At 51.6% G+C, this 140,870-nt stretch overlaps 5 protein-coding genes across 5 annotated transcripts; 1 reads left to right on the top strand and 4 right to left on the bottom strand.

The window, feature by feature from the left end:
• Positions 1-18,827: 18,827 nt before the first annotated feature.
• Positions 18,828-22,523, bottom strand: ADRA2B (adrenoceptor alpha 2B). Its single transcript, XM_031655486.1, has 2 exons — positions 20,741-22,523; positions 18,828-20,314 (listed from the first exon to the last, which is right to left on the bottom strand). Coding segments are annotated over exons 1-2 (1,344 nt in total). The 5' UTR covers positions 22,084-22,523; the 3' UTR covers positions 18,828-20,313.
• A 5,210-nt stretch (positions 22,524-27,733) lies between these two features.
• Positions 27,734-44,631, bottom strand: ASTL (astacin like metalloendopeptidase). Its single transcript, XM_003908971.5, has 9 exons — positions 44,466-44,631; positions 43,697-43,822; positions 41,543-41,604; positions 40,178-40,271; positions 39,544-39,661; positions 38,687-38,868; positions 36,038-36,119; positions 35,593-35,747; positions 27,734-30,063 (listed from the first exon to the last, which is right to left on the bottom strand). The coding sequence occupies exons 1-9, from the start codon at positions 44,518-44,520 to the stop codon at positions 29,642-29,644; spliced, it is 1,296 nt and encodes a 431-aa protein (XP_003909020.1). The 5' UTR covers positions 44,521-44,631; the 3' UTR covers positions 27,734-29,641.
• A 4,692-nt stretch (positions 44,632-49,323) lies between these two features.
• DUSP2 (dual specificity phosphatase 2) lies at positions 49,324-51,618 on the bottom strand. The gene is made up of 4 exons (XM_003908972.4): positions 51,118-51,618; positions 50,910-51,034; positions 50,310-50,529; positions 49,324-50,193 (listed from the first exon to the last, which is right to left on the bottom strand). The coding sequence occupies exons 1-4, from the start codon at positions 51,503-51,505 to the stop codon at positions 49,979-49,981; spliced, it is 948 nt and encodes a 315-aa protein (XP_003909021.2). The 5' UTR covers positions 51,506-51,618; the 3' UTR covers positions 49,324-49,978.
• Positions 51,504-134,489, top strand: LOC103877138 (translation initiation factor IF-2-like). The gene is made up of 7 exons (XM_021925052.2): positions 51,504-51,692; positions 52,018-52,059; positions 52,898-52,989; positions 54,541-54,694; positions 54,811-54,937; positions 109,111-109,802; positions 133,150-134,489. Exons 1-7 carry the CDS (start codon positions 51,504-51,506, stop codon positions 133,396-133,398), a joined length of 1,545 nt encoding a protein of 514 aa, XP_021780744.2. The 3' UTR covers positions 133,399-134,489.
• On the bottom strand, positions 87,123-109,655 carry STARD7 (StAR related lipid transfer domain containing 7). Its single transcript, XM_003908973.5, has 8 exons — positions 108,976-109,655; positions 95,836-96,044; positions 95,453-95,502; positions 93,716-93,826; positions 93,552-93,634; positions 92,843-92,942; positions 90,270-90,354; positions 87,123-89,171 (listed from the first exon to the last, which is right to left on the bottom strand). The coding sequence occupies exons 1-8, from the start codon at positions 109,263-109,265 to the stop codon at positions 88,987-88,989; spliced, it is 1,113 nt and encodes a 370-aa protein (XP_003909022.1). The 5' UTR covers positions 109,266-109,655; the 3' UTR covers positions 87,123-88,986.
• Positions 134,490-140,870: the final 6,381 nt, after the last annotated feature.

Raw genomic sequence — 140,870 nt, 5'->3', positions numbered from 1 at the left:
TCACACCATCTACAAGAATTAACTCAAAATGGATCCAATATCTTACATTTAGTAAGTGCTTAAACTGTAAAACCCTTGGAAGAAAATATAGGGGTAAATATTCATGACCTTGGATTTGGTGATGAATTCTCAGCTATGACACCAAAAGTATAAACAACAAAAGAAAAAAATAGGTAATTAGAATTCATCAAAACTAAAAACTTGTTCCTCAAAGAATACCATCAAGAAAGTCAAAAGACAACCTACAGAATGGGAGAAAGTATTTGAAAATCAAATACTTACATACCTGATAAGGATCTAGTATCCAGAATATGTAAAGAATTCTTTCAACTCAATAACAAAAAGACAAAGAACCCAGCTGAAAAACTGGGCAAAGGATCTGAATAGGCATTTCTCCAAAGACAACATACGAATGGCCAAACAGCACAGGAAAGATGCTGAACAGCATTGTTTGCTAGGGAAATGCAAATGAGAATCACAATGAGATACGACTTCACACTCACTAGACGATCAGAATTTTTAAAAGCAAACAGGCCGGGCGCGGTGGCTCAAGCCTGTAATCCCAGCACTTTGGGAGGCCGAGGCGGGTGGATCACGAGGTCAGGAGATCGAGACCATCCTGGCTAACATGGTGAAACCCCGTCTCTACTAAAAATACAAAAAACTAGCCGGGCGTGGTGGTGGGCGCCTGTAGTCCCAGCTACTCGGAGGCTGAGGCAGGAGAATGGCGTGAACCTGGGAGGCGGAGCTTGCAGTGAGCCGAGATCGCGCCACTGCACTCCAGCCTGGGTGACACAGCGCGAGACTCCGTCTCAAAAAAAAAAAAAAAAAAGCAAACAATAAAAAGTGATACTACAGAGGTGGAGGAATTGGAACCCTCACACATTGTTGTTGGGAACGGAGACTGGTGCAGCTGCTTTGGAAAACACTGGTGGTTCCTCAAAAAGTTCAACATAGAATTAAAAGTTCAACACAGAATTATTGTAGGGGGCCAGGCGCGGTGGCTCATGCCTGTAATCCCAACACTTCGGGAGGTCAAGGCAGGTGGATCACCTGAGGTCAGGAGTTCGAGACCAGCCTGGCCAACATGGTGAAACCCTGTCTCCATTAAAAATATAAACATCAGCTGGGTGTGGTGGCGGGTGCCTGTAACCCCAGCACTTTGGGAGGCTGAGGCGGGTGGATCACCTGAGGTCAGGAGTTCAAGACCAACCTGGCCAACATGGTGAAACCCCATCTCCATTAAAAATATAAAAATTAGCCGGGTGGGCCGGGCGCGGTGGCTCAAGCCTGTAATCCCAGCACTTTGGGAGGCCGAGACGGGCGGATCACAAGGTCAGGAGATCGAGACCATCCTGGCTAACACGGTGAAACCCCGTCTCTACTAAAAATACAAAAAAACTAGCCGGGTGAGGTGGCGGGCGCCTGTAGTCCCAGCTACTCGGGAGGCTGAGGCAGGAGAATGGCATAAACCTGGGAGACAGAGCTTGCAGTGAGCTGAGATCCGGCCACTGTACTCCAGCCTGGGTGACAGAGCGAGACTCCGTCTCAAAAAAAAAAAAAAAAAATTAGCCGGGTGTAGTGGTGGGTGCCTGCAATCCCAGCCACTCAGGAGGCTGAGACAGGAGAGTCACTTGAATCCTGGGGGCAGAGGTTGCAGTGATCTGAGATTGCACCACTGCACTCCAGCCTGGCCAACAGAGCAAAACTCTGTCTCAAAAAGAAAAAAAAAAAAAATTATCGTAGGACCCAGCATTTCCACTCCTAGGTACACACCCAAGAGAATTGAAAACAAGGACACTAATGTTCATAACAGTCCTAGTCACCACAGTTGGATGCAAGCCAAATGTCCCTCATGTGCTGAACAGATAAACAAAATGTGCTCTGTCCACATTTCGTTGCAAAAAGGAATGAAGTACTGATACCTGCTGCAACGTGGATGAACCTGGAGAAAATATGCTAAGTGAAAAAAGCCAGACACAAAAGGCCACAAATCATGCCATTTCATACATATGAAATATGCAGACTAGGCAAATCCATAGAGACAGAAAATAGATTAATGGTTGCCAGGAGCTGTTGCAAGGCAGAAATGAGAAGTAATGCTTAATGGGAATGAGGTTTTCTTTTACGGTGATGAAAATATTCTGGACTGAGATACGGGTGATGGTTGTACAACATTGTGGATGTACTAAATGCCATTGAATTGTACATTTTTAATGGTTAATTTCATGCATTGGTAATTTTACCTCAACTTAAAAATACATTTTCTACTTCAGGAGGCCAAGGGGGGGACAGATTGCTTGAGCCCAGAGTTCAAGACCAGCCTGGGAGACATGGTGAAACCCCATCTGTACAAAAGATACAAAAATTAGCCAGGCGTTGTGCTGCACACCCTTAGTTCCAGCTACTTGGGAGGCTGAGGTGGGAGGATCCCTTGAACTTGGGAGGCAGAGGCTGCAGTGAGCCATGATCGCACCACTTATTCCAGCCTGGGCAAGAGAGTGAGACCCTGTCTCAAAAAAAAAAAAAAAAAAAGAAAGGAATTCTGACAAAGTACTAATTTTCAGAACACATAAAGAATTTCTATAAGCCAGTAAGAAAAAGACCAAATAAAACAATTTTTAATGGGTTAAAGGGTTGAACAGGCACTTCATCAAAGAGGATATCCAAATAGCCAATAAGCAGATGAAAATATGCTCAACATAACTAGCCACCAGGAAAATGCAAATTAAAACCCATTAGGATAGGACGGCAATTATTTAAAAAGAAAGAAAATAAAATAACAAGTATTGGTGAGGAGGTGGAGAAATTGAAACCCTTTTGTTCTGTTGGTGGAAATGTGAAATGGTGCAGCCACTGGGAAAAACAGTATTGCAGTTCCTTTTTTTTTTTTTAAGACAGCATCTCATTCTGTTGCCCAGGCTGGAGTGCAGTGGTGTGATCTCAGCTCACTGCAACCTCTGCCTCCTGGGTTCAAGCGATTCTCCTGCCTCAGCCCCCCGAGTAGCTGGGATTACAGGCACCCGCCACTATACCTGGCTAATTTTTGTATTTTTAGTAGAGACGGGGTTTAGCCGTGTTGGCCAGGCTGTTCTCAAACTCCTGACCTCAGGTGATCCACCTGCCTCAGCCTCCCAAAGTGCTGGGATTACAGGCGTGAGCCACCGCACCCAGCTGAAAGCAAGATCTTGAAGAGATATTTGTACACCCATGTTCACAGAAGCAGGATTCACAACAGCCAAAAGGTAGAAGCGACTCGAGTGTCCATGTACAGACAAACAGAAGCACCAAATGTGGTTTGTACATACAATGGAAGATGATTCGGCCTTAAAAAGGAAGAAAATTCTGACATAGGCTAGAACACAGATGAAACCCGAAGGCATTAGGCTAAGTGAAAGAAGTCAGTCATCAAAAGACAAACACTGCACGATTCCACTTATATAAGGTAGCTGCAGCACAATCATAGAGACGGGAGTAGAACGGTGGGTGCCGGGGGCTTGCGGGAGGGGAAGTGGGGAGCCGCAGTTTTACATGATGAAAAGATTTCTAGGGATGGATGGGGGTGATGACTGCCCAAATTGTGAGTGCGTTTAATACCACTGAACTGCGCACTTAAAGATGGTTAAGATGGTACATTTTGTTATGTGTATCTGACCACAACTAAGAAAACTGGGGAAGAAAACACTCCCTTCTTTTCCAAAGAAAGTACCACAAGGAGATACTACACACTCTCCAGAATGACCAAAAGCAAGAAGACCAATAACACCAAATGCTGGCGAGGAGGTGGAGCAACCGGAACTCTCCAACACTGGAGGTGGACATGTTCATTGTCAGGTTCACTTTGGAAGATTGTTTGAATACCCACGAAAGCGAAATACTTGCTTATCATATGACCTGGTAACTCCACTTCTAGATATTTACCCAAAAGAAAGGAATGCTTCTGTGCACCAAAAGACCCATGTATGAATATTCCTATTGGCTTTACTTATAGTTGCCCCAAACTGGAAACAATCCGATGTTCAGTAAAAGGGAATGGATCGACAGTGACACATCCATACACTGGCATACTACTCAGCAGCGAACAGGAAGGAACGCACGCTGAAACAACCCAGATGACTTTCCTAGACATTATATTAAGCAAAGGGAGCCAGACACAAGAGACTGTTTTGATTACATTTATATGAAAGTTCTAGAACAGGCAAAATTAATCCATGCGGTGGAAATCAGGATGGTGCTCCTTCTGGGTGGTGTCGACGGAGAAGGGGCACGGGGGACCTGCTGGGGTGAAGAAAGCACCCTGCCACTTGTTCGGGGTGCCGCATGCGTCTGTAAACTGTCTCTGAGCTGTACCGGGAAGGCTGTGCCCTTCGCTGTCTACTCTGGGTAATCACTTGTAAAGGTCTCCCGGAGTGCAGGGTAAAGAGGGGTTTGTACAGGTCTCAGTCAGAAATGGGGGCCCTGAAAAATTGGCACATTCATCAGCAAGCATCCCCTCGCCCCTAAACCTGGCTGGTCAGGCCTGAACCCCAGGAGCAGACCCAGTGTGGACCCCAAGCAAGAAGAGGTCTTTGGGAGTGTTTTTTGTCCCACCACCGTGGCCTAGATGGCAAGGCCCAGGCCCAGAGAGGAGGAGGGACTCGCCCCACAGTGCAGGATGGCAAGGCCCAGGCCCACAGAGGAGGAGGGACTCGCCCCACAGGGCAGGGCAGCAGAGCGGGGCAGAAGCCAGGTCCCCTGCCTCCCAGCCCAGGGCTCACTCCCAGCAACAGGCTGTTCTCACAAAGATGCTCTGATGAAGGTGACAGTCTATCTTTTGAAAGTCCTAAAAGCTTCTTTCCCGGTAGGGCAGAGGAGGGCAGGAGAGGGTCACTCTGAGACCAGATGGGGTGGACAAGGCATTTCCACCCCTCCTTGGCAGAGCGAGGAAGGAACAGGGTGGTAAGACCAGCAGTAGCAAGCTCTGAGGTGTCCAAAGAAATTAGGGCCCTGATGGGGCCACCCTCTACCCAGGATCCAATGGGTTCCGGCTCAAATTGAGACGAGTCTGGGAAACTTGGAGAATAAGCTACTTCCCTCAGAGAAAGCTGAAAGGCCTGCAGGAGGATGGTCCAGAACTGGCGGATGCTGGGCAGAGCAGGCCAGGCCTGGGCCTGGGCTCCCTGTAATCCCAGTGTGGCAGTGAGCCCGATTAGCCCCAAGACCTGCAGCTTCTAGGTGAGGGACAGGGCTCACTTCTGAGGCCCCCACCATTGCCAGGCCCTCCCTCTGGGTTGAGAGCGAGGTGGCAGCCACCCTCCGCCTAAAGATCCCATCAGCCTCAGGGACTGTCACCAAGCCTTCAGGGCTCTCCGGAGCAAGGGGGATGGAGAAGGGAGGGTGGGGAGAGGGTGAGAGGACCTGGAGTTTGTGGTCCCCAGCTCCCTGATATCCTTTACCCTGGTCTGGAAGAGGCTCTGTCGATGAATCCTGGCTGTTAAAAATAACCCACCTCTCCATCATCCCGACAGCCGCGCTCCGGGACAGTGTGTTCCAAGGCCAGGCTGCTCTCCAGGGACAGGAGCTGTGGGGCAGGAAGGGCTGTGGATTCTCCAGGCCAGCCCAGGCTGGGAGAGAGGCCCACAGCCCTGCGTCTCAGTCCAGGCATCCCAGTCACATGTGAGTCCACCTGCCTCCCAAGACCCTGGGGTCAGGTCCAGTGACAAGGGACTCTGGGTTCCAGGGGTGCTGCAGTGACCCCAGAGGCTCATGTTGCTATAGGATCTGTGGGCCTCTCCCGGTGACCTGGAACTCGCTTCCCCCTTACACAGAATTCGTCAAAGAGGACACTGCCACGTGGCTTCCTCCTCTGATTCTCAAAAATGCCTCTGGCTGGGACCACAGGGGGCTTGACAGGAATCAAGGAGACAGAGGGACTCGGGTGTGTGTGAAACCCATGTCCTTGTCCCGCAGATGCAGTCCCCTCTCTGCTGCCATCCTCTCTACATAGCACTCAGGGCTGAGAGCCCAGGCTCTGGAGGCAGAAAGACCTGGGTTCAAATCCTGACACAGCCCTAACTACAGTGAGACTCGAGAAAGTTACTTAACCTCTCTGTGCCCTGAGTCCCTCACTGATGAAACAGATAACTGTGGCTCTAACCTTGTAGGGTTGCTGTGAAGCCAGATGAGTTTCCAGTGTTCCTAAATGCAGTGCCTGACACACAGTAAGAAAGACTGAGGAGGAGGAGAAACAGGAGGATGAAGGGGAGGGGGACTGGGAGGGGGACGGGGAGTGGGGGGGGGGGGTAAAGGGGGAGGGAAGGAAAATGGAAAGGGGGAGAGGCAAGAGGAAGAAAACGGGGAGGAGGAGGGGGAGGAGGAGAAATGGGAGGAGGGAGGAGGAGTAGGAGGAAGGGGAAGAGGAGAGGGAGGATGAGGGGGAGGGGGGAGGAAGAGAAAAGGGAGGGGGAGGGGGAGAAGGAGAAAGGGGAAGGGGAGGGGGAGGAAGAAGTCGTCCATCCAGCATCCTGGTTAAGAGCATTGACTATGGAGTGGAATTTCACATCCCACTTCCTCTACTGACCAGCTGTGTGGCCTTGAGCCAGTTCCTTGACCCTTCTGGTCTCTAATTTCCTGGGCTCTAAAATGGAATGATGACTCCTCCTGGAGCCATTGCACGGCCGCTGTGTGGGTGCCCTTAGGTTGGGGCTAAGCAGAAGTCGGCTCTGGACAAGTGTGTGAGGCCCCAGTCAGGACACAGGAGAGCTGGAGCCCCAGAGACTGTTGAGCTGAAGGCCGGGCGGGGTGGGGGTGAGGGCAGCTCCCTCGGCCGTGCTTCTGCAGAAGCAGTTAGGCCTTCCTGGCCACACACACCACAGAGGCTGGAAGCTCTTGGGCGTGGGCTCACCTCTCCCCAGGCTGAGGAGCCCGAGGGGCTCCCTGAGGCTCCTGCGGAGCAGACCCACCCAAGGCAGCAGGCCCCGCCTGTCCCCACCAGCCACCTTCCCGCAACCCCACTGCACGCAGGGGTGCGGGCAGAAGGAGCGGGGGAGAGCGAGAAGGGACCGAGGGAAACCCAGAGGAGGCTCAGGGTCCAGGAAGAAGGAAGGAGAGAGGAGAGAGTGCGGGAAAGGGAGCGGAGAGAGACCCAGGAAGACAAAGGGAGACAGAGAAGACCATTTGGAAACGCTGGAGTGACCTCTCTAGAAGACCCAAATGGGAGGGAGAAGGACCCGCTGGGGAACCCCAAGGAGGGCTGTGAGGGACAGTGATGGAGCTTGGGGAGCTGGAGACAGCCTGACTCCCCTGCAAACAGGGCTTTTATCTAAGGATGGGTAAGATGTTGTTATGACAACAGATGTAGCATTTAGGGTAATTACTGGTGAATAACCAAGAGAAGAGGTGACAGCTCTGGTGGGTGCTACAGCCCAAAAACGGGGTCTCAGAGGCAGCCCGAGCCCCCATTCACCCCTGCTTCATCCCAGACCCTTCCCTCCACCTGCGCCTAGCCAGGACCTTCCTAATCCCTGAGGCCAGGCCACCCCAGGGCAGACCTTCTGAGCCATAGCCAAGGGCCCAGGTCCCGCCTCCCCACCCATCCTGCCTAGGGCTGACAGCAAACCCAGGCCGTGTGCACGGACACTGCCTCTGTGACAAGCATCTCAACCTAACTCTCCTCAGGACCCTGAGAGTGAGGTGCAGCAGGAACCTCATTTTACAGATGATAATATAAGAGTCAGAGAAGTTGAGTAACTTCTCTGAGGTCACACAGCAACTAAACTGCTCTACACGGTCCCACCCCAGATGATTTCCAGGGCCAAGAACTGCTCCTGGGCAGATCTAGAGACAGGCTGTTCTTACAAACCTCATCCCCTGACACCTCCTGGAAAACGCTGGAGACAGCATTTGTGGATGAGAAGAAAAGGAGAAAGTGTTCTCTGCGCCTGGCTCTCTACAGACTCTACACTACTGTGGCCCTTGAGATGATTATTTCTATTGCAACCCACTGGACACTCCAGTATTTGGGAAACACTGCAGAGTTACTGTGGGACCTGGGCTCTATTTGGTGGAATCTCTCAAGTCTGGGGGACCCTGAAGGCCAAGGCTCGCATCCAGCCCCTCCAGCCTAGGGGAGCTCCAGCCACTAAGCCTGCGGCATCCACAGCTGCCCTTTCTCCTCTGTCCTCTGGGCCACAGGCCTCACACCCACAGAACCTCCTGGACATCCACCCCAGGACTGCCAGGTCCACGGGACAGGGGCACATCCCAGCCCTGGGGAGCTCGGAGGGCAGGGAGAGAGAGTGGCCTGGCCTGGGCAGCCAAGAGCTCAGACGCAGCCTCTGCAGGGGGCCTGCTTGTCCGGATCCCAGGCTCTGGGAGGATGAAGCCCTGGCCTTTCACATGCCTCGGGTCTCCTGCCCCAAGCCCAGGTCTCTGCCTGGCTGGCATCACTGGGATGAGAGAGGGCTTTCTTCACAGCCTCCAGGGTCATCGCGAGGGAGCTTCCTCAAGGACGGGACCCAGACCCCAGCACCTCCCTGAAATAGCACCCTGGACCTGGAAAGGCAGGCCAGGGGTGAGGGGTGACCCAGCTGGGAGAGAAGAGAGCCCAGAGGCTGGGGCTTCCAGGGGCTCCAAGCTGACTGCCCCTGAGGAGTGGGGCTGTTGAGTGGGAAGGGATGTGTGTGTGTGTGTGTGTGTGTGTGTGTGTGTGTGTGTGTGTGAGAGAGAGAGAGAGAGAGAACTAATGTGATGGAACTGCAGTCGGTGAGGCCATTTTTTTTTTTTTGAGACTGAGTCTTGCTCTGTCCCCCAGGCTGGAGTGCACTGGCGTGATCTTGGCTCACTGCAACCTCTGCCTCCCAGGTTCAAGCGATTCTCCTGGCTCAGCCTCCTGAGTACCTGGGACTACAGGCTCATGCCACCACACCCAGCTAATTTTTGTGGGGTTTTTTGTTTTTTGAGATGGGGTTTCACTCTTGTTGCCCAGGCTGGAGTGCAATGGCGTGATCTCGGCTCACTGCAACCTCCGCCTCCTGGGTTCAAGCAATTCTCCTGCCTCAGCCTCCCTAGTAGCTGGGATTATAGGTGCCCACCACCATGTCCAGCTAATTTTTTGTATTTTTAGTAGAGATGGGGTCTCACTGTATTGGCCAGGCTGGTCTTGAACTCCTGACCTCAGGTGATCTCCCTGCCTCCACCTCCCAAAGTGCTGGGATTACAGGTGTGAGCCATCACACCCAGCCAAGCTGAGGATTTGGAGCCCTTCTAGAGAATTCTTTGACAGAAGATTTGATTTAAACAAAGACAAGGGGAAGAATTGAGAAGAGAGAGTGCAGGGGGCCAAGGCCCTGCAGGACAGCCCTTCGTGCAAGCTGCCCCCCTGTGTTGGACTCCCTTGCATGCCCCCGGATGCAGGTCTGTCCCTGCAGCTGTGGATGGCCCTAGATTGACAGAGGCTAAACATCCCCAAAGAGCTCGCAGTCAGCTGTGATCAGAGGGGCACAGGTAAACCCAACAGGCACTCAGTGGAGTGAGCAGCCTCTCGGCCCTGCACTGAGGCTCCAGGGCAGCGGGTGAACCGTGACCTCGGGCAGTCAGGGTTCACCCCAATGGAGGGAGGGGCAGGGAAAGGGGGTGCACTGGCCACAGGTGGCCCCAGCCCAGGCCTGGGGAGCTGGTGTGTCCAGGGGAGGCGAGGGGCCTGGGCAGAGTGAGAGCAGCCTGCATCTTCTGCGGCTCCACCTAGGCCAGAGTGTGGACACGAGGGGCTGTGTCCGAGCCACCCCGATGAGGTCTGCAGCCAGGACGGGAAAGGGGCTCCCCACTGGCCATGAAAGGCAGAGGACTTGGGGCACCCACACGTTTACCCTTCAGTGGTATCGGGAAGCCTGGCAGGTGGGCCGAGATGGGTGTCATGTGAACCTGATGGCTGCGGGACAGCTAGGGCCCGCCTGCCCCCGGCCCTTCCATCCACACCCCGAGGCCTGTTCTCACCACCGCAGGCCGCCCCTTCCCTCCTGCCCCTGCTCCTCACAGGAGTGTGGGCTGAGGCCCCACGCAGACGGCTGTGCCCTGGGTGTGTGGAGAGCTGGGCTCCAGAGTGGTTCCACGCATTATCAGACACAGGAGCTGGGATACATCCCTCAACCGCCTGGGCCAGGTTTCTTCGTTTGCAGAATGGAAGGGCTAAAAATCAAATTCAAAGCACCAGGTTGTTCTCTTCCTCCAAACAGGCTCCTGGAAACCTGGTTCCTTTTGCCTGCACTCACGGGGTCCTCTCTCCCACCCTCCACTGCCTGGGATTCTAAGACATCCTCAGGACACAGGGGTGCCAGGTGTGCAGCAGGGCTCCGGAAGACCAGTGCCCTTCCTGGACCCAGGGGGCAACAGCCTGAGACTTCAGGCCAGAGAGAAGAAAACAAGTTTGTTGGACACCTTCAACTGTGACTGCTGTCTCCTCCCCTTTTCCTCCTCCCTGTCTTGTCCCCCTCCTCCTCTTCCCCCTCCATCTCTGGCTCCCCTTCTTCCTCCTCTCCCCCTTCCTCCTCCTCCTCCTCCTTTTCCTTCCCTTCCTCCTCTCCCCCTCCTCCCCCCTTCTCCTCTCCCCCTCTTTCCCCCTCCTCCCCTCCTCCTTACCCCTCCTCCCCTCCCTCTTCCCCCTCCTCCTCCTTCCTCCCCCTCCTCTCCCCAACTTCCCCGGCTCCTCTGCACTCGAGGCCAGCTCCTGACACTCATCACTCTTCTCCACTTCCTGGAGACAGGAGCCTCTGACATCCCAGCTTATGTTAGTCAGCTGCCTCCTGGAGCCTGGCTGCTGGCCTGGGGCCTCACTGCCCTGTCCCTTGCCCCTGAGGGGGCAGCCTGGGGCCAGAAGTCACCTCAGAACATGCGTGAGCCCACACCCAAGCCACAATCTGGATGGCATGCCCCCCACTCCCCTTCTCCTGCCTGTGACGCTGGCCTCCAGCCCTCTAGCCCTCTGCAGGGCGCCACCCTCCCACAGACCCTCCTCCCTACTCTCCACCAAGGCCCACCCACTCGGGTGCCCGCTGATCCTTGCCTTCCCCAAGGGTCACTCACACCATCCCTCAGTGCTCTGTGCCCTTGGCACTGGTGGCTTGACCCCATCTCACAGCGAGGGTGCAAGGCGGTGTTGGCTCTCTGTGGCCTTTGAGCCTGGCACAGAGCTTAGCACACTGGAGACTAGTGTCAAGGTAGATTTGACACAGGGCGCTGTAAATTGTGTATCCTGGACCAGCGGTCCATCCTGTGACTGCAGCTGAGGTGGGTGCAGTGGCAAAGGGCACGTGCCCACCTCCAAGGTCTCCAGCAATTCCCTTCCAGCCCCAAACTTGCCTACCCCACTCAGCAACACCAACCCTGTGCTGTAAGGGCACTCAGCCCAGCCGCCCTCCGCAAGGGCCACTTAACAAACAACCAGCATCTGTTGTTGTTCAAGCCTGTCTCTAGAGGCTTCAACTATTCCTCCCTCTCTGGGAGGAGATCTCATAAATATAGTTTTCTCCATCTCACCCCTTTTCCAGGGATATTTTAGCACCCCTGAGAGACTGGTGTCCGGGGCCACTGACAAGCCAGGCCAGCCCTTCTGTTTTCACTGTTTGCTGGGCATTGTCACACATGGTTCTGGGATACACAGGGAATGAGACACAAATATCTTGACACACATGGATGGGGGCTCCCTGTGTTGTCAGGATGGAAACTGCAGGGTTGGCCCCTTTGCTGTGGAGCACTGTGCTGGTACAGGGAATTCAACTGCGTGGGCTCAGGTGGTACTTGAACCATCCTTGCCTTGCTTTCCACACTCCTGAGAGAATAGGACCTCCAAGTGCCCCTGCATCCCTTCATCGCCCTTCCCGCCCATCTCCAGCCTAAGTCAAGGTGTGCTGGCTCAAGAAGCTCCCATCCTCGCCAACACCTACCCTTCTCTCTGCTCACTGGCTGTGTTTCTGATGCAGGCTTTCTCCGAATACTGGGGTCCTCCTGGGTGCTGACATTTGACCCCTGGATGCCCCTACTGCAGCAGCAGCACGGGAATCCTAGAGGTCTCTGGGGATGGCCCTCTTTATTGCCCTGGATAATACCCCTCACACCGGGGTGGGCAGCCCTTTCCCCTACACCCACCAAGGACAAGGCTGGGGTTCTCCACAGATCCCAGGGACAAACGGTTTCATCTTTCACACCAGCGATTGTTTGCTGCCTGAGACTCCCTGCAACTTTGTCTTAGTCATGGAGAGAGCTCTGGGGCCCATTACTGATGTCTGGAATGGGCACAGCAAGAAGGGCATAAACACTCACATGTGGCACATTTGACACAGCTGCCTAAGAACCTTCCCCTACTAGCTCCACACTGGAGAGGGCCTGCCGAAGCCCTCCATGGGAGAGTCCTGGAGCCCACAGACGCGTGGGGTGAGAGCAGGAAGGACACGGGGCAGAGACCACCCTCCTTCCATCAGGCCTCTCAGCAGGAGTCAGAGGACAACTGGGGCAGGGAGCTCTGCCCGTGCACTTTGAAGAGAACCTGAGGGTCCAGAGGATTAAATGTAATGGGTCTGCCATTTGTAGGTGCCTGTCTGTACCCTCGCACTCTATAGGAACACCTTACATGTCATCTCTACCTCTCAACACGCTCCCCAATCTTAAAATAGTTGATTTATCCCATTTTATTTATTTATTTTAATTATTTTCTCCCCCTTTTTTTTTTATTTTTGATACAGGGTCTTGCTCCATTGCCAGGCTGGAGTGCAGTGGTGCAAGCACAGCTCATTATGGCCTCAAACACCTGGGCTCAAGCGATCCTCCCACCTCAGCCTCCCAATGGCTGGGACCCCAGGTGCACGGCACCACACCTGGCTAATTTTAAAAAATTTTTGTAAAGATGGGATTTCACTATGTTGCCCAGGCTGGTTTCCAACTCCTGGGTTCAAGAGATCCTCCTGCCTCAGCCTCCCAAAGTGCTGAGGTTTCAGGCACAAGCCACCACACCTGGCCCATTTTAAATGTGAGCAAGTCAAGGCTCAGAGAGGTTTAGCGGTCTGTCTGAGACCATATATCTGGTAAGGAGTACAGCCAGCTGTGACTCCAAAGCCAGTGCTCTTTCCATGCTGCTCCAGGAATGGCCCCACCCATGCCCTCTCTCTGCCCATCCCCTCTCTGTTGGGCCCTGTCTGAGCCTCTGTTCTCTGGGTCTGTTCCCTGCCACCACCTCTCCAGATGCCCTGGTGCATCCCGGGTGCTGTGGGGACAGTTCTCCTGCCTCTAGCTCAGCCAGGACCAGGATGGAGTTTTCTGACAGAATTTCTCTCGGAAACTATGGAGAAAACAAAACAAAACGGAAAACGAAAACCCCAAATCAGAGACACTCCCAGAGCCCAGGGTCCCCAGCCTTAGATAGCCAAGGCTGCCCCAGTTTGCTGGGAAAACTCACTTCCCCAACAAATATTTCCTGGGCACCTGCTGCAGGCCAGGTTCTGCCGGAAGGTGAGGAGCACAGGTACAGACGAGGCAGCCAAGTCCCTGCCCTCTCGGGCTGTCCTCTCAGAGGAAGCCCCTGGGCACAGACCCAGCCCTGCTGGGGTGAAAGCAGGTCTCTGGTTAGGAGCCGCATCTTCTCGTGCACCATCCTGAACCGTGGCCCCGTGGAAGCCTGATTTCCCAGAGCCCACCTCCCCACTTGCCCCTCCCAGAGGACCTCACCTACGGCCTCCTCTGTTGCCCCCCAACTCCAGCGCCCCTCCCAGCCTTACTGTAGACACCATGTCCAGCCCAGGCAGATGGCCACTCCCCTCTCCCACCCGCTTCCACCTGCCCTGGGGAATGTCTTTCAAGATGACCCTTCTGGGGCTCAGCCACCTAGATTTCCCTGGGACACAGGTGAGGGGTGTGACTTGAGCCCGGATGGGGTTGGGGGATGGAGGCTCCATGGGTGCAGGCAGGAGGGCAGAGGAGGAAACCTGGTGAGCAGTGAGGGGAACCGCTTCCTGAACAATCAACAAGTAGAAAGGTTGGCAGCGGGGGGCGGGGGGCGGGGGGCAGGAGGCCTCGGTTTCCCCTCATCTCTCCAGGGGAAGCGCCCAGGACATCATTAGAACCATGCTCCTCTCTGACCCCCTCACTTGACAAGGAGGCATCTGAAACCCAGAGAGGTGAGCAGACTTGCCCGGGGCCACCCAGGAATTTGGTGGTCCTCCTAGGATCATGCCCTGAGCCTCTGGACCCTGAAACAGCTGAGGAATCCCTCAAAGAGCTGCCAGCCAGGTGCCCACCCAAATCCAGCTGCCAGGCTGGCGGGGGTAGAGGGGCTGCAGGCTGAGGGGATTTGCAGCTGGAACAGCTGCATCAAAGCTGAACCTGACGAACAGGGACCTGCTGCTGTGGCTGCTCCACCGGTCCTTCCCACACCGGGAGGAGGAAGGCTGCGTTTAACCCTCGGCTCCCCGACTGGGGAATCCAAGTGGCGGGCCCAGGTAGCCTCTCACCCTCCCTTTGTGGCTGTGACTGGGCTGGGCTGAGCTGTGACACCAAGACACTTGGGTCCCCCACACCACAGCCCAGCCCTCTTCCCTCTTGAAGCAGCTCCAGTCCCCACGGGTGGGGAGTAAATTCCATCTGAGTCCCAGCTGCTCTGAGATTGGTGGGGTCCACCCTGCAGCTCCAGAAGGGGCCTGCCCTCTCCCCGGGGAAATCAAAGGTCAAGATCCTCGGCAACTCCCCCGCCTGCCCTGCGGGAGAGCGGGGGCCCCATGGGCTGCCGCAAGGACAGAAATAGCCCTGACTTTCCAGGGAGGGAGGCTCTTTTCTGGTCTCCAGTCTGTTCCGGTCCCCTCGCAGGCACCAGTGCTCCGTGGAGCCCGTAAGCTCAGGAAGAGTCAGGACCAACCCCCTGGGCAAGGCAGGGGTCAGGTGATTAGCAGGAGGCAACAGGAGGTTCAGAGGAGGGGGAGGTGCTGAGGACCCGGAAGTGGGAAGGGCCAGGATAGGGTAAGGGAAGAAGGGAGGAGAAGGGAGAGTGGAGGAAGGTGGGAACGTAGAATCCCAGGGGGTAGCGGGCGGGCGGTAAAGGGGCACCTCGTCTCTGAAACCACTGCGGATCAATCGTTGGCCTCAAGGCCACGCCAAGGGCAGGAGCCTTTGGCCAGGGTCAGTCCAGGGTGTGAGAAGATCAGAGCAGACAAGCCCGGGGGAGGGTGCGAGCTGACATCCAGGCCCTTCCAGCACTGGCCTTCTGACAACAGCCTTCCCCAAGCCCAGATGGAAAAGCGGACGGATGCAGGAGCACGAAGAATCCCAGAATCTAAAATTAGCCCAGAGCTCCCCGCCTCCCCTGCTGACAGTGAGCAGAGCCTGGGAGGGTGGTAGTCTTGTACCCCCTGCCAGGGCTCCTGCTCTCGTGGAAGGGCCAGCCAACAGGGAGAGCTGCCGAGAGTGGCTGGGGTCAGCAGGAGAGGCTCCCAAGCTCACACAGGGCAGGGGCTCTGCTGGACTGGGAAAGACCCAGAGCTTGAGCTCTGGTGCAGGAGGCAGGGCTGGGAAGAGGCAGAGGTTGGTGCTGGAGGCAGGGCTGTTGAGGAGGCAGAGTGAGGCCAGTGGGTGACACCACTGAAATGAGATTGGGTACGTTTATGTCCTGGTTCTGGATGACCTCAGCCGATTGCCTCTGCCTCAATTTCCTTGCCTGTGAAACAGGCATAGTAATCACATCAATTTCAGATGATGGGTGTCCGGCCCTGGACCCTAATATCTCAGGACTGTCATGATTCCTTTCACCACGGCACATCTCAGAGGGCCCCAAACCAATCCGTTACTCCAGAACCATTTAACTTTATGCTGAGGTACAAAGGTGAGGAAAACACCACCGCCATCCTGCCGGCCATCCTGCCCACGAGCCTGACACTAAGAACAACTGATTAACTCCCAGAACCTTCATGTCTGGACCTCCCAGGGAGCTGGGCAGGGAGTGGCAGTGGGGGGAAGGCAGAGATGGAGCCCCAAGCTGGGGAACCCGGGGGACCACAGGGGCAATCCTGCCTGGGCAGACGAGGACACTAAGGCCCAGAGGGGGACCGAGTCCTGCCTAAGGACAGCCCAACAGGTGGTGGCAGGGACAGGACATGAATCCTGCGTTCCCCACCTCCCCCTGCCCTGCCACCCACAGCAACCAGGATCTGGGAGCAGAAAGCCCTGCCAGTGCCAGGGAAGCCAAATGCTGCCCAGGTCTGACTGCAGACAGGCCGATGCCTCCTCCCCAGCCAGCGGCAAACCCATTTGCAGGTGGGAGCTGGGCAAGGTCTCACACCCCTTGCCAGTGGCCCCCCACACACAGGGTGACCATGCAGAGGATGGGGAGAGGGTCCAGGACCTGATGAACCCACAAGCCTCCTCCACCTTGAGTACTGGTGACAGATCAACCGGGCTCTCCTGCCACAGGTCCCTTCTTTAACAAGGGTCAGGAGTCCCTTCAGCCACAGTGCTCCAAAGAGGAGCTCTCAGCAGCCCCAAAGTTCTCAGCAGCCATCCCAAGGTAGAGCTGCCTCTTAAGGCCCTCTCAAGGGTATCCTTGCCATGTAAGGACCCAGGTTCTCAGAGAGGAAGTGCGGCTGTGGAATATTCCTCATCCTGCTCTGCCCAGCTCCTCTTACACTGCGTTCTGCAGCAGCAACGTCTTAAGAAAGGGGTGTCTGGAAGGATGATGTGACCAGCTGAGACAGCTCCCATCCACCTGGTGAACTGCCAGGCCTAAGCGCCCCTGCGGGCCTCGCACCCGTCCCCCACGCCTGCCACCCTCACCGCCAGGTGACTTGCCAGGATTATTCCTGGAGGCAGAGGGCTGCACCTACCTCACTCCCACCTCTGCTGCTCTCAGCCAGTCTCTTCAACCTGTAGCCCTCAGATGGACTCAGGGCGAAATCAAAAGCAGGTCCTGCTCACAGAGAGCTGCAGGAATGGAGCGTGAGAGAGAAGGCCTGATAGGAAGCCAGGTCCTGGGCCCAGTTGCACCCCATTAGCTGAGGGGCCTGGGCAGGTGCCTGAGACTCCGCCCCCCAGTTCCTCATCTGAGAACTGAAAGAGATAGCAAAATGGGGACGAGCCAAGCACAGGTCCTGCCACACAGCTGACTGTCAGCAGATGTTTCCTGAATGTGGGCCTGCTATTCCTTGAGTTCGGATGCAATCCCTTCAGTGTGAAAGTGTGGCATGATGGGCAACCTGGGTCTAGATCTAGATCCAGCTCAGCCAGCTGTGTCTGTGCGACGCCCCCTGAGGTAAGTCGTCTCCTCTCTCTGGGCCCCAGTCTCTTCCTTCATACAGTTCAGGGGTTGGACTGAGCTGTCAGGAATGGAAAATCTAGGACACACCTGCCATCAATTACATAGTCTGTGGCAGTGGCAGACATGAACAATCAATCACAGCATAGTCACCTGCTGAATCCACCACGTGCAGTTTCAGGATCTTCAGATACCCAGCACTACCGAATGAGAGCCGGCCGAAGAGATGGAATCACGATTCTTCATCACCTGAATTTCACAGTTTTGTGATTTCAGGACCTAGAGAGGTCTCTTTAAGTCTCAATTTCGTTTTTTGTAAAATGATCACTCTCAGCAGGGTTGTGAGGATTAACGAGATAATGTATTCAAAATGGGCTTGCAAACAGTCCTGTTCCAGGAGGGTATAGCTTTCTACCACCACTTCCAAAGTCTGGGCGGGGTTCTCTACTCCCAGGCTCAAGGGCCTGCCCCTTGCAGACGCTTAAGCACTGGGGGACAATGTGGTCCAACAGAAAGAGGCTGGGCCTGGATGACCTCGAGCAGGTCACTACAGCTTTCTCGGCCTGTATTTTGCTAGTATAAAATGGGCTGATACTTACCTTATAGTCAGGCATAAGGATTAAATGAGGTCATCAGACAAACAAGAGCCCGGATCAGTAAAAGGGAGTCAATGAACCATCCTTATCTACGCATATCAGGCCTCTGGGCATCAGCAGTGGGTACTTCGGCAGGTGTGGGGAGCTGAGAGCAGGGCAGGGCATGTCTTTCTCGTTAAGTCCTCAGTGAAGCCCATGTCCCCATGTCCGTCAGTGATGGTGGGTACACTGGAGGTCTCGCTGGTTGTCCCTAGCGGAAGCATGGCCCATGCCAGTACGGAGGTGGTGAGAGTGAAGATTCTGGGCCAGTGTGGAAGTAAAGGGATGGCCTCACACTGAGGACCCTGGGGCTTCACGTCTCCTCCTTCCTCCCTCCCCTCCCTGGGCTGGCCACTGGTGCTGGCCCTGCCCACGGCCTCCTGCTGCCAGCCTGCCCTCTGCCCCCCTGCCCGTGGGACCAGGCCCACCTGGTTCAGCCCTGGGACTGCCCACTCTATGGCGACTAAGTAGGGCAGGAAGGCAGTGGCACCAGACCACCTGGGGCTAGCTTGGGGCCGTTTTCAAACTCAGTCACAATTCCACCAGTCACATCCTTTACACATGCTCTTCCCCCACCAAAACACCCTCCCGTCTCGCCTCTTGGTGTACTCCTGCTCTTCCTCCAAGACCCAACCCAAAGGCCACCTCCTCCAGGAAGCCCTCCCTTCTCCTCCCTCCAGGGAGTCAGTCTCAGGCTCCTCCAGCCACCTTCACCCATTGGCTTGTGATGATGAGTAAGGATGCTTCGTGGACAAAGGCGGGTAGGAAGGGCAGGGGCTTGGGGGGACCAGCCAGCCACATCTCAGGGAGGAGAGGACTACTGGTCCTGGGAGGGAGCCCCAGCTCATTGGGCCAACACCCAGAGTCTGCTGTGCCAGCCGCTGAGGAATAACTGCTCCAGACAGCCCTTGGGCAATAAGGACACCACTTACTTATTACAAAATATCCTTTATTGATAAAATAGCTCAGAGTTTTTTTTTTAAAAAAAAAAAGCAAAACAAAAAAACACCTGCATGTCGCAATAAGAGGTCACGGGGGTCCCATGGGGGCGCACACAAGTCTGGCCAGCAGAGGGTCACAGTCCATCCCTCCCCTGGCCCAGCTCCCCACCACATCCCGGGGCGATGCTCTGGCCTCATAACAACCCACCGAGGACCGAGCTGGGCGGCCTCCCGCACCCCAGGAAGGACTCTTTTTGGTCCCCTCTATTCTCTCTACACTCAGAAAACTCCCTCGGTGCCCTTCCAAATCCGGCAGGTCCATCTGGCCCGTTGCCCCCACATCTGCCAAGCTAAGATGCCTGCTGGCCCAGCGCTGAAGCCAGGCCCTCCCCAAGGGAAGGCTGGGAAACCTCCTTTCCACACTTCCAACTGTCCTGGGTGCCGGGTTTGGGGTGGGACTGAGAACCAGGAAGCGGGGGTCCTCAGTGCACAGCCCCATCAGAGTGGGGGGAGCAGCGTGGCTGTGTCTGAGGCCGTCCACAAACACCCCCCGGCGGAATCAGTTGTGGTTCATAAGGACTCATTTGGGGCTTGGAGACCTGGCTGGTCACTCCAGTGGGAGACTCCCCTAGGGGCCCACCAGGCTCTCATGCCAGCACCCCACCTGGGGGCTCTGCCACCTGTCACAGGCTCTCATCTTAGACTGTTCCCAAGGCATGGATATTGTGGGCTGTCCTGAGGAAATTGCCTCCTTGCTGACAAAGGACTTATCCCCACTGGGGAGGCCCAAGCTGCTAAAAACCCTCTTGGTGCTGCAGGTGAAATGTCGAAACGCTGTCATGTAGCATAATAACTCAGACCTTTGCAGCCACAAGAACACATTCTCAAAGAGATCTTTAACTTGAAATAGTGATTCTGTCTACCACTCCCTGCTTCCAGTTTGGGGTAGGAACTCACACACCCCAGGGACAGAACAAAAGTCTACAGGAAGACAGGTGGCGGTAAACACAGAGGAAAGGGATTTTTATATCACCGGATAATCACATTTTTGGTTCTCTAGTGCGCTCCCCCACGGAGCTCAAAGCTTTCTGCAAAGCCTTTCATCTCCCTGCAGCAAGTAGGCGGCGAGCTATTGTCGCCCCGATTTTTGCAGGGGGTGAATGCCAGTGATCGGGGATCTCCCGTCGAGGCAGAGACCAGGCCTCCAAGACCGCCCCAGCGAGGCATCCACGTGGCCACCCACCTGCCGGAGGGGTGCTGGGTAAGGAAGCCGATCCATGGTTCTGGCCTTTAAAGGAACCACAGATCCAAAAACGGGTGAAGGGGGAAAGGAGGGCCCGGAGACGGTGCCACCCCATAAGCCCCCATCCCAGCGCCTGCCAGGGACCGCGAGTGCCTAGTGTGGGCGATCAGTCTTCGTTTCTTCCTCCTCCTCAGTAGCAAGCCCCCCTGGGAAAGTGGAAGGCTGGCTGCGTGCTCTTTGTGGGTGGGGGGAGATGAAAAAGAAACAAAAACACAAGCAAGTGACCTGCCAGGAACACAGGGTCCTCAAGAAAGGGAAGGCCAGACAGTGGCCTGGAGAGCAAGGGGCTCTGAGAAAGAAGTGCTCTCTCTTCTCCTGTCTGGCTATGTTCTGGAGAATTTGAACCACCTCCATCAGCCTGTGCTCAGGGAGAGGGTGGAGAAGGGGTCCCCCACAGCTAAGATGGCAAGGGGAGGCTTCACTGGGACCCTTGCTAACACCCCCCCGCCCATCCCTCCCAAGGGGTTCCTAAGACAAGGCCTGCAGGATCTGGGCAGGGAGCAGAAAGCCCAGGGGAGGCAGCCACACACAGCAGGGCAAGAAGCAGGGTGGCCCCGGCACCACCGCACCAACCCCACAGGGGCAGCGCAGGCGGGCTCACCAGGCCGTCTGGGTCCATGGGCGGCACAGGATCCTCCGGAAGGCACGGCGGAAGTCCTGGTTGAAGATGGTGTAGATGACAGGGTTCAGCGAACTGTTGCAGTAGCCGATCCAGAAGAAGAACTGGAAGAGGCCATGGGGCACCTTGCAGTGCTTCGGGCAGATGGCGCCCAGGCTGTAGCTGAAGAAGAAGGGGAACCAGCAGAGCACAAAAACGCCAATGACCACGGCCAGCACGAAGGTGAAGCGCTTCTCCCGGGTCAGCTGCGCCCGTCGACGCCACCACTGCCCACCTATAGCACCCACGCCCCTGCCCAGGAGCACCTGGCCACGTAGGGTGGCCAGCACCCGGGAGCCCTGTGGCTGCTGCAGCGGGGGGCTGCAAGCTGAGGCCGGAGACACTGGCCCTGCCTGGGGTTCACACTCTTCCTCCTCCTCCTCCTTCTCCTCTTCAGCTTCATCCTCTGGAGATGCCCCACAAACACCTTCCTTCTGGCCCTGGCCTGAGTCGGGAAGGGCAGCCCAACTGGGTGGCAAGGCCCGGGTCACAGTATCTTCAGAGGTCTCCCCCTCCTCCTTCTCCCCAGTGGACTTCGAGTGTCCATTGACCTCTCTGGCAGAAGCCAGAGAAGCCAGGGCTGGCAGCTTGGCTGAGGCCAAAGCCCCACCACGGTTGGGTCGGGGCTGCTTGGACTCACCCTGCCCAGGCCCCCCCTTGGCCCTGGGACCTCTGCGGTTGCTGCGTTTGGCGATCAGGTAGATGCGCAGGTAGACAAGGATCATGATGAGGCAAGGAGCAAAGAACGATCCGATGCTGGAGGCCAGGATGTACCAGGCCTCCTGGTTGAGCTTGCACTGGGGGCGCCCGCGCGGCTGGGGGCCCTGGTCGCCCTTGTAGATGAGGGGCGGCAGCGAGATGACGGCGGCGATGAGCCACACGGTGAGGATGATGCACTTGATGCGGCGCGGGGTGCGCTTGGAGTTGTACTCCAGCGCGCGGCTCACGGCCCAGTAGCGGTCCAGGCTGATGGCGCACAGGTGCACGATGGACGAGGTGCAGAAGAGCACGTCCAGCGCCAGGTACACCTCGCACCACGTGCGCCAGAAGTACCAGTAGCCGAGGAGCTCGTTAGCCAGCGAGAAAGGGATGATGAGCGTGGCCACCAGGATGTCGGCGGCGGCCAGCGACACCAGGAACAGGTTCTGAGGGGCGCGCAGCGAGCGGCTGGTCAACACAGCCAGGATGACCAGCGCGTTGCCGAAGATGGTGAAGAGGATGAGGAAGGTGATGACCGCCGCGATGGCCGCCGTGGCCTGCACGGAGTAGGGGTCCTGGTGGTCCATGGCTGGGCGGGACGTGGGCAGAGGGAGCGCTGCCCGCCCGGTGCACCCCGTGGACGACAGCGCTGCCCGGTTCGGCTAGACGAGAGCGGCGCCCCTCCAGAGGCGCCGAGGGCGCTGGAGCCCCATGGCCTGGACGAGCGGGGCCTAGGAGGTCTGGAACACCCGGGACCGGCCGCCGCCCTCCTACATCCTCCTCCACCGGCGCCCGGGGTCCCTGCCGTCTGCCCCCGAGAAGTTTTCCAAGTTGTCCCGCCGCCGTCCCCGTCCCACGCGGGACCGGAGAAAGTCGCGCCCTCCCGCCACGCGGATGCCGGACGCGCTGGACCTGGGGGCGCGGGCCAGGCTGGGCCGGTTCTCCGAGGAGGCGCGGAGGAGGCGCGGAGGACCCTGCGCCCGCTCAGCTCGCGGGCTCTCGCCCCAGCGGCGCCTGCAGGGGAGCGGAGAGCGGGGCGCGCGGCTGGGAGGGCGGAGACTGGAGGCGGGCGCGGGCGCGGGAGGGAGGCGGGGCTGCGGGCGGACCGAGGTGGGCAGAAGGTGCGCTTCGCGGGAGGCGTCAGCCCCGGACCCCCGGACCCCCCGCGCCCGGACCCCGCCCCGCGCCTCTGCCTCCCTCCCTGCCTCCCGGCGGCCGCACCTCGGGAGAGCGGAGGGGCCGGGCGGCGGGGGTCTCCGGCCCCCGGGCAGGACGCGTGCAGCTCTGGAGGGGTCGGTGGGAGCCGGGAGCCGGGACGCGGAGCTGGCGCGCGGGCGGGTACCGGGACGGGACCCTCCTCCGGGGGAGTCGGGCTGGGCCGGGCGCCGGTGCGCGCTGCTCTCCCTTCCGCCGCCCGGGAGCCAGCAGGGAGGGCGGGGCGGGCGTGGGGCTGGGGGCCGGGTCGTAACACACCGCAGCCCCGCCCGGCCCGGCCGCGGAGACACCCCGCGGAGAGGTGGGGGAGCGGGGAGCCGACCCGACCCTTCCCGGGCGCTTCCCCTCGCGGACCGGCTCCGTCGGACCAGCGAGCGCCCCCTGCTGCCGCCCGCGAGCCCAGCCCGGGTCCCGGAGCCACCGCTCGCAGCCTGGGACTTAGGACTTCGGCGTCTTGTGTCTGTGCAGCTGCCTCAGTTTCCTCCATTAAGGGCAAAGGAGGTAAGAGGGAAACTGGCTTGGATTCGAATCACAGCATTAACTGCGACTCAGCCAAGGGTTTGTACGGGGCACGGGGCGAGCTGCCGCCCCTTGACTGATGCGAAGGGGAGGTCCCTTCCTGGGAATAAAGCAAGGAGACCCTGCGGTGGCGGAGCAAAGGGTGGGGCCTTTGTCACACAACTCCAAGAAAAAGCAGGTCTCAGGGGCAGCTGTGAAGGGAGGAGTGAAGGGAGGAGTGTCCCTCCGCTTCTGTAGTGACCCCGGAGGAAGGGGTTGACCCTCCCTCCCTGCTGCGGTCCTGCCTGGCTCCCCCCCATATACACTGAAGCTCTTCTGGGGGTGACAGTGGAAAGAGGGTTGGGGTAAAAAAACTTCAGACTAAGGCCCCCCACTTGCCTTCAAAGAGCTATGAGCAACTGCTCTCCCTCAGGGCCCCCCCTCACTCTCCCTGCCACCCGCCAACAGCACCAGCCTGGGCAGCCCTGAGGGCATTTCCCCCCCCCCCCCCCCCCCCGTTCTGGAGCCCCTAATGTCATAAGCCCCGCCTTGAGCGAGGCCTCTTATTCACAGCCCAACTCTGCAAGGCATCCTCTGTGTAAATAAGCGCCAATCCACCTCTGACAGTGGGGCTCCCCGCAGGCCCCATCCAACCTGCTGGACCTCCTCTCCTCCCTGTCCCCTCCATGGGAGCAGAGCACGGGGCCTCTCAGTGCCCATGGACAATGTCTAGCGCCTCCCCAGGCTCAGGTGGGAGGTGCCCATCTCAGGTACCCAGACCAGCACCCCAGCCACAGCGGGGTGCTGGGAGTAGGTGCCTCCTTGATCCCCCCATCCCTGTCATTCTGCCAGACTCCCCAGCTCCGGTGAGGTGCAAGTGCCCACAGCCCCTGGTGTGGATGCTGCCAGGGCTGGGTTCGGACAGGGCAGTCAGCCTCCTCCCCACCCCCAACCCCAGGCTTCAGCTGCAAACCGACCACTCTGCTAGACAGTTTCCTGGATGTGTCTTTCCCACCCTCTGGGTTGGGCAGGACCTGGGCGCCGCCTGGGCATACATCACCAGTGATGGAGAGATGCCAGTAGCCCCTTCCCTGAGGAAGGACAGAGGGTGGCCATGAGAGCCTGGGAGCAGCTACTTAGGCAAGTGCCTGCCCGTCCCGGGGTTCCCAAGGCCTGCACAGTCCGGGCCTGCCAGAGGCCCACGTGGGCATTGGGAGGAACGGCCTTTCTACCATCTCCAACCACACGTGGGTTGGGGGCCAGTGAGCATCTCCCCAGACTCTGCAGCCAGCGTCAGCCTTTGTCTTCTGACCCATCTTCCTTCAAGGGGTGCTGCAGGAGCTGAGACTGGGTTGCCCGTGTGCCCTCCCCACCCTGCAAGTCCCCACAGAGGACGCTCACCTGGGCCTTCCTAGAAGTGACAACTTTGGGTCTACTGAGTGTCAAGCCTTGCTAGGCATCTTTCGTTGGGCCAGCTGGGCACGAGGCCAGGTGGGGACAGCCAGGGACAGAGTCTACAGCTGGCAGACCTGGGAGATATGTGCCCTCTGGGCAGCAGGAGCTGCTTTGGCATCCATACCGCTGCCCCAGGCTGTCGCTTTCTACTGCAGCCGTCTCCTCCCAGCTGCATCCCAGTACGGACAAGGGCAGTGTGGGTGCGCTGGCTCTCCAGGGCCGTGCGGCCATGACATAACACAGCTCCTGCTCCTCTCTGAGGCTCACCGTCTTCCCACACACACACATACCCCTTCAGGTCTTGCCTGCTCCAACCAGCCCCATGAGGCTGCCAGGTGCAGGAATTGGAGCCTACTAGCCATAGCAAGGCTTCCTTCAGCTCTTCCCAAACTAGACCTGACCTTGCGCCAACATCCTGTGCCACAGGGATAGGCATAGTTCAGTCCCGGACCAGCAACAGCCAGCAGCAGGAGCAGCTGGAGCGTTCCCCGATGCATAGCAGGGGAGTGGGCAGGCAGGGCACAACGTGGATCCCAGCCCTCCATCCATGCCCTGCCAGGCCAGTGTTGGACTCTGGAAGTGCCCTGGGTCTCCACTCTCCAGACCTTCCCTGAGGCTGTTTGCTATGATGGAGATACCCTGTCACCCTTCCTTCTGTGCTTGGTGGGCTCCTACTCACATTTCAAGGCCCACTCACCAGTCACCACGCTCTCAGGCAGAGGAGGACCTCCATTTTCCAGGTTCCTTGATCCCAGGCGTCACCACTTCCACACTCAGCACACTGTACCCAGATGGTGTCTGATGGGTTTGTTACATCGCCCCTGCCCAGCACAGTGGACATCCCTTCTCTGTCCCCGGTACCTGGCACAAGGTCATTGGCCGTGAGGGACAGTGGCAGCAGGCAACAGTGCACACGTAACATGAGCATTCTAAGACAGCCCAAATGAGGGTGCCCTGGAGGGATGTCCTTGGGAAGAGGGGCCATGGGGAAAGGACCTAGCCGTGGAAGCGATCCACCTTTTCCAAAGAAGGGCAAGACGGTTGTCCCATCGCTGGCTGTGAGACCTTAGTTGGAAGCCATGGAGCCACTTCTCCAGGCCTGAGAGGTGAGATAGTGCCACTAGATCTCCTGGGCTGGGGCTCCAGCAGCTCACAACGGTGCCTTCCCTCCCCTAAGGGCCCAGTGGGACAGACCCCCATTGGGCCACACACCTCACCTTTCTCCAGACGCCCCCCCCCCCCCCCCCCGCCAACCAGCCTTTCAGTCCGTGGGACTCTTATCACCAGACCATCCTGTATGCCCCAACCTCCCCACTTCCCAGATCCTTGGGTCACGTCCTCTATGATAGAAGTCAGTCGTCCTCTCTGCATAAAGATCTTGACAAAACCCCAGCTCTGGTCAAACCTAAATCATCTACCCACTGCCTGCCTTTGACCAAGCAGCTGCTCTTTCCGGAGCAAAACACTCTCTGCATCGACTGGCCTTGCTCTAAATTCGTGACCACAAATCTCCAAACTTCCCTAGTTCGTTCACTTTCCCACTTGTTAAAATTGGCATCCCTCCCTCCCTCCCTCTCCAACCTCCCAGCCGCTCCTCCGCCCCCCAGGCTGTGACTCCACCTGGTACTTAGGGGGAAACGGAAGTCCAGGCAGGAACTCACCCCCTCTCCCGACACCCGCCTGCATCTGACCTCAAACTCTCTTTGCTGATTGACGGGCAAGTCCTCAGCCTGTGCCCTGGAGCCCAACCCCTCTCATCTCACCCCAGGGTTCCCCTGCTTCAGTTATCCCCCCTTATGGTCACTGCCTCTATTCTACAAAGCCAGCCCCACCCCTTAGAAGCCCCCCGCCCAGCCCTGTCCCCTTTCTGCTGCCTCCCATAGCCTCCTCACGTTCTCCTTAACCCCCGCAGGGCATCTGCAGACCCTCCACCAGGGTCTTCTGTGGGTGCCCTACTGCACATCACCAAGCACCAGGCTTGTTCTGCCCTCTTTCTCGGCAGCACTTGGCATAGCAGCCCTTACCCCGGAACACTCACAGTGATCGCCTTGAAAACCACTCTGCAGCCTTTTCTTCTCCCAAACTCTGAAATCAGAGGTTCTTGCTAAGAGTGATTCTCTCTCCCCCTCTAAAGGACGTTCGGCAATGTCTGGAATACAGGGAGGGGGGCCGCTACTGGCATCTGTAAGTAGGAGCCAAAGATGCTGTCAAACGTCCTGCAAGGTTCAGGACCGCCCCCACCACAAAGAATTACCAGGTACAAAATGCTGAAACACTAAAATTAAGAAATGCTGCTCTAAATGCAGCACCCTAGCTCGGTCTGGGGATCCTTCCTCTTCTACACCCATGACTCCCCTCCAGATGCGACAGCACTTCCCCAGGCACCTCCTGACCTGCTCTCCCTGCTGAACTCCAGGTTCCTTCAGCTCACCTACTTGCTGACCCCTTTGGACACCTCAGACCTGACATACCCATTTGCCCCAGCCCTGCCTTGCTTGCCCCAAGGTCCTCAGTGCTGGATTCTCAGTGAACGGTGCAGCTCCGCACCCAGAGCCTGTGCCCTCACCCCACACATGCAATCACAAGTGGGGCCACTGTGACCCCTAAACACTCCAAAAGGACCTGCTCCTGTCCATCGCTGTAGCCCCTCTCCCTTACACAACCGCAGTGGCTTCCCAGCTGTTCTGCTTCCAGCCCATTCTCCAGAATGCATCAAGGACTTTTAAAACCTGAAGTCAGATGTGGCACCATCTTCCTTCAAACCTTCCAGGGGCTGCCGCCTGTTGCTTGTGGACTTGGCTGTGGCCCCCTCCCTGTGTCAGTTACACAGACCCGACACACCTTGCTTTTCCCTGCCTCAGGGCCTTTGCACTGGCTACTCAGTTCCTGAATTTTCACAGGCAGCCTCCTGCCATTTAGGGCTAGGCTGAAATGTCACATCCTCAGAGGGGCCCTTCCTAACCAGCAGCCTAATGGGGTGCTCCCCTCTGCCATCATTTGCCAATGCCAGATGTTTTCTGGTTTGCTGACTTATTCTCCAACCCTCCCCACCCTGAATAAGCTCCATGAGAAGAGGAACCCACCTTGCTCACTGCTATTCCCAGCAGAACAGAGACTGCCTAGTATGTTGGATGAGTGAACAAATTGAGCCTATACAGCTACATGGTCGGTGACTGAGGAGGTGAACAGGTCACAGACCCCTGGGAGGGGATGGCTAGCCGCCTGGGCTTGGTTAACACCCTGGGGCCCTGTACCCTTCCCACCACTCAGGCTGGGGCTCAAAGGACAACTTTGTCCCTGCCCTCCCCTTAAGCCACCAGGCTCAGACAAGTGGCATCTTTAAGAGAACCCAGGATCAGAGACCAAGAGCCAGATCCTAATGGAGGCTGGTGATGGGTGACCCGAGAGCCAGGGGCCTCCCCGGGCATGAAGCACAGCACCTCCTTCCACCCAGCGGCAGAGGCCGAGGGAGTGCCAGCCTCTGTCCCTGATAAATGGGGCACTGCATGTACTGCCTCTGTCCTAGGGCTGCCTCAAGGTCTCTGCCTGGGAGCCTCCCAGCAGGGCTGTCCCCTACTCCTAGGGGCATGGCCAGAGTCCCTATCCACTCTACACTCACGCAGACCCCACTCCCCCAGCCAGGAGCAAGAGGAGGAACAGCACCTCCCTGCAGTCCTTCCCTTGTGCTAATGCCCAGGACTGGGCCGCTGTTCAGTCTCAGGATTCGTGACTCACGACTGAAACCCAAGGCCGACTGAAGGTAGAGGCCACAGTGTCCCCAGTGCAGCCCCAGCATTGACCCTCCAGAAGGCTGGCAAACAGCAACCTCTCCCCAGAGCTTGGGAACTCCAAGCTTCAGCCCTGCACTGCTGCTTCTTGGCCAGGACCCCTGGAGCACTCACTGAAGTCTTTGTCTTCCCTGGAAGGTGGGAGAGCCACCTGGGGCCCCAGAGGGCAAGGGGCGTTAAAGGCACACAAGAGGCAGGAAGGTCAGCACAGCACACTCCACTTTATTATCTCCCCGAACATGTGGGCCTCCTACCCGCTTCCACCCCAAGCAGGCCTTCCTTGACCCTCTGAAAGGCCACCAAAACAGTACCCTTGGGGACTGAGGGGCCTCTGGCCCAGGCCCACTCACTGGCACCCTGGATGCTTTACTTCATGCCTGGGACAAACCTCACGGGGAAAGCCAGGAGCTGGGGCAGAGGAGAAGTGGGGCCTGCCTGGAGGAGGCCAGGCCAGATAACCCCAGCCCTTTCTCCTTCCTAGGCTGCGCCCGGCTGAGCTCCAGGGAATAGCGGTCTGGGGTAGAGACAACCGAGTCCTCTGTTCAGAGGCCAGCTGGGGTTCCCATTGTGCAATCTGGGAGGGGGGGCCCACGTCTTTCTCTTCTCCCCGATGGTGGCAGCCCTTGGCCCAGTACCTTCCTGCTCTGCAGGGCATTGGGTTGGGCTCTCAAAGCCTCCTGGAGAGAAGGGCTGGAGGCCACACCACCGCAGAACGTCCCCCATACTTGGGCATGTTGGGTGGGATGGGAGGCTGTTCCCAGGGTCCCAGCCACAGGGTTACCCCGAGGGAGAGGTAGGGACACCATTAGTCTATGCTGGGGGGCAGGGCCTCAGGCACAGGAGGGATTCCAGGGTTCTGCATGACTGGAACCTACTTCTTCCCCACCCCTTCCAGGACCCGTCCCTGGAGAATGTCACCTCCCATTCCCAGCATCTTCCAGGGCTGGGGCAAAAGTCAAGAGCAGGCAGAGCCAGACCTGCCTTCCCCTATGGCAGAGCTAGAAGAACCCCTGGCCCTAGGAGCCCTTAGGGGAACACGGTGAAGAGAGACGGGAAGAGGCCCGGCCCTCTGAGATGGGGTGGTAGGTTGGGGCTGGAAGACTGTGTGGCCCAGGGGAGCCAAGAGGTAGACGACTCAGCTCCACTGGGCAGAGGACGCCCTCCCTACCTGGGGAAAGAAGCCACAGGCTTAATCTTTGGACCTCCCCTTGAAATGATTTCCAGGTACACAGCCCCCTGGCAGAGCTGGGCTTCCCTGGACAGAGACTGGCTGGATTCCCGCTTCTGAAGATGGGGCTGTGGGCTCAGTGGATGCTCCAGCCAGCCAGGACTGCTCCTGAGCAATACCGGGGGCACCTGCTCCAGGCCTTGACCTCGGGGAGGAAGCCAGGGTCTGAGGCTGCCTTGCCGAGGCCTCCGCACTGAGCTTTTTCAGGACAGGGGACTCCCACCCACGTGGGCTCTCCCCAGGCCCCACGGGAACGGGCTGGCCTCCCGCACTGGAACCACTGGGGTCGGGGCTCCTGGATTCCGCTGACAGTGCCTCCAGAAGCTGCTGCAGGGATGGGGAGGCCAGAGCGGGGCTCCTGCCAGTGCTGTGGGCTTGAGACCCTGCAACAGGACAGACAGGAGGTACAGCCTCAGAACTGGAGGATGACATGTGGCCCGGCTGGGCAGAGCCAGAGCTGGCTTTAGCGTTACTCACAGGGACGAGGAGCCTGGCTCGCTGGAGTGGTGCCCACCCATGCCACCGCCTAATGCCTCCAATACTGGATCCCACACTACCAGAGACCAGGACAATGAAGCCATCCCATCTCTTCCCTGCCTAGCCCCCGAAGTCACCATCAGAACATCAGGCCACTCAGGCTTCTACCACTGCCTCATTCACACCTGAGACTGCCGGGACAGTTAAGTCGCCTGACCCAGCACCAAAGCACCCACCTTCCGGACCCTTCACCCAGGCTGCTCTGCCCGCGGCCATACCCCACCACTTGCCCCGAAACCAAGACCTGCCCTAGAACCGTTCCTGCACGTAACGGCCACATCCAAACCCTGCACTGTGCCAGGAGGTAGGCTGGGGCTTCCTTCACTGTCATGCCAGACTACGACTGTACCCCACCTCTTTGTGGGCACTCTTCCTCATTTAAGCCCATGCTCCCTGGCTGACCCCAGCCCCTCAGCACTGCCTCCCATCCCAGTTCCTCCTGCACACGCAGCAAGGGCTTCACCAGGAGCCTCTTCCCTCAGCTGGCCCTGACCAAATCCTCATTGTCACGCTTCAGCTGGCGACTCTTCTACCAGGTCCTGTCAGCCGCACAGCCCACACCTCCCTCTGGATCCGGTCAACACCAGGAGCTCCCACCGCTGCAGCCCGTTCCTGGGGGCCACCTTCCACAGTGCCCCCTCCACCTGTGCACACTGAGGGAGCACGGCTCTGCGGACACTCCGCAGGCCCAGCATCTTCCTACAGCAGCCCTCCGCACTTCAGATCACTCCCACCTACACAGGCTCCACAGCCTCCATGGCCATCAGCCCCTCAGAGGCAGCCTCAACCCCCTTTCCCTGCCGTCACACCTGTCACCACACCCAGTCCTAGAGCGCTGGCATCCCCCACGTCTACCAGGCATCTCCCACTCTTCAGTCAGCAGAGGCACATCTTCTCCTTTATTTCCATCCCCCTCTCCCTACCTCTGGTGGCCTCACCTCTGTGTAACAGAGGCCCCCGCATCCGTACGTCAAGATCCTCCTGCAGACTTGGGTCTATTCCTGTCTTCTTCCTTCCCACTAGATCCAAGGAAGTGCCTCAGCTCCCACCACAGGCAGACTTTTTCCAAACATTCTGGGTGTCCTTTCTCCCCGCCGTATCCACCCCTCTCTTCTGGCAGGTCATGGTTCCAGCATCCGAATGCGCCTCATGCTCACCATCCTGATAGACCCATCCCTTGACCACAGGCCTTTCCACCACCTCCCAATTCCCTAGTCATGGTAGTCAAACCTCTAGAAAAATTACATACAAGGCTAGGCACGGTGGCTCACATCTAATCCCAGTACTTTGGGAGGCTGAGGGAGGCGGATCACTAGAGGTCGGGAGTTCAAGACCAGCCTGGCCAACATGGTAAAACCCTGTCTCTACTAAAAATATAAAACGTAGCCAGCATGGTGGTGCTCACCTGTAATCCTAGCTACTTGGGAGGCTGAGGCACACAAGACTCCATCTCAACAAAAATTACACACATTTCTTATTACATCTATTTTTTAGGGGTTTTTTTTAAGAAGATACTTAGTGCAGTAAAAAAAGTATAGGGGAGGCTGGGCGCAGTGGCTCAAGCCTGTAATCCCAGCACTTTGAGAGGCTGAGACGGGTGGATCACGAGGTCAGGAGATCGAGACCAGGCTGGCCAACACTGTGAAACCCCATCTCTACTAAAAAATACAAAAAACTAGCCGGACGAGGTGGCGCGCGCCTGTAGTCCCAGCTACTGGGGAGGCTGAGGCAGGAGGATGGCGTGAACCTGGGAGGCGGAGCTTGCAGTGAGCTGAGATCCGGCCACTGCACTCCAGCCTGGGCGAGAGAGCGAGACTCTGTCTTGAAAAAAAAAAAAAAAAAAGTATAGGGGAAAGAATGGTGCTGAGCAACTGACTAGTTACATGAAGAATGAAGTCGGACCCCTTCCTTACACCCTGTTCAAGGGTTCACTCCAAATGGGTCATATACCTAAATGTAAAACCTGAAACTAAGACTTACATGAAAACAGGAGCAAATCTCCATGACCTTGGGTTAGGCAAAGGCATCATAGACACCAAAAAGGAGTGACAAAATGGGTCAGTTGAACTTTCCACATTTCAGATGTTGGTGTTCAAAGGACATCATCGAAAAGTGGGGAAAACAAGAAACATAGGATGTGATAAAATAAGGGCAACATCTGATGAGAGACCTGTGTCTAGATATATAAAGAACTCTTACAACTTAGAAGAGACAACCCAACTGAAGAAAAACAGAGGATATGAACATTCTCCCAAGATACAGATGACCAAAATGCACATTAAAAGATGTTCAACATTAGTCGCTAGGGAAATCCAACTCAAAACTACAATGAGATACTACTTCATACTCAGTAGGATGGTTCTAATCAGAATGATAGATAACAAATGTCAGCAAGGATGGGAGAAATCGGAACCCTTGTATACCGCTGGTGGGAATAAAAATGGTGCATCCAATTGAGAATATCTTAGCAGTTAAACATGGAGTTATCACAGGACCTAGCAATTCTATTTCTAGCTGTATACTCAAAAGAAATGACATGTTGACACAAAATCTTGTGCATAAATGTCCATAGTAGCTCTATTCATAATGGCCGCAAAGTAAAAACGCGAGTGTCCCTCAACTGGTGAATATGGCATATCTATCCAACGGAATGTTATTCAGCGATGTTATTGATACATACGACAACAGGGATGAACCTTGAAACATTAAGAAGCCAGACACAAGAGAATGTGCTATGGTTCCACTTATGCAAAATGTCTAAGATCAGCAAATCCAGAGAGGCAAAGTAGGTTAGCGCTTACCTGGGGCTGGGGGCAGAAGCAGGTAGTGAGGGGAGGGAAAGGGCATTTGCGTGCAAGATGACCTAGGAGTAGAATCTGGGTCCGGGGTTATGTACACTTCAGTCTTCCTGGATGTCAAGTTGTTTTCCAAAGTGGTTACAGCCACTCATATTCCTGTCAATAGGGTCTAGCATTTTCATTCCTCACTCTGTATCCTTACCAGTATTTGGTATCATTGGCCTTTAAAGTGTCCAGTTTAGTGGCTATAGAATGGTATGGTAGTCTTCATTCACATTTCCTCAATTACTGAGGTTGAGTATCTTTAGTGTGTTTCCCATTTGGTCTCAGATGTCTGCTAAGTCTCTTCCTGTTTTTCTGTTTGATGGGTTTTTTTTGGAGACAGTCTGGCTCTGTTACCCAGACTGGAGTGCAATGGCACAATCTTGGCTGGCTGCCACCTCTGCCTCCCGGTTCAAGTAGTTATTCTGCCTCAGCTTCCCTGAGTAGGTGGGACCACAGGTGCATACCACTATCCCCCACTAGTTTTTTCCAGAGATGGTGTCTTACTATGTTGTCCAGGCTGGTCTTGAACTCCTAAGCTCAAGCGATCCACCCACCTCAGCCTCCCAAAGTGTTGAGATTACAGGCATGAGCCATCATGCTCAGCTGGTTTGTTCTTGTATACACACACACACACACACACACACACACACACACACACACACACACACCAGGCACAGTGGCTTACACCTGTAATCCCAGCACTTTGAGAGGCTGAGGCAGGGGGATCACCTGAGGTCAGGAGCTCAAGACCAGCCTAGCAAACATGGTGAAACCCCGTCTCTACTAAAAATACAAAATCAGCCAATCATGGTGGCACCTGCCTGTAATCCCAGCTACAAGGGAGGCTGAGGCAGGAGAATCACTTGAACCCAGGAGGCAGAGGTTGCAGTGAGCCAAGATGGCGCCATTGCACTCCAGCCTGGGCAAAAAGATTGAAACTGTCTCAAAAAAATAAAAATAAAAATAAAAATTTCACTTGTAACCTGTATTTTCACTTTCTTTTTGGTGCCTTTGGACAAAGTTATAATTAATGTAGTTGAATTTATGAATCTTTCTAGTTTTACAGTTAGTGCTGTATCTCATTTAAGCAATCCTTCCCTATCCCAAGGTCATGAAGAGATCTTACTATATATTTTCCTAGACGTGTTAAAGTTTATTACATGTGTCTTTCATGCATCCAGAGTTATTTGTGCATGAGTTAGGAATTTTTAAATAGATGTTAAATGGCTCTAAGACAAGTAATTTAACTGTCCTTTGCTAGTGACCATCAGTGGCCCTTTACCAAAGCTCTGCTTCTGAATGGGATCCGTTTCTGAATTTGGTTCCAGTGGGCAATTGTCTAGCCTTGCCCCAGTGCTGTGCCTTTACATAAAGACGTTTCATGAACTACATGACTAATATCTGCTAGGGAAAGTTTTCTAGTTTTTCCTTCAGGGATGTCTCGGCTATTACTGACCTTCCGTATTTTCATATAAAAACTTTATAATCACCCCGTCAATTGGGAGGCCAAGGCAGGCAGATCACTTGCGGTCAGGAGTTCGAGACCAGCCTGGCCAACATGGTGAAACCCTGTCTCTACTAAAAGTACAAAAACTAGCTGGGTGTGATAGCACGCACCTGTAAGCCCAGCTACTCAGGAGACTGAGGCACAAGAATCACTTAAACCTCGGAGGCAGAGGCTGCAGTGAGCCGAGATTGTGCTACTGCACTCCAGCCTGGGTGACAGTGAGACTCCAACTTTTTAAAAAAAAGAAAAGAAAAAACTATGTATCACTCTCTCAAGATCAACACTGATATTTTGAGTGGGAATTTATAGATTTGGGAAGACTGAATTTTTATAACTTTGCCTTCCTTTCAATAACAGGTATATTTCTCTGTATTTAAGTATTATTTAATGATTTTAATAAAGGTTCATTTTTCCTCAAATGTTTGATATAACTGTCAGACTTATTCCTTGGGACCTTTATGATTGCTATTATAATGGTATGTTTACTAACAATTGTGTTTTCTGACTGGGTGTACAGAAATACGATTTTTGTATTAACTGTATTTACCTTTTCTAATTCTTATTCGTTCTAATAAATTGTTTATAGATTGTTGCTTTCAATACAGGTAATCATCTATTATAAGCGATTTTTTTGCTTCCTTTCCAATCCCCGGACCTTTAGTTTCATTGGGTCTCCCTCAGTGCCCAGGCCCTCCACTGCCACACAATGTGGGGGAGATGGGACAATAGTGGGAAAAGTTGTCTTGGTCCCTGTTTTAATGTTTTACCCTGAACTTTTGCTCTAGGTTTTTGGTAGATGTTTATTATCTAGGCTAAGGGAGTGAGCCCTGTTCCTCTTCGGTCAGAGCTGAGTCATAGTGAGTGTTAACTTTCCTCAAGCGCTGGTTCTGCGTCCTGTGGTAATCCCCCGTGCTCTCACCCTGCTGTCCCTGCGACCTCATCTCCCTCCGTGTCACCCTCCCTGACACCATTAGAGCACAGGTGCCTTCTCCAGGCTCCAGTCACCTTCCTGCCACGCCACTCACCTCTCCCACGGGGCCTGGGGCCACTTGGGCTGCAGCCGTAGAGTTTGAGGACCCGGGTGATGTCCGAGGCACTCAGGTTCCATCGCTGGCCGATGTGGACGCTGGGAGCCCAAAGCGGTGTGATGGTGGGCAGCCCGCGCCGGCTGAAGGCGAGCCTGGAACCCAGTGGGAGACCCCTGAGTCCGGATCAGGGAGAAGCTGGGGCAGCAGAGGGAGAAGGGGGCAGGGTCCTCACCTCCCATAGTGCATCACAGAGGGAGACCTGAGTCCAGACTAGGGAGAGGCTGGGGCAGCAGAGGGAGAAGGGGGCAGGGTCCTCACCTCCCATAGTGCATCACAGAGGGAGACCTGAGTCCAGACTAGGGAGAGGCTGGGGCAGCAGAGGGAGAAGGGGGCAGCAGAGGGAGAAGGGGGCAGCAGAGGGAGAAGGGGGCAGGGTCCTCACCTCCCATAGTGCATCACAGAGGAGTAGTCATAGGGCGTCAGCATGTTGCTGCTCCGAGACTTGATGAAGTTGATTTCAAAGCCTAAAAATACAAAAACAATACAACTTACTGACATATAAAGAGGGAGGGCAAGAAAGGGCGGAGGGCGGGCAATGGCTGGGAGGGTCTTCTAGGAGCTCATAACTTACCCAAGCTGAGGGACTGAGCCCACAGCCACCATTCTCCCCAGCCCCAGGAGGAACCGCAACCTGTACTAGTTGAGTTGGAGGCACAGGGACCCCATGGCTAGCCAATCATCACCTCGTAGCAGTTCTCTCCACCCATCCTTCCTCCTTGCATATTCGCCCTGCATGGGGCTGGTCTCTGCATAACCCACAGCTGCCACGGGTCACACACTGCTCAGGGTCTAGATGCCCCTCCCACCCCAGATGCAATGTCTATTCCTTGACCCAGCTTTGAAAAACTGCCACGCTGACATCGGCAAGTGGTGACCCCCAGTCCCCAGACACAGGCCCACACCTTCTTCCTGCGTCAGGCCACAACACTTCCCCAGACTTGCAGCCCCTCTCCCCCTCGCTCAGGTCCCCCAGGCCTGGGAGGGGCAAGGTTCCCTCCTGCCTTCAGAGGCAGCCCCTCTATCTTTGCCCCCCCAGTTCCCTCAAACCCAGCCAGCCGCCCATACACCCCACCTCGGTACAGCAGCTTCCTCTCCACGAAGCAGACCAGTACCTTCATACCCCAGCACCTGCCTAACAGCTGCCCCTCGAGCTCTTATTTCTTCCTTTTAAAAACTCATTAAGGCCGGGTGCGGTGGCTCAAGCCTGTAATCCCAGCACTTTGGGAGGCCGAGACGGGCGGATCACGAGGTCAGGAGATCGAGACCATCCTGGCTAACCTGGTGAAACCCCGTCTCTACTAAAAAATACAAAAAACTAGCCGGGCGAGGTGGCGGGCGCCTGTAGTCCCAGCTACTCGGGAGGCTGAGGCAGGAGAATGGCATAAACCCGGGAGGCGGAGCTTGCAGTGAGCTGAGATCCGGCCACTGTACTCCAGCCTGGGCGACAGAGCGAGACTCCGTCTCAAAAAAAAACAAACAAACAAACAAACAAAAAAAACTCATTAAACATTTTAAATAAGTGATATATTCATTTAGTTCAAAAGTCAACTATTGAGATGTAGTAAAAGTCTCCAATTCCATCCCCTGCTTCCCGTGTTCCCACTCCCCACCCCACAACAGTTAATTACTGCTATTAATGTGTCTGCCCTAGCAGAGTTTCTGTACGTATTAACCTAATGAGAACATATTAACCTAAATGAAAACAAACAAGTTCTCATTTTTTCCACTGGGGAAGCGCTGTTTTAACCTGTTTTATCATTAGGAATAATTAGTGCTGTTTTCCAACTCAGTTTCTGCTTTTACTCTTTTTTTAATTTCCTCCTGCTTTCATTTAATTTGAGTTGACATGCTCAATTTGTTCTGTTTACTGATATGTAAGTCTACACATTTTCTCTGAGCATTGCATTAGCTGTGAACCACTGGGTTTTGTATAGTCTTTCATGATTTTTGTTTTAGAATTGTTTCAGAGTTGCAGGTTGTCATGGCATTTCATGGTTTATCATGAAATTATCAGGGTAAACTTTCACAACTGTTCCACGAGCATCGGGAAGGATCAGTCTGTTTTCAGAATACAGAGTCACTTGTCACCCCTCCTCACTACCTCCTCAGCCTGGTCTGATTCAATGTCCATCCTCTCCCTTTGTGAGGTGCTACCCACGTGCCCCAGACACCCCTTTCTCTGTGACTCGTGTTTGCTGGGAGCCACTGAGAAAGCGGTGTTTGGGGCTGGGGAAGGTCCCTGGGCCCAGGCAGCTTCCCTGGCTGCCTCACCTGGCTAACATGACAGCAGTGAAAGGTCTTGTGCTGGACGCCCTCCACCTGCGGGAGGCCTTCTTCCCACTCCACCCTCTAAGCCAGATTCCCACCCACACCTCCTCTGCCCCTCCCTCGGTGGGGTCTTCCTGCCTCCTCAACGGAGAAACCCCACCATCACCAGGATCTGATCCCTGGCACCACACAGCTGCTGCTGCCAGCACAGGAACCACAGCCCACCTGCCTCCTGCCTCCACTCTCCCACGGCCACAGTCTGCGTTTCTTCTACCTGCTCACTGGCACATGTCCCAGTCCCACAGCGCTGCCCTCAGCCTGTGACCCAGCACTTGGCTTGTACAGCCTGCTACCTTGGGGTTCCACTTTGGCTCAGCTCCCCAAGCTGGCACACAGCCCCAGCCCACGCTGGTGGTGCCTGGTACATAAGACCACTGCTAGAGTACTCAACAAGCAGGCATCATGGGTACTGCCTACCCCATCCCCAGGGAGAGGACAGTGTCAGCGATGAAAAGCGAGACAGAGCAGGTGGTGGCACCCTAACTCAGGCACAACTACAGGAGGGCGCAGGAAGGCCTGGGGCCCAGAGCAGCGGCTGGACCACCTCCAGGTCCCAGAGAAGCGAGACCCCCACCTTCCCCACAGGAAGCAGGCAGGTGGTGGGGAGGATGGACAGCCTCATCCATGGGAACCAGGCAACTTGGGCCCAAGCCCTGCTGTCCCCTCCCCAGCACCAGCCCGACCTGCGTGTGGCCTGGCTTACCTGGGAGGATCTCGTTCCAGTTGACACGGATATAGCGGTCCCGGTCGGCCCGCGCGTGCTCGTGCCAGAAGCCCAGAACGTGCATGAGCTCGTGCAGGACGATGCCGCGGCCCTTCTGGAGACAGGTGGGTGCCAGGGAGACCACCTGCATGCCTCCACTGCGCCCCACACTCGAGAAGCACCTGCAGGGCGATGAGAGCAAGCAGGGTGAGCGCCAGCCCAGATCCCCCCCAGACACACAGACCTGGGCTCTCCCTCCCCACACACCACAAGACAGACAAACAGCTAACAACAGCTAACAGGCAGGCCCCACTCTGGGCGCTAGTCTCAGGTTCGCCGTTCTCCAAGCCCCTTTACTGCCTGGACTTCTGTGAAATGGGCATACCGGACCCCCATCACCAGCCTGGGCCACAGGGAGGCAGCAGGAACTGATATGAACGCAGAGGACAGAAGCAGCTAAGTGAACACACCCTCCCGGTCAGCCCTGGGCCGAGGCTTTCACACACATTGCCTCAGGCCCCTGACAAGCTAGGAAGCAGGTGTCGCCACCACTCCCGCCCCAGAGGGTGCAGAAGAGGCTCAGAAGTCAGGGAACTTGCCAGGACTCAATGACTCATGCACTGTCTGCCCCACAAAACCCCCCCTCAGCACCCCGGGGAGTCCCCCGGGAGAGGAGGGCTTTGTAAATGAGGGTCTAGCACCGTTCCCATCCCTTTTCCACCTTCCGCCCTGGAGGTCCAGCTCGCATTGGGCAGACCCCTCAGGGTGGGCAGGGGGACTGAGCCCTGGCGGATGGGCCCAGAAATAAATGTTAGACAACAGACAGGTTGACTCCGGGCTGAACGCCCAGCACTTACCCATACATGGGGATGATGGAAATAAAGTCTCTCTGGCCCTGGTAGGTGACAAACCTGACGCACGTGGAACGTTCAAACTCCGCGAGAGCCTCCAGGATGACCTGGCGGCTGAGCTCGTCTGAAAGACACCACCCGGCTGAGCCCCCCAAGCCCTGGTGCTCTTTGAGCTCTGCATGGGGGTCTGGGAGCAGGGCTCTGAACTCTCTCCCAAAATAGCATCAAGAAAGGGCAGCCTAGTGGTGCGTCTCTAATGGTCCCCCATTCCCATGCACACAGGTCCTGACTCCCACATCTTTGCGGTTCTGGTGCCCCGGGGTGTGGCACCCTTAGGGCACAAAGCTGCCCCAAGACAGACCCTGGCTGTGTGGCCTTGGATAGGTCACTGTCCTCCACACCGCATGGTCTCAAGGGGAGCCAGATCCCACTAGACACACCTTCCCATCAGCTCTCCCAGGATTTTAACCCTCCTGACTCGGGAGACCTTCAGGAACAGAAGGGCTTCTGTGGACGGGTTCTTGGGGTGGGGAGGTGGAGGGGAGGTGGTGGTGTAAGAGGAGAAAGGAAGAGAGGAGCACCTCTGCCGCATTTGGAAGAAGGGTCTGAGGAAGGGAGGGAGCCTGCCGCGCTCACTCACCATACTTGCTGGAGAGCAGGAAGGGGACCTCCACGACACCGCCACCACCCGTGGGCCACTTGCTGCTGGTTGCTGACAGCAGTCGGAAGGGACTCTGAGGAGAGAGCAGCAGTTCAACCGCTGGGGACAGAGGCCACCCAAGCTTTGTGCCCCAAGAGTACCACACCCCAGGGCACCAGAAGCCCAAAGATGTGGGAGTCAGGACCTGCGTGCATGGGAATGGGGGACCATTAGGGACGGGACAGAGGCGTGGAAGGCAAGGGGCCAGCTACATGAACCTTGATGCACAAGACCGTCCTTTGGCCTGTGACGAAAGAATTTCAGTCTCAAGCAAACAAGAGGTTAGTCCCTGAGGATGTTGGCTAGGAGGCCCAGCACCCCAGGGTGCCCTGGATCAGAAGGGCTTGGGCCGGCAGCCCCACCCCAGCATGTGGGCAGTGCCCCTTCCAGAGGGGAACAGCCACCAGGCTTCCCTGAACATGGGATGGTCATGGGGACACAACCTATTTGGAGTGAAAGCGAGGCAGCACCCTGGCCTCGGCCGCTCTTCCGCTCTCCAGCAACCAGAGCCCTTCAGAGCCCAGGCCCCACCGCACCCCGTGTGCTTGCGCCATCAGCTGGAGGCATTTGATTCTGCTCCTGGTGGTCACATGCCACCTCCCTGAGCACTCACTGGATAACCCAGAGGGGTCTGCCCTGCCCCCGGGGTCCCCTGGGAGCCTTGGGCCAGCCTCTGGCTCTCCTGCCCAGAGGCTGTGCCATCCGTGGGGGCCTCCAACGAGACAGTCTTGCCTTCCCCTGGGTCACTGTCCTATTCAGGAGCCTTCTGCCATTCCCAGTCGCCTAAAACACAGCGCTGCTGTCCTGGGCACAGTGTTCCCTTTTCTGCTAGCAGGGCACCCCCAATCCCCAGCAGCCTCCTCCCTTCAGATGCAGCCGCTCGACCACAGCCAAGATGGTCAGGCTCCACATCACTCCTTGTTCCACCATCCCCAGGTCGCCACTGCCACCAGGCCCTTTATCCCCCACAGGCCACTCTGCCAACCCCTGCTCATCTATTCTTTTATCTGAGTACCTCCCCTGGGCAGGATACCAAGCTGCGTCAAGTGTTCAAAACCTTCTCCTTCAGGAAGCCCTCTCAGGCCGACTGTGCCAGCACTTCAGACACCAGCCTCCCTTAGCATTCAGGCTGGCTTATTCGTACTTCCTAACGAAAGAGTCGCTCTGACCTTGACAAACAGAGGCAGCTACCACTCTGTGTATGTCCCTCCCACATCAGGCCCCACGTCACCCAGGGTGGGCTCCGAGGGCCTGTCACCAGCTGTGGGCTGATCCACACCCACACACGTCAGAGTGTGCACTCACCGGCCGGACGATGTCCCCCTCGATGAGGAAGCTGCTTTCTGGGGTTTCTTCCGGGATGAGCCCTGGGAAGGGAGGGAAGGACGTGTTGGCCCATGTCCCCCAGCACACCGACTCGAGGGACAGGCCAAGCAAGTCCCTCAAGTCTATTCTTGTGTCTTTCCTAGTGGATTGTTACTATTATAACTTCTTAAATGGCCTGATAAAAGTATAGGTCACTGGCTCTCCGAGCCTGGGTGTTTAGCTAAGTCATTAGTCGATGTTTGAGAATGTCAGCCACCCTGGCAGGACTGTCTGCAGGCGTGAGGAGCTGGGGGGCAAAGACGAAGGAGTCTGAGGTTCAGGGTCTGTCCCTCCCCTGACTGTGGAGTTAGAGGTTCCCTGAGCACTGAGGGAAAGTCGCACAGTCCCTTAGTGTGCAAGGCTTCTCGGCTGGACCGCATCCTTCCCCTGCTCAAACACAGCCCACGACCTATCCGGTCCCAAGCCCGGGTCCCTGTGGTCAGGAAGCAGCGGCGTCTTCCAGCCTGAGCCGTACTCCTCAGAACAGGCCCTGGGCTCTCCCGCCCACCTCATCCCCCATCTATTCCTCACCCATCTGTTATACTCAGGCCCCTTGAGGTGGCAAATTCAAATTTGTTCCACCGTCAAAGGTAGGCAAGCACCAGCTCTCGCAAACCCCTCACCCCTCTTAGCCCCTCTGCTTCGCGTCTCTCCCACAAGTGACTCATGGAGGGAGTGAGGAAAGCAGGAGAGAAGGCAGGGAAGAATCCAGGCGCAGCCTCAGCTGGATTCCATGGGCGCTCCGGACCACAAATGGCACCTCTGACTTGCACAGCCTTGAGGCAGGGGCCAGACTCCTGGCCCTTAGGAGTCACGGTGGGCCACCTCGGGCAGGCGAGGGAGTAGCCCCCCGGCACCTCTGGCTGAGGCAACTCCTTTTGGCTGGGGGCCAGTCTTGGGAGGCAGATACAGCTGTATGGCATTAGCCATATTCACAGCGGCAGGTGCTTCTCAGGAAAGCATCAGGTGAGGCACGGACAGCCGTTCTGAGATAGCCTCACTGTAGGTGATAGGATAATTGGGGTCACCGGCATTTGGGAGTTTTCTCCATTGGTTCTGGTTACCTCCAGACCACTCACGGTGACCCAGGTGCGGGGCGGTGCCTGGGGCTCAAGGCTCAGTTGGTGCTGGGCCCCTAAGTCAGCTCTCGGAGGAAGAAGGGGGCAGATCACACAGTGGCTACCACATCTAGTAGGATCTCACCCACCCTTAGGGCAACACTGGCCCCTGCTCCCTGGTGCTTCAGCCCTCATTGCTCCAACATCTGAACTCCAATCTCCATCTCGACTGGCTTTGTTCAGGCTATTTATACACCCGCATTCCTCAGGTGACATCCCCAGATAGCAAGACCCTGAGCCTCAGACTTCCTAATCACACCTGCAGACAGTCCTGCACAGGGTGGCTGACGTTCTCAAACATCAACTCATCGCTTAGCTCCACACCCAGGCTCACAACGATCTATACTTTTATCAGGCCATTTAAGAACTTAGTGTTTCTTATAAAAGTAGCAATCCACTAGGAAAGATACAAAAAGAAAAAGTAGACTTAAGCAATTGCCCATAGAATTTCCACCCGTTCACACCTGTAGTCCCAGCTGCTCGGGAGGCAGAGGCAGGAGGATCACTTAAGACCAGGAGTTCAAGACCAGCCTGTGCAACACAGCAATACTACTCCATCTCTTAAAAACCACAGCCGGGTGTGGTGGCTCACGCCTATAATTCCAGCACTTTGGGAGGCTGAGGTGGGCAGATCACGAGGTCAGGAGATCGAGACTATCCTGGCTAACACGGTGAAACCCCATCTCCACTTAAAAAAAATAAAAATACAAAAATTTAGCCAGGCATGGTGGTGGGTGCCTGTAGTCCCAGCTACTCGGGAGGCTGAGGCAGGAGAATGGCGTGAAACGAGATTGTACCACTGTACTCCAGCTTGGGCAACAGAGTGAGACTGTCCAAAAAACAACAACAACAACAAAAAACACAGCCTAGAGTAAGCTGGTCCATTTCCTCCCAGGCTCTGCATTTCTGAGCGTTCAGTGTGGTTTTCCCACTACATAATGTCATGCGCCTCCAGGCCCTGGGAAGATGCCCTCACCTTGGTTAATTGCAGGAATGTCCTTGTCCCAGGAGGCCTGGGTTCCCTCAGGGGTGAGGCCATCTGGGAAGCTGGTACCACAGGCTCCTGGGCAGCTGGAGGCCAGGGGCGCTCCTAGGATCATACCTGGTCCAGACAGACAGGGGCATACACAAATGCTTGGAGCATCCACCAGTGAGACCGGACAGCAGGACATGGGGTGAGTGCGGGGGATCAGGCTGTAAGACTCAGTCCCTAGGAAGAGTAGGCTCCAGCACAAAGCCAAAGAGCCTTTCCAGCCTCCCTGCTCAACCCCAACTAGCGCCAAGGTCTAGATGACCTCGGGAAGGAGCTCCCCTAAGGGGACCAAAAGGGCACGTGCCCCACCTATGAGGTAGAGGAGGAACAGGAAGGAAGGAGGCAGGACAGACCTCAGGTTCTGACGCCCGTGGCAAGGGCAGGGCCAGCCTCAGACCTTTCTCAGCCCAGGCTCTTGGACAATGGGCTCAGCCTGGAGTGGGGACTTACAGCCTACCCCCACCCCAAGATAAGTACGCCTGGGGCACAACACCTGCCATCTTCTGCCAGGCAGGCCCTCTGCTTCCAGGGCCTTCAGGAGGCCTCCCCTTGGCCCCCAAGAGCTGACTTCTAGAACAACCCTGGAAAGCTCTGTGCTCTGAGCCACTGAGCTCAGCTACAATCCCTGCAGGTTCCAGCCACAACCTTCTGGCCTCTCCCCAGCTTTCTCCAGGCTGGCGCCAGCAGCAGGAGGGACAGGCAGCCAGCTTACCTGGCAAGGAGAGCAGACCCAGCACCCAAGGCCAGAGTCCCCCTACACCCTCCATGGTAGAGTCCTGCTGCCCCTTCAGCAAACAAGACTAAGCCCCAGCAGGACGGAGTAGCCTAACTACAGAACCAGCACTACCACCACCACCTCTTAAATAGCAGCTGCTCCAGCTCCCACCTTACTCCCACCAACCACCTCCGCCTACAGCCCCGCCCCAACCACCTCCACCTGCAGCCCCGCCCCAACCAGCTCCACCTACAGCCCCGCCCCAACCACCTCCACCTACAGCCCCGCCCCAACCAGCTATACCTGCAGCCCCGCCCCAACCACCTCCACCTGCAGCCCCGCCCCAACCACCTCCACCTACAGCCCCGCCCCAACCAGCTCCACCTACAGCCCCGCCCCAACCAGCTCCACCCAAAGCCCCGCCCCAACCAGGTCTGCTGGCAGCCCCTCCCGAGCCTACCTGTGGCTCCCACCCCAGCCCAGTCCCCTTCCGGGCTGCAGTGTGTGAAAGACAGGCGGGACCCGCTTGGAGTGTGGCTCTGCTGAGGTGCCTTCCCGCCACCAGGGGGCAGAGAGACATCGCAGAAAACTGCTCCAGGCCCAGCGGAGGCCCCAGCCCCGGTGTAGACCTATCCTCCAGCGAGGGAGACCCCCTTTTCCTGCCCCGGCCTGTGCTGAGACGCGAGGAAAGCTGCCTGAGAACCTGGGGGCACCCCCTGTGTATCTCTGGAAGGAGGTAAAGGTCACTACACTTTCACAAGCTTTTATTTTAGTACATATGGGAAAGTTCACTATCACAAGCACAGGGCTCCAGGAAATCTCACAAACTGAACGGTGTGCAACCAGCACCCCAGAAAGCCTGCCATGTGGGAAAGGTGAAACCCCCAGATGCCCAGAGCCTCGCAGGGAGTCCACCCCCCTAATCCCACAGCCGCTGGCATGATCAGTCAGTGTCTATTCCCATTTCACAAATTTGGAAATTTAAACTCCTTACCTATATCCCCCCTCCTCCATACACCTGAGCCCCAGAGCCAGGTCACTCAGGGCCCCACCTGGACTGAAATTCCGGAGGCGGGGCTTGTCAGCACTGGGCAGCATTTGGGGACACGCCCACAGTCACCTGCGGCCAGCGAAGGGAAGCGACAGAGCCAAGAAGACGAGCTATTGTCCACAAGCACCTTTCAGCATTCCTGCTCTGCCTGGAATCCAGAGCTTCTCCAAAGTCAGGAATCAGAATCCCAGGGAGACCGTGATGGAAGCAGATGCCCTGCTGCCAGGGCAAGGTATTGACAGATGTCAGGATACACACCATGGATATGCTACTTAGCTTGTTGTGGTCATCATTTCACAAGGTATGCGTATGTCAAAATATCACGTTGTACACTTAAACATTTACTACTTTTATTTGCCAATTATGCCTCAGTAAAGCTAGAAAAAATAAGTAAAATAAAGAATAGGACTATCAAAAAACAAATGCATGAGGCTGACCACTTAAGTTGAGTGTTCAGGCAGGCGCAGTGGCTCATGCCTATAATCCCAGCACTTTGGGAGGCCAAGGCAGGTATCACGAGGTCAGGAATTCAAGACCAGTCTGGTCAACATGGTGAAACCCCATTTCTGCTAAAAAAAAAAATACAAAAATTAGCTGGGCACGGTGGTGGGCGCCTGTAATCCCAGCTACTCCGGAAGCTGAGGCAGGTGAATCGCTTGAACCCAGAGGCGGAGTTTGTAGTGAGCCGAAATCGCACCACTGCACTCTAGCCCGGGGGACAGAGTGAGACTCCATCTCAAATAAAAAGATGAGTGTTCAGTAAAAAAAATTAAAGTAGGCCAGGCGCAGTGGCTCATGCCTGTAATCCCAGCATTTTGAGAGGCCGAGGCGGGCGGATGACTTGAGGTCAGGAGTCTGAGACCAGCCTGGCCAACACGGTGAAACCCCATCTCTACTAAAAATACAAAAATTAGTCGGAAATCCCTTGAACCCGGGAGGCGGAGGTTGTAGTGAGCCGAGATTGTGCCACTTCACTCCAGCCTGGGCAACAGAGTGAGACTCCGTCCCCAAAAAAAAAAAAAAAAAATTAAAATAATGACAAGAAATAATCACCCTGCTTGGGGAGAGAAACAGTCTTTATGAGGACATGCAGTTGATCTGAGGGTATTTTGCTGAGTGAAACAAGCCAGTCACAAAAAGACAAATCTTGCATGATTCTACCTTCAAGAGGTATCTAGAGTAGCCCAATGCACAGAGACAGAAAGTGGAACAGAGCTCACCAGGGGCTGGCGACTGGGGAGGGGGGTTATCATTTAATAGGTATAGCATTTCAGGTTCGGAAGATGAAAAAGCTCTGGATATCTGTTGCACAACGATGTGAATACACTTGATAATGGTAAAGATGATCAATTTTATGTTGCGTTCTTTACCACAATTCGAAGTTTAAAAACTTAATAGGAAAGAAGGAAAGGAGGGAAAAAGAGAAAGAGAAGGGCAGTTTGCTAGATGACAAGCTATAAAGAGCACGGGGAAGGGAGGAGAGGGGAGTGGGGCTGGGTACTGGGTAGGGTGGGATGAGGTAGGGCCGAGGGTGGGGTGGGCAGAGGCCTCAGCCACCAATGCAGCTTCGTGTGAGATGAGGCTGTGTGGTGTGAAGTCCCCTATGACTTAGAGCCCCAGATGTCCCCGCCCACCCAAGCTGGGCATGGGGGTACAAGTGGGTCCCAACAGATGCCCACTCAGGTCCTAAAGAAGGCAGAATAGCAACCCCAGCTCTGCCCAGTTCACACTGGAGTGGCTCACCCCACCCCTCAGACAGCAGAGGGAACAAGGATCACCCTTCATTCGGCCCCACAGAGCAAGCGCCCACCTGTGCCAGGCTCCAGGCACAAGGCTGAGCAGACCCCATGCCCAGCCGTGTTGAGTGTTCATCCTGGTCCAGATGCACACCTCGTACCTGCACACTGAAACTTCGGATCAACCTCACTCCTAGGGCTGTAGTTACCTAACATTTTCTGAGCGCCTACTACGGGCGGGTACTATATGGATTGACTTGTGTAAGTCTACATCCTGAGAGGTGGGGGCTAACAATGAAACTCCATTTTACAGACAAGAAAACTGTATACAGCAAGGTTAAGCAAAACCAGCCCCCACACTGTCAAACTGTGCGGCCCCCTGCCCCACAAGTACACCCTCCCAGGCATTCAGGATGCCGTAAGACAGCAGTTCCCAACCTTTGTGGCACCAGGGATTCGTTTTTGTTTGTTCCTCTATGCAAGATGGAGTTTCACTCTTGGCACCCAGGCTGGGGTGCAATGGTGTGATCTAGGCTCACTGCAACCTCCGCCTCCCAGGTTCAAGCAATTCTCCTGCCTCAGACTCCTGAGTAGCTGGGATTACAGGCACCTGCCACCAAGCCTGGCTAATTTTTGTATTTTTAGTAGAGACGGGGTTTTGCCATGTTGGCCAGGCTGGTCTCGAACTCCTGACCTCAGGTGATCCACCCATCTCGGCCTCCCAAAGTGCTGGGATTACAGGCATGAGCCACCGCGCCTGGCCCAGGATGGTGAGGGGGATGGTTTCTAGGTGATTCAAGTGCATTATACTTACTGTGCACTTTATTTCTACTATTACACTGTAATCTATCATGAAATAATTATACAACTCACCATAATGTAGAATCAGTGGGAGCCCAGAGCTTGTTTTCTTGCAACTGAAGAAAACATCTGGGAGTGATGGGAGACAGTTGACAGATCATCAGGCATTAGTTAGAGTTTCATAAGGAGCATACATCCCATATCCCTCCAATGCAGTTCACAACAGGGTTCGAGCTCCTATGAGAATCTAATGCTGCCACTGATCTGATAGGAGGCGGAGCTCAGACAGTAATGCTAGCAATGGGGTATGCGGGGAGCGGCTGTGATACTGATGAAGCTGCTCACCTCCTGCTGTGCAGCCCAGTTCCTAACAGACCACAGACAGTTGGTGCAGAGGCAACCCTTGGCTGGATGACACTCCCAATGGCCGAATGTCCCGGTGAGCCTGAAGTAGGACTGGCTCCCGCACAACCATCCCCAAAGGCCTCAGCAGCCCTGCTCACAGGCATATCACAGCACCCACTTCCGGCAGCCTCCACAGGTACCCCTAGGCTTCTGGCATGGGCGCGGCCCTTGTCTCAGGTCTCCACTGAACCTTAGTCCTATGCTGGGCCCGTAACTGGAAGTTCGACCAAGATGTGCCAGTTGGGTGGGTGTGCAGAACAATGAATCCCATCCCTGGTGACAGGTCCTCTGCACCAGACATGGGGCCACATGCCTTTGGGGGACACGAAGGAGCTCTGGAACAGGGGACACCGTGAGCCCCAGCCCTGGGATGTAGGAGAAGAGTAGGGAGGCCGTGCCGGCCTGCTGTGAGGAAGCAGACACCCACACGGCCTGGGAAGTGCCTCTTGCGTGGGCGTGCACACACGCTCCCACAGGAACGCCACGCGCAACATGCACGTGTGCACAGGCCAAGACCACCCACCCCCACAGGACCACACCCTCAGGCACACACTTGCATCCTTCCATGTTGCGAAAAGGAAGCGGGGTCTGATCGGGGCAGCACTGGGCCCGGCTCTGAATCACAGACGGGACCCCAGCCTCCCAGAAACAACCCTGTTCAGCTCTGGAGAGAGGTCCCTGTCTGGGAAAAGACGCCAGCGCAGGGAGAACTGAGGGCAAGAGAGCAGCCTTTGTGAGGAGGGTCGGACCTGCCCCTTCCGGCCACCGGCCCCTCTGCCCCTTCACTTCCGAAACCCTGAGGGCACAAGGAAATGTGAGGTCCAAGCAGCCTCCCAGGCATCAGATGAGACCAGACACTGGGTTGTTGTTTTTTAAACAAAACAATATTTTATTGACACATCCTGAATGATCTGTATAAATATAAAGTGCTAAGTTTCCAATCCCTGCCCACAGGGCTAGGAGGAAGCGGGGGAGGGAGTGTTAAATGTCAGCTGAGCACAAATAACTTTCCAGCGCCAGCACAGGCGTGAAAGGCTCACAGACTGACACACACAGCACAACACACCCATCACTTCCCAAGTCCCCAGCTTCCCCAGGAACACAGGGCTTGGGCTCCAGGCCCGGGGCGGACCAACCCATGGACAGGGCTCCTGGTTGTCACAGCTTGTTCCTTGGAGCTCTCAGGCTGCCAAGGGCTTCAACATGATGGTGGACCAGGGAGAGTCCACGGTATAGAGTCCAGTTGATTTCCGCCAGAGGATGGGATGGGAAAGAGCAGACACACCCTCGGTTCCCGACCCCGAATGAGGGCCAGCCTCAGTCCCCCGGCAGAAGAGCACCAGGTCAGAAAGGCCAGCATGCCGGCATTGCTAGAGCCCCCCACGGGGCTTCTCAAACTGTGAGGAGGTAGCAGCCCTCCCAGAGGTGAGGGGACTGTGCTGGCCCAGAGAGGAGCCCACCAGTCCACAGTCAGCTCCTGCCAGCACAGTGAGGGGGGCAGGCAGAGGGGCACCACCTCAGTGACACAGCACCTGGGTCTCAAACTGCAGCAGCTGCCCCATGAAACTGAAGTTGGGGGAGATGATCCCCCGACGCTGCTTAACGAAGTCAAAGGCCTCGTCCAGCCGCACACGGCGACTCTGCATGAGGTAGGCCAGGCAGATGGTGGCCGAGCGTGAGATGCCGGCCTGGCAGTGCACCAGCACCCGGCCTCCGCTGTTCTTCACCCAGTCTGCAAGGGAGACGGGGGAGTGGTGTCAGACGGCATGTGCACAGCCCAGGAGACAGGTGCCCCCAGCCCTCTCCTCTGGAGCCCCTCAGGACCTCTGGGCAGAGGCGCCCCCTTACCAATGAAGCCTATGGCCTCCTGGAACCAGGCGCTGATCTCCACCACCTGGTTGTCCTCCACAGGGATACTCTTGTAGTGGAAAAGGCCCTCAAAGTGGTTGGGGCAGCTGGCGGACACGTTGAGGACGGCGGTGATGCCACACGCCTGCAGCCCCTGCAGGTCTGACGAATGGCTGCAGCTGCCCAGGAACAGGTAGGGCAAGATCTCCACAGGGCCACCCTGGAGGGGGTAGACAGACGGTGAGGCCTTCGCAGCCCAGCCCCGGATGGCTGGAGCAGCAGCGATTGGAGACCCCATGGGCTGGCCGAGACAAGAGGAGTCCTCAGCCAGTCCTCCTGACCTGAGACAGGACTCAGGAATGTGCGGAGGACACACCGGGACACACGTGCCCCTCACACTCCCAACATACACATGCAAACGTACACAGACCCACACAGGCACGTGCGAGCAGCCGTGCCCCACCCCCCCCAACACACACACGTACACAGGTGGGTACATGGGCAAACTGCTCGCATCCCCAAATGGCAGGCTCTTTCTCTAGAGGCGCCCAGTCTGCGGTGGGGAGGGAGGGAGGGTCCGGGGCGGGGGGCAGTTCTCACCTGGTCGTAGATGGGAGCCCTCGGGTCGGAGCAGCTGGTTTTGCTCCCTGCCGGCGGCGGCAGCGCAGGGGCGGGGGCCTCAGAGCACAGATCGGGACAGCAGCCCTGGAAGCCGTCGAAGCCTCCTGCAAGGAGGGGAAGGGCACGGTCAGCAGGGAAAGCCGGGCTGGAGGTGGGTGGGGCGGGCCAAGGGCGGCCGGCGGCTCACCTCGCAGGAAGAACACGGCGGTGGGCCCCGCGCGGGTCTCGTGCAGCAGCGCGGCCAGCAGCACGTGGGCCGGGCCGTCGGGCCGGAGCTCTGCCACCGAGGCACTGCCCTCGTCCAGCACCACGGCCCGCGCCAGCTCCCCGCGGCTCAGGCGCGTCCGCAGCGCGCGGTCGGGTAACAGGCAGGCGAGAACCGCCGCAGGGGGGCCCCGCGCACGGCGCCGGAGCAGCGCGTTCCAAGGCACCGGGCGCGCGGCGCGCACGTGGCGGCGGCAGAAGGCCAGGAAGGGCCGGCAATCGAGCAGCAGCGTGCGTTCCGCCTCCCGCGGCTCCCGCAGCAGCGTGCCCAGCGCCGCGCACTCCAGCTCGCGCGCCGCCTCCAGCCCCATGGCCGCCGGTGCCTCTTCTTCCTTCCGCTCGTTACCGCGTCCCGGGCTCTCGTGGCGGTGGCGCTGCCCGAGCGGTCGACTCCGGGCGCCCTCCGCGGCGGCCCGGGTTAAATACCCCTGGGCCGGCCTCCGGGACACCATACAAGGGCAGAGCAGGAAGGCGCTGGCGCCCGCCCCCGCCCCTCACGTGGGGCGCAGGCTGGGCTGACCCGGGGACTCCGGAGGCGGGGGAGGTTGGCGGGGAAGGCAGGGCGCAGGGATGAACACACAGAGAGGAGGCGGGGACCAGCGACTACGGGAAGGGAAGGTGTTATCCGGAGTCGGAGGGACCAGCACCCCCACCTTCTTTGCGCCCACCCTTTGACCTGTCCCAAGCCACTCAGTCCTGGGGAACCCAGCTTCACAGATGCAAGTCCCCCCCTTAGGGCCAGCGATGTCCCTTGGAGTACCCCACCCGCCAACCCCACGCTTCCTCTGCCTTTTCCCTTTCCCTCCCAGAATTTTCCTCTTAGAAATTTGTCACCACAAACATTGACAAATGCCTGCTGCCACGGGTGAGTTCTACACTGGATGATGGGGAGGTCCCTGCTGAGATGTCCTATTGCTCATATATTTGGAGACCTTGGGCCAGAGGGCCTTTCTCTCTCCCCCTCCCCACCCCCCATTGCCTGGATGAGACCAGCACTCAGCGTCTTGCAGTAGGTTGGTGGCCAAGTTAGGCCCGAACACAGTCCCCGGGACCCAGGCCCCTGGGCTTGGGCCGAAGGAAATGAGGGGGTCCTGGGGCCTTTCGTGGGGAAAGTAGGGGTCTGAGACCGCCTTCCAGTTAAGAGTGGGGCAAAGCTTCTTCCTCCTGGGCGCAGGGAAAGCCCCCAGGCCCCGGAGAGAAGCACTTCCCGCTGTCACAAGCCCGCCCTGGAGGGAAGTCCGCTGACGCTCCCAGCCCTCCCCAGGCCTGCGGGGATTTCAGGACCTTGGCAAGGGGAAGAGGGAGAAGCAGAACAGAACTGGCCTCCCCCATCCTAGGCCTCCCTGTCCAGCCCCCCTGGGCAGCAAAGTCCAGGGCTAGCACTGCACCCGGAGGACTGGGGGCCTGGGTGTCCCCTCCATCCTGCCCTCCCCCAGCCCTGCTGCCGGATGTGGTGAGGCCCAGGTGTGCGTGGAGTGTCTGAGCCACAAGAATTGTTGGCAGTGAACTCCCAAACTCAAGCAGAGAAGTTCAGGTGGGTGGAGACAGTGTTACTGAACTGGAGCTGCCCTCGCCCTGCCCCCAGCTGCGTGGGATTTCAGAACCCACCCTCCAAGCCCCCAGTCTCCTGAGGCCCTCCTCCACCTCCTCTGAAAGACCCTTCCGGTTCTCCGGCAGACCCCTGTGTCCACGCCATCTTGAAGAGTGACAGCTGGGACCTGCGTGGAGCCCCCAGCCCTCTGGACTCGTCTGCTCTGAGCTCCTCACAGCAGTGTGCTGTGTGCACGGGAGCGTGGTACCTGTGCAGTTCCACTACGTGTGAGAAGGACCTGGAGCTTGTGTGTGCTGGGGTCAGAGCAGATGCAGAGGAGAAAACCCCAAGGATTCCAAAGGTCCCTGGGGCCACGTCACCGTCTCAGTGTCTCCATCTGTAAGGGGGAGCACATCGTGGCGCAGCGGCCCTTCCACACTGGTTCCAAGGCTACTGGTTCTAAGGCTACCCCACCGTCCGCGCAATTGGCTGAGGCCCTGCCCTCCCTGGCAAGCCAGTCTGGAGGCTGAGGCGGCAAAGTCCACAACAGAGCCGGGGAGTCTGGGCCACAGATCCCAGAGGCTGATAGGAGCCCTTATCATTGGCATCGGCCTCCAAATGACTTAATGCTGATTCCAGGGACAAATTACAGAGCGTGCAGGACAATCAGGTCCAGTCTTGCTTCTGGGCTGGGAGCCACAGCCTTCCAGCGCCGTGAGAGGACCCCAGCCAGGTGGGATCCCTGATTCAGAAGTGAACTCAGCTCAGCCGCGTAAGGGGCTCCAGACCCCAACTCCTATGCTGAGCTGGGCCTCTTCCCCTCCTGGAGAACCTGGTATACCTTGCCGGGGAGTTCCGCATGTGGGGAGAGCATTGCTGAAGGTTTGCTCTGATAGCGCAGTCCCTGGGACCTGGCACTCCTGGCCACGACCAGTGGTCTCTTTTTCTTTTTAAGTGACAGGATCTTGTTATGTTGTCCACACTGGCCTCAAACTCCTGAGCTCAAATGATCCTCCTGCCTCAGCCTCCAGAGTACCTGGGACTATAGGCAACTGCCACCACCCAGCTCAGGACTGGTGATGGCTGCCTAACGCGGCTGCACCTGTGTCACACCCTTGAGGCCATTTGCCTTGGGGCTGTCCCCTTTTCAGCTCTGGAATGTGGACTCACAGAGGCCCAGCTTAGCCATGAAGGAGGGCCTTCCTTTGCCTTCCTTCCCTACTCCCAAACTGGGGAAAGCCCCACCCCCGATTACTGGGTGAAAGCCCAGGGCTGGGGTAAGAAGAGGGGGAGAGACTCACAAACCCATGTCCCTCTCCCACTTTTGCTCTGACAAAAGCCCCCCAAGCCTTGGGTGCTGCCGCTGGCGATTATGTGCAGGACGCCTGCTCCTCTCCACCACCCCCTCAGAGTCTCCCCAACCACCGTTCGCCAGAGCCCAGCCTTGGGAGCCACAGCAGAGAGGAGGCAGGGCATTGGGTGTAAGGGTGAGGACGCGGTGAGGAGGGGTCTCTGCTAGGCTGGATGCCCCGCAGCCCGAAGGCTCTGGAAGCAGGACCCGGTCCTCGCCACCGGATGGAAAGGGGCTGACCCAGGTTGGGGGTCCCTGCTCAGAGCTCTCTCTGTTTTTGTTTTTCTCGGCCTGGCTCTTACAGAGCAGACACTGTCAAGTAAGTTTGGACTCAGCACTTTTTTTAAAATTGAAAACCTGTGAGACTCACAGGAACAAATGATGATTCTGCGTGTTATTCTTTTTATAACCATCTATTTTGACGGCTGTTTAAGCGTCACTGGCTCCTGCCTTTGGGATTCCAGGTCTTTCCTGGCCCCAGCAGCACATCCACCCACCTCCCCGCACGGCGAGTCTCCCTTCCACAGCTGCCTCACTCAGCATCACGCTGATGCTACAGAACCTTCCTTCCTCCTTCCAGCCCCCACCCCCAAGCAGATGCCCCACACCGGGCGGGAGGTGAGTGGCTTGGCTACCGTGCTTCGGCCAGTTTAGGGATGAAGGTGAGAGTGGCGGGCCACCCCAAGCTCTGCCTGAGGGGTGAGTCAGGGATGACGTCGGGTTTCCTGTGCCAGGCCTCTGACGAACATGCCGATGCGGCGGCCACCCCCACAGGCTCCTGCCAGGTGCAGATTCATACCCCACGCGCCAGGCTCCAGGAACAGCCCCTGTGTGAGGAAGGCGTGTCCAGCACAGTGCAGGGTGGGGGCGGGGTTTTCACCTGGGGCACCCAGCCCTTAGCAAGTCCTCCTCCTGGTCAAGATGAAGCGGGAAGCCTGCAGCCGAAAGGACTGATGTCTGTTCCCACACTCTGTCATGCGTCATGTCACATGCGTGTGTGTGAGCAGGACCACCCAGGAGCAGGGCTGCCAGGGAAGCTCTCCTGGACACGCGGAGGCCTCCTCAGGGGACCCGTCGCTCAGGCTAAATGCATGGGGGCCCGCGACATGCCCCAACCCTGGCCCTGCCTCTCACCCGGGTGCCACCCTGAGCTTCAGGTACCCTGGTGTGCACCCCTCAGCAGGCGTTCGGGTACTCAGACACTTCGAGGCTGCATCTAGACCAGCACTGAGGAGTCCCCAGCCATGCGCGGAGGACATTCTGCCTTTTTCAAGCCAATCAGTCCTTCTGAGTACATCAAGAAGAAAGTCTCCACCTGGGGCTGGCATCGCTATGACCCTAATACCTGCGTTTCCTCATTTTAACCAAGAGGCTTAGTGCTCCTTTCTGCATTTATCACTTACTCAATCCTGCACTCAGAAATACATTTCAAGAACCTATTATGGGCCGGGCGCGGTGGCTCAAGCCTGTAATCCCGGCATTTTGAGAGGCCAAGACGGGCGGATCACGAGGTCAGGAGATCGAGACCATCCTGGCTAACACGGTGAAACCCCGTCTCTACTAAAAACACAAAAAACTAGCTGGGACTAGCAGGCGCCCGCCACCTCGTCCCAGCTACTCGGGAGGTTGAGGCAGGAGAATGGCATAAACCCTGGAGGCGGAGCTTGCAGTGAGCTGAGATCCGGCCACTGCCCTCCAGCCTCGGGGACAGAGCAAGACTCCGTCTCAAAAAAAAAAGAACCTATTATGTACCAGGTACTGTTCTACGTGCTGGGGATATAGCAGTAAATCCCAAAGCACTGCCCTCAAGGTGCTGACCTCGTTGCTTCAACGATATATACTTTTGTGATTTTGTTGTGTTCATGATAAATGATACTAATTATCCACCTAGAGTAATGACATCTTTTCCTTTTAAAGTAAATTTTAGGTTTGTAAAAACTGAGTTCACTTAAGGAAAACTGTTGGGAACAGATGGTACCCAAACATCTTAAAAAGTGAGGTGCACGGCCGGGCGTGGTGGCTCACGCCTGTAATCCCTGCACTTTGGGAGGCCAAGGTGGGTGGATCACCTGAGGTCAGGAGTTCAAGACCAGCCTGGCCAACATGATGAAACCCCGTCTCTACTGAAAATACAGAGAATTAGTCAGGCATGGTGGCAGGCACCCATATCCCAGCTACTCAGGAGACCGAGGCAGGAGAATCACTTGAACCCGGGAGGTGGAGGCTGCAGTGAGCTGAGATCGCGCCACTGCATTCTAGCCTGGGCAACAGAGCAAAACTCCGTCTCAAAAAAAAAAAAAAAGAAAAACGTGCGGTGCAGGGAGGAGATGCCAGAATCAGGCCGCGTTGTCCGGGAAAGGATCCTATGGCCCCTTCCAGCTTTGGGAGGTGCGGTGCTGTGGAATCTGGCTCCCCCTTCTGCCATGGTTTCCCATAAAGAGAGGAGGCCTGAGGAAGGGACTCTGGGAGAACTCATTGCCAAGGCCCCACTTGCCTGTGGGCCTGTCCAGCAAAGCAACCATGTGTGTGTGTTCCCAGATGGGCCTGGGCCTGGGCCTGGGGGTGGAAGGAACCCCTCTCTGGCTTTTCCCTGGGCACCCACCCCTGGCACACCTGTGGCCCCCAACCCATGGGGTTCCCGGTAGTGAAACTGATTCCCGCCCCACTAGCCAGAGGCACTGTGGCTTAGGCCTGGGTATCCAAGGAGGGAAGAGGAGGTTGTGGCCGGTGGTAAGAGTTAGGCAAGAAATGAAGGAGTCTCAAAAATGTGACCGCACTTGTGCAGGGGGACTGAGAGACAGGACTAGCTGGATTTCCTAGGCCGACTAAGAATCCCTAAGCCTAGCTGGGAAGGTGACGGCAACTTCTACCTTTAAACACGGGGCTTGCAACTTAGCTCACACCGGGCCGATCAGATAGTCAAGAGCGCTCACTAAAATGCTGATTAGGCAAAAACAGGAGGTAAAGACGTAGCCAATCATCCGATGCCTGAGAGCACAGCGAGAGGGACAATGATTGGGATATAAACCCAGGCATTCCAGCCGGCAGCGGCTCCCCTCTTTGGGTCCCCTCCCTTCGTATGGGAGCTCTGTTTTCACTCTATTAAATCTTGCAACTGCAAAAAAAAAAAAAGTAAGTGACCTCACTGTGGGCACAGGGTAAGTGGCTCTGTGACAAGAGGCCTCCTGGGACTCCCCTGTGACCACAGTTGGGTGCACTGTTGGAGGGGGACTGACAAAGGGACCTCCTTCTCACCTCACTAGCACTGCTGACACCTTAACTACCATCGAAGACCAGGCCAAGCGCTCTGCCACCCCCCAAAACCAGCAATCCCAGCACAGCAGCAGCAGCAGCGGCGGGGGCAGCTCTGGGCATCAGTTAGCTGTGGGGGCTCTGAGGCCACCTTGCCTTGGTCAGACACAAACGGGCTGCTTCCCTACGGTGTGGTATTGGTCTCGTCCTTCATTAAAAAGAGCGATCACTGGCACTGTGTTCGGTGCCTTGGGGACATCACTGCGTCTAGCCTCACACCCTGGAGAGCTGCCTCATTACCCTGCTCTGCAAATAGGGAAACCGAGGCCCAAAGGTGTTAGGGGGCAGAACCAAGGCCACACAGTCCCTATGCAAATGAAGAACTGGGGTTGGAACCTGGGCTTAACCACTAGGCTGCCCTGCCCCTGGCCAGGGTCCACATGGGTCCGCCTATGTGGTGTCCCCAGCACACACCCTCCTGCCTGGGTCTCTTGCTTCATGGGACAACCGCAACAGCTGACACCATTGTGTGCTTGCCATGTGCCCTGACTTCTCCCGAGAGCTTAACAGAAATTATCTCATTTAAACCTCAAAGAGCCCCACAAGTGGGAGGGATTGGCACTCCAAATACAAATGGGGGAGCCACGGCTCAGAGAGGCTGAGGAGTTTGCCCGAGCTCTCAGAGCAAAGGCTGAAATTCACAATTTTGTGTTCCCTCCTGACTGTCTCCAGAATCCAGGTCCCCATCCTCCAGGCCCTTCCCATCTGCCTCCCACCCTTGCCCGCAGCCCTCCTTTCTCTCAGCTGCCATCTTGGAGGACCTTCAGGGCATTAGTGCCACCTCCCCAGCTCTGCTGCAAACCCCTTGAGGATGCACAGTACCCAGGGCACTGCTCCTCTGAGTCCACTGGGAAGCTCAGTGCCCAGCCCTGAGTGGGCCTTGATGCATCTCTGCAGGCATGAGGACTTGCCCCTGTGCCCCCAGGTAGCCCTCAACAGGAAGCTGACACAGGAAGCTGAAATCCACAATGTGGGATGAAGTCATTGTCAGGCTAGGCCTTCATCCCTCACCATGCCTCAAGCTCCAGGGAAAAAGAGATGTCCTCAGGTGCCCAGAGTGGACACCCCAGGCATGTCAGTCAAAGAGCCCACCATGGGGCTGGGCATGGCAGCTCATGCCTGTAATCCTAGCACTTTGGGAAGCCCAGACGGGCAGATCACTTGAGGCCAGGAGTTCCAGACCCACCTGGCCAATATGGTGAAACTCCGTCTTTACTAAAAACACAAAAATTAGGCTGAAGTGGTGGCACATGCCCATAGTCTCAGCTACTCAGGAGACTGAAGCACGAGAATCACTTGAGCCTGGGAAGCAGGGGTTGCAGTGAGCTGAGATTGCACTACTGCACTCCAGCCTGGGCAACAGAGTGAGACTCTGAGACTCTGTCTAAAAAAAAAAAGTCCACTGTGACAACCCACCGAATGTCTTAGGTTCAAGGACAAGCTCTACCACACACAGCTCTGTGGCTCTGGGCACACCGTGAGCTTGTCTTCCTGCAGGTCCCGGCACTCATTCACTCACCAAGTGTTACCGAGTGCCAGGCTGGCTGCTTTCAGGGTGCTAGGGATGCAGCCGTGAACGAGACACACAAAGTTCCTGCCCTCTGGGGCTGGCCTTCCAATGCAAGGCCAGAGATGGGTGGAGTAAGGAAACGAATGAGACCACGGCAGACACTGGGAGATGTTATCAATGACGCTGCAGAGGGGCATGAGACGGAGCAGGGGCGAGGGCAGCAGGGAGGGTTCTCGGAGGAGACGGCCTTCCGCGGCAACTTCAGGAATGACAAGGAGCCTGCCAGGGCTGGGGCAGGGAAGAGCGGCAGGAGGCAGAAGTTCTGGCAGGGACAGAGGCCTTGCAGCAGGAGCTCTGGTGGAGCCCGGGGCCCTGGTCAGGGTCTGATTTCGTTAAAAGGACAATGAGAACCGTTGGAAGGTCCTGACTCAGGGTGGGCTGGGGAGGGAACCTGTGAGTGGAGGGTGGACTGTGGTGCAGGAGTGGCCGTGGGGAAAGGTCAGGAGTTGATGCAGTGATTCAGGGAACGGGGGCTGACTTGACCCTGGGTGGCAATAAAAATGAGGGAAGCTCCAGGATCAGCAGGGGCAGGGCTGGCAGGAATCGTGGGCAGAGGGGATGGGGTGGCAATGAGAAAGAGAGGGGCGGGGGTGGCTCCCAGGTCTGCGCTGAGCAGAGGGCAAACAGGTTCCTGAGGAAGGATCAGGTTCCCTCCTCTCCCCCGTCACCCCAGGCCCTGCCACGGCTCCTCCTCCATGAGACGGGGCCCCGGGAGCAGCCGAAGGAGACCAGCTGCTGCCCAGTTTTATAATCTGGAAGAGGGGCATTTGTTCGGCATAGGGTGAAGGCCAGAGAAGGGAGGTTGGCCCCGCCACAGCCAGAGAGAGCTGGGGAGCTGCAGCAGGCAGGGGCGGGCGAGGGGCACGGGGAGCTGAGGCTCAGGTTTAGAGCACAGATGGCTGGGGTGACACCAGACAGGAAGAGACTGATCAGGGAGGATCAGGGCCCAAATCCGATGATACTTCCTGGAGAGATAATGACCGCGCCTGGAAAAGCTGAGGCCATCACTGCCATGGAGCGTCCAGACACCCAGAGAGGGCCATGTGTGCGCACACACATACATGTGTTATGTGCACACAGACTCATACGCACACACCCTGCACTTACAAAGCCACTCACACAGCTGTCCTCCTGCGCGCGGTGCTGCACAGCCAAGCCTAAACATCCTCTCCATTACCCACGGACACCCAGACACGCCCACGGTGATGTGGCCTCCCTGGCCCCGGGACAGCCCACAGAGCCCTCCGTGATGAGTCCTGCCATGGACCCAGTGGCCCCAGGAACAAGCCCCCAGATCCATGGGGGACCCTCCCCGGCTCGCATGCCCCAGCTGCACAGTCCATGAACCTGCACTCCTGAGCACCAGCCCTGAGACCCACCGCCACCCCCCAGCTCCCTGCCCACATTTCACGTGGATACAGCCCTGCCTGATACAAGCCCTGAGTCCTTTTCTCAGACACCGCAGGTGAGTGGCCCCTTCCCTACTTGACCAGCACCACCCGGAAGGAAGCGGGTTCCTGGACTGCAGGGGCCGTTCAAGCAGGGCCATTTCTGGGGCCCTGGCCTCAGCCCTCTCCTCACACATAAACACGGGATGACCACACACCTGCCACACACACACACAACACACACATACACACCCCAGAACACACACACCACACATTTGTGACTATGAATGAATCTCTCATTGAGTGTTGCAACCCAGAAGAGGTCACCGCCGATGTCCCCTGCTTCCTTCAGGGGTGTAGCTGCTGCCCAGAGAAGTGTGTGGCCCTATCCCCAGCTCGACTCACCCACAGCAGGGCCTGGGCAGGAAGTGCCTGCCTCAGTTTCCCCAGGGGCAGGACTCAGGTTTAGTCTGAGAGAGGAAAGGCTCTGGAGTGGCTCCCAGTGGCCACCAAGGGCCTCTCAGGCGGGGCCTGGCAAAGGCAGTAGTGACCTAGGTCCAGCTTTCTAGAGCCTGCAGGGGTCAGGCACACCTAGTGCTTCGCCAGCACGGGGCTGGCCGGTTGTGGCTGTGAGATCACCCAGAGCAGGGCCGAGTGAGGGCCCCAGGGGACAGCCCCAAAGACAGCAGCCACTGAGCCAGAACCCCCAAGCCAGGAGGCTCCTTTCTGCTGGCCTGGGTGCTGAGGGCAAGGGAGAGGCACGAGGGACACAGGATGGCCCGCAGGGTGTGCTGCCCTTACCCAGACCCTGTGGGAGGACCCCGGAGAAGGGCAGGAGGGTGGTGCCCAGGGAGGCACCCTGTGTGCCAGCAGGGAAGGCCTGCAGCTGGCGGGCCACTTGCCCTCCTCCCTTCTCTCTCCTGTCTCTCTACCTACCCACTGTCACTTTGTTCTCTTCCTCCTCACCCATCTCTCTCCTCCTCCCCAGCCCCTCACTGCTCCCCATCTTCAGGCCACCCCCCTACCCTCCGTAAATATCCCGCTCAGCCAGACGAGGCCAAGGGGAGCTGAGCAGTGGCTGAGGCAGGGATGCTGGTCCTTGCCCACCCTTGCCAGGATGCCCTGGCAAGCCTCTCCCGTGACTCCTGCCCCTTGTGTGGACTTAAAGGACTGAGGCCCCTGATGCCAGTGCCTGGCCCAAGATGAACCAGTATAGAACCTGCCTCTCCCTGCTCAGAGACCGTAGTGGTGACAGCCATTCCCCACTCATGGGCCTGGCGTAGATCACTCGCCACGACCCCCATTCACACTGCAACCCCAGCTTCCACACCCCACTCTTGCTGTTCTCTGCCCCTGGATTGCTGGAGCCGCCTCCTCTGTGGAACCTTCTGTGTCCCAGCCCAGTCCTCCTGACTTCTTGTCCATTCTGGGCTCAAGCACGGCTGCCTCTTCAGCCTGCGACGCACTCCTGGAGGCCAGAGGAGGTGCTCCGGGACTGCTCCTGAGCGCCAGGTCTGCAGACAGGCCTGCACGTGCCCAGCCTTGCCCTGGCCAGGCCTGCTGGACCAGAGAAACCCACAGGATAAAGGCCCAAGGTCACAATGTAGGGGAGCTTCCCACGCCCTCCAGGGAAGGCGCCCAGAACCGAAGTCTTCTCCCTCTGGGGACTGAAGCCCCTCCTTGAGGCGGGAGAACAGCCACACCACCTCAACACAGGTCGCTCACCAGGCACAACAGGATTGTTGGTGGCTTCTGCATGCACCAGGATTTCACCTGCCTCCACCCTTCTCCGCCCACCAGACCTCTCTGCTCAGCCTCAGATCCCAGCCCAGAATGTCTAGTTGCTAATGGCCCCAGTCAGTGAGCTCCCAGAAGCTGCTCCATCCTCCCCAGATCCTGGAGGCCAGAGTAGCCGGGGGCCTGGCTCCAACTGCCCGGGTTCAAGATCCAGAGGGTTTGCTCGGCTCCATTCCAGCAGCACCAGGCACCTGGATGTTGTCTCATTCTGGCTAAAAATAAGATCTACTTGGCAATGTTTTCCAATAACTTCCCATTATTGTGAACCTACCATGAGCTCGCTACATTAAATCACACTTCTCATCAGTTTCACATCATTTCGCGAGACAGGAATTAGTTGCTATTTCCATTTGGTAGATGAGGAATTTTTCCCCAATGTCAAGGCAGAACTGGGACTCCAGCCCATCATTTCCTCATTAAGACCCCTGGGCTCTGTGCATCGGTCCTGCCTCTCGATGGTGGTGAGGTCCTCCAAGGAAGAGGTGGCCTGACATGCCCCTGCCCACGCTGCCGCCCATGCCCCTGGCACCATCTGATCTTGGTTGGAGCCCAGCAGTCCCCCACCCCCACCCAATGGGAACAGAACAGAAATGCGTGTGTGCCCAGGACCCAGGGCATGGGACCTCCCATGTGACTACAGATTAGATGTGGGTGAGAACCCCAGATGGGTTTGCCGTCTTCCAGGGGCTGGAGAACCCCTCCACCTTGGCCGAGAGGTGAGCCCACTTCAAACACACTTTTCCCTTTTTCTTATTCTCCAGAATTTGTTTGGAATGATGGCAAAAAATATGAGAAGAAGAAACACGCACTGCTTTTTAAACCGGAGAAGCAGAGACGTGGTTAACTCCACGCTGCAAAGGGATCAGAGACCCGGCATGTCATGTGCCCACACCAGGGCCCACGCTGGGTGACTCCAAGCGGTGTGACAAATTGGTTTGGGGGCCAATGTGAGGTTGCGGCAGAGGTTTCCCAAACCAACCAGCCGGTTTCAGAATCAACCAGGCCCTGTTGTCTCCTAACCAGACTATGATAACAGCCACCCCCCAGGTCCTGGCACCTCTGCCTCTCCCAGCCCTGTCTGCCCACCCCTCCCACACAGCCCAAGTCTTCTTCCCTGAGGGAAATCTCACTGAGTCCCGGCTCCCTGGCGTTGCCTCGGGGATGCACCCACACCCTTCGGTAGGGAGTCAAGGCCCCATCCTTTCTTCCCCTTACTTGGTTCATGTTCTTCAGCAAAGCCCAGCTCAGTTCTTCCCACCGGCCCCCGGCCCCCAAACCACCTTGCTCACTGCAGCCACTCTGTGTGCAGTGCCCTCCTCATGGACTCAGAACGCCCTCGTGCCCGCCTCCCAGGGGCCAGCACCAGTGCTGCCTCCTCCGTGAAGCTTCCCCATCACCCTGGCGGAGCGGGTGGCTCCCTCTCGGGTGGCCTGCAGCATCGTGAAGCCCTCAGGGACTTGCTGTCCCTTGGGAGCTGCTGTCATGCAGCTGCCTCCACGCACACTCCACCCTCTTGGATGTCTCCCTCCGTCCTCACCCCAGGAATTGTCGTCAGCCCTTCTTTACAGATACGGAAACCGAGGCCTGGAGAGGGAAAGTGAGTCACTCTGGGTGAATCCCAAGCAAGAGGCTGGAGGGGCAGAAGACATGTCCTGTACAGGCTGCCCAGAGCCGCGCTGCCTTCCCCCTCCTCAGCAGAGCCTGCCTGTCCCCAGGTCAGCCACGATCCCCCCAGGAAGGCCCCCATGTCCGAACACGGGGGTGGCCCCTGCCAGAGCCACACTGGGCAAGTACGGCTGTGGACAGAACCAATGCACAGCCACGGTTCCCATAGGGCAGGAGGAACAGGTCACAGAAGAACCACTCGGCTCATCCTCAGTCATCTCCCACCTCCCCAAGGAGCCCCTGGGGACTGGGGACAGGTCGGTAGCAGAGGAAGGAGGAGGGGCTTACAGACTTCTTGGCCCTGGCACGGAGTAGAAAATGGGTGAGCACGCGGCCACATGGGTTGGGAACCATAGAGTCAGACAGCATCCAGCAGCCCAGAAGCCCTGAGCTGAAGCCAAGTGCGGCTCTCCCTGCACCCCTCCCTGGGTGGAGGAAGTCCCCTGCTGGGTCCAGGGCTGGGACAGTGACAGGCCCCAGCGGGGAGGAGGCCCCACAGTCCCAGTCAGCCAAGGGAAATTGAAACTGCTAACACGCCAGCAGGAGGGCGCACACGGGGTGCCTTCCCTTATGGCGTGCGGGAAGGGGTGGCCCCTCTGTGTGGGCGGCGGCAGTGCTGAATCATGTCACTCTGCCCCCGCTGCTTCGCTGGGGAAGGGGTCCGGGCAGCGCCACCTCACCCTGCCGTTGTGGGAACTGAGTGAGCCACCATCCGGGAAGGTATTTTGGAAGCTGTGAAGGGTCTGCCATACGTAAATAATTGAAATAATGTAGGAACAACAGACTCATGAGTGCAGGCAAGTGGGCTGGCCTCCCAGGACAGGGGGCAGCCCCCACCTATAGGGAGACCCCAGAAGAAGCCTTTGTTCTGCCCCGTGGCCCCTCCCCAGGCATAGGGCTCTTCCTGGCCCCTCTGCCCACGTGTAAGCTCCTCTCACAGCCGAGGACGAAGCCTTCCCCAGGACCCTCCTCTGGTACCTCTCAGCCTCCTGGCCCTTGACTCCCCAACTTTGGATCCTGTGGGGCAAGAGAGGGCAGTCAGGAGAGCAGAGGCCCCGCGGTTGTCAATTCAGGGGCAGCGTCACAGACAGCGACCCCCTGCCCCACCTAGCTGGGCCCCTCCCTTGGGCATCTCCGGGCTGCTTATGCTAAGAGAACCTTTCTTTTCCTGATCAGCGGCCCTCTCTGTAGGCTCCGTGATCGGCTCCCAGCAGGTGCTGGGACGGAAGAAATCCATGCTGGTCTGCGGCGGCCACTGCTCCTGAGAGGATCGCCTCAGGGCCTGCTGCCCAGCAGTGCTCGGGCAAGGCTTGCTGAGTGGCTCAGGGCATGGGGTATCCAGGAGTCCAAGGTGGACCCAGGGGGCCTGGCCGCCTGCACAGCCCCTTCTTGTCCTAGCTGGGCAGAAAGCCCTCAAACCCTGGCCAGTGAGGTCCAGAGAGGCTGCACTAGGACGGCCCAGTCACGTCAGGGGCAAGAAGAATCGTGAGAGAGCCAGCAGCTAGGTCACGAGAGGGGGCTGGTCACTGTTTTTGGCCCCAGCCCCTTCTTGCCCCTTCAATAAACTTCTCCTCCACCCTGGAATTTCCCCAGAAGGATCACACACAGAGGGGCGCTGCCCAGAACCAAGACCTCCGTGAGATTCAACACGTGTTTGTGGAGCAGCCCTTATGTGCCAGGCACCGCTCTGGGCTCTGGGAATGCCGTGGCTTTGCTGGTTACTCTCTGTCCCCTTCCCCTTCCCCGTCCCAGACCCGTTCTCCTCCCTGCTACTCTCTGTCCCCTTCCCCTTCCCCTTCCCAGACCCATTCTCCTCCCTGCTCTGGGCCCACAGGCTGCCACGCGTGGACAGTCAGGTGGGCTCTGTTGCGCTCTGCTTCCTGACTCCTCAGCCAGAAGGCACCAGGAGGCGAAGCGGGGAAAGAGTCTTGGGGACTTCCACCCCTGCTCCCCCTCTGTCCTGACACCAAGGTGTGGGCTGGGCTGGGTCCCTCTGGGACTCCCGCTCCCATAACTCGGCCCCTCTGCACAGCCCTAGCTGTCCCAGGCTCTGACAACGTCTTCCCTCTTCTTGTTCCCCCAGCCCAAAAAAGAGGAATGGCCTTGGGACATAGTGCAAAAATGACTACCACATTTTGACGCTCTTCTGTCAAGAGGTGGAGTCCAATTCTCCACAACACATTGAGGCGAGTCACAGGACAGCCCAGCCTGTGGCACAGGTGCTTTCTCACGCCTCCTGCCCAGACGCCCACGGTTGCTGGCACTGTGTGTTTGCCCTCGCTGCAAATACGCCCGATTTGTTCAACTACAGCTGTGCTCCTCGTGGTCTTTGGCTGGAGGGGGTTGACGGACCCCACCTCCATTCTGGTTCCAGCCTCACCCCTCCTCCTGTAACATCCGGAATGAACTTTCTAAGTTTCTAAATTGCTCTGCTGGAAACCTCTCAGTGGCACCCAGGTATGTCGGCAGCAGTTCGATTTGGCTGACAGGACAGTGGCCGGGGTTTAAGTGGGGACTAGGAGCTCAGGCTGGTATGCAGGCTCTCTTCCCCAGAGCTCCCAGGCATATAAAAACTATGAAAACCCTAGAAGAAAACCTAGGAGATACCCTTCTGGACACAAGCCCTGGCAGAGACTCCAAAAGCAATTGTAACAAAACCAAAAATTGACAAATGGGACCTAATTAAACTAAACAGCTTCTGCACAGCAAAAGAAACTATCAACAGAGTAAACAGACAACCTACAGAATAAGAGAAAATATTTGCAAACTATGCATCCAACAAAGTTCTAATAGCCAGAATCTATAAGGAACTTAACAAGCACAAAACAACCCCATTTTAAAAAATGGGTAAAGGGCTGGGCGCAATGGCTCATGCCTGTAATCCCAGCACTTTTGGAGGCCAAGGCTGGCAGGTCACTTGAGGACGGGAGTTCAAGAGACCAGCCTAGGCCGGGCGCGGTGGCTCAAGCCTGTAATCCCAGCACTTTGGGAGGCCGAGACGGGCGGATCATGAGGTCAGGAGATCGAGACCATCCTGGCTAACACGGTGAAACCCCGTCTCTACTAAAAAATAAAAAAAAAAAAAATTAGCCGGGCGAGGTGGCGGGCGCCTGTAGTCCCAGCTACTCGGGAGGCTGAGGCAGGAGAATGGCGGGAACCCAGGAGGCGGAGCTTGCAGTGAGCTGAGATCCGGCCACTGCACTCCAGCCCGGGCGACAGAGCGAGACTCCGTCTCAAAAAAAAAAAAAAAAAAAGAGACCAGCCTGGCCAACATGTGAAACCCTGTCTCAACTAAAAATACAAAAATTAGCCAGGTGTGGTGGCTCGCGCCTGTAGCCCCAGCTAGCTACTTGGGAGGCTGAGGCAGGAGAATCACTTCAACCCAGGAGGCAGAGGTTGCAGTGAGCCGAGACCTTACCACTGCACTCTAGCCTGGGTGACAGAGCAAGACTCTGTCTCAAAAAAAAATAAAAATAAAAATAATAAAAATGGGCAAAGGCCATGAACAGACACTTCTCAAAAGAAGACATGCATGTGGCCAACAAGCATATTAATAAAATGGTCAGTATCACACTAATTATTAGAGAAAGGCAAATCAAAACCACAATAACAATTCATACCAGTCAGAATGGCTACTATTAAAAAGGCAAAAAATAACAGATTCTGAAGAGGTTGCAGAGAAAAGAGAACACTTCTGTGCTGCCAGTGGGAATGTGAATTAGTTCAGCCACTGTAGAAAGCAGTTTGGAGATTTCTCCAAGAACTTAAAGCAGAACTATCATTTGACCCAGCAATTTGTTACTGGGTATGTACCCAAAGGAACATAAATCATTCTACCACAAACACACATGCACATGAATGCTCATTGCAGCACTATGCACCATAGCAAGGAGGAGGAATCAACCTAAATGCCCATCAGCGGTGGACTGGATAAAGAAAATGTGGTGCATATATACCATGGAAGACTACACAGTCATAGAAAAGGAGATCATGGGCCGGGCGCGGTGGCTCATGCCTGTAATCCCAGCACTTTGGGAGGCCGAGGTGGGCGGATCACAAGGTCAGGAGATCGAGACCATCCTGGCTAACACGGTGAAACGCTGTCTCTACTAAAAATACAAAAAATTAGCCGGGCGTGGTGACGGGCACCTGTAGTCCCAGCTACTCGGGAGGCTGAGGCAGGAGAATAGCACGAACCCGGGAGGCAGAGCTTGCAGGAGCTGAAATTGTGCCACTGCACTCCAGCCTGGGCGACAGAGCGAGACTCCGTCTCAAAAAAAAAAAAGGGATCATGTCCTTTGCAGCAACATAGATGGAGGTGGAGGCCATCATCCTAACCAAATTAATGCAGTAATAGATACCCAAATACTGCGAGTTCTCACTTCTAAGTGGGAGCTAAACATTGAGCACACAGGGAGCCTACCTGAGGTGGAGGGGGAGGGTGAGGGTCAAAAAACTACCTGTCTAGTACTATGCTTATTACTGGGGTGACAAAACAATCTGTACACCAAACTTCCATAACATGCAGTTTACCCATGTCACAAGCTTGCACATGTACCCTCTGAACCTAAAATAAAAGTTGGAGAGGGCCAGGCGCAGTGGCTCAAGCCTGTAATCCCAGCACTTTGGGAGGCCGAGACAGGAGGATCACGAGGTCAGGAGATCGAGACCATCCTGGCTAACACGGTGAAACCCCGTGTCTACTAAAAAAATACAAAAAAAAACTAGCCGGGCAAGGTGGCGGCGCCTGTAGTCCCAGCTACTCTGGAGGGTGAGGCAGGAGAATGGCGAAAACCCGGGAGGCAGAGCTTGGTGGTGAGCTGAGATCCGCCACTGCACCCAGCCTGGCGACAGAGAGGTATCTGCCCCAGGAAAAAAAAAAAAAAAGGTTGGAGAGAAAAAAAACAAAATAAACTTAAAAATTTTTTAAAGTTTCTGTATGCTCAAACTCACCACAAACAAAAGTAAAGGGTGAGTGACAAAGATGAAGGAAATATTTAGAAACAGGCCGAGTGTGGTGGCTCACGCCTGTAATCCCAGTACTTTGGGAGGCTAAGATGGGTGGCTCGCCTGAGGTCAGGAGTCTCGAGACCAGCCTGACTAATGTGGCTAAACCCCGCCTCTTCTTAAAATACAAAAATTAGCTGTGACGTGGCGGCGCTGCGTCTGTAATCCCTTGTGCTATTCAGGGAGGTTGAGGCAGGAGAACTGTTTGAACCCAGGAGGAGGTTGCAGGAGTGAAGACTGTTTACTGCACTCCAGCCTGGGGCAACAAAAGCAAACCCCTCAATCCCAAAAACAAAAAGAAAATATTTGAAAGCAAGTGACAGATAAAATATCATTCATTCATTCAGTCATTCATCCAACAGTTAATTGGAGGGTGCCTATTAGGCACCAGGCGTTGTCTCAAGTGCTGGCAACTTTCACATAGACAAGTGACAAAACCCCTGCCCTCTTGGTTCTCACATTCTAATGGGGTGGGGAGGACAAGCAACAAAGAAATAAACACATCGTACGTCAGATAGTGGTTATGGAGAAAAGCCCAGCAGGACGAGGACAGAGAGCGTGAAGAAAGTGAGGAAAGATGCAAGGCGTCCAAAAACAAATAAGAAAAAGTCAAACAACACAACAGGAAAAGGGGCAAAGAATAGCAACACAGAATTCACCGACCAAGAAACGCAAATCTCCAGTAATCCACAAAAGCCATGCTCTACCCACTAAAACAAGGCGGCGCGATGATCCACCCGACAGGCTGGCAAACATTCAAGAACTGGGGAGGGTGGAGAATGAGTGAACTTGTGCCTTTCTGGTGGGAGTGTAAGTTGATAACATTTTTTAAAGAAAGCAATTTGACAGAACCTATCCAAATGTTTAAAGCACATGCTCTTCAACCCTGCAACCTCTCTTCTGGGTAAAGAAACTTGTCCAAAGATTTCCGAGGCCGCATTGTCTGTATCGGGAGGAAAAATGGAATACAAAATTTTTACACTTCTATCAAGTATCTGTAAAAACAAATGATGAGGTAAATCTACACACGCTGATCCAGAACAAGCTCCTAGATAAAGTGAAGAAAAGTGAGTTGCCAAATAAGTTCGTGTAGTATGATCCCATTTCAATAAAAACAAAAAAGAGAAAGCTCTACATTCTTGTTTGTTTTTTGGTTTGTTTCGTTTCAGTTTTGTTTTTGTTTTTTTTTTTCTTTTTTAGGCAACTCTGTCACCCAGGCTAGAGTGCAGTGGTTGATCACAGCCCACTGCAGCCTCAACCTCCCAGACAAAAGCCATTCTCCCACCTCAACCTCCTGGGTAACTGGGACCACAGGCGCACGTCACCACACCCGGCTAATTTTTTGTATTTTTGGTAGAGATGGGGTTTCACCATGTTGCCCAGGCTGGTCTCCTGGGCTCAAGCAATCTGTCTCAGTCTCCCAAAGTGCTGGGATTGCAGGCATGAGCCACCGCACCTGGCCTACATTCTACATGAACATAAATGTGTATGAAAAGCTCTAAGAGAAAAAGTCCGGTTACAAATCAAGGAAAAAGCGTTGAACCACCAGAAGGAGATGGTGACTCAGTAAGCCTCAGGGCACCCCTCAGTTGGGGCTGTTGGGGAAGCGGGGGGACAAGGCTGCCACTACGCGGGATTTGACTGTGGTCTGGACTGTGAAGGAGAACCCCGAGGCTGGCTGAAGGTGTGGGGGAGCCATGGACCTGACAAGGAAGGAGAACGATGGGCCAGCAGGGAGGCTGCGGACTTCAGAGAGGAGGGATCTCAGGAAAAGCCCTGAGCAGGCCAAGAGGGGCGGGCTCAGGCTAGGTGGACACAAAGGCCCCGGTGACATTGACCACACCACTCAGGCTGGGGATTCCCTCTGCACCCTGTGCTGGCCGACCTGACTGGAATGGCTTCACCCACCCCTCCCCTGACCATCCTTGAGGCCCCTCAGGCCTCACTTCCTCCAGGAAGGCTTCCCAGATCCCCAGGCTGAATCAAGGGCTTCTCCCAGAGCCTCCCAGAACCTGGGCTCGCCTCTGGCCTTCACAGGCCTCATCAAGGCACCCACCCAACACTGGTGCCTCCCTGAAGCCAAGGAGTGGGCCTTGGCGGGCTCACGTTCCCCGCACCTGGCTCAGGCCTGGCCCGCAGTGTTGGCTGACGGACAGCCGGTGAGCTGTTTGCCCTGTGTCTCCATTGCTGGCCTTGGGTAGGTACCAGGCCTCCCTGGGGGAGCTGTGAGCCCTTATTACGGTTTAATCCCCATCTCTCTGAAAGGCAACATCCTGTCCTTCTCTTGCCCACCATCCCAGTGCAGGGGCCAGATTCTGCCCTGGCCAAGGGCCAGGCCGAACGGGGGAGGCCTGTCTCGGAGCAGGATGTAAGGGCGCCCACACAGCCCAGGATCTTTTTCCGTGGCTCAGAACTCGCTGTACCAGGTGGCTGCCTCTGCTGGGTGTCACCTTGCTTCTCACAGCCCCCTCTCTGCTCACATCCTGTTTCCACCCCTCCAACACTGCTGGGCCCCCGCGCCCCTGGTCTCCGCCCCCAGCTGCTGGGTTTTCACATGGCCTTTCCTGGGTTGTTCTAGGGGCACAGGCCTCTTATTTTTAGCTCCTTGGGGGCTGAAGGAATTTACATCTGAGTCTCCTCTCCTGAAGAGATAGACGGTTTCAGATGTGTCTAATGTGATCTCCCGGGCAGCCTCAGCCTAGGCCAGCACCAAGGCAGAGGGGAAGGAGTGAGGCGGCCAGCCCAGCATCCGGAAGCTCCAAGCCCGCTTCACCACCGGCACACCGTGTGGCCTCAGGCAGGGCCCACAAGCCAGCTGAGCCCCACTTTCCTCAGCTACCAAGTGGGAACCCTGGGGAGGTGACCCCACCGGTGTGAGCCAGGAATAAGGATGCCCATGGGACGGGCAGGGAGGCCCTGGAGATGCCAATGTCAGGGGAAGGAGCCCTCACTCTGGGCAGGAGCCTCATCTACCATATCATCCTGAGCACATTTATCACACATTTGTTATTTTCCCTAATTATCCCAGAAATTCCTCCACACTAGGAAATTTGGAACACACAGAAAAGATGGGAGAAGACAGTAATGCATTGCCCATAACCCATCACAGTTCCTATGTGGAGTTGCCCCCCTCCCCGAGCCCTTTGCAATGCACTCAGAACGAAAGGCAGGAGAGGAGGTTCCTTACTGAAAACAAAAGCATACTGTTAGCCAATAGGGCCTGGCAGGGAGCCCCAGGCAGTGTCCACTGGCCCTCCTCAGGCAGCATCAAGGGACCCAAGCCCCTCTCCCCCTTCTCTTCCTCCTTCCCGGCTCATCCCAGCAGCCGCTCCCTGGTGGCGGCGCTCCCAGAGCCCTGCAGTTTCTCCCCTCCCGAGGTGGGTGCGGGGTGGGCTGCAAGGCCGGGCCTGCCCCCAGGGGACGGCAGCAGACATCCTGCGGTGAATATGACTGGTGGTCACTGGTCCCAATCTCCTTCCTACCAGACGCAGAGTCTTGTCCTACTCAGACCTCTCACACTTGGCGAGCCATGTGACTTACTCCAGCCAATGAAACACCACCTCCAGACTTCGCAATAAAAAGCCCTGTGTGATTTTCCCACTTGCTCATCCTCTGCCATGCTGATGGAGAAGATCTCGAGTTCTCCAGGCACCGCAGCTGCATGACAGCCAGTCGGCCACATCCGAAGGGCTCTGCCTACTTTTCGACTGTTGACAACCCACTCCCTGTGGCCCTGTTCCACCACACCCCCAACTTCCATCCTAATTTTCAGTCTATTAAATGGTGGTGGCCACCCCACCACCACCTAGGTCCTCAGTTTCTCCTCAACCTTCAGACAGTTAGTGACGTGTACGCTGTTCACTCCACTCCTGTGGACCCTATTTATAATTTCATAAATAAAATAAACTATTATGAAATTATATTTTGGCATATACAAGGAATTTTTACAAATTAAGAAGAAAATCAGGGGAACTATAGGAAAAATATCAACATAAAAATGGTTATAGTCGACCGGACGCAGTGGCTTATGCTTATAATCCCAGCACTTTGGGAGGCCAAGGTGGGTAGAACACCTGAGGTCAGGAGTTCGAGACCAGCCTGGCCAACATGGTGAAACCCCGTCTCTACCAAAAATACAAAAAATAAAAACAAAAAATTAACCGGGCATGGTGGCAGGTCCCTGTAATCCCTCCCAGCTACTCGAGAGGCTGAGGCAGGAGATCTGCTTGAACCCGGGAGGTGGAGGTTGCAGTGAGCCAAGATGGGGCCACTGCACTCCAGCCTGGGCAATGGAGTGAGACTCCATCTCTAAGAAAAAAAAAAAAAAAAGGATTATAGTTACAATAGGCAATTCATGTAAGGGAAATCCCAATGGTTAACAAGTATAACAAGAAATATTTAACTCCCTAGTAATTACAGAAATCAAAATTATAACTGAGATATCCCTTGTATACCATCCAGATTGGAAAAACTAAATAAAAATAAAAAATAAAAGTCAGATAATATTGATCAAGCATGGTAGCTCACTCCTGTATTCGCAGCACTTTGGGAGGCCAAGGCAGGCAGATCACGTGAGGCCAGGAGTTCAAGACTAGCCTGGCCAACATGGCAAAACCGTCTCTTCTAAGAATACGAAAATCAGCTGAGAGTGGTGGCACATGTCTTTAATCCCATTACTTGGGAGGCTGAGGCAGGAGATTGCTTGAGCCAGGGAGGTGGAGGTTGCAGTGAGATGAGATCGTGCCACTGCACTCCAGCCTGGGTGACAGAACAAGACTCTATCTAAAAAATAAAAAAAAAGTCATGTAGGGAAAGCAACATGACACTATTGAGTAAAAAAGGAGTATACTGGCTACCCCCATATTAGCAAATCTTTCTGTCTCTTTAGTCTTAAAAAACAAAAAAAGCAAAAACACATTTCCTGTAAGGTATATGGAATAAGGCAAGGGAGAAAAAAAATAGGGGAGTGAGACTCCCATTCTGCCTCATATGAAATAAGAAATAATGTTAGAAACATCCTAAATGTCATCCAAGACCCTTACCTCATACCATATATAAAAATTAACTAACTGGAACAGATCAAAGACCTAAATGTAAAATCTGAAATTATACAATGTATAGAAGAAAAACATAGGAGAAAACATTTATATCTTGAACTGGACGAAGTTTTCTTAGAACACAAAAAAGCACAGGTCGGGCGTGGTGGCTCATGCCTGTAATCCCAGCACTTTGGGAGGCCGAGGTGGGCAGATCATAAGGTCAGGAGATCGAGACCATCCTGGCCAACATGGTGAAACCCTGTCTCTACTAAAAATATAAAAATTAACAGGGTGTAGTGGCACGTGCCTGTAATCCCAGCTACTCAGGAGGCTGAGGCATGAGAATTGTTTGAACCGAGGAGGTGGAGGTTGCAGTGAGCTGAGATTGTACCACTGCACTCCAGCCTGGCAACCGAGCAAGACTCCATCTCAAAAAAAAAAACAAATCACACACACAAAAATAAACAATTGATAAACTGAACTTCGTCAAAATTAAAACCTTTTACTCTTTGAAAGACATCATAAAAAAACAAAAGGCCTGCTGGATGCAGTGACTCATGCCTGTAATCCCAGCACTTTGGGAGACCAAGGCAGTGGATCATGAGGTCAGAAGACCAGACTGGCCAACATAGTGAAAACCCCATCTCTACTAAAAGTACAAAAATTAGCTAGGCATGGTGGTGCACGCCTGTAGTCCCAGCTACCCGGGAGGCTGAGGCGGGACAATCTCTTGAACCCGGAAGGCGGAGGTTGCATTGAGCGAAGATCATGCCATTGCACTCCAGCCTGGGCAATGGATCAAGACTCCATCTTAAAAACAAAACAAAACAAAACAACACAAAAAGGCAAGCCAAGACAGGGAAGAAAATATTACCAACACACATATCATACAAAGGACACATATCTACACATCTAAAATATATAAATACATGATTCAACAATAAAAGGACAAATAATCTGATTTTTAACTGAGTGAAGGTTTTGAATAACCATTCCCTCAAAGAAGATACGCAAATGGCCAATAAACACATGAAAAGATGCTCAACATCATTAGTCATTAGAGAAATGCAATTCAAAACCACAATGAGATAATATTTCACACACACAGGGAAATATTGGGTAGACAGAATAAGTGGGTAGAATGGGTAGAATTCTAGGGATGGGTAGAATAAAGGGATGGGTAGAATAAAGAACAAGTGTTGTTGAGGATGTGGAGAAGGTGCAACCCTCATAAATTGCTGGTGTGAATGTCAAATGGTGCAGCTGCTTTGGAAAATAGTTTCGTGATTACTCAAAAAGTTAAACATCCAGTAACCATGTTACAGGTAGTCAGACAGGCGTGAGCTGGGCAGAGAGGACTCTCCCCCAACCCAGTAGGAATGTCGAGTGGTGGTTCGGCAGTTAGTGCATTGCCTCTCTAACAGTGATAAATTGGCAGCTGGCCCCAGCGAGAGCCCATTTCCTGACGGTCCACACCTATTGCACTAACGTATTAATTAAAAGCAGGTACCAGGGAGAAGCAACTTCCGAGACATATGCATTAAGAGACAAAATGATGGACCTCCTGGGGGCCCGCCACCAGAAAAGGGAAGAAAGCCTCAGATGGGCACGCACACAGCTTCCTAAACACACTGCACGTGCTCACTTCCCAAGGGTAAGGAGGGCACTGCGCATGTGGGAAGCCCACTTGTGGGAAGAATCATGGGAAAGGGGCACAAGGCACCAGAAGTGGGCGAGCCTATAAAGTCCTCGGATCAAGGTTAAACATCACACTTGTTCTTTGAGTTGCCGGCTTGGGCCTCTTCGAAGCTTACTTTACTTTCTTTCCTGTTCTAAAGCCTTTTAAAATAAACTTCCATTCCTGCTCTGAAAATTTGCCTTGATCTCTTTTTTTGACCTCAGTCGAATTATTTCTTCTGAGGAGGCAAGCACTGAGGTTGCTGCAGACCCGTACAGATTCGCCGGTAACTCTGATACCTTCCACCAGTAATAACCACAGGACCCAGCAATCCCACTCCTCCTTATACCCGAGAGAATTATACACATATGTCTTTACAAAGTGTGTACATGAGTGTTCATCAACGGCATTATTCACAATAGCCACAAAGTGGAAAACGACCCAAATGCCCAGCAATGAATGAATGGACAAAATATGGTCATCTACACAGTAGAATATTGTTCGGCCCAGTGGCTCTCGCCTATGATAACACACACACACACACACACACACACACACAGAACCCTGGGAGAGTGAGACCCCATCTCAAACACACACACACACACACACACACACACACACACACACAGAGAACCCTGGGAGACAGAGTGACTTCATCACACACACACACACACACACACACACACACACACACAGAGAACCCTGGGAGGCAGAGTGAGACTCCATCTCACACAGACACACACACAACCCTGGGAGAGTGAAACTCCATCTCAAAAACAAAAAAAAAGAAACACACACACACACAACCACAACAAGCTAAACAAATGAAAAACCAAGTACCGGCTCTAGGAAAACAAAAAGTAGTGCTAGAAAATAGTGTAGTGTCTTGCCTGTGATATTCCCATGCTCATAATACTGTAAATGCTAATTAATGCTGTAACTAAGTCAGTATAATTAAGAACTCTGGGAGAAAGAAGGGATAAGGGGGTGGGGAGGGGAAGGCAGAGCTAAGTCATTGCGAGGGGCGGGGGTAGGAAGAAAGGGTCTTCATATAATGCCTAAAATGAAAAAGCAAGGAGGGGCGATATAAGCACATTATTTAGAGACCTGGAGGCAAATATCAGTATAATATGCTGGGAGAGGTGAAACGGGCTGTCCCAGGGAGGGCAAATGGTGGGAGGAGTTTTCATAACAAACTTTAAGAACGATTTGATTTTTTTTTTTTTTTTTTTTTTTTTTTTAAGACGGAGTCTCACTCTGTTGCCCAGGCAGAGGGAGCGCAATGGCGCCATCTTGGCTCACTGCAACCTCCGCCTCCCTGGTTCAAGCCTCCGGAGTAGCTGGGGTTACAGGTGCCCACCACCATGCCCAGCTAATTTTTTCTAGTTTTAGTAGAGACGGGTTTCACCGTGTTGACCAGGCTGGTCTCGAACTCCTGACCTCAAGTGATCCACCTGCCCCGGCCTTCCAAAGTGCTGCAATTACAGGCATAAACCATAGTGCCCGGCCATGACTTTTCAAACTATGTGCACAAATATTTGGATAAAAATGCAAGGAAGGAGAAAAAATGGTTTTTTAGTTTTTTGGGTTTTTTTTGAGATGGAGTCTTGCTCTGTTGCCCAGGCTGGAGTGCAGTGGTGCGATCTCGGCTCACTATAATCTCTGCCTCCCAGGTTCAAGCGATTCTTGTGCCTCAGCCTCCCAAGTAGCTGGGATTACAGACATGCACCACCACACCCAGCTTATTTTTGTATTTTTAGTAGAAAATACTAAGGAGTGCTGAGATTACAGGTGTGAGCCAACGTGCCCAGCCAGAAAAAATGTACGTACAAATACAAGTGGAGAAAAATACACTGATGCTCTGGGTTGTACAGATTATGTAATTTTTCTTTATATTTTTATGTGTAAAAGAAATGCATAAGTTAGGCCAGGTGCAGTGGCTCATGCCTGTAATCCCAAGCACTTTGGGAGGCCAAGGTGGGTGGATCACCTGAGGTCGGGAGTTCAAGACCAGCCTGGCCAACATGGTGAAATGTCTGTACTAAAAATACAAAAATTAGCCGGGCCTGGTGGCGTGCACCTGCAGTCCCAGCTACTGGCGGGGGGCTGAGGCATGAGAGTTGCTTGAGTCTGGTAGGTGAAGGTTGCAGTGAGCCGAGATTGTGCCACTGCACTCCAGCCTGGGCGATGGAGTGAAAGTCCGTCTTAAAAAAAAAAAAAAAAGAAAGAAATGCATAAGTGCATTACCTTTTAGTCTCTTAATTCATACTGTAGAAAACAAAAGCATATGAAGACAAGATCCAAAGGAGTATCCAGAACATTCTGGGCAATGAACCAGCAGGCCGCTGGTGTAACTACGTTCGAGACGGTTGGTCTCAGGAACAGTCACGGCTCACCCAGTCCTGCTCTGTCCCTGCTACACAGGACCGAGGCTTCGCCGCTTCTCGATGCCGGGCTGTGCAATTCTGTCCAGGCCGGGTCACCTCCCCAGCTGCTTTATAATTCCTGCGAAAGTCCTAAGGCCTTCAGTAAGTCCTTGCTGATTATCACCTCATCACACCTTCTTTCCTAGGCACAGAAATACAGGAAGCAATCATGAGTTGTCATAAGAAGTGGAGGGGTCGTAACCGGAGCATTGGAACATGAGGCAGCTGGGTCCTCCGAGTGGCCTGGCAGTCCTGGCTCATTCCGGAGTGACCAACCCACCTTCCTAGGCGGAACACTGGACTGGCCTCCAGGAGCAGGAGGGCGACGAGGGAAAAGGCAGCTCATCCAAGCTGCTGTCTAGTTACGTCCATCTGTCCATCTGTCTCCTCGGCAAACGCATTCTTAGTCATCACCCGGAGCCTGTGACTCTCCCAGTTGTCCAAAGGGACAAACCCTTGGCCTCCTCTTCCCACCGGTGCACTGCTACGCACACCCGCACCGGCAGTGGCCGTCTGACCCGCTTCCTCCCTTTCATTCATAGGACTTGATGCAAATTAAGGCTCTGAGGGGATGATGGTGCCCATCTAGACCCACACTGAACTGTCAGTTGTCAGGAGCTGTAAAATCCTTCCAGCAGCCACCGGCAGGCTGACTCCTCGTGGGTGGCACAGCCCTGCCCCCTGCTGCTCACCACGGAAGCTGCATGATAGGGCACCCTGGATGGGCTGGGAGTCTTTCTGGACTCCACTGGGACAGTGGCCTCCAGACACTGATTTTGAAAATTCATCTCTTAAATTGAGTTATCTGCAGATCTCCCCTTGTTCTAGATTGAATTGTATCCCTCTAAAATTCATGTGCTGAAGGCCTAATCCCCAGTATCTCGGAATGTGACCGTATTTGAAGACAGGGCGTTACAGATATAGTTAAGACCAAGTCATAATGAAGGAGTGTGGTCCCTAATGCAATGTGACTGGTGCCCTTATTAAAAGGAAATGTGGGCAAGATGTGCATGCAGGGAACACAAAGGCGGGGACTGCGGTGATACAGCTCACACGCCAGCAACCATGAGAGGCTGGGACAGAGTCCTAGAACCTTCTCCCTCACTGCCCTCAGAAGGGGCCAGCCCTGCTCACACCTTGCTCTAGGGCTTCCAGCCTCCAAAAATGTGAGACAATAAATTTCTGTTGTTTAAGCCACTCAGTTTCTGGTATTTTGTTACAGCAGCTGATTATGACCAAACGAATACACTCCTCGTCCAGGGTGTTCTTAGGGTAGTTGGGAGTGGTTTTAAGGCTTTACAGCATGTGTATGATCAATTCTAAAGATTTCTCCAAAAACTTCGTCAAGAAATTACACAGTGAAATGGAAAATGCACTGGATCCCAGAAGACCAAGGTTTTAGACCAGGGAAGAGCTGTGTGACTTGGAACAAATGCTGGGCTCTGAGCATCATTGATAAATGAAAGATCTGTACGTGATGCCCTCTAAAGCGCCTTTCAGCATTAAACGACATTTGTTTAAATATTGCGTTCAATCCTGCATAGGGAAATGCAAACTGAAATATACACACACACCCTGAACAGTCCTAAGTCCCCAAAAGCACAGAACATTTTAAGACAAAAAAAAAAAAAAAAGGGGCAGGCGCGGTGGCTCACACCTGTAATCCCAGCACTTTGGGAGGCTGAGGCAGGCGGATCACCTGAGGTCAGGAGTTCGAGACCAGCCTGGACAACGTGGTGAAACCCCATCTCTACCAAAAATATAAACATGAGCTGGGCGTGGTGGCGGGCGCCTGTAATCCCAGCTACTCAGGAGGCCGAGGCAGGCGCGTCGCTTGAACCTGGGAGTCAGAACTTGCAGTGAGCCAAGATCATGCCATTGCACTCCAGCCTAGGCGACAGAGCCAGACTCCATCTCAAAAAACAAAACGAAACACCAGGCTGCCCAGGAGCTTGCTGACGAGCTCAGGTGGCGGCAGTGGGACAAACAGAGCCAAGCGAATGCCCACCTGCCTGCGTGATCACTCGACACCCTGTGAATGGGCTTCCCGTGTGTTTTGCTTTCAGTGGAGATGACCCTGGTCAGGCTAGCGAGGCCTGACTCGTCCTGCTGGCATGTATTTCTTGGAACGCTAAATGTGTCTTTCTCTTGGGAGGCTTGTTAGACACTGAGTTCAACCAACTCTGGTCTCTGACATGGTGGCGTTTCCCAGCCCACAGAACGGAGGTGCAGCTCCTGGGACACAGAAATGCACACAGCTGACCACGCTGGAGTCACCTGGGAACACCCCAACCTGCACCCACATAGTTCCCACTTCTGTATCTTCTTTTTTTTTTTGAGACGGAGTCTCACTCTGTCGCCCAGGCTGGAGTGCAGTGGCGTGATCTCGGCTCACTGTAACCTCCGCCTCCCGAGTTCAAGCGATTCTCCTGCCTCAGTCTCCCCAGTAGCTGGGACTACAGGTGTGCACCGCTAAGCCCAGCTAATTTTTGTATTTTTGGTAGAGACAGGGTTTCACCATGTTGGCCAGGCTTGTTTTGAACTGCTGACCACAGGTGATCCACCTGCCTCGGCCTCCCAAAGTGCTGGGATTACAGGTGTGAGCACCACGCCTGGCCCACTTCTATATCTCCTGATGGAAAGGGAAGATTGAACACATCGGAACAAAAGGAAACTGGATACCAAAATAGTACTTTCTTCCTCTCCCATCACCTAAACTTTCCAAATGAATCCTGACCTCCAGATGTAGAACCACAGCCTAAGCAACTACTAATCACGTGCATATGGGAATGGGAAGTATGCCAGATACCTGTGTTAACCTAGACAACACTTGTGTTCCAAGAGGGAAGCAAGTTAGACAACAAAAATATCAGACACAAGATGTTTAGAAAGTAGAAACAGAAAGATACAATGAAAAAAAAAAAAGAAAACCCAAAACACACAAATAAGGGCAGGGACAGAAAGTGGATCTAGAAATGAAGCAAAAATACAAGTGCAGCAAGGTGCAGTGGGGCTCACGCCTGTAATCCCAGCACTTTGGGAGGCCGAGGGGGGCAGATCACGAGGTCAGGAGATCAAGACCATCCTGGCCAACATGGTGAAACCCCGTCTCTACTAAAAATACAAAAATTAGCCGGGTGTGGTGGCACACCTGTATTCCCAGCTACTTGGGAGGCTGAGTCAGGAGAATCGCTTGAACCTGGGAGGCGGAGGTTGCAGTGCGCCGAGATTGCACCATTGCACTTCCAGCCTGGCAACAGAGCGAGACTGTCTCAAAAAAAAAAAAAAAAAAAAAAAAAAAAAGCATGTCTGAGAGTCCTATTCTGGACACCGAGGCCAAGCAGATTTCTTCAGAGGGTCCTCAACAAGAACTAAATGTCTAAATTCCTGAGGAAAGAGGCACCACTGATTGGAGATGTGCAAAGGTTATTAGGGTTTTCAAAAAGGGGATGAATTACAGACCAATTGGCTTGATGTTGATGCCAAGTAAATTCTACATCTACTGAGTTCTAGACTAGTGAAAGTTCTAAAACATCTACTGGCAATTTTTTCCTTTTTAACTGAACTGTTTGGTCCTTTGAAGTGATTCATTTAAAGTTATTTTCATCTGTAATTTGGCTAAGACTCCCAGCTGTCCTCCATTTCCATTCTCCCTGTCTTGTCCAGCAAATCACCTCTGAATTTTAACTGGGCACATAGCTGCTTAAAATCGAGACTATTTCCCAGCAGCTGGTGTTCTTTCAAAGTGCGGCCATTGGCTGTAGGTAAAAATTGAAAGTGTCTTCAAAGGCAGAGGCCATCCTCTTCTCCCTTTGTTCCTTCCCACTGGTGGAACAGACATGATGGCTGGAGGTGAAGCCGGGCCCGCTGGGGCACTGGGAACACAGACACGGTCCCTTCCCCGGGGATGTCTACGTCCCAGGGAACAGAATGGGGTCTAGCCCTGGGCTCTGCATTTTAGGAAGGGCATTGACAAACTCTAGTAATTTCCAGAAACGTAATCAGGAGAAGACCATGAAAATGTACTGAATGCTATGTCTCAGACACCAGTCTAAGTACTTTCCATGTATTATGTAATCTTCACAGTAACCACACAAGGTAGGTACTCATTTTCCTTTTACAGATGAGGAAAAAGGTTCATTAACTTGTCTAAAGTCACACAGCCTTTGACTCTAGCTACAGAGTCCTTATTTTGAACCGCTTCACCAGTGCTTCTCAAACGTTACTGCACATTAGGATCCCTGAAAACTTAAAAAAAAAAACAGGATGCTTGGGTCCCACCCTCAGATTCTGATGGAACTGTAATTCCACCTTGGTGGAAGCCATATGGAGAAGATAGCAGGAGCCTGGGACCAGGAGGACTGCAGAGCTGTCTATCATAACAGTCCTGGACTGGCTACACTCACAAGAATGTTTCAGCCGCATGGTAGCCTCTATTCCTCGAGGCTGAACATAATCCTAAACTCCCATACACAGCAGAATTTTAAGATATGACAAAATGCATTTACTGAAAAACATCTACACATTATACTTTTTCTTTTTTTTTTTTTTTGAGACGGAGTTTCGCTCTTGTTGGCAGGCTGGATGGAGTGCAATGGTGCAATCTCAGCTCCCCACAACCTCCACCCCCCAAGTTCAGGCAATTCTACTGCCTCAGCCTCCCAAGCAGCTGGGACTACTGGCATGCCCCCACCACGCCCGGCTACATTTTGTATTTTTAATAGAGATAGGGTTTTGCTATGTTGGCCAGGCTGGTCTCAAACTCCTGACCTCAGGTGATCTGCCCGCCTTGGCCTCCCAAAATGCTGGGATTACAGACGTGAGCCACCGCGCCCGGCCCACATATTCAAACACTCAGCCTACCTTTTTTAGGTATGGTTAGGCCAGGTGTGGTGGTTAACGCCTGTAATCTCAGCACTTTGGGAGGCTAAGGCAGGTGGATCATGAGTTCAGGAGTTCAAGACCAGCGTGACCAAGATAATAAAACCCTGTCTCTACTAAAAATACAAAAATCAGCTGGGCATGGTGGTGGGTGCCTGTAATCCCAGCTACTCGGGAGGCTGAGGCAGAGAATTGCTTGAACCCAGGAGGCAGAGGATGCAGTGAGCTGAGATCCAGCCATTGCACGCCAGCCTGGGCGACAGAGCGAGACTCCGTGTCAAAAAAAAAAAAAAAAAAAGTGGGTAATAAAGTTAAGTCATTTATATATTGTCTGTTTAAAAATGTTTTCGTGTATTTGTGGGCCACAGTCAACGCTGAGGTTATTAAAGCAGCCGTGACAGTGGACAGCCTGGGGGCTCTATCTGAATGATGCCGTATCAAGTACCCGCTGAGGCCTGTAGGGATAGTACATTTGCATTAAGATGACTTTCATCCACATGTTACTGCTTGATTTTTAAAAGGTTTTCAAGTTTATTCATTAGAAATCATAGTTCTCAGATTTTATTGCTATTTGCACTTTGAGAAGACTTCTGTCCTATCATGGTGGGTTCAGAGACTGGTAACCTTGAAATTAAATACCTTTAGAAAACATTATTTCAAGATGTCCCTGTCCCCATCCCTTCATTACACAGTGTGGTACTGGGAGTGGTGTATATTCTGAAGTTCTCCAGAAAAAAATGATTCCAGATACTCATAGAAACAGAACTCAAACAATTAGTGAAAGAGATAAAGTTCAAGCAACTGGCTATTATATTAGATGGAACTAGAGGGTAAGAAGTGTAAACCACATAAAATTTAACACAGAAAGCAAGCCTAGGCCAGGCACAGTGGCTCACGCCTATAATTCCAGTGCTTTGGGAGGCCAAGGTGGGAAGATCGCTTAAGGCCAGGAGTTCTGATACCAGCCTGGGCAACATGGTGAAAGCCCACCTATACAATAAATAAATTATCCAGGTGTGGTGGCTTGCACCTGTAGTCCCAGCAGAGGCAGAAGGATGGCCTGAGCCCAGGGAGTTCAAGGCTGCAGTAAGCTGCTACTGTGCCACTGCAATCCAGCCTGGGTGACACAGTTGGACTCTCTGAGAAAACAAAAAGCAAGCAAGCCAGCCAGCCTAGGCCAGGCACAGTGGCTTATATCTGTAATTCCAATACTTTGGGAGATCTAGGCGGGAGGATCACTTGAGGTCAGGAGTTTGAGACCAGCCTGGGCAACGCAGTGAGACCCCATCTCCACAAAAAATTAGATGGGAATAGTGGTGCATGCCTGTGGTTAGTCCCAGCTACTCGGGAGGCTGACGTGGGAGTTCACTTGAGTCCAGGAGTTCAAAGCTGCAGTGAGATCTGATGGCACCACAACACTCCAGCCTGGGCACCAGCGAGACTACCCCAAAAAATAAAATTTTTAAAAAGCAAGCTCATGGGACACATATTCTCAAGATTTCCTGAGGGCTGCGTCACCAGCCAAAAAATAAAAATAATTTTAAAAAATTAAAAATGAAGCAAGCTATGATCCAAGCTTCCAAACAAATCAACTACCCCCGGGGTAAGAATCTGGCAGTATTTATAAACATTAAGCTTTAGGGGGAAAATAAAAAAGTTTTAAAAACTAAGTTTTAAGCCACGCTGCCGGCTGTCTCTGGAGATGTTAGAGCTAGGTCTGTATCCTGGCTGTCACTTCCTGTGTGACCCTGAGCAAGAAAATTACTTAACCTCTCATGCCTTCTCCTCATTTTGTAGATGAGGCGCTAGCTACATACTCAGGGCTATAGAATTAGATGAAGGCATGAAGTGTGGTGCCTGGCACAGATGCTCAGTAATGGTGGCTATTATTGGCTAATCTCAAACTCAGCAGAAACCAACGGTAAGACAACTTACATCAGTAGTAGCGGATCTAGGGAGACTGTTACCTCTCTAGCCTATTTTGTCTCCCTTTGATCACATTCAACATTTGACGCTTGTTCATGTACACAGAACACTCACTTGCCCCTAGAGGTTTCAACGGTCCGGAGGGGCGGGGGGCAGAGGCCAAAGCTTCCCAAGCGCAGCCAAGCTTGAAGATCACTCCTCTACTTCCATTATATAAAGCACAGGTGAAGTTACAAAAGGCAGACGACTGTTCTAGATGAAAAGTGGCCAAAGAAAGCTGGGCACAGTGGCTCATGCCTGTAATCCCGGCAGTTTGGGAGGCCAAGACAGGTGGATCACTTGAGGTCAGGCATTTGAGACCAGCCTGGCCAACATGGTGAAACACTATCTCTATTAAAAATACAAAAATTAGCTGGGCGTGGCGGGGGTGGTGGTACGCACCTATAATTCCAGCTACTTGGGAGGCTGAGGCAGAATTGCTTGAACCTGGGAGACAGAGGTTGCAGTGAGCTGAGATTGCATCAATGCACGCCAGCCTGGGTGACAGAGCAACACTCTGTCTCAAAAAAAAAAAAAAAAAAAGTGGCCAAAGACAAATGAAACACATGATACTTAATTAATCTTGGGTTGGGGAGGCTATAAAAGTCATTTTGGAAATTTTAATATTGTATTATCAGATATTGTGATATTGTTATCAGATATTGTGATATTGTTATCTGATATCACATATCAGATATGTGATATATGTGTGCTCACAGTATTGTGGCTACACAGAACATCTGTATTATAAAAAGCCTGCTGAACTATTTAGGGGTGAAATACCATGATGCTTGCATCCTACTTTCAAATGATCGTGACACTGTATATAGTAACAGAAAGCACACACAGCAGATGTTAAACACCAGCAAAGGGTATACAAAATAGTTGCTTACTCTTTTAACTTTTACATATATATATATACACACACACACACATATATATATATATTTTTAAATAAAAACCTCATACTAACACTCAGCCCACAGTCACCACGCTGTGAATTATGTGACGGCTAAGCCCACACTAGCTATTAAAGCATCACTACTTCCCTATTGTATGGTTCTCCTGTTCATAAAACACTCAGTGCTGCTGTCTCACAACATGTGTCTACACAAAACTACCCAATAAAAACTGCAAGGCCTATAGAAAAATGGGTTTAGGTGTTCAACACTCAAAATCTTTGTGACACATAAAAAGGTAGCAGTTTCATATATGTCAATGGTTAAGAAATAAAGCAGTCTACCTTGACCTGCACTCTGCAGGCAGAAACCCACCGGACAGCCCACCCAGCTCCCACACCTACCACCCTGTGTGAAGAGGAAGAGAACAGAAGACAAAGTGAGAGAAAAGACAGAGAAAATGAAAAAAGATGAGGTTGGGCGCGAGGTTCATGCCTATAATCCCAGCACTTCGGGAGGCTGAGGCAGGCGGATCACTTAAGGTCAGGAGTATGACACCAGCCTGGCTAACATGGTGAGAGCCCATCTCTACTAAAAATCCAAAAATTAGCCAGGCTTGGTGGCACACACCTGTAGTCCCAGATACCAGGGAGGCTGAGACAGGAGAACTGCTTGAACTTGGGAGGTAGAGGTTGCAGTGAGCCAAGGTCCCGTCACTGGACTCCAGCCTGGGCGAGAGTGAGACTCCTGTCTCAAAGAAGAAAAAAAAAAATTAGAGAGGTAAAATACAAATGAGGTTGAAAGAGGAGAATAAAGAGCAGAGTGTGAGGCAGAGCCAGGATGGCCAATGGAAGGGCTTCAGCTGGCAACCATGAAATGAGGCGCGCGGTTCTCTGGAATCAGATGGGGGTACACCACACAGGGACGTGTGCCTCGTGTTCCTATGCAGCTCAGTTCAACTGTGGTGCTTCTGTGTTCGCCTAGTGCTTCCCACAGGCAAAATGACACATAAATTCACGTTACGCTCAGAGCATGCTAGCAGAACTGCCCCTCTGCCAAGGGCGCTGACTTGGCCCTCTCCTCAACCCTAGACCGCAGGCCTGCTTCTGTCCCGATTTCTACCACCTGCTAAGCTCTGGCACTGCTCCCTCCAAAGTGATCCTTCTTTAAAGGGAAAGGATATGGATCAGTGTATCAAGCTAAGGAAGTGGATATAGGTGGTTTATTTTCAGTTGCCAAGCAGGTCACCTGGAAAGGGCTCATGGTCTAGGCAAACTGTGTCAGCCACTATCTACCAAGAACGAACAAGCCCTGCCACTTCCACCTCCCAAGTCTCAAGAGTAAAAATTCTTTTCGACTTTGTGATCAGAAAGAAATAAGTCCAATATTCAAGATTTTTCCACCATTTGTCCAAAGACAAACCCTTTTGTACCAATCTTAATGTATTATTTATTCACACATTTGATAAAAATGTCACAGTTAGGAGTGAAATCATTACAATGACATGAGTAACTGTACAGACCCCAAGTGCAGAATCAAATTGCCGTAAGTCAGAACATGGAGCAACCGCAACTCCTTTGCACCTGTGCATGTGTGCACACACACGGATGGACACACACACACATTCTCTCTCTCTCTTATGCACACATCCATCCACATCCCAACAATTGCAGGTGCTAAGTTTGGACACAACCCAGGCACTCTGCCCTGGCTAGTCAGGTCCTGGGGAAAAGACAGAAGTAATGAATGAAAAGCAGCTGGAACTGCTCGATGCATTTCTCTTCTCTTCCAGCAATGAGCGGAGAAGGCAAGACACACACTGGGGCAGCCGCTTCCTTGGCACAAAAATGAACAGTCAACAAGAAGGTCATGGAAGCGTTTAAGTTAGTCTCAGGTTTAAATCACTTTTCAACACCACAAAACAGTAGCAAGCAGGGGGGGGGAAAAAAAAAAAAAAACTCTGGCCATCAAGATTCCAGAAAAAAGGGAGGGAGGAGGATTTAAAACTTGATCCCTATTATCCTAACAAATTGCAGCATGACCATCAGCGAAACCAGCTCGGTAAAACTGACAGCATCGGACTGTGACCTTATCTGAACAGTGTAGTTCACTTTTATTTTGGCTCTGAAGAGAGAAAGAAAAACTTTTTAGAGGAACATAATGGTAACATAAACCAAATCTCCACTATATTAGTATCTGTGGCAAGATTATATCTATGCATTCACACAGCTTGTCTATAGATCTGAGAGCTCCAAGGGAGTGGCCCAGCCCCCATTCCTCTGCCTTTAGCCTTCTGAAAAGAACAAGTCAAACCTGAAATGTGAAAAATAATACCTGAATCAAATTCGTGTTTTCTATACAATGGGACTAAGGTAGAATCCTCAATTCCTCAACTGCTTCTGTTTGACAAAAAAGTTAAAAAATTTTTAAACTAAATTTAAATGTGATGTTTTGAGCATCAAAAAGCTACTATGTAAAAGGATTAGTCTCCCAGTGTTCTTGGTAAGTGGGGAAGGTTAGGAAGGAGGCAATGATCCAATGAATACAGAAGAACTGGCCAATTCAAAGGAAACTTGCTCTGGATAAGGTGAATCAATGGGTGCTATTGTGTAGGCAGGGAGGGAAATTTCTTGGTACAAATTTCATGTCCCTGGCCAGGTATGGCCCAGGAGTTCAAGACCAGCCTGGGAAACAGAGTGAAACTCCATCTCTACTTAAAACAAAAAAAAAATTAATAATAACTTCATGTCCCTAGAGATAAAAGCAAGGTGCGGACAAGGCACTTAACACAACCAAGTATCGTTCACACCTATTCACAACATGATTGTTACCAAGAGCACTCCCAGTGGCCCCTCATCTGAGAGACTCAACCGGCCAACTACACTTTCCAGGTGGACCTGGAGAACTGAAGGAAATCCAAAGCGCTGCACAATCGATGGTGGGATTTGGAATGTCAGCAGAGGAAACTACTCAGAGAAGCAAATGGAGGTCATCCCCTTCTGGCCTGAGGTTAGCGGTTTGTTCCAGATTAGCTCAATGAGACACCGAATTTCAAAAGAGTTGGCCTGAGAATATGACAACACTCCCACAAATGTAGCCTTCTTCTGTTTTGATAAGAGCAATAAGGGCTCTGAATGAAATGGGATATCAGTTATTGAATTTTCTTGCACTGAAGTTACAGCAGACGCCTTCTAATACAAGTGGCATGTCCCCTTTCTGGAGCAGAGTGATAAAGGACTGAGACAGGGCTAGAAGCGCCTGTCCCTTCTTATCCCAAAGCCTGTCAGGCATACTCAATCTGAGCAGGGCCACAGCTGCCCTCGTTCTTTCGCTCAGAGGACTGGCTGGTGGCCTTGGCTTCACTACTCATTTCCAGAGGTTTAGCCGAGATGTAGTCCTTTACTTTAATCTCCATATTCTTGGCTTTCAGAGTGGCCATGTGCAGCTTCTCCAGGAAATCTGGCATGCCTGTCAGGAAACGAGAATCAGGTTAAGCTGACACACAAACCAACAGTAGGCTCGAAATTACAAGATCCTATTTCTTTGATGGTAGGGAACTAGTTCTTCCTTATAAAGATCACAACCTGATAGACAGCCTGTGAACAGCTGCCTCCCAGAATGTGTTCCCAAACCATGATCTTTGCTCCTTCTTTGAAAGGGGGTACTAATCAGCCCACTTACGTCCCAAAAAGGATCTTTTAATCTAAATATCACTCATCAGTGGCATGGCTGAAATACCTGCCAATTTTATTTAGATAAATGTCAAACAGAAATACCTAATCTTCTCTCTATTCTCCCCCTGAAGCATGTAAGGAGCTGCCTATAGAGAACCAGAAGAAAGAAAATCACAAGGATGCTTTCTCAGACAAGAAGGTGGAAGGGAAAGCTGCAGTTACAGCCATGATGTGTAACTTTGTTAAGACAAACGCCCCTTTCCCCAGGTGACTGCCCTATAATCACCATATTTTCTATGTCAGATCTTATGGCCTTCAACTATTCAAGAAGCAAATACAAATACGTCAATCTACACAGTCCATATTTAAGGCACTGAAGCAAATGTTTTTAAAGCTCTCCTCTGGATACAAGTTCCTTTCTGGGACGCTGTAATTCTCATCCCTTCAATCTCCACCTGGAGTCTCTGGTATCTTCATAGTAATTCAAGAATGAACCAGAAAAGGGTTGGGCGCGGTGGCTCACGCCTGTAATCCCAGCACTTTGGGAGGCTGAGGTGGGTGGATCACTTGAGGTCAGGGGTTCGAGACCAGCTTGGCCAACATGATGAAACCCTCCCTCTACTAAAAATACAAAAATTAGCCAGGCGTGGTTGGGGCACCTGTAATCCCAGCTACTGAGGAGCCCGAGGCAGGAGAATCGCTTGAACCTGGGAGGTGGAGGTTGCAGTGACCCGAGATCATGCTGCTGCACTCCAGCCTAGGCGACAGTGAGACTGTCTCAGGGGAAAAATAAAAAGGAACCAGAAGAGACGTTTTATTTCCCCAATAGGAAATAGAGAAAAACAAAATGCTCAACCCAGCTTCCAGGCCCTGTATACTTGCCCTTACTTACCACTGGAAACCATCCAACTAACACAGTAGCGAGGAAACACCGTTTGGGGATTGTCACTGTATGTCAGTAAGTAGTCAAAGCCATTCTGGAAAAGAAAAACAGCAAAAATGAAGATCCCTGAATCACCCACCACGACCTCCATATCCAGTACCACAGAGTAACTGTGATCTGATTCTGGAGCAGGCGGTGTCATTTTCTTTTTTCACCCTGTGCAGTTAACACTGAAGGCCTGAGAGACTATCCACAGAAAGACCTCCTTGCAATGTTGACCCTGGGCCAACTGGACTCCCACTCAACAGTCAGCTGATAAGGGTGGCTCCCTGTGCGTAGACTACGCTAACAACGTGGTTTATGCTGAACACAGGCTTTGCTTTTAGGGGTTTGGAATTCTGGTATGTGCTAAGCAGACAGCACTAAGTGACCAGCTCCCAAGAAAAACTTTGCGTGTTAGGCTGGGCATGGTGGCTCACGCCTATAATCCCAGCACTCTGGGAGGCCGAGGCCGGCAGATCACCTGAGGTCAAGAGTTCAAGACAAGCCTGGCCAACATGGTGAAACCCCGTCTCTACCAAAAATACAAAAAGTAGCCCGCCACAGCGGTACACACCTGTAGTCCCAGCTACTCGGGAGGCTGAGGCACAAGAATTGCTTGAACCTGGGAGGCAGAGGTTGCAGTGAGCCAAGATCAAGCCACTGCACTCCAGCCTGGGCAACAGAGCGAGACTCCGTCTCAAAAAAAAAAAAAAAATTGGGTGTTGGCTGGGCATGGTGGCTCATGCCTTATCATCCCAGCACTTTGGGAGCCCAAGGCAGGCAGATTACTTGAGGACTGGAGTTCGAGACCAGCCTGGCCAGCACAGTGAAATCCCATCTCTACTAAAAGTTAAAAAAAATTAGCTGGGTGTGGTGGTACGCGCCTGTAATCCCAGTTACTTGGGAGTCTGAGGCAGGAGAATCGTTTGAACCGGGAGGCAGAGGCTGCACTGAACACAGATGAGGTTGCAGTGAGCACAGATTGAGCCACTGCACTCCAGCCTGGGTGACAGAGCAAGACCTTTTTTATCTTTTTTTTTTTTGAGATGGAGTTTCGCTCTTGTTGCCCAGGCTGGAGTGCAACGGCGCAATCTCGGCTCACCACAACCTCCACCTCCCGGGTTCAAGCGATTCTCCTGCCTCGGCTTCCCGAGTAGCTGAGATTACAGGCTGAGATAAAACAATTTGGGCCATGAGTTGATAACTGGAGCTGGAGACGGATACATAGGGTTCATTATACTCTTCTACTTCTGTATCTTTTGTATGTATTTCAAATTTTCCATGATAAAAACCCCCTACCTTGGCTCAAAGATCTAATTCCCATTTGGCAAATCCAAACACAGCTACGTGGTTTTTGAGTACCCTCAGTACACAGTCAATGCAATTTATACTTCTCCCTAACTTCTACCTTCCTTTCTAAGCATGTGAGTCTCTGAGTGCATACCTGGCTCATTCCTATCTTTGTTTTTGCTTGAATCATGTCTTCTAACCCCAGTGCCCTTCCTGCTTTCCTCTCTCTATCGTCTCCATTTTTTTTTTTTTTTTTTACAAGGACCAACTCAAGTCCTTGAGTATAAATAAAACAACTTGATGAGAATAAGAAAACTACACTAAAGAACACAGTCTATATAGCTCTAAATCAAACACAAGCAATAGGGAGAAACAAAGCCATTATAAAGTGAAGTGGAACTAAAACCAGAAGCTACTAGCATCAATATCTATACTCTCAATGGAGATTTCGTTTAAAAAGATCAAAAATAAACACAAAACACATCATTAGGCTGAAATAAGTACTCTTTTCAAATAAAGTCACAGAATTTTTTTTTTTTTTTGAGACGGAGTCTCGCTCTGCCGCCCAGGCTGGAGTGCAGTGGCCGGATCTCAGGTCACTGCAAGCTCCGCCTCCCGGGTTCACGCCATTCTCCTGCCTCAGCCTCCCGAGTAGCTGGGACTACAGGCGCTGCCACCTCGCCGGCTAGTTTTTTGTATTTTTTAGTAGAGACGGGGTTTCACCATGTTAGCCAGGATGGTCTCGATCTCCTGACCTCGTGATCCGCCCGTCTCGGCCTCCCAAGTGCTGGGATTACAGGCTTGAGCCACAGCGCCCGGCCAAAGTCACAGAATTTTAAAGAAGGCACACAGCAGAATCCAACCTTCCCATTTCTCTGGCAAGGAAGCAGAAATCCAGAGAAGTTTCCATCCAGTGCTCTGCCCACTGTGGTGAACTGCTGACAGAAGGTACTCACTCTAGTTCCTGAAGAATGCTGCTGATACCGGCTAACGCGTCAGTGGTTATGATTATTTTAACTGTCTCTCAGATACGAGGGAACCAATGGATTGCCACTACCTTGTCCTTGGGGATCTTCCAGGTACATCACCTACATCGGGAGTTCCCCAAAAATGGTTCCCAGACCAGTAGCATCAGACTCCCCTGAGAACTGCTCCTGGGCCACACCCCCTCCTCCCTAATTCAGATAAGACATCCCTTGAGAATATTCCACAGCCATGACATATTATTTCTGGGATGAGGTAAAACTCACCTCATCAAATGACTTGTGGGGACGGATAACCATTTGGGACTCATATGATCTGACCCTGACGAATTCTGGAGACTCTGGCACACTCGGATGCTCCACAGCACTGGTAAGGAGGAAAGGAGAAGCAAACTCTTAGTAATGTCTATATATAAAACAACAGGGGAGTTGAGTTAAGGGGAAGGCCTAAAAAGCTGGCTCTGATTTTTTTAAATACACAAAACAAAGGAGTCACTAAGACGAATAAATACAAACTAAGTTCTAAAAATGAAGTGAAGGCCAGATGTGGTGGCTCATGCCTATAATCCCAACACTGGGAGGCCAAGACAGGAAGATCACTTGAGGCCAGGAGTCCAAGACCAGCCTGGACCACACTGTGAAACCCTGCCTCTAAAATAAACAAATGAATTAATTAAAAATGAAGTGAGTTCCTTTGGTAATTTATGGCTCACTAGGCTGTGGGTCAAAAACAACAGCACTTCTTTTAATTACCAACATTAAATAACCCAAAAACAGTTTAACTAAAAGCTTGTATCTCTCCATTCTTCCTAGACAGTCAGAGCCCCCTCATCTTCCAGCTGGATGGAAGGGGCATTGGCTGCAGGGAAGCCTGTGGGAGACTCATCAGGGCACTAAGAATATGCAAACTCAGGTACATAGGAATGAAGGCCACAGCTAAAGGAACTCGGCAAGAGTCATAGGCAGCCATACATACCGCGACACCAACACCATCATGTTGTTTTCCTGATCCACACTATACCGCCGAACATAAACATAATCCCGTGAGTACATTGGATACTAAAGAAATGGAGGGGCAGGATTAGTGTTCTGCATCACACATACCTGGACAGAAATAAAATCAGAAGTAAAAATACTCACAGGAAAATGGGTTACCCAGTGAAGAACCTCGGAACCACTAACCACATCCCTCTCAATCACCTCCAGCTTGATCACCAGGGCATCCCATTTTTTTCTATACTCTGTGTCCAGCTGTAGAAAGAGAAAAGACCATGAAGACCCAAGAAGACCCAAAACAAAATGCAGAAAGCTTTCCAGATGCTTTGGTTTCTGATCCAGTAACCTTATTACAAGGAGAGGGTAATCTGACCTCACAGAGTGCCAGAGTGTGAGACACACGGCTGTTTACTACAGATGATTCTTTCAAAATCACTTTATACAGGCTAATGTCATTATACTGAATGTGAATCTTAAAAAGATAAACCAAGGAAAAGTGTAACAAAATATTTTAACAGACACATCTGGGGAAAAATAATATACAGTGATATGAATGTTGATATGAATGTATAAGGGTAAGATAATTCTAAAAAGTTTTAAACAACGAAAAGTCCAAAGTGGTAGTAGACACCTCACACACATAAAAATGCAAGTAGCACATTTTTTTAAACTTCTGGCATCACTAGTAACTGAAGAATTTCAAATTAAGACAGATATACCATATACATAAAACCAACAAAAATTCACTACAAATTAACAAGATCCAGGGCCTCAGGGAAAGGGCACTGGCATGTTAGAGTGAATGTTATAACCAACGAAGTAGTTATCGGAAGTCTGGCAAAACGAATGAAAATTCCAGAAAGAAAAAATTTTTCTTTTAGAACTCTGGGCGATCCCACCTCCCTGCGTCATTTTTAAAAACATCCTCCCCTACAAGGAGGAGAGCAGTCTTTGAACAGATACTCTTCATCTTTATGAAATAAACATTGGGCCAGCACAGTGGCTCACACCTGTAACCCCAGCACTTTGGGAGGCCAAGGCAGGAGGATCACTTGGGCCCAGGAGCTCAAGCCCAGCCTAGGAGACAAAGGGAGACCCTGTCTCTAGGAAAAAAAATTTTTAATTAGCCAAGTGTGGTGGCGCATGCCTGTAGGCCTGGAAGCTGAGGCGGGAGGATCACTTAGGTCCAGGAAGCAAAGGCTGCAGCAAGACACGGTCAGACCACTGCACTCCGCCTGGGTGACACAGCAGGACCCCGTCTCAGGGAGAGGAAAGAAAGAAAAAATTTCCACTGTGGAAATGTTCTTGATTTGAGGTTAAAGAGATGCGACAACTAAATACAATCCTGACTATATCTGTACTGAAGCGGAAAATGCTATAAAGGACATTACTGACTCGACTGATAAAACTGGAATACAAACAGAAGACTATGTGAAGTGTTGCATCAGTGTTAAATTTACTGATTTCAATAATGGTGTCATGGTTACTTAAGAAAATATGGCATATGGCTAGTTTTAGGAAACACACACTGGAAGAATTTACGAATAAAGGGCTATGACGTATGTAACTTACTCTCAAGTTGTTTGGGGGAAAAACAATAAAGCCTCATAAAAATACATTAAAGTATTCATATCCATTCCTCTCTCTGATATTCCCAACAGTCCTGTGAGAGGGTAAAACTGATCTCATCCCCATGGGCCAGATAAAGAAAGTCTAAGTCAAATGTGTACCTAAACGCTATGCAATGTGGGATGACAGGTAGATAGGTAGATAGATGGATGTACTGAAGCCAATGTCACCTGAGTCAGATAAATTACTCATGTAGACAGTAGCAACTGATATGCCAGGAGGCTCCAAATCTGGAGAGAAAAATTAACTCACCTGAACATTGAAGAACTGCCGAGGTGTCACATCTGTGTAAGTTCCAAAAACTAGAATGACAAGAAAGAATAAGAGATGCTTGCCATACTCCAGTCACTTGCCTTGTTTCTATCACCTAGCGGCGTTTCAGTTCTAAAGTACTAAGAGATCTTAAAGGCAGGTTCAGAAACTACAAGTCATAGTGGGGCAACAAAGAAAGACAAAGGTGATCTAAGCAAAGACAACACTGAGACATCTGTCGTCTGCGAGAAGAAAAACAATAAACAAAAGACCATGGCAAATTTTCTGAGAAACAACCAGAACAGTTTAGAGAAGTATGAAGAACAGAAGTCCCAAGCACCTGGGCAACTATGGAACCCAAAAGAGAGCCAAACTGGGCTCACCTCGGTACTGGTAAAGGTGGGTGCCTGTAATTGGGCGCCGCCACAGCTTAAAGTGTTTCTTATCCATCACCATTTCCCAAGGTTGCTCTTTGCCCTCTGAATCTTCATTCCCTTCTGTTTGGGCTTTTGGTTCTGGAGGGTGGTGCTGGACTCCAGAGCTCTGAAACATATTTGACATTTCTTCTAACCGCTTCATCTCATTAATGGATCTGGAAAGGGGAAAAAGAGCCATGGTGAGGTGGTTAGTCAGCCCTGTGAAATGAAGTGTCCACAAAAAGGCCTGTGCAAGAAGGTTATACAGTAAACCACAGTATGTAGCATACAAACAAGACACAGTATAGTGAATAAAAACTGAGTTCCTGAGTTTGAATCTTAGTCCAATGCTCACTAACTAGATTATTTAACCAGTTCCTATTTCTAAATCTATAAAATGGAAATAGTAATAGTACCTATCTCGAGGTTGGCTATAAAGATTCCAAACAAAGTATCAAGTACTACAGGGCACAGTGGCTCATGCCTGTAATACTCAGCACTTTGGGAGGCCGAGGAGGGTGAATCATGAGGTCAGGAGCTCGAAACCAGCCTGATCAACATGGTGAAACCCCATCTCTACTAAAAATATAAAAATTAGCCGGGCATGGCGGCGCACACCTGTAATCCCAGCTATTCAGGAGGTTAAGGCAGGAGAATTGCTTGACCCTGGGAAGCAGAGGTTGCAGTGAGCCGAGATCACACTACTGCAGTAAGCTGGGCGACAAAGTGAGACTCTATCTCAAAAAAAACAAACAATGGAAAAAAAGTAAGTGTCAAGTGCTTAATATCCATGGCCAGGCACACAGGCTCACTCCTGTAGTCCCAGCACTTTGTGAGGCCAAGGCAGAAGGATTGCTTGAGGCCAGGTTCAAGACTAGCCTGGGAAACACAGTGAGACCCTATCTCTCAGAAAAAATTTTAAAAATTAGGCAAGCATAGTGGCACGTGCCTGTACTCGAAGCTACAGGCTGAGGTGGGAAGATCACTTGAGCCCAGGAGTTTGAGGCTATAGTGAGCTACAATTCTGCCACTGTACTCCAGTCTGGGTGATACAGTAAGACTCTGTCTTTTTTTTTTTGCTTGATTTTTTGAGACAGAGTCTCACTCTGTGACCCAGGCTGGAGTACAGTGCTGCGATATGGGCTTACTGCAACCTCCACCTCCCGGGTTCAAGCGATTCTCCTGCCTCAGCCTCCCGAGTAGCTGGGATTACAGGCACGCGCTACCATGCCCGGCTGATTGTTTGTATTTTTAGTAGAGATGGGGTTTCACTGTGTTAGCCAGGATGGTCTCAATCTCCTGACCTCATGATCCGCCCGCCTAGGCCTCCCAAAGTGCTGGGATTACAGGTGTGAACCACTGTGTCCAGCGACTCTGTCTCTTAAAAACTAAAATAGGCCAGGCGTGGTGGCTCACGCCTGTAATTCCAACACTTTGGGAGGTTGAGGCAGGCGATCAGCGGAGGTCGGGAGTTTAAGACCAGCCTAACTAACATGGAGAAACCCTGTCTCTACTAAAAATACAAAATTAGCTGGGCATGGTGGCACATACCTGTAACCCCAGCTACTCAGGAGACTGAGGCAGGAGAATCACTTGAACACAGGAGGCGGAGGTTGCAGTGACCCAAGATTGTGCCATTGCATTCTAGCCTGGATGACAAGAGCAAAACTCCATCTCAAAATAAAATAAAATTAAGTTAAAATAAAATAAAGCCAGGCACGGTGGCTCATGCCTGTAATCCCAGACTTTGGGAATCCGAGGTGGGTGGATCACCTGAGGTCAGGAGTTCGAGACCAGCCTGGCCAACATGGTGAAACTCCATCTCTACTAAAAATACAAAAATTAGCTGGGCATGGTGGTGGGTGCCTGTAATCCCAGCTACTCGGGAGGCTGAGGCAGGAGAATCACTTGAACCCAGGAGGCTGAAGTTGCAGTGAGCCAAGATCGCACCACTGCATTCCGGCCTGGGTAACAGAGTGAGACTCCATCTCTAAAATAAATAAAAAATAAAATAAAGTGTTATCTGGCACGTAAGTAGCCCTCAAATGTTAACTATGAAGGTTTATGGTTTTAAAATGTCAATTGATATCTTTTGTCCGTTTTTTATCAGGTTGTCTTATTATAAGTATATATATTTTTCCCCTTTGTTTTTAAATTGATATATTCACATACCATAAGATACATTCTTTTACAGTGTACAATTCTGTACTTGTTGTATATTCACAAGGTTGTACAACCATCACCCCTATCTAATTCCAGACATTTTTATCATCCCCAAAAGAAACCTCTATCCATCATTAGTCACTTCCCATTCCTGCCTCCTCCCAGTCCTAGAGAGCCATAATCTACTTTCTGTCTCTATGGAGTTGTCAATTCTGGACATTTCAAGTAAATGGAATCATATGATATGTAACTTTTTGTGTCTGGCTTCTTTCACTTAGCATATTTTCAAGTTCAGCCATGCTATACTTTATTCCTATTAATAGCTGAGTAATATTCCATTGTATGGATAGATCCCATTTTGTTTATCCATTCATCAAATAAAATTTGTTTCCACTTTCTGGCTATTATAATACTGCTGGCCGGATGCAGTGGCTCACGCCTATAATCCTAGCACTTCGGGAGGCCAAGGCAGGTGGATCACTCTGAGGTCAGGAGTTTGAGACCCAGCCTGGGTCTCAAAACCCTGTCTCTACTAAAAATACAAAAATTAGCCAGGTGTGATGGCAGGAGCCTGGAATCCAAGCTACTTGGGAGGCTGAGGCATGAGAATCATTTGAACCCAGGAGGCGGAGGTTGCAGTGAGCCAAGATTGTACCACTTCACTCCAGTCTGGGCAAAAAGGCAAAACTGTCAAAAAAACAAACAAAAAAAAAGAATACTGCTATGGACATTTGTGTACAAATCTTCATATAGACATGTTTTCAATTCTCTTGGGTAGATTCCTAGGAGCAAATTTGCTGCGTCGTGGTAATTATGTTTAACTTTTTAAGCAACTGCCAAACTGTTTTCCAAACAACTGCACTATTTTATATTCACATCAGCAATGTTTGAGGATTCCAACTGCTCCACACCCTTGGTTCCAATTGCCCCACTTGTTATTGTCCATCTTTCTTATTCCAGCCATCTTAGTGGGTGTGAAATGGTATCTCATTGCATCTTGACTCGTATTTCCCTAACCTTTTCACGTGCTTATACTATTCTTGATAGTATCCTTTGATGCATAAAAGTTTTTAATTTTGATGTTTTTCTCTTTGATTGCTTATGTTTTTGGTGATATAGCTAAGAAACCATTGCCTAATCCAAGATCATAAGAACTTATGCCTATATTTTCTTCTAAGAGTTTTATAATTTCAGCTTACATTAGGTCTTTACCCCATTTTGAGTTAATGTTTGTGTATGATAATGACGTAGGAGTCTAAACTCATTCTCTTGCATCTGCTTCTCCAGGTGACCCAGTGCCATTTGTCAAAAAGACTATTCCTTCCCCAGTGAACTGTCCTGGCGCCCTTGTTGAAAACTGACCAAAAATGTACAGGTTTATTTCTAGACCCTCAATTTTATTCTAACAATCTAGATGCCTATCCTTATGCCACTACCACAGTGTCATTACTGTAGCTTTGTAGTAAGTTTTGAAATTGGGAACAGTGAGTCCTCCAAACTTTGTTTTCTTTTTTCAAGACTGTTTTGGTTATTCTGAGTTCTTTTCATTTCCATAAGAGTATCAGAATTGGCTTGCCAATTTCTGCAAAATTACCCAGGATTTGGATAAGGACTACACTGAATTTGTAGATCACTTTAAGTGGTATTGCCATCTTAGCAATATTAAGTGTTCTAATCCATGAACACAGGATGTCTTTCCATTTATTTATGTCTTTTTAAGTTTCTTCCAATAATGTTTTGTTGTTTTTAGTGTTACAGTTTTAGTCATACACTTTTGTTAAATTTATTCCTATGTACTTACTTTTGACGCTACTGTAAATGAAATTGTTCTTAATCTTATTTTCAGATTGTTCACTGTTAGTGTACATAAATATGACTTCCGTGTACTGATCTTGCATCCTGCAAACTTGCTGAACTCATTTATCAGCTCTAATAGTTTTCTGTGGATTCCTTACTATTTTCTATATATGATCATCAGCTGCAAACAGAGATAGTTTTATTTCTTCCTTTCCAATCTAAATGACTTTCATTTCCTTATGTTACCTGATTTCATTGGTTATGACCTCCAGTACAATGTTGAACAGAAGTGGTGAGAGTAGAATCCTCATCTTGTTCCTGATCTTAGGGGAAAAGCACTAAGTCTTTTGCCATTAACTACATTGTTAGCTATGTTTTTTGTAGATGCCTTTTATCAGCTGCAAGAAATTTCCTTCTATCCCCAGTCTGCTGAGTGTTTTCTTTTTTAATCACAAAAGGAGGTTGGAATTCGTCAAATACTTTTTGTGTTTATTCAGCTGATCACGTAGTTTTTGTCCTTTTTTCTTTTTTTTTTTTTTTTTTTGAGACGGAGTCTCGCTCTGCCGCCCAGGCTGGAGTGCAGTGGCCGGCTCTCGGCTCACTGCAAGCTCCGCCTCCCGGGTTTAGGCCATTCTCCTGCCTCAGCCTCCCGAGTAGCTGGGACTACAGGCACCCGCCACCTCGCCCAGCTAGTTTTTTGTATTTTTTAGTAGAGACGGGGTTTCACCGGGTTAGCCAGGATGGTCTCGATCTCCTGACCTCGTGATCCGCCCGCCTCGGCCTCCCAAAGTGCTGGGATTACAGGCTTGAGCCACCGCGCCCAGCCTTGTCCTTTTTTCTATCAATATGGTGTAATAAATTGATTTTTGTATGAAGAACCAGCCTTAGGTTCCTTACATATAAATCCTACTTTTCATGGCATATAATCCATTTTATATATTGCTGAGTTCAGTTTGTTAGTATTTTGTTCAGGACTACGAAAAGTTGTGTGGTTTTGTTTGTTCTGAGCCCAGGCTAGAGTGCAGTGGCATAATCACAGCTCACTACAGCCATAACTTCCCAAGCTCAGGTGATTCTCCCACGTCAGTTTCCCAAGTAGCTGGGATTACAGACAAGCACCACCATACGCAGCTAATTTATTTTCTGTATTTTTAATAGAGATGGGGTTGCACCATGTTGCCCAGGCTGGTGTTGAACTTCTGGGCTCAAGTGATCCACTAGCCTGGGCCTCGCAAAGTGCTGGGATTACAGGTGGGATTCACCGGCTGCAAAAAGTTTTAAAACATGAAAAACACCACCATATATTGTACTATCACTATGTATCATTCATGGGTATATACATATGTATAAAAACATAGGGAATTATATACAACAAATTGGGATAATGGTGACATCTTGGAGAAAAATAAGAATACAACTGGAAAAGGGTATAGATAAAGCCTAAGTATACTTGTAATGTCTTATTTCTTAAAATAGCTGTATTTGTAACACTCGTGTTATTATTTAAACTTTTTTTATATATCTGAAACATTTTATAATAATAATTTTTTAAAATTCGGCTTGTATTTTTCTCATAACCTCTTTTTTTTTGAGACAAAGTCTCACTATGTTGCCTAAACTGGCCTCAAACTCCTGGGCTTAAGAGATCCTTTCACTTCAGCCTCCCAAGTAGCTGGGACAATAGGCGTGTGCTACCATACCCAGCTTCTCCATGCCCCCCACTTCACCCTACCCCCTGCAACCTTTAAAGAAAGGTTACAGATAAGAAACAAAAATTGCTGGCTGGCTGGCTGTCTTTACACTCTATTGCAATTCAAGACTGAAGAAGACCCAAATTACTGCTACACTGTCTGAAATGCCTTTTCACTCTTCAAGCTTCAAAAAACCACAAGGGTAACTGCTAGGCAGAGCTCACCATATATACTGATTTGTATTCCTTTATACAGGCATATTACACTATAATGGATCTATCTTTATATCTGCTTTCCTTACTAAACTGTAAATTCCTTAATAGCCCAGAATCAGTCTTCTTCATATTTGTAGTTCCAGCTCCCAGCATGTACTGGTAAACATTACATGTCCTGGTAAACATTACATGAATAAATTTAGTAAATTTAAAAAAAAATAATAAAATGAAAATAGGCTTCAATAATCCAAATTTTAATTACAAGATTGCATTAAGGCCGGGCACAGTGGTTCACACCTCTAATCCCCAGCACTTTGCAAGGCTAAGGTGAGCAGATCACTTGAGCCCAGGACTTCAAGACTAGCCTGGGCAACACGCAAAACTCCACCTCTACCAAAAAAAAAAAAAAAAAAAAAAAAATTACAACAATTAGCTGCGTGTAGTGGCATGCAACTGCAGTCCCAGCTACTGAGGAGGCTAAGGTTGGAGAATCACCTGAGCCCAGGAGGTCGGGGCTATAGTGAGCCAAAATCACATCACTGCACTCCAGCCTGGGCAACAGAGTAAGACTCTTTTTTTTGGTCTTTTTTTTTTTTTTCCTTTTGGTGGAGAACGGGGTCTCGCTATATTACCCAGGCAGGTCTCGAACTCCTGGGCTCAAGCTATCCTCCCGCCTCTGCCTCCCTGAGAGCTGGGATTACAGGCGTGAGCCACTGCGCCCGGCAACTCTTTTAAAAAAAAAAAAGGTCAGGTGCAATGGCTCACGCCTGTAATCCCAGCTACTCAGCAGGCTGAGGCACAAGAATCTCTCAAACCTGGGAGGTGGAGGTTGCAGTGAGTCGAGATCGTGCCACTGCACTCCAGCCTGGGTGAGAGTAAATTGTCTAAAAAAAAAAATATATATATATATATGTGTGTGTGTGTATATATATATATATAGCATTAATATATTGCTGCAGAAGCCAAAAATTCAAAGTTATAGTGGCAATCCAAGATTAAAAGTTTAGAGCAATTCAAAATAATGATGAGTCGAAAGATTTGTGCTCTAGTCCTGGCTCTACAGCTGACCAGCTGTGTGATCTTATTTTATTTTACCTTTAAAGTCATTTTACCTTTAAAGTGAGGATGTTATTTCTTGAAGTCCTATTGGGTCTAAAACTGCAATTTGCTGAATTTTAAGTTTTGGACTTAGATGAGAATATTTATATAGGGGAATATTTGTCATTATGACTGCCTGAAATCCCTTTCTATTCGGGGAGAACCCAAATAGGTGAATGCAGCCCCCCTCCCGCCCACTAGCAGTTAAAGCACAGCTCCTAATTTAAGTGAGGTTAGAGACTTCTAGAAGGGGCTTTGAATGTTGAAGGTAACACAAAGGCACAGGATCTTGAGGGAGCTGAGAGTCCAGGAGTACAGTCAATCTGGGGGAAACAATGCCAGCAACACTGTCCTAAGTAGATTACTGCTGTTGCAGGTCTTGGTCAACCTGTACCCTGGCCTTCTTGTCAATACTGAGTGACCTAATACCCTTTTGATTAATTCCTTTTTGGCTTAAATTAACCAAGACCAGTTTCTTTGTTACAACCAAGAACACTGACCAGCTGTAAAACCATACAGAAATAGAGAAGGAACCTTAGGGTAGGCATTTAGATGTTGCAGAAGAGAAAGCAAAGGCAAAACCACAGCTAGATTTGCTTAGAGAACAATCAGGCACCACAGGGCATCAATTACGGCATTTTTGAGGACTATAAAGCATCCTTGAACAATAACTAAGCAAAACTCTTGAGTGTCATTCTTTTAAAAAAAAAAATTTTTTTTTTTTCACTGCCCAAGCTGGCCTCGAATTCCTGGGCTCAAGTGATCCTCCAGCCTCCCAAGCACAGGCACATGCCACAACACCTGGCCCAAGTATCATTCTTGCTACATAATAAAGGGGAGCATGTTTCCACTGGTGGAATGTCTTACTAAAACATCAGAGGCTCATAAAAGAATTATATAGTTAATAAAGTTTTAAGAAAATTATTAACTACAGGCAACATTTTTTCATGGCCTTCCAAGAATCAAGGTGGTTCCGAGTATCTGATCCACTGCTTAATCAAGCTCTCCTATATAATTAAAGGTTGCTAGGTGGCTTTGACTAAAATTATGAAGAGGGACGGAAATGTCTTATGGAGACACGGTATGAATGCTAGAGCAAGACTGCTTCACAAAAATGTAAATGATCAAGTTATTTTGTCCCAAGGTTTAGGAATCCCTGAAGGGTCTGAACTTATAAATGCTAACATGACAAGACCCAATTAACATACAGGAGCACAAAGTCACTCAGTATCATACATGTGGAGAAAAGGAAAGCCTCTCATGACACATCTCTTTAGCCTGCTGTGCCAAATCTTGTTTGGATAGGATGGCTGGCTAAACCTTCACATCTTAAGAGACTTAACAGAGGAAAGAAGGACAAAAGAGATTATTCCCAAAATAGTAAAATCAGCAGACTAGAAAAAGGATCAAGAAAAGAGAGACCATGTCTTTCTTTCTCCAAAACGAAAATCATTTCAATATCTGAAAAACACTGGACTGAAAGCTATAGAAACTGAAGGCATACAACCATGAAAACAAAGTAAGTGCAACAATGGTTCATCTTGGGGTCCTGCCCCCAGCATGGAGTTTGGTATAAAGCTCCAAAATTACTTAAATGAAGCCATCGCTACAATTAGGAATTTCAGTAAGACAACAGCCTCACTTCACATAATCCTCCTCCTCCTCAAATTCCAAGTTATTGTCAAAGGTAGGGTCTACTGATATGGGACACACCTAGAAATAAAAGACATAGGAGTCAGGCGCAGTGGCTTATGCCTGTAATCCCAGCACTTTGGGAGGCCAAGGCAGGCGGATCACTTGAGATCAGGAGTTGGAGATCAGCCTGGCCAACATGGTGAAACCCTGTCTCTTCTAAAAATACACACACACAAAATTAGCTGGGTGTGGTGGGGCACGCCTGTAGTCCCAGCTACTTGGGAGGCAGAGGCAGGAGAACTGCTTGAAACCAGGAGGTGGGTGCTACAGTGGACCGAGATCATGCCACTGCACTCCAGCCTAGGCAACAGAGCAAGACTCCATCCCCCACCAAAAAAAGACATAGGGCCAGGCGCCTGGCTCAGCCCTTTGTAAGGCCAAGGTGTGAGGATTACCTGAGGTCAGGAGTTCAAGACCAGCCTGGCCAACATGGTGAAACCCTGTCTCTACTAAAAATACAAAAATTAAACAGGCGTGGTGGTGCCCCCGCTGTAGACCCAGCTACTGGGGAGGCTGAGACATGAGAATAGCTGGAACCAGGGAGGCGGAGATTGCAGTGAGATCACACCACTGCACTCCAGCCTGGGTGACAGAATAAGATTATATCTCAAGAAAAAAAGAAAGAGTCCAGGCGCAGTGTCTCATGCCTGTAATCCTAACTCTTTGGGAGGCCGAGGCAGGCAGATCACGAGGTCAGGAGTTGGAGACCAGCCTGGCCAACACGGTGAAACCCTATCTCTATTAAAGATACAAAAAATTAGCCGGGTGTGGTGGCAGGCACCTGTAATCCCAGCTACTCGGGAGTCTGAGGCAGGAGAATCGCTTGAACCTGGGAGGCGGAGGTTGCAGTGAGCCGAGATCACACCAATGCACTCCAGCCTGGGTGACAGAGCAAGCCGCTGTCTGGGAATGGGGCGGGAGGGGAGCGGAGGGGAGGGCAGGGCAGGGCAGGACATCAATTAGCTCACTGCAGTTCTGGGGCAACTAGTTAATGGTAAAATAATGAAGACCACCTCAAAAAATTGAGGTCTAATTTTACGCAGCTCTGAAGATCTAACAAGGGGTTTAAGGGTTTACCAGTAAGATATCCCGAAGTGACAATGGCTAAAAAAAAAAAAAGTTTCTTTAAGATAAAAGGACTTTACGTTGATCATTTATCTAGTAAATAACACACTGAAGTTTAACGTATCCGGAATGCCCTGAAAGACAGAAAAGAGAAAATGGCCAATTTTCTTTATGCAACTTTAATGGCACTTATTTACTCAAATTTCTGGAGCAATGAACTGTAACTTTTAAAAAACTATGAGGAGGTTAATGGAACACTTTCCCCTAGCCTTTCATTTCTTAACATCCTTCCTCTCTTTGTTCCTGTAACTTTTTTTTAACTGTTCCAAAGCAGTCAAAAATATGACTACTGTATTTTTCCATTAGAGTTGCCCTGGAATCACAGAATGCCAGCTAGCACCAAAAACAGCAATCCCAAGATTTTTTTGTTGATTAATTTAAAACAACTGGGTACTAGAGCAAGTATTAAAAGATCTGATTTCGGCCGGGCGCGGTGGCTCAAGCCTGTAATCCCAGCACTTTGGGAGGCCGAGACGGGCGGATCACGAGGTCAGGAGATCGAGACTATCCTGGCTAACACGGTGAAACCCCGTCTCTATTAAGAAATACAAAAAACTAGCCGGGCGAAGTGGCGGGCGCCTGTAGTCCCAGCTACTCGGGAGGCTGAGGCCGGAGAATGGCGTGAACCCGGGAGGCGGAGCTTGCAGTGAGCTGAGATCCGGCCACTGCACTCCAGCCTGGGCGACAGAGCGAGACTCCGTCTCATAAAAAAAAAAAAAAAAAAAAAAAAAAGATCTGATTTCTACATCTGACCATAGCAGTCAGTCAAAATCACTTCTCAAATTTTCTAGCTGTTGCTTGATTAATAAGACGCTATTTGGTAAGATGTTCTTAAGCACAAAAGACGAGAAGGCAAAGTTATGCTTTGTCATTCTGAATAGGACTCAAATAACATAAGGAAAACACATGGCCACTTTAAGGCACACGTTCAAAAAGACACCCTGCACATTCCACCCGCTTAACCAAAACAGCAATGTCAGAATTAGTTTGTGCCAGGACAAGTTGGTACAGAATCAGCACAGATAAGCCAAAGGCTGTGATTTAGGGGCCACGTGACAATCATGCTCTTCTTCCATTAACAATGAAGAAATGCACTTGAGACACACTCCAACTGTGCTCCATCATGGAAGCTACCCAAAAATCATCTCACTAGAACAAACGAAATCCAAGATGTTCTAAGCTAGCTATGACAACCGCAGCAGTGCTTACTTTAAAGCAAATAGAATACTTAGACACAAAGCAAATAAATTAACCTGTACCCAGAATATTTTAACAAAATATAAACATGACAAGCTACCAAAACAAAGACCTAAGGAACCACTGTGCAATCAAGATGTAGTTGCTGAATAGCGTATTTGCCTTCCTATCACATTAATAAATATTTTAAAAAGAAAAAAATCCTCAAGATGAACAATATGATCAAATTTTAATTATATGAAAACCCAAATTCAAGCATGAACCGAACAATGAAATGTTAAATGAGGGCCTTTACTACAATGACCCTAAGGAGGGTCAAAGCGCAGCTTGAAAATGTTCTGGAGTTCATCTGAACTCCTGAAATTCCAAAGCTGGTTAACTCAGAGCAGTCCCTCTTTAGCAGCTGGATTAGAACCAAGAGTATTTCAATTGCCTCCAGGTTTCAGGGACAGTCTGACCAGAGGAAAATAGAATGAATACTCCTGGCTCAGTCATGAACTGGTCTGATCTCTCTGCCATGGTAAGTAGCGACTAACTCAAATGCTTACTATGTTCATTTCCTATCTTTTTTCCCCACTAACTCTGTTCAGCACTGCTAAACAGAGGCTCCAGGATCTATTAACACCATCCGTAAAAATGCATAAAATAAGCCAAACAGTGTCATCTACTACGTAAGCCCCAACACTATTCAATCCCACCCCCAGACTCTCCTTTCCTCTCTTTCATACCCAGTAGCCTTTTTCTGGTCTTTCTCCTCTCTTACTCCAGCAATTCCAATTGGAGATTTTCCTCTCAAGCTTAACTGTGGAACACAGATATTTCATCATCAAAAATGAAAATTCCAAGTTAATGATAATTTTTCACCTTAAAATTTTTATTCCCATTCTTTTATTTCTCACACCCAAGAGACTTTGATTATAACCAAAAGCCAAGTAGCAAAAGAATACTAATAGAAACTAGGCAAAATACATATCACGCTTTGATAGCTTAACTGTTTTTGCGAATAAGGTTGTTTACGGTTATGATTTTAAGTTGCATTTATAAAAGTTATCTTTCCTGCTAGGAAAAGTATTCCCAGTTCTTAAGATAGACTTCCATTTACCCACAATTCATAGTGTGGCACAAATAGCTGCCTGGCATCTGGGTGTTACACCTCCCACACAGGCCATGGTATAAACTTTATTGCGGTTATTTCCATTTTTAACCTAACAAAAAATGTGGAATAACAGGTTGTTTCCCTGTGGAGGAAATATCAAGAATAAACAGGCGGGTGTGGAATCTGCGGAGGGCGGGGATTGTCTCTGGTTCCCGAAATCACAGCTTGAGTTTAGAGGCAAAGTGCTTTCTGTGCAGGGAGGGCACAGTTTAAGAATATCGGTTGCAAAGAAAATACAGACACAAGGTAAACCAAGAGCCAAAGCAAAGTTTCCCCATGACATTACCTGGAAACTATAGTCTCAGAACTACAGATTAACAAATGTAATCAATGGCACTGGGCTTTTCAGTTTTGATGACGACAGCGTGACTTCAGAGTCTAATGGGACACTATTCCCAAAGTTCTGGTTAACGTCGCAAAACTCTGACCTAATTCTTACAGGTTCAAATGTCTGGGCTGCTGGTTTGTGCAACCTGGACAAAATCCCTTCCAGGCTCTCATTCTGCCACGAGTCACGAATGACAGAGGGCTCTCCTGGCATTTCTCACAGGCCTGAGTCCCATCTGGATCGAAGTCATTTTGCAAACAGCAGCCCACCACCCTCTGGCCAAATTTAAAATCTGTTTTGAATTTGCACCTTTTTGCGTGTGTTAAAGATTACGTGAACAACGGCCTCCATGCCTTCGGTATCTAATTTATTTCTACAACGTTGTTTCTTTACTGCCTTGCTCGCCCCACTCGGTCTCCCTCCTACACACCAGCCCCCACTTTCAGTTCTATTTTATAACCCGACAAATCAAATTGACACATAGAGGCAAACAACGACGCGGTTCGCTCAAGCAGGTTCCACCGACTGCACCGTCAATTAAAACATCACGGGGTAAACGGGGGCCCCCGACCACAGGGCAGGCCCCGGGGTTCACAAGTCCCCCCACCCCGCGGCCCAGAACCAGCTCGCCGCAGCGCCCACCTCTGCAGCTCCTCCTCCTGGATCCTCTCCTCGTCCCACACGAACACGCCGGCGAACGCCGCCATCAAGGCAGAGGCATGGCCAGGACGGCCGTGCAGCCGGCGCCAGAGGCGGCCGAGAAGGACGCGGCGTGAGCGCTCGGAGTAGAGGCGGCCGTAGAGCTGCGCGATCTGCTGCGCGCGCCGCACGCGCAGGCCCGTGACGAAGCGGCACTGATTGGCCAGAAGCGCCAGCAGGCCCCCGCCCCGCGCCCCCGCCAGCCAGGCGGCCAGCAGCCTCCGCGGGAACATGCCGCCTCCCGCGGGGCCCGCCACGAGTCCCCGGGGCTCGAGGAACCAGCCCGGGCGGGCGCAGGCGGTGGTCCGCAGCGTCCCCCTAACTGGCCGGCCACGAACCCGTCTCACGGTCCAGCGGCCAGGAGCCGCCGCTCATCTCTCTCTGCAGCCACCGCTGAGGAAGCGTCCCCTCTGAGGGGAGCGTCGGTCATGGCAGCAGACGCCGGGATGGCTCCGCGACCGCTACGCCGGACCCTCCTGGGCTCGGGCCGCAGACCAGTCGGCCCTCTGGCTCGTCGGCGACCTCCTGGAGGCCGGGATGCAGGGCGCGCGGCAGAGAGGAGACGGACAGCCCAGGCCGGGCAGCAGGCAGGCTCCCGCGCGTTCCGCGACTGCCACACGCGCCGCCCGCGCGCACCCTACCCTGTCTCCGCCGCCTGGGCCCTGATTGGGCGCGACCTGGACTTCCGGGTGCTTATTGGCGTCGCCAAGTGCTCGTCACTGCCCCCTCCCGCCCTTGCATGCAACGCGCGGAGTCCGCCTGCTAGCAAGGTAGGTGGCCCGGCAGCCAGAGCCGTCAAGGGCGCCTTGGAGAGTGACCCTCGGACCCCGCCGCCATCTTCCGGTCGTCCCAGTCCCGCCCCGTAGAGAAACCCGGCCGGGTTCCTGTTAGAATCCTGTCAGGTGTTCACTTGTGTTAAGAGGCGGGGGCGCCGGCCCCATTCTCTTAGTGGAGTGCGGGGTGGGGCGGGGCTCCGCGTGTCTCTGCAGGGGCTGGGGGCTCCCCGTGGTTACCGCCATTGCAGAATTACAGCTCAGACGGTGAAGGAAGTCTGACCTAACCAACTCCGTCTTCTCTCCTTGTTCATTCCTGAGCTTCTGTGAACTAATTTTGAGAGGAACTTAGTTTATAGTTTAAAACAAAGAGGATAACAGTCCTTTCCCAAAACAAATCTCCTTCTTGTCTGGAAACTAGACTGCTGTTGTAAGACTAATAAGTTAGCCATAAGACTAGAAATTTCGGTTTAGGAGACATGCAGCTGGAGGCCACAAGATTATGATCCTCCTTAAACTGCTCTTAACATCAGTGCTTGAGGTATTTTGCTGACCCCGCCCTTGATGGATCCTGGCACCACCCAGGTGGATAAACTGACTTATCTGACCTTGTGGCCCCCACCCAGGGACGAACTCAGTTCAAGAGAACAGCTTCAATTCCCTATGATTTCATCTCCGACCCAACCAGTCAACACTCTGGACTTACTGGCCTTCCCCCACCCACCAAATTATCCTTAAAAACTCTGATCCCCGAATGCTCAGGGAGACTGATTTGAGTAATGTTGAAACTCCAGTCTCATAGTGGGCTCTGCGTGAATTACTCTTTATTGCAGTTCCCCTGTCTTGATAAATCGGCTCTGTCTAGGCAGTGGGCAAAATGAACCCATTGTATGGTTACAAAGTTGGGGGTTCGTCTGGGATAGCCCTTGTGGCTACCTGTCCATGATAGCTCCCCCTCTGGTGACAGATCCAGAGGCCAGCCTAAGCGGCCACATAGTTCTCTTGGACTAGGGGCTGACTCTAGCACTGTCTCTGCCAGTGGGGCGCTGCTAGCCCAATGTGCATGAACTTAATTGCAATGGAGAAATAGTCTTGGGGAGACATCCCATAACTGTAGCCCTATCACAGGATGTCTGTAGCTCCATGGTGGGCGCTGTAGCCAGGTCATGGAGTGTCTGTAGTTATAGCCCCATCATGGGGTCTCAGGTTGGTGAATATCCTAGATGCTGCCAATGCTTCCTTCCTTCTCCAGACTGATTCTGTAGCCGCATGGTGGGGTGTCTGTAGCTCCACCATGGGGTGTCTGTCTCAGTTTGGCTCCTGGGGCATCTCAGTTGGCTCTCCCTAACTAAGTAGGAAGAGTCTTGGTTCGGGAGACTTCTCAATCAGGAAGATTTCAGGGAGATTTGTCAGATGGAGAATAGGAGGATAATTTGGAAGGGATACTCTTGGAGTTCTTGGTTAGGGATCTTAATTTGGAAGGCCTTGTATGACTCATTTTTCTGTGTGTGTGTGTATATATGGAGGGGATCTCTGAAGGAATTGCTGATGGAAGTCCAGCAGGCCTAACTTGGAGAACACACCTTATTTATCTGGTCACATTCAGTGAGACCTGAAAGAAGTTTAACAGGCCTGATTCAAGGTGACTGCTCAGAGACCACCCATTGAATTCATGATCCGAGGTCACCCCTCCGCACTGTGAGTAGATCAAAGATGGCAGGGACCAACAGGAAAAATTTGAGCCTTGCCAAGTCAATGTTGGGTGCTGAACGAGGTGACTTGTGTTTGTTTTGTTATGTGTATTTTGCTTCTATTGGGCTGGAAAATGTGAATTCGGCTCCCCATGCAGCCTATTGGGCAGCATCTTGCAAAACTGAGAATCTTTAGTGTATGGTTCCATAAAACAGAAAAGGGTGATCTTCTTTTATAAAGTGGCTTGACCCCCACAACTGTGGCACAGTGAGCAGGATCATCTGTTCCGGAAGCTGCAGAGAAAGGGAACCTGGAAACCTAGTATGCTGACAGAAAGAGTAAGAAATTCTTACCACCCAAGTTTCTGCTGTGTGTGTGTATGTATAAATGGTAAATATCACTGTTTGTCTTCTCTGCTAGGGTTTAATAGAAAAAAGGTATTTCTGAGACTGTTTTTAGGCTGTAGCAAATTTGGTGCACTTTGTGCTAGGAATTTATCTTTCTGCAGTGGAGAGAAGGGTACCACAGAATAGAACGTGGGTTTAGGACTTCCATAAGCCCACTTTTTAAGCCAGCCCTGCAGGTTGGTCAGTTCCAAACTTCGCTGCAGGTCCCTGAAACCAATACCAGATGAAATTTCTCTGTCTTGTTTTGTGTCCTTAAGAGCTTAACCTCGTGACCATGTGGGGATACATTCTCTTGGTCTCCACCATTCAGAGAACAGGAAATTTAGGGTTCATGTCATAGCCTTAAAAATTAACTTGAGCAGCCGGGTGCGGTGGCTCAAGCCTGTAATCCCAGCACTTTGGGAGGCCGAGACGGGCGGATCACAAGGTCAGGAGATCGAGACCATCTTGGCTAACATGGTGAAACCCCGTCTCTACTAAAAAAATACAAAAAAACTAGCCGGGCGTGGTGGCGGGCGCCTGTAGTCCCAGCTACTCGGGAGGCCAAGGCAAGAGAATGGCGTGAACCCGGGAGGCGGAGCTTGCAGTGAGCCGAGATCCTGCCACTGCACTCCAGCCTGGGTGACAGAGCGAGACTCCGTCTCAAAAAAAAAAAAAAAAAAATGAACTTGAGCAGTTAAAAGCCTTTGCAAGTTTGAAATTGGCTGCTGTAGACTTCTCCTGGTAAAAGCAGTAGAAACTGCTCAGTGCTGTGTAGCTCAGTTAACTAAGGCTTTATCTTTTGACATTATTGACCTGTGTTCAATTCTTGGCTTCCGGAATGATGCCTTTCTGATTTGTTACTTGTGTAACTTTGCCATTTATTGAGATTTTACCCCCCATGGCTGGTTTCTGATTTCCTGTCTTGACTGTCTTGAATTTTCCTTTCTCTGAACTACCCTTAGAGAGATTCTAAATCTTGTAAAACAAAACACTGCTCGCCATCTCTTTGAAGCACCTTATGCATCCATGGTTAAATTATAACCTTAGTTAAAACTTACAAATTTCATGTGGAAAGTTACCTGTGGTAGAATTCAAAAGCCAGAAATATTGGCTGTCCTGGCTACAGTCTGGTAATAAGAGATTTTAAAAGATTTTTTTCTTTTTTCTGAAATGGAGTCTTGCTCGGTCGCCAGGCGGGAGTGCAGTGGCACAATATTGTGTCCGAAATTGGTGGGTTCTTGCTCTCACTGATTTAAAGAATGAAGCCACCCACCTTCATGGTGAGTGTTACAGTTCTTAAAGATGGTGTGTCCAGAGTTTGTTCCTTCAGATGTTCAGATGTGTCTGGAGCTTCTTCCTTCTGGTGGGTTCATGGTCTTGCTGTCAGGAGTGAAGCTGCAGACCTCTGTGGTGAGTGTTACAGCTCTTAAAGGTAGCGTGTCTGGAGTTGTTCGTTCTTCCTGATGGGTTCGTAGTCTCACCGGCTTCAGGAATGAGGCTGCAGACCTTCACAGTGAGTGTTACAGCTCATAAAGGCAGCGTGGACCCAAAGAGTGAGCAGCAGCAAGCTTTATTTCAAAGAGCAAAAATATAAAGCTTCCACACTGTGGAAGGGCACCCAAGGGGGTTGCTGCTGGCTGGCTCTGGCAGCCTGCTTTTATTCCCTTATCTGGCCCCACCTACATCCTGCTGATTGGTCCATTTGCAGAGAGCTGATTGGTCCATTTTGCTTGAGTGCTGATTGAATGGATTTACAATCCTTGAGGCTAAACACAGAGTCACAGAGTGCCAGTTGGCCTGAATTAAAGGTTAGCTAGCTACAGAGTACCTAATTGATGTATTTACAAACCTTGAGCTGGGCTAGAGTGCTGATTGGTGTATTTACAAAACCCTGAGCTAGACACAGAGTGCTGATTGGTGCATTTACAATCCTTGAGCTAAACACAGAGTCACAGAGTGCCAGTTAGCTAGATGCAGAGTTAGCTAGCTACAGAGTACTAATTGATGTATTTACAAACCTTGAGCTAGATACAGAGTGCTGATTGGTGTATTTACAAACCCTGAGCTAGACACAGAGTGCTGATTGGTGCATTTACAATCCCTTAATTCAAACACAGAGTCACAGAGTGCTAGTCCTCCAGTTCTCCACTAGGTTAGCTAGATACAGAGTACCAACTGGTGTAGGTTAGCTAGATACAGAGTACCAACTGGTGTATTCACAAACTTTGAGCTAGACACAGAGTCCTGATTGGTGCATTTACGATCCTTGAGCTAGACAGAGTCACAGAGTGCTAGTCCTCCAAGTCTCCACTAGGTTAGCTAGATACAGAGTACAAATTGATGTATTCACAAACCCTGAGCTAGACACAGAGTGCTGATTGGTATATTTACAAACCCTGAGTTAGACACAGAGTGCTGATTGGTGCATATACAATCCTCCGGCTAGATATAAAAGTTCTCCAAGTCCCCATCCAGGTCAGGAGACCAGCTGGCTTCACCCAGTGGATCCTACACCAGGGCTGCAGGCCGAGCTGCCCGCCAGCCCCGAGCCACGCCTGCACTCCTCAGCCCTTGGGCTGTGGATGGGACCGGGCGCCAGGGAGCAGGGGGTGGTGCCCGCTGGGGAGGCTCAGGCCGCGCTGGAGCCCACCGCAGTCGGGGAGCTCAGACATGGCGGGCTGTAGGTCCTGAGCCCTGCCCAGCGGGGAGGCAGCTAGGGCCCTGCGAGAATTTGAGTGCAGCACTGGCCAGCAGGCACTGCTGGGGGACCGGCGCAACCTCCGCAGCTGCTGGCCAAGGTGCTAAGCCCCTCACTGCCCTGGGCCGGTGGCACCAGCTGGCGGCTCCGTGTGGGGGGCCTGCTGAGCCTGCGCCCGCTGGAACTCACACTGGCCCGCCAGCGCAGCCCCGGTTTGGCGCCTCTCCCTCCACACCTCCCGGCAAGCAGAGGGAAGCCGCTCCTGCCTCAGCCAGCCCAGAGAGGGGCTCCCACGGTTCCGTGGCAGGCTAAAGGGCTCCTCAAGCGCCGCCAGAGTGGACGCTGAGGCCGAGGAGGCGCTGAGAGTGAGGGCTGTTAGCACATTGTCACCTCTCAATATCGGCTCACTGCAACCTCTGCCTCCCAAATTCAAGCGATTCTCCTGCCTCAGCCTCCCAAGTAGCTGGGACTACAGGCATTGCCACCACCACACCCAGCTAATTTTTATATTTTTAGTTGAGATAGGGTTTCACCATGCTGGCCAGGATGGTCTGGATCTGACCTCGTGATCTGCCCGCCTCAGCCTCCCAAAATGCTGGGATTACAGGTGTGACCCACCGTGCCCAGCCTTAAATAATTTTTTCTTATAAAAAAGAGCTCTATAGTTAAAATCAGCTTAATTTATATCTATCTATCTATCACCCCAACCTATACATATATTTAAAAGGTCTTTATGTTTTTTCTCTTCTTGGATCTTACTTTTTTGAAGAAAAAGGGTTTTCTTCTTCTCTGTCAACTCAATTGTTTTTCTCCGTTTTATGTTTTTGCCACTCTTGATGTCAGCATGAGAGAACCTAAGATAAATTCTAACAGCCTGGGAATCCTGGGAAAAAGCAGAGGAGGCACCACAAACCCCATTCTGAGAAAAACCTCTGTTTTTTTCATGGAACGCCAGAATTGAAAAAAAAAAAAAAAATAGATTCCTCTGAAAATCTAAGACTCTGTTCTGTTGTGACTTGTGTTATCCGATGGCTTTTACTTTTGGCGGTATCAAAAATTACTTTGCATTAAGGGAGAGCTTTTAGCCTTGCTGTGTAATAACTAGGTAGGAAATATACTTTAAGGGATGGCTAATGGCAGTTATGGAGGGATACTAGCTCTTTGAATGCTTGGCTCAGAGAAGCATGCTCTTGGCCGCCTGGAAGATATGGAAGCATCCCCACCCCACCCCGCACTGAGAGATGAGACTCCCATAGAGGATGGGCTGGTTACAAAATGGGCTGATTGGCTTTGGGTTGCCTTGCAATGAAATGCCTGGTAGGAGCATTGCATGATCTTCTCGCACAGTATTTCCCTCCTTTCGGGGGATCCAGGAACCAGAATAAAATGGCACCCTTAATTTTGGGGATTTGTTTGCCTTCCAGCTGTGCCTGCTTATTGGGCCCTAGAAAGTGCAAGCGTTCCTGGCCCTGTTCCTCCCAGGGCTCCATCCTGAAGCCAGTAATCCAGTTAAAAAACTAGCAAATGAAAAATCTTAACTACTGGATCTTCTGTCTGTCTGTGTACTGATACGTGTTGGGTGTGTAATATTTATGTATAAAAGAGCTCTGATCATTTGGCTTAGAAAAATTGGGGCTTAAATCATATTTTATCAGAAAAATAGAAACTTTAATGCCTTTTGTTCACAAGACTTTAGTAACCTTTTGGAAACAAATATTTAAAATTATTGGTAAAAGAAAAATGTCTTAAATTTAGGCTGGGTGCAGTGGCTCACGCCTGTAATCCTAGCACTTTGGGAGGCCCAGGCGGGCGGATCATGAGGTCAGGAGATTGAGACCATCCTGGCTAACACCGTGAAACCCCATCTCTACTAAAAATACATAAATTAGGCCGGGCGTGGTGGCTCATGCCTGTAATCCCAGCACTTTGGGCGACCGAGGCCGGCGGATCACGAGGTCAGGAGGTCGAGACCATCCTGGCTAACACGGGGAAACCCCGGCTCTACTAAAAATACAAAAAATTAGCTGGGCGTGGTGGCGGGCGCCTGTGGTCCCAGCTGCTCCCAAGGCTGAGACAGGAGAATGGCGTGAACCCGGGAGGCGGAGGTTGCCTGAGCCGAGATCACGCCACTGCACTGCAGCCTGGGCGACAGAGCAAGACTCCATCTCGGGGAAAAAAAAAAACAAAAACAGAAAATTAGACAGGCCTGGTGGCGGGCGCCTGTAGTCCCAGCTACTGTGAGGCTGAGGCAGGAGAATGGCATGAACCCGGGAGGCAGAGATTGCAGTGAGCTGAGATTGCGCCACTGCATTCCAGCCTGGGCAACTGAGCAAGACTCCATCTCAATAAAAAAAACTATTGATCCCCAAATGCTCAGGGAGACTGATTTGAGTAATGATGAAACTCTGGTCTCCCGCACAGTGGGCTCTGCGTGAATTACTCTTTCTCTATTGCAATTCTCTTGTCTTGATAAGTCAGCTCTGTCTATGCAGCAGGCAAGGTGAACCCACTGGGTGGTTACACCAGGATGGGGTAGGGGGCAGTGAAGATACCATTGGTGAATGGGGACTGTTAGGCCTTCGACGCCTGCCATCAGAACCTTCCTCAGCCTCCCCTCCTGGCTGTCCCGGAAGCACCCTAAACACTCTTCTCTGCTAACTCCTCAGTCCAAGAATGGACCCGTGTCACAACCTGAGAGCCCAGGACAGTCCAGAGGGAGGCACGTGGGCAGGTGGCCCGTCGCAATCTGCAAATATGTCAACCTTTTAGTAAAAGGGCAACAGAAGAGAGTTTGTTGGGGCAGATGCCCTAGGTCAAGTAGTAACTGTCCCTCTCCTTTTGACCCAAAGGTGACAGTGTTGGAAGGTAAACAGGTTTACTCACCCATAAGCAACCTGGCTAAAAGATTTCAAAGTGTATTTAATTACTATTCTGTATTCAACCTCATTAAAACAAAACTGCTAAGTTGTTTCCTTACCTTTTTAAATCTTAAGCACCTTATTGACAGAAAAAAAATATTATAAACTGTCTTGGTGTGAAATGGACTGCCAGTTCCAAGGCATTTAGAAATTTTACTGTAGCTAAAGAGTTATGCGATTTTAGACGTTCTTAATAAAAGTAACTGTTTCTCTAAAGAGAGATTATGCTTTCCTGGGAACCGAAATTTAGGTCTCTGCTATCCAGCCTGTCCGATTTTAGTTTGGATGAATGAGGTTTTATTTCATCTGGAAGGCAATGAAAAAGAAATGTGTATGTAACAGAAAGTAGTATTTGACACTGTTGAGCCAGGCTTTTTTTTTTTTTTTTTTTTTTTTTGAGACAGAGTCTCACTCTGTTACCCAGGCTGGATCTTGGTTCCCTGCAACATCTGCTTCCTGGGTTCAAGCAATTCCCATACCTCAGCCTCCTAAGTAGCTGGGATTACAAGCATATGCCACCATGCCCAGCAAATTTTTTGTATTTTAGTAGAGATGGAGTTTTACCATGTTGCCCAGGCTGGCCTCGAACTCCTGACCTCAGGCAATCCACCTACCTCAGCCTCCCAAAGTGCTGACATGAGACACTACCCCTCTCTCTAAAAACATTTTTAAAAGGAGCCAGTGAGGCCTGCGCAAGCCCCAACCCATTGGTGGTTTGGGGTTGCTATCTGCCTCATAAAGTAGAGTGGAGGGTTTGTCTTCTCCTCTAAAAAAGCCTCCTGTATAGTTGGCCTTGGCATCTGCCAGGAGTAGAAGCCTCCTATATAGTTGGCCTTGGCATCTGCCTCAAGTAGGCAGGACTTGAGGCCTTCTGGGTCTGGATTTTCAGTTGAGGTCGAGAGTGAATACAGTGATTGTAACCAGAAAACCCGGAGTGGGGTGTAGTTGCCTCTGGAACTCATCACTGTTAACTCAGCCTGGACTTTGTGACAGTTAGAGAAGTGGATTTCTTAATAATAATAATTTTTTAAAAGGAGCACTTTGACCGGGTACAGTGGCTCACGCCTGTAACCCCAGCACTTTGGGAGGCTGACGCAGGCAAATCACCTGAGGTCAGGAGTTCAAGACCAGCCTGGCCAACGTGGTGAAACCCCATCTCTACTAAAAATACAAAAATTAGCCAGCTGTGATGGTGCATGCCTGTAATCCCAGCTATTCAGGAGGCTGAGGCAGGAGAATTGCATGAACTTGGGAGGCGGAGGTTACAATGAGCCGAGATCGTGCCATTACCCTCCAGCCTGGGCTACACAGGAAGACTCTGTCTCAAAAAAAAAAAAAAAAAGAGTACTTTGTGGGTTTGATTTTATATGTATACATAAATTTTCTACCAATAGCCTGTAAACCAAATGAATCCTCAGAAACTCCAGCTGAGCCGCTCTAATGCAGCCATTTTCTCCATCTCTACTGCCTCTTTCCCATCAGTATATAAACACAATTGAGTTCATCTTCAAAAAAGGCTTTGGGGATAAAAGTCTTTAAAAAGAGGCTTTAACTCTTCCCCTTTCTAGATACCACTTCTCTTTTCACAGCTAATACTTTTTTTTTTTCTTTTGAGACGGAGTCTCGCTCTGTCGCCCAGGCTGGAGTGCGGTGGCGGGATCTCAGCTCACTGCAAGCTCCGCCTCCCGGGTTCACGCCATTCTCCTGCCTCAGCCTCCCGAGTAGCTGGGACTACAGGCGCCCGCCACCTCGCCCGGCTAGTTTTTTGTATTTTTTAGTAGAGACGAGGTTTCACCGTGTTCGCCAGGATGGTCTGGATCTCCGGACCTCATGGTCCGCCCGTCTGGGCCTCCCAAAGTGCTGGGATTACAGGCTTGAGCCACAGCGCCCGGCCCACCTTGTCAATTTCTACCCCAAAAAAATGCCTGATGGGATTTTGATTGGGACTGCATTAAATCTTTAAATTAATTTGGGGAGAACTGATGTCTTAGCAATATGGAGTCTTCCCAACTCATGAGCATAGCATACTCTTATTTATTTATTCTTCTATTTAACTTTCTCAGCCTTTTTTTTTTTTTTTTTTTTAGCTTTAGTGTACAGGTCTTCCATGATTTTGTTTAATTTATCCATAAGTGTTTTTCTGATTTTTGGTCCCGTTGCAAGTGGTGTTTTAAATTTTTCAGTTTCCAATTCTTCAATGCTACTATATAGAAATAAAATAGTTGTTTTTTGTTTTTTTTTTTTTTTTGAGACAGAGTTTTGCTCTTGTTGCCCAGGCTGGAGTGGGCTCACCGCAACCTCTGCCTCCTGGGTTCAAGCAGTTTTCCTCAGCATTCCGAGTAGCTGGAATCACAGGCATGTGCCACCACATCCGGCTAGTTTTGTATTTTTTAGTAGAAACAAGGTTTCTCCATGTTGGTCAGGCTGGTCTTGAACTCCTGACCTCAGGTGATCCGCCCGCCTTGGCCTCTCAAAGTGCTGGAATTATAGACGTGAGCCACCGCACCCGGCTGAAATATAATAGTTTTTATGTTGACTTTGTATTCCACAGCCTTTCTTTTTTTTATTTTATTTATTATTATTATTTTTTTTTTTTTTTGAGACAGGGTCACACTCTGTCGCCCAGACCGGAGTACAATGGCACAATCTCAGCTCACTGCAAACTCCGCCTCCCAGGCTCGAGTGGTTCTCCTGCCTCAGCCTCCTGAGTAGCTGGCATTACAGGCGTGTGCCACCATGCCCAGTTAATTTTTGTATTTTTAGTAGAGACAGGATTTCACCATGTTGTCCAGGCTGGTCTCGAACTCCTGACCTCAAATGATCCACCTGCCTCGGCCTCCCAATGTGCTGGGATTACAGGCGTGAGCCACCACGCCGGGCTGTCCCACAATCTTTCTATTAGTTCTAATAGCTTATTTTGATAAATTCCTTAGGTTTTTTATATACACAGTTATGTTTTCTGCCAATAAAGACAGTTTTGCTTCCTCCTTTCCAGTCTGTATGTATGAGTCCATTTTCTGTTGCTTATAACAGAATACCTGAAGTTGGGTGATTTATAAAGAAAAAGAAGGTGATGGTGACACTAACAGCTTAGACTTCACCACTATGCAGTATATTCATGTGACTCAGCTGCACTTGTACCCCTTACATTTATACATACTTTTAAAGGGAAAAAAAGAAAAAAGATTTGTTTCTTATAGTTATGGAGGCTCAGAAGTCCAAGGTTGAGGGTGTATATCTGGTGAGAGCCTTCTTGCTGATGGAGACTACCGAGTCCTGAGGTGGCCACAGGGTGTCCCATGGCGAGGGAGCTGAACATACTAATGTGCTATGCTCAGGTCTCTCTTCCTCTTGTAAAGCCGCCTATTTCACTCTGATCATAACTCATTACTTCATTAACCCTTTAATATATTGATCTATGAATTAATCTATTCATGGGGATAGAACCCTCTTGATCCAACCACCCCCAAAGGCCCCACCTCTCAACACTGCCACGTTCGAGATCAAGTTTCAACATGGGTTTTCAAGAGGGCATTCAAGTCATAGCACTGTACTTGTTTCTTTTTCTTGCTTTATTTCACTGACTGGAACCTTCCGTACAATGTTGGATAGAAGTGGTGAGAGCAGACACCCTTCACTTGTCCCCAGTTTTCACGACAAAGCATTCAAACTTTACCCTTTTCCAGCCGTGTTCCTCTAATGTAGCGCCACAGCTCTGACCATCTCCTTCTACCCTTTTCCAGCCGTGTTCCTCTAATGTAGCGCCACAGCTCTGACCGTCTCCTTCTACCCTTTTCCAGCCTTGTTCCTCTAATGTAGAACTACAGCTCTGACCATCTCCTTCTAGGTAAAATGAGCAACTGGATGCACCACTCAAAGTTTTGCCCACTCGGAAGATTTCCTTTGATCACTGTTCTCGGGACCACCTTGAGTGGGGTTATAGCAGTATGTGATGCAGAAACATCTGTAACAAGGAACCAGACTTGAATTTCTTTTTTTTTTTTTTTTCCTGAGGCAGGGTCTCACTGTCGCCCAGGCTGGAGTGCAGTGGAATAATCACCACTCACTTCAGCCTCAACCTTCCAGGCCCCAGTGGTCCTCCCACTTCAGCCTCCCAAATAGCTGGGATCACAGGTGCATTCCACTGCACCTGGCTATTATTATTATTAGTAGTAGTAATATTATAATAGTTTTGTATAGATGGGGTCTTACGACGTTGCTCAGTCTGTTTTCAAACTAGTGGCTCAAGCAATCCTCCCGGCTCGGCCTCCCAAAGTGCTGGGATTACAGATGTAAGCCACTGTGCCCAGTCAGACTTGAAATTTTTTTTTTAAATTTTTTCCTCCTTGGTCAAGTGGTGATAGAGGATTCCCCATGAGGCCATAGACGTGGGCGACAGAGAACAGGCAATGTAGCAGGAGTAGTTACTCAGAGAACTTGCTTCAGCATTTAGGACCTGTCAGACCCAATCCTATTTATACCATTTCCATTTCATAATGAGTCCATCATTAAGTAGATAGAGTGCAACTTTCTGGCTCCATGAGTCATATAATACCCAATTTAATTTATCATTAATAAATAATGATATTTAGGCTCAGCTCAGGACACTTGATAATTTGGTGGCCCACAGCCAAGGGCTTTAGTGTCCACTAGGGCAAGGGACATGCTCGAAGCTGTATCTCAAAAGGAGAGTAGTTACCTGCAGAAGACAGTGTTGTGTTTCTTCTGATTTCATCTCGAGGCCTCTTTCTGGATAGTGGCTGTAAATTCTAGCCCTGTCCTGACTCCAGGGCCCCAGGAGAGGTGGCCATGGATGTTCGCAGTGCACCATTGACAGGATACTTCATCATCTGGCAGATGGCCTGATTCTTAAGTGTCTGACCCATGACCAGGTGTCCGCCTCACAGGAAACTTGTTGATACTGGCAGACATCTGTGTGGCTCTTGTCTGACTTGTGTCCAGTTTATTCCTACCAAGATAGCCACTCTGTAGGAGAACCCTCACTGGAAGGAGAGTTGGGTTCAGGTGTGATGGTCAGGTGAGTTGCAGAGGAGGCAACACAGCAAAACACATGAAGTAACAGAGGCAGTGTATTGCTTACAGATCTCTTACAGGGAAGAGGGCAGTTACTGCCTCTCAGGGCCAGTGGGGAGAGGAGAGCCAGCCAGGACACACGGGCTTAGCTGGGGAGCGGGAAGTGAGAGAGAAAGCAAGGGGCCTGAGGGCTGATGTCTGTATTGGGTCCAGGCCATTACCCAAGCAGGTTTCCTGAGAGGAGGTTTTTGTTTTGTTTTGTTTTGTGGCGGCGGGGGGCGGGGGTTGATTTTGGTTTTGTTTCTTTTTTTTTTTTTGAGACGGATTCTCACCCTGCCACCTAGGCTGGAATGCAGTGGTGCCATCTTGGCTCAGTGCAACCTCCGCCTTGCGGATTCAAGAGATTCTCATGCCTCAGCCTCCCGAGTAGCTGGGATTACAGGTGCCTGCCAGCACACCTGGCTAATTTCTGTATTTTTAGTAGAGATGGGGTTTTGCCATGTTCCTCAGGCTGGTCTCAAACTCCTAACCTCAGGTGATCCTCCTGCCTCAGCCTCCCAAAGTGCTGGGATTCCAGGCATGAGCTACGGGTTTTTGGTTTTTTGAAACAGGATCTCATTCTGTTGCCCAGGCTGGAGTGCACTGGCACTATCACAGCTCACTGCACCCTCTACCTCTCAGGCTCAAGCAATCCTCCCACCTCAGCCTCCTAAATATTTGGGATCACAGGAGTGCGCCACCATGCCTAGCTAATTTTTTTTTTTTTTTTTTAGAGGCGGGGTTTCATGGTGTTAGCCAGGATAGTCTTGATCTCCTGACCTCGTGATCTGCCTGCCTCAGCCTCCCAAAGTGCTGGGATTATAGGCTTGAGCCACCGCGCCTGGCAACCTAGCTAATTTTTAAATTATTTTTGGTAGAGACAAGGTCTCGCTATGTTGCCCAGGCTGTCTTGAACTCCTTGCCTCAAGCAGTCCTCCCATCTTGGCCACTCACACTGTTGGGATTACAGGCGTGAGCCACTGAGTCCACTAGGAGTTCTAATTGGTAAGTTTAGAGCAAGCAGGCACAAGTACCATGGGGTCATGCTGTGACTCAGAGGTGGTCACTGCAGCATGTCCATGTGGGGCGAGGGGGTTGGTGGAGCAAGTCACGTAGGTAGTATCTAGGTGTCCACAGGGAAATGGTCATCAGGAGGTGGTTGTACAAGGCAGGTATATCTAGATTGATCACATTGAGGAACCAGGAGGAGGTGGAGAACTGGAAACTGTGTCAAGGGTGACTGAGTCCTGCTTTTTATATGAGAAAGGCTAACATATATTTAAAATGGATGCTGAGGCAACATACAATTGTAAAAATTTCACCAGGTGCAATGGCTCATGCCTCTAATCCCCACACTTTGGGAGGCCAAAGCTGGAGGATCACTTAAGCCCAAAAGTGTGAGACCAGCCTGGGCAACATAGCAAGACATTGTCTCTACAAAAAAAAAAAATTTAAGTTAGCCAGTCATGGAGGCACATGCCTGTAGTCCCAGCTACGTGGGAGGCTGAGGTGGGAGAACAGCTTGAGCCCAGGAGATCGAGGGTGCAGAGAGCCATGCTTGCACCACTGCAGTCCAGCCTGGTGAGACAGACTGAGACCCTACCTCAGAAAAAGAAAAGAAAATATCCTGAGTCACAAATGCCCTGAATACACCTAACTACAGGACATCATAGCTTAGCCTATCCTACCTTGAACATGCCCAGAACACTTCCACTGGTCTACAGCTGGGCAAAGTGATCTGTCCATACCGCCCACCGTACAGTATTGGTCATCCAGCCTAGTGACCCTTTGGCTGGCAGAGCTGCACTCACTGCTGCTGCCCAGCATCATGAGAGAGCCTCCCACCACGTATCACTCAGCCAGGGAAAGATTAAAATCCAGCATTCCAAATACAGCTGCTACTGAATGCACATCTCTTTCACATCATTGGTAAAGTAAAAACATTTAAGTTGAACCTTCATGAGTCAGGGACTGTCATGACAATGTCATCTTTTGTTCTGGGCCCCACTCAAAACTAATAGCCTTTTAAGTTATTCAGAAAATGGGTCAGAGAAGAATATTCAAATGAGGTATACATTGCCTCCAAAATCCAAACCCACTGGGCATTGTACCTCTTTCTTAGTGGTAGTAAGGCACAGCTTAACATGCCCCAGACAATTAGGCCCCCCAGAAGTTTCACTGAATGTTTGTGGGATTTGTCACCCTCTGGCACACATATGTCTCGTCAAGGTGGCTAGAATAGTTACTACTTCTAATCAACATACTATCAACATATTAGATGAGTGTGATGTCCTGTGGAGTAGAGGAGAGGACAAGGTCTCCGCAAACTAGATGATGACAGATGACTGCGAACTGGTACAGTCCTGAGTTTGGCTGACGAATAGGTATTGCTAACCCTGTCAGCTCAAAGCAAACTGCTTTTGATGGTCTTTACTAAGAAGTACTGAGGATAAAAGCATTCATCAGATCAACAGCTGCATACTTTGCTCCAAGGGATGCACTGATTTGCTTCATGAATGAAGGCACACCTAGAATAGCAGCTGCAATTGGAGTCATAACCTAACTGAGTTTGTAATAATCCACGCCATTCTCTTGGATCCGTCTTGGATCTGCACAGGCTAGAGAGCTAAGCTGAATGGAAATCATCAGCTCTGTGTCTTTCAAATCATTGATTAGTGGTGGCACTAATTTCTGCAATCTCTCCAGGAATGCAGTGCTGCTTTTGGCTTACTGCTTTTATAGGTAGAGGCTAATATTTATATGGTTTGTCTTTTTTTTTTTTTTTTGAGTGGAGTTTCGCTCTTTTTGCCGAGGCTGGAGTGCAATGGCACTATCTCAGCTCATCGCAACCTCCGCCTCCCGGGTTCAAGCGATTCTCCTGCCTCAGCCTCCTGAGTAGCTGGGATTACAGGCATGCACCACCACGCCAGGCTAATTTTGTATTTTTAGTAGAGATGGGGTTTTTCCACATTGGTCAGGCTGGTCTCGAACTCCCGACCTCAGGTGATCCGCTCGCCTCGGCCTCCCAAAATGCTGGGATTACAGACGTGAGCCACTGCGCCCGGCCTCCATTTTTTTTCAATTCACCGTAGTTTGTATTGTCTCTGAAACTTAGCCTCCTCATCTGAAATACAGATAATGATGCCAGCCTTACTTGTGTTCAGAGGTTGCTGTAAGGCTCAAATGAGATTGTGTAAGTTAAAATACATTACAAACTGTAGAACCCTCTACGGGGTATAAGGAATAAGCGCTAGAATTATTATTTCCTGGCCGGGTGCGGTGGCTCAAGCCTGTAATCCCAGCACTTTGGGAGGCCGAGACGGGCGGATCACGAGGTCAGGAGATCAAGACCATCCTGGCTAACACAGTGAAACCCCGTCTCTACTAAAAAATACAAAAATTAGCTGGGCGAGGTGGCGGGTGCCTGTAGTCCCAGCTACTCGGGAGGCTGAGGCAGGAGAATGGCGTGAACCCGAGAGGCAGAGCTTGCAGTGAGCTGAGATCGCACCACTGCACTCCAGCCCGGGCAACAGAACGAGACTCTGTCTCAAAAAAAAAAAAAAAAGAATTATTATTTCCTCCTTCCATCCCCTCTTCTATAGAAAATTTAGGCCAGGCACAGTGGCTCACGCCTGTAATCCCAGCACTTGGGGAGGCCGAGGTGGGCAGATCACGAGGTCAGGAGATCCACACCATCCTGGCTAACACGGTGAAACCCCGTCTCTACTAAAAAACTACAAAAAATTAGCCGGGCGTGGTGGCGGCGCCTGTAGTCCCAGCTACTCGGGAGGCTGAGGCACAAGAATGGCGTGAACCCGAGAGGCAGAGCTTGCAGTGAGCTGAGATCCGGCCACTGCACTCCTGCCTGGTTGACAGAGCGAGACTCCGTCTCAAAAAGAAAAAAATAAAATGAAAATTTAGATTGTAGTCTCCTTGCTACTATTTCAATCTATGTTTTTTGTTGTTGTTTTTGTTACAAGTACTTGGAATCCACTCAAAGTAGTTTAAGCATAAATAGGGAATCAAATTTGAAAGATCCAGGAGTGTCTTGAGAAGCTCAGAATTCACGGGCAGGAAAGGCACTTGTGCGTCATGAGGTGGTAGAAAAAGGAACTGAAAAGGCACTGTGAGCTGTGGCCGTGAGAGCGCGCTGCTCACCTCTCTGCAGGGAGCGTAATGTGGCCCCCTGCTGCCTGGCTATGAAATTCTGTCATTGCATTTGCACTGAGACCGCCCTTCCTGTGAGCTGCTCCCACCCAGTGCCTGAGTGCAGCCCTGCCGTGCTAAGGCAGGCCCATTTCTGGGAGATGGGGGACTCCTCTGACAGGTGGCTTTGGCACAAGCACACCTCATCAGCTCTGCCAGTGCTTTCTTAGAACTACATTCCATTCTAAGCTGGGCATGGTTATGCGCGTGTAGTCCCAGCTGCTCAAGAGACTGAGGCAGGAGAATTGCTTGAGCTCAGGAGTTTGAGGCCAGCCTGGACAACAAAGGGAGACTGTCTCTGAAAAAGAAAGAACTATACACTGCATTCTAACACCTCCTCAAGCCAGCCCTCCTCCCTTCCTGTCTCCTCGCAGGGGCTGCACCTGCATCGCAGCTCTCCCAGGCTCTCCTGGCTTCCTCCTATTCCCTTTGCAAGTGTTTTGCCAGCACATCGCTTGCACCTTTAGTCCTATCCGGGCATCTTATCAGAGGACTCGAACCTTAGGACAGGAACCTAAGTAACTCCTTTTGCAACTCCAAGTCTTTGTGGACTCTTATTTTCTTTCTACTTTTCTACTTCCTTTCTGCTTTACTCTTCTTTCACCAAACCCCTACCTAATCTTGTCAGCTTTTCCATTTATATGAAGAAAAATGTCTGCCCCACAGTCTCTGAATTTACAGATCCTTCCAGTTTGAGCACTAATTGACACTGATGTCTTTGAATCGTCACTTGAAGCTCCCAAAAGAAAGAATCGAATGCCTTCACTTGGATTAGGAGCCCATCCCTGGTCCAGTTATGGCAATTATGGCCAAGGAGACAGGTCTCATGATACAGACAGTATAGCTGAGATTCACATCTCAGCTGATGACCTGCTTTGTTTAATGAGAAAATGGAAACAATTCAGGCCAGGTGCAGTGGCTCATGCCTGTAATCCCAGCACTTTGGGAGGCCAAGGCGGGAGGATTGCTTGAGCCCAGAAGTCTGAGACCAGCCTAGGCAACATGACAAAACCCTGTCTCTACCAAAAATAATTTAAAAATTAGCCAGGCAGGGTGGAGCACTCCTGTGATCCCAGCTATTTGGGAGGCTGAGGTGGGAGGATCACTTGAGCCCAGGAAATTGAGGCAGTAGTGAGTTAGTGAGCCATGATCTCGCCATTGCACTGGGCAACAGACTGAGACCCTGTCTTGGAAAAAAAGAAAAGAAAAGAAAAAAAACAATTACAATTAGACCAGAACTGCCTCGTTTTCCCACCACCAAATCTACCAGTCTATACCTGGACACCCACTGCCTTTGTTCCTTTTAAGATGAAAGCCCACCAAATGAGTATGCTCCCTGGGGTGATTTGCTGTTCTGCAGTAGATAACTAATACAACCAGCCAACATAAGAAAGAAAAAGCAGACTGGGTACAGTGGCTCACACCTGTAATCCTAGCACTTTGGGAGGCCAGGGCAGATGGATCACTTGAGGCCAAGAGTTCGAGACTAGCCTGGCCAACAGGCTAAAAATACAAAAAAATTTAGCCAGGCATGGTGGCACACACCTGTGGTTCCAGCTACTCGGGAGGCTGAGGCACGGGAGTCATTGAACCCGGGAAGTGAAGGTTGCTGTGAGCTGAGAGTGCATCACTGCACTCCAGCCTGGGCAACAGAGCGAGACTCTGTCTCTAAATAAATAAAAATATTGCATCCCAGGCGAATGGCAGAAATTAATGCCACCTTAAAGAACAAAGGATGCAAGGGTAGTGTCCCCCCTCAAATCTCCACTTAATTCGCCCATCCAGACGCTGCGAGATCCAGGTATGTCCTGTAGTGTGAAAGTAGACTACAACAAACGAACCAAATATCCCCAATTACAGCTACTGTGCCCGATGCGTCCATGCTAGAGTGGATTCACATAGTCCACACAGTTATCAGTGTCAGATAACTGACCACTGATCTGGCCGATGCACGACTTATCCCCACCAAAAGGAAGATCAGAAACAGTAGATTCACTTGGAATTGATACAAGTGTATATTTATGGTTTTCCTACAGGGCTGTGTTAACTCTGTCAAAATATGGTCTAAAGACATGAGAACTGTCTGGATATTTCTTAGAACTTCATAGTAGTTCCTGTGTTGATGATATCATATGCATCACGCTAATGAGGCCAGATGAGCAAGAAGTGTCAAGTACTTTGTGTGAGATACATACACCCTAGAAAGTGGGAGAAACGTCCTGTGATATACAAGAGGTTGCCTCATCAGTGAACTGTTTAGGAGTCCAGTGGTCTAAGCACGCTGGAACATTCTAAAGCAAGGAACACATTACTGCAACTCATACCTACCACAAGGAAGAGGGAAGCACAACTTCTAGTAAATGTATTCATGTTTTAGAGGCAGCATATTCCACAACTGGGAATACTGCTTAACCTAATACCTGGTAACACAGGAGGCTGCCACCTTTGACTGGGAGGCCCAGAATAGGAGAGAGCTCTGCAGCAGGTCCAGTTGCTACAAGTGGCAGACCCTACAGTCTTGATGTTTCAATTGATCATCACTTCTCTTCCTCTACTGTCCATTTTAGATTCCCCTCAACCTCAGGAAGCACCTCTGCTGAGCCTCTGCTCGTTCCATTATATTACAGGTATCCAAGGTGGAGTTTCTAGCAAGCCCCAGTAGGACAATCACAGTATAGGTCTTTAGGGTTCTGGAGCAAGACCATACTATCTGCAGCAGGGAATTAGACACCTTTTGAAAAGTAGCTCCTGGAGGGCTACTAGACCCTGGCAGAGATGGAATACTTCACCAAGGGGCACCAAGTGACCACGTGTCTAGAACCGTTCGTTATTAGTTAGGTTCTGCCTTTCAAACTCACCAAGACCTAAAGTTGAATGGGCCTGGCAATAATCCATAGTAAGATGGAAGTGGTATGTCCAGAACTGGGCATGAACAGAGCTACACAGTCAGGTGGCCCAGACACATGTCACCGCCAGTGTGGCACCAGGGTTTCTTCCTCAGCTCATGCCTGTGGCTGCACAGGGGGCAAAGTCCTTTATGATCCGCTGACAAAAGAGGAAAGCCTTTGCTTTGCCTTGATTCACAGACGGGTCAGACTGGCACGTGGGTGCAAGCCAGAAATGAACTGTGACTACAGTACAGCCCACCACAGGCTGATCTTGACAAACAGTGGCAAGGGAAGTTGCCCCAGTGGATCAATCCTCTCAGGGGTGCATCTCTTCGTCCACTTTGTATGGAAAGACATGTAGCCCAAGGGTACACTTTATATTCATACATGGCTACTAGCAGCTGCCTTGATGCATGGATCAGGGGACTGGAAGGAGAAAGATGAGAAGATCAAGGACAAGGATGCTGGGGACAGAGGCATGTGGATGGACTATTTGAGTAGCTAAGAAGCGTGAAGAGGACCGCCAGAGGGTATCTACCATGAAAGAAACACCAAACAACCAGATAGAATGGTTTCGCCAACTGGATGTCAGCCAGATGCCATCAGCCACCCCAGAACTGGCACAGTGGGCATGTGAAGGAGCAGCTATGGTGGCAGGGATGGGGACAGACACACAGACCAAATAGCATGGGCTGTCACTCACAAGGGCTGATGTAGCTACCGCCACTGCTGAATGTCCAGCCTGCCAGCAATGCATCAGTGCTGATCCTCGGAAATGGCAATGGCTCTCAAAGTGAATAAGTAGCCACTTGATAGTAAGTTGACTACAGTGGATCCCTTCCATTCTAGAAATGGCAGAAATTTATTTCGACTAGAATGGACACATGCTTACCTTTTCCGCCGGCAGGGCCTCAGCCAACACCACTATCTGAGGGCTTACTGAGCGTTTTACCCGCTGACATAGGATCCCACATCACATCACATCGGACCCAAGGGCCCATTCATTGCATAGCCAAGGAGGCATGACAACGGCATGTGACCATGGGATCACCGGTCCTGTCACGTTCTGCACCACCCAGAAGATACTGGCTTGAACAAAGAGAAGAAATGGGCTGTTGAAGGCATAGCTGAGATGCCAGCTCAGAGATGATGATACCAAGTAAGGAGGGGACACCACCTTCCAGGGCACAGTGTACACTCTATTCAACAACCAGTAAGGCGCTACGTCCCACTGGGAGGAATATATAGGTCCAGGAACCAAGGGGTAGAGATAGGAGTGGCTCCACTTTACATTAATCCCATTGGGGTATTTCTGTTACCACAACTCTAAGCTTTGAGGATTTCAGGTTCTGGTTCCCAGTGAGGAAATGTCTCCGTCAAGGGATACAGTGAAAGTACACCAAGGAACCAGTAGGCGAGAAGCAGGAGCCCCCGTCCTGGCAGGAGTAGTGGACCCTGCCCCCCAGGAAGAGATGAGCTGCAGTTGCACAGGGGGGGCCAGGAGGAATATGTCTCTGTGCGCTCTTGCCCCTCGTTGATGGGAAATGCACAGGTGCAGCAGCCATGGCCTGAAGAGGGTGTGGTGGCCAGGGGCTCAGCTGAGGTGCCTCCTGCAGGAAGGAGAATCTAAAATGGATAGAAGCCAAGGCAGGCGCAGTGGCTCACGCCTATAATCTCAGCACTTTGGGGGGCCGAGGCGGGAGGATCACTTGAGGTCGGAGTTTGAGACCAGCCTGGCTAACATGGTGAAACCCTGTCTCTACTAAAAAAAAATTACAAAAATTAGCCAGGCGTGGTGGCGCGTGGTTGTAATCCCAGCTACTCAGGAGGCTGAGGCAGGAGAACTGCTTGAACCTGGGAGGCAGAGGTTGCAGTGAGCCGAGATCATGCCATTGCACTCCAGCCTGGGCAAGAGAGTGAGACTCGGTCTCAAAAAAAAAAAAGTAAAATAAAATAAAATGGATAGAAGTCCGAGTGCAGTGCTTCACACTTGTAATCCTAGCACTTTGGGAGCCTGAGGCAGGAGGATCACTCAAGCTCAGAAATTCAACATCAGCCTGGGCAACATAGTGAGACCTCATCTCTTAAAAAAAAAAAAATGTAATTAGTTGAGTCCAGTGGCACACACCTGTAGATCCAGCTACTCAGGTGGCTGAGGCAGGAGGATCACTTGAGCTTGGGAAGTGGAGGCTGCAGTGAGCTGTGCTCACACCACTGCACTCCAGCCTGGGCAACAGAACCAGACTGTCTCTAAATAAATAAATAAACAAAGGATAGAAGAGGGAGATGGGGAGTATCACAGACCTCAAGCACAGCTGCAGTGGTGGGGGCTGTGGTCATCTGATGAACCGTTAGTTTGTTCCAGAGAAAGGTGAGCTGCCCCAGAACTTAGCCGGAGGAGTGGATGCCCTGATACACAATCCAGATCCCCCTCAAGACAGAGGCTCTGCCGCAGCTGCTGGGAGGATTGCTGGCTCACCGCCCTCCTCAGGAATTGCCCCCAAGTGAAGAGAGCTTCCCCACCCAGTGTCCCACCTCCTCTCTGAGGACAGTATGTACCCAGTGACTGGCTGAAGCTGCGGTACAAAGGTCTGGCCCCTCAGCTCGGTGGGGATGGGGGCATCTGAAGCTGGGACGGCAGTGAGACTTTTCTAAGACTTCAGAACCCTCCATGGGTTCAGCTGAGGGGACTGCCTTGCAGCCCAGCTTCTCCCTCTGAGCAAGTCTGAGCTTCCTTCCCTTCTCCTGTAGGTGCGGAACCTGAGAGCAGCCCCAGTACACTCCCTGCCTGCAAATCTCCATCTCAAAGTCAGCCTCCAGGGAGCCGCCCTGAAACAGAGTCTGTGGTGGAGCTCTACAGAGTATCCCTGTGCAGATAACCAGCGCTGGGCGTTAGAGCAGGACTCTCTCCACCCGCACGGCGCCGGGGCTCTGCACACCCCTCTGCAGCCATCCTCGCTGGTGTCCCTCAGCTGACACCCTTGCCCTCGGTGTGTCCTTCCTCATGGCCTGCAGGTTTCACATCCCAAGCTACAGATCATGTCTTCTGGTTTGGGCTCTGGCGGGGAGTTCAGAAGCACCTGTTCATTATCTTAGCAGCAGCACGTGTGGAAATCGTCTCTCATGACCGCGGAGGGCAGGCATCGTGCAGAGGGTTACGTGGGCCTGCTCGACATTGGTGGTTGTTAGCTCTCATGTCTATGCCTTGGTCCCTTTCCCCGCAGGACTTGGAGAGCAAGCTGTTTGAATCGGATGCAACCCCTGGGCTTCGACTATCATGCCAAAAGGCAGCAAATAAGTGCCTTTTATTCCCTTCAGAATGCATGGACAATCCAAAGCCCTATTAGTCTATTATTCAGAATGAAAAGTGTTTACAATATTCGTCCTCTTACTCCTCAGTACATGAGCCTGTTCCTCATAGCAGGAAATTTCTTCCTAATTCAAAAACTCCTCATGGAAGCATCTGTTTTTGTCATCAAGGAGGGGGCTGTATGTGGAATCGCAAGGCCAAAGACACCGCGGGTCAACTCTTCTCAGGACCAGATCCAAGTCGCCAGTGGGAACACACGTTCAGGCAGCCGCCACCAGCACCCCGCCTCAGGAAGGAGGCTCCCTGCTTCATGTGGGCAAGAGGTGCCCCTGTTTTCCCAGCAGGCAGTCGGGGGTCTGGAGCCTAGGGAGCAAAGTGAAGCATACACTCCTGCTTCCTTCCTTCCCTGCACTTGGTGAGTTTCTGGCTCAGCTTAGATTAATGTCATCTCTTCAGCCTGGCCCAGTTTACCACTATGGGAAGGAGCCCAGCAGCAGGGGCTGCCAGACCTGGAAATAGATCCGCTCATTGCAGTATGGCAGGTGCAGAGGAGCAGAGCCAGCCATAGCTGGAAGAGAATCTTGGGGCACAGAGATGCACAAACACATAGGAGCAAGTTGAGACCCAAGTACCAAGCTGTAGAGTTACTGCACCATAGCGACCCAGGCCAGGAGGCAAGGTAAGAGGACAGTTATTACAGAGAGCCACGGGGCAAGAGTGGAGCCACCTTGACAGTGGGGGTGACCAGAAGCCACATCTAGGAGTGTTGACCCTGAGTCTGCATTTCCTCCTGCTCAGGACTGTAGGAGAGGCCCATCTTAAATGCCACTATCTCTGTGAGCTTTTGGAAACCTTACCGGCTTCCTGCCATGTTCAGGGAGCTCCACTAAAGTAACCTTCCTGCCTTCTCTCCATCCCTCTATTACTTTGCCCCAGGGAAAATGAAAGATGACCGCTTGGATAGGTAGGTGGGGAGGGGAAACGGGTCCTGCGTAGGCCAGTTGGCCCCTCCATCACCTTGGGGGTGAGCACATGCAGGATACAAGATCCCACTGCTCTCACTGAGGGGGCTGCACCCCTGCAGGACTAAAGGAGCCTCTCCTAGTCCAGGGCTGCCATGGCTGGGTGGGTGAGCCTGCCTCCTAGTGGGATTTGCATTAGCAGCTCACTTAGTTCACAGGTCTAAAGCTGTGTCCTCCAGTCCAGCCCTCTAGCAGTAATAAAGAGGATATTTGGGTTCCTGTTGCCATTCCTTTGTTTTATTTCTCAGGGCCCTCAGAGACACCCCAGAATAGGGTTCCTGTCCTCTTCAATCTTGCCCTTCTTTGAGTCCCCATTGCATTTTGTGGTATGTTCCTAGCATGAACTTTCATTCTTTCAGTAGTTACCTCCTTATTTCCTTCCCCCCTGCATTTAAAAATCATTTTTATAGACGAGGTCTCACTCCGTCACCCAGGCTGGAGTGCAGTGGTGCAATCATAGCTCACTGGGCTCAAGCACCCTTCCTGCCTCTGCCTCCCAAGTAGCTGGGACCACAGGTGCACATGACTATGCCCAGCTAACTTTTGTTTTTCTTTTTTGTAGAGACGGGAGTCTTACTTTGTTGCCCAGGCTGGTCTCAAACTCCTGGCTTCAAGCAATCCTTCTGCTTCGGCCTTCCAAAGTGCTGGGATTACAGGCATGAGCCACCATGCCCAGCCTCCTTCCCTTACTAGCTGAGAACTAAGAGAAGACACTCTGGAGACAGAGGAGGAAACAATGGCGACACCGCGCGATGAATACATAGTGGAGGATGAAGACAAGGCTCCGTCAGGGGCACCAGCGAGGGAAGCCCAGTTCTGTGGGGAAGGTATGGGGCGGCTTCACAAGCCCAGTGTCTGTCTGCTCTCTTTGTAGGACATGTGTTGTTTCGGCATCCATTCCCGCTTCTTTTAGGAAAAGTGCTTGAATTTCCTTTTCAGGAACCACCCACCATCCTCTCATCCATGCGTTCTGTTCCCGGCATCAGGGGTAGACAAGTGACTTCAGGCTTGGCCAGTTAGGGTTCTGACTCTTGGTCAAATCGGAGTGAATCCTGAGTCATTTGTAAACTCCAAGCAAAGGGCTTGCTTTGTTTTCTGTTGAATGCAGTGCTGTGAGATAACCAGAAATTAAGCTGCTTTCTTGCCACAATGAAGGCAAGAAAAGGGCCTGGCTGGCAAATGATGCCAGCGATTGGGGTGGAGCTGGAAGAGGGGGAGTGAGGGGTCCCAGACATCTTGGGAGCCCCGAATTCACCTCAGGATTTAACTTCTCTGCTGCTCAGCCAATTAACTCCTTTCTTCCATGACTAGTTTGAGTTGAGTTTTTAGTTTTTGCAACTAAAACAGCACTGACTAATACACCCTTAGGTAAGATTAGAGCAAGAATTTCCAATATCTGTTTTCTTCATCCTGAAATTTGGTGAGGATATCTAAGGTTCTTTTGTCTTTTAAAAGGATTCTGTTGCAATGGAAAGTATCAACCCATATTTTTCCATTTCTCCAAAATGTTTTAGTGTATATCTACAGGGCACAAACTTCTCTCGGTAGGCCCTCTGCCATGGTTGCTCTGTTGATACCAGTTAAGGGGCTGGTATCTAGAATATATAAAGCACTCTTAAAACTCAGCCGGGCGCGGTGGCTCACGCCTATAATCCCAGCTCTTTGGGAGGCCGAGGCAGGCGGATCACCTGAGGTCAGGAGTTTGAGACCAGCCTGGCCAACACGGCGAAACTCTAGCTCTCTAAAAATACAAAAATTAGCCAGGCGTGGTGGCTCACTCAAGACTGAGGCAGAAGAACTGCTTGAACCCAGGAGTTGGAGGTTTCAGTGAGCCCAGATGGCGCCACGGCACTCCATCCTGTGTGACAGAGTGGCACAGGACGGCAAAAACAAACAAAAGCTCTTAAAACTCAACAATAAAAGACAAATAACCCAATTTAAACATGCGAAAAGGGCCAAGTGTGGTGGGACTCCCAGCACTTTGGGAAGTTGAGGTGGGCAGATTGCTTGAGCCCAGGAGTTTGAGACCGGCCTGGGCAGCATGGCAAAACCACATCTCTACAAAATACAAAAAAAAAAAAATTAGTCAGGTGTGGTGTTGCGCACCTGTAGTCTCAGCAACCTGGAGGCTGAGGTGGGAGGATCGCTTAAACCTAAGGAGATAGAGGCTGCAATGAGCTGTGATTGTGCCTCTGCACTCTATCCTGGGCAACAGAGTGAGACCCTGTCTCAAAAAATAATCATAAAGAAAGAAAGATGAGAAAAGCATTTGTTTCTTTCCTTCTTTTTTTTTTTTTTTTTTGAGATAGGGTCTGACTGTGTCCCCCAGGCTGGAGTGCAGTGGTGCAATCTTGGCTCACTGCAATCTCTGCCTCCCAGGTTCAAGTGATTCTCCTGCCTCAACCTCCCGAATAGCTGGGACTACAGGAGCAAGCCACCACACCCAGCTAATTTTTGTATTTTTAGTAGAGACGGAGTTTCACCATATCAGCCAGGCTGGTCTCAAACTCCTGACCTCAAGTGATCTGCCCACCTCAGCCTCCCAAAGTGCTGGGATTACAGGGGTGAGCCACTGTGCCTGGCCTTTTTTTGCTGCTGTTGTTTTTGTTTTGTTTTTTGAGACGGAGTCTCGCTCTGTCGCCCAGGCTGGAGTGCAGTGGCTCAATTTTGGCTCGCTGCAACCTCTGCCTCCTGGGTTCCAGGGATCCTCCTGCCTCAGCCTGCTGAGTAGCTGAGACTACAGCCGAGGCGCCACCATGCCTGGCTAATTTTTTTTTTTTTTAAGTAGAGATGGGGTTTCACCATGTTGGCCAGGCTGATCGTGAACTCCTAACCTCAAGTGATCTGCCCAGCTCAGCCTCTCAAAGTGCTGGAATTACAAGCATGAGCCACACTGTACCTGACCTTTTTTTTTTTTTTTTTTTTTTTTTTTTTTTTTAAGAGAGATGAGTACAAGGTAGGGACTCAGAGGAAAGGGTGGGAAGTGGGTGGGGGATAAAAGACTACATTGGGTACAGTGTGCACTGTGTAGGTGGTAGGTGCACCAAAGTCTCAGAAATCACCACTAAATGACTTATTCCTATAACCAAACACCACCTGTTCCCCAAAAACCTATTGGGAAAAAAAAAAAAAAAGAAAACTCACATAAGTAAATAAATGCAGGCTAGGCGCAGTGGCTCATACCTGTAATCCCAGCACTTTGGGATGCCAAAGTGGGCGGATCACCTGAGGTCAGGAGTTTGAGACCAGCCTGGCCAACACGGAGAAATCCTGTCTCTACTAATAATACAAAAATTAGGTGGGCGTGGTGGCGGGCACCTGTAATCCCAGCTACTTGGGAGGCTGAGGCAGGAGAATCACTTGAACCTGGGAGATGGAGGTTGCAGTGAGCCAAGGTCGCACCACTGCACTCCAGCCTGGGTGACGAGCAAAGCTCTGTCGAAAGAAGAAAAGAAAGGAAAGAAAGGTGCTGTCTGGCTGTGTTGCCCAGGCTGGAGTGCGGTGGCTATTCATGGTATGATCATAGTGCACTGCAGCCTCAAAACTCTGGGGTTCCAGTGGTCCTCCTGCCTCAGCCTCCTGTGTAGCTGGTACTACAGGCTACAGCTAAACGGCTCAGCTCCTCAGTCCTCCTTCATCTGCCACAGTGGATACAGAGCGTGGCAGCCCCTCCCAGGACGTCACAGATCTTTATGGCTGCAGGGACTGTAAAGTCACCCAGTTCAGCCCCTCGTTTATATACAAGAAAACAGTCCTATAGAGAAGGCGTGCCTTTTTAAGTCACACATTTGAGCAAATAAATAATTATCTCCTCACACATTTAAGATTGCTATTACATCCTTCTCTCTAGACCTTTTCTTTTAACCTTTCATCCACTCAGAATGCTCGCCTGAACCTTCTCCAATTTCTCAACATCTTTCGTTTTTGGAGACGGAGGCTTGCTCTGTCACCCAGGCTGGAGTGCAGTGGCATGATCTTGGCTCACTGCAACCTCCACCTCCCGGGTTCAAGCAGTTCTCCTACCTCAGCCTCCCAAGTAGCTGGGATTACAGGTGCCCACCACCATGCCCAGCTAATTTTTGTATTTTTAATGGAGATGGGGTTTCACCATGTTGGCCAGGCCAGTCTCGAACTCCTGACCTCAAGTGATCCACCCACCTCAGCCTCCCAAAGTGCTGGAATTACAGGCGTGAGCCACCGTGCCCAGCTCAACATTTTTCTTAAGTGGGCCCGAGGCTGGGGGGAAAATCTCACCGTAGAGATATTTGTTAGATATTGAGCATGTGTAAAGAAGGCATCCGTGATGGTTAATTTTGTGTGTCAGTTGGACTGGGCCGTGGGGTGCCCAGATATCTGCTTGAACATTACTCTGGGTCCATCTGTGAGGGTGTGGGGTAGGATTGGCATTTAGGTTGGTGGAGCAAGTAAAGCAGGCTGCCTCCCTAACACGGGGGTCCTTATCCATCAGCTGAGGGTCCATATAGAACAAAAGGCTGAGTTGGAGGGCGCCCCTCCTGCATGACCAACTTTCAAGTGGTGACATCAGCTTTCTTCCTGCTTTTGGACTTGAACTGAAACGTCACCTCTTCCTGGATCTTGAGCCTGCTGGCCTTCAGACTAGAACTACACCTTCGGCTCTCCTGGGTCTCGGCTTGCTGACTCACCCTGCAGAACTTAGGACTCGTCAGCCTCTACATTTGTATGAGCCAATTCCTTATAGTGTCTCTTTCTCCATATATACATGTATCTCCACATCTTACTGTTCTGCTTCTCTCGAGAACCCTGAATAATACAGTATCATTCCAAGATCAGCAGAAATGTTAGTGCTTCTGGGGAATTACTGCAAAGGGTACCTGAGTAGCAGCACATGCTGTCAGTACCCCCGCCTTCTGTTGTCCGCTGTGGCCTGCTCCCTCCCCACCCTTTGGGTTGATTTCAGGATAGAGATATGGGGATGGCACTGGGGTTGGGTGTGCAGTTACCCAGAACAGCCAGGATGTGTGCACAGTGTGTCCCAGGAGCAGGAGCATCGAGCACTGCTCAAACTGCTTGGAAAAGAAAACAAAGTCAGGAAAGTGCGGAGCTGGGTGGGCGCTGGAATGGAGCAGGAAGAAAGGGGCAAGGGCAGGAGAGAAGCAGAAGAAACAATCCCTGAGACAGAGCTGGTGTAACCAAGGCTCTGTTTGCCCCACCGTTTGAGAGAGAGGGTGAGCTGACGTCAAGGCCCAGCTCTGTTCAAAGGTAGGACACTGATTTTCTTCAAGAAGGCAGAGCTGGGGAGTGGCCTCATGTCTTATCATCATGGAAAGGGGAGGGCTGGGGGAGAGAAGGGGCAGTCAGGGCCTCCGAGTGGTGTAGGCCTCACCCTTGTGCTCACATGTCCCAACCACTGCCAGTGGTGCCACCCCTGAATCCCAGACCCCACGTGTAACCATCTACCTGGACCACAGGAGGAAGCGCCACGTTCTTTGTCACGGTTCAGGGTAAAGGCATGATCTAAGTTGGGCAAAAGAGAGTCATCCTGGTACCTTAAAAAGGAGTCTAGGGTGAGCCCCAGTCTGCTGGTGGCTGTCTTCACCACCTTTGAGGAGAGACGACCTGAGCAGACACACAAAGGAAAGAGGTGGAGAGAAACCGTGTCTTTGTGTCATTGTTTGAGTCCCTGGACCCAGTCAAGCCCCCTGGACTATGCTGAACTTTTCAGCTGTGGAAAGCAATAAAGTCCATTTAGTTAAGAAAGTTTCAGTTCTGTTTCTTGCAGCTGTGAGCATTCCGACAACCTTGATGTTCCAGGCCCCCCTGGGCCAGGTCCGTGAGCTCATTGCTTGCCACGCACCTCACAGCATCAACTCAATGTTCCCCAAAGCCACGCCCTTCCTTTCCTGCTTTCATATCACTGACTACACCATGCGCTCATGAAAGCCTGTCCCTTCTCCAAGGCGCAGATCAAGTCTCTCCTTTAGGAAGTGTTCCTTGGCTGTCAGGTTTGGGTGTTATCAGGTTTCCTTTTTCCTGGTGGCTGGATTGGAAGGCTTTAGAGGGCAAGGATCATGTGTTAGGATCTCTGCATCCTCCACAAGGCGCTTGTGTTCAGTGTATTTGCTGAATGAATGTCACATAAAAAAGCATGACCCGGTCAGGCGCAGCGGCTCACCCCTGTAACCCCAGCAATTTGGGAGGCCGAGGCGGGAGGATCACCTGAGGTCAGGAGTTCCAGACCAGCCTGGCCAACATGGCAAAACCCCATCTCTACTAAAAATACAACAATTAGCTGGGTGTGGTGGCGGGCGCCTGTAATCCTAACTACTTGGGAGGCTGAGGTTGGAGAACTGTTTGAATTGGGGAGGTGGAGGTTGCAGTGAGCCAAGATCTCCCCACTGCACTCTAGCCTAGGCAACAAAGTGAGACTCCGTCTCAAAACATAAATAAATAAGTAAAGATGAATAAGAGACCTTCTTCCTTTATTAAAATAAAACCCGTCCGCCACCCCAAGGTTATTCCAGACGGAAACTCTCCGCCAATAGTGGTGGCGCTAGACATATCCTGAGAGATCCCCAAGACGGAAGTGAAGCCCTGGGGCATCTGGGGCTACATGGTCTACGTCGCCGTACAGGGAGGCCCTTTACGGGGCTAGCTGCCATCTTCTACCAAGACAGAAGGCAGGAACCTTCCAAACAGGGCAGCCTGCAGGCCCCGCACCCTTCAGGCCCCTTTCTCAGACACCTGTACAACCCCTTAAGCCAGACGGACTCACAGCTGTCTCTGGAAAGTTCTTCGTTACCTGACTGTAGACTGGAGGGGTCTCTGCCTCACCTCCAACATCTTATGAAGCCCCTTGCCACCCACCGTGTTGCTGTCCCACTCAGCTG

The sequence above is a fragment of the Papio anubis genome, chromosome 14, assembly GCF_008728515.1.
Source record: "Papio anubis isolate 15944 chromosome 14, Panubis1.0, whole genome shotgun sequence".
In the NCBI taxonomy this organism is placed as follows: domain Eukaryota; kingdom Metazoa; phylum Chordata; class Mammalia; order Primates; family Cercopithecidae; genus Papio; species Papio anubis.
Note: the sequence above shows the minus strand (reverse complement) of the source record. Positions and strands in the feature narration are given on the sequence as shown.

What these genes read in the sequence shown, in the direction of transcription:
- ASTL (XM_003908971.5), bottom strand. Translation starts at nt 44,520, where the DNA reads ATGGAGGGTGTAGGGGGACTCTGGCCTTGGGTGCTGGGTCTGCTCTCC. An exon ending in AGGGGGACATCGTCCGGCCG is followed by an intron (nt 40,272 to 41,542) that starts GTGAGTGCACAC and finishes CTCTCTCCTCAG; the next exon opens with AGTCCCTTCCGACTGCTGTC. An exon ending in TCCATCATCCCCATGTATGG is followed by an intron (nt 38,869 to 39,543) that starts GTAAGTGCTGGG and finishes ATCGCCCTGCAG; the next exon opens with GTGCTTCTCGAGTGTGGGGC.
- STARD7 (XM_003908973.5), bottom strand. Translation starts at nt 109,265, where the DNA reads ATGTTCCCGCGGAGGCTGCTGGCCGCCTGGCTGGCGGGGGCGCGGGGC. An exon ending in CAGGAGGAGGAGCTGCAGAG is followed by an intron (nt 96,045 to 108,975) that starts GTGGGCGCTGCG and finishes TCCCCTTTCCAG; the next exon opens with ATCCATTAATGAGATGAAGC. An exon ending in CCACCTTTACCAGTACCGAG is followed by an intron (nt 95,503 to 95,835) that starts GTGAGCCCAGTT and finishes TTGTCATTCTAG; the next exon opens with TTTTTGGAACTTACACAGAT.
- LOC103877138 (XM_021925052.2), top strand. Translation starts at nt 51,504, where the DNA reads ATGGCCGCCGGTGCCTCTTCTTCCTTCCGCTCGTTACCGCGTCCCGGG. An exon ending in GCTGTGTGCACGGGAGCGTG is followed by an intron (nt 52,990 to 54,540) that starts GTACCTGTGCAG and finishes TTGGGATTCCAG; the next exon opens with GTCTTTCCTGGCCCCAGCAG. An exon ending in TGCCCCACACCGGGCGGGAG is followed by an intron (nt 54,695 to 54,810) that starts GTGAGTGGCTTG and finishes TTCCTGTGCCAG; the next exon opens with GCCTCTGACGAACATGCCGA.
- DUSP2 (XM_003908972.4), bottom strand. Translation starts at nt 51,505, where the DNA reads ATGGGGCTGGAGGCGGCGCGCGAGCTGGAGTGCGCGGCGCTGGGCACG. An exon ending in CGCCGTGTTCTTCCTGCGAG is followed by an intron (nt 51,035 to 51,117) that starts GTGAGCCGCCGG and finishes CCCTCCTTGCAG; the next exon opens with GAGGCTTCGACGGCTTCCAG. An exon ending in GGAGGCCATAGGCTTCATTG is followed by an intron (nt 50,194 to 50,309) that starts GTAAGGGGGCGC and finishes TCTCCCTTGCAG; the next exon opens with ACTGGGTGAAGAACAGCGGA.
- ADRA2B (XM_031655486.1), bottom strand. Translation starts at nt 22,083, where the DNA reads ATGGACCACCAGGACCCCTACTCCGTGCAGGCCACGGCGGCCATCGCG.